General features: G+C 38.2%; 1 protein-coding gene across 1 annotated transcript; it reads left to right on the top strand.

Annotated features, from left to right (window-relative positions):
• The first annotated feature begins 47,310 nt into the window (after positions 1–47,310).
• On the top strand, positions 47,311–125,042 carry LNPK (lunapark, ER junction formation factor). Its single transcript, XM_004601175.2, has 13 exons — positions 47,311–47,450; positions 55,684–55,772; positions 57,337–57,378; positions 58,716–58,903; positions 73,987–74,045; positions 81,859–81,899; positions 88,374–88,457; positions 88,542–88,593; positions 106,391–106,603; positions 110,769–110,874; positions 112,439–112,509; positions 113,557–113,727; positions 123,483–125,042. Exons 2-13 carry the CDS (start codon positions 55,746–55,748, stop codon positions 123,719–123,721), a joined length of 1,293 nt encoding a protein of 430 aa, XP_004601232.1. The 5' UTR covers positions 47,311–47,450; positions 55,684–55,745; the 3' UTR covers positions 123,722–125,042.
• The last annotated feature ends 19,137 nt before the right edge of the window (positions 125,043–144,179 follow it).

Below are 144,179 nucleotides of genomic sequence, written 5' to 3'. Positions count from 1 at the left end.
ATATCTGCCAGAAATCGCAACATTGTAAGCTTGTACCTCTCAGCTACTTTATATTCCACATATGAGTGCAATCTTTCTATGTCTGTCTCTTTCATTCTGACTCATTTCACTCAGCATGATACTTTCCATGTTGATCCACTTATATGCAAATTTCATGACTTCATGTTTTCTGAAAGCTACGTAGTATTCCATTGCGTAGATTGTATTGCTTTCTTCTTCTTCGTTCACTGATATAATCTCTGCCAAGAGTCTTCTTCTTCTTCTTCTTTTTTTTTTTGCTTTTTTTGGTCACACCCGGCGATGCACAGGGGTTACTCCTGACTCTGCACTCAGAAATTACTCCAGGCAGTGCTCAGGGGACCATATAGGATGCTGGGAACTGAACCCGGGTCGGTCGCGTGCAAGGCAAATGCCTTACTCACTGTGCTATCGCTCCAGCCCCAAAGAGTCTTCTTCTCAAGTAGCTAGACTATTTGTGAATTTATTATTCAGCCATTAGCAATAACAGTAACGAAACACAAGTGGGAAACTCTTGGGTTCATTTAGCCTTCAGTTCATAGACTCTCAAGGCTCACAGAGGTCATTCTGGTTTGTCGCTGTCCTTTATGTTAGCTTTGTCTTTATATATTTTTAGTTTTTTTCTAAAAATTAAAAATATTTATTAATTTCTTATTCAACATCCCAAAATCTTGTCAATATTTGGGTAATTTTTTATTATTATTTTATTTTACTAGTGAATCACCATGAGACAAAGTTACAGACTTACAGGTTTTCATGCTTACATTTCAGTCGAGTGCCCATCCCTCCATCAGTGCCCATTTTCCACCATCAATGGTCCCAGCACCACTCCCACCACACCCACCCTGTCCCCTTCACCCCACCCTGCCTCTGTGGCAGGGCATTCCCATTTGCTCACTCTCTCTTTTTGGGTGTTGTGGTTTGCTACAGAGGTATTAAGTAGGCATCTTGTTCGGTCTATAGTCTATTTTCAGCCTGTATCTCCCATCCCTAGTGGGCCTGCCTAGCACCCTTTGCTTGGTGATCCCTTCTCTATCACAGCTGCTTCTTCACCTAGCGTGTGAGGCCAGCTTTCAAGCTGTGGAGTATTCCTCTTGATACTTGTCTCTACTATTCTTGGGTGTTAGTCTCCCATTATGTTACTTTATATACACAAATGAGTGCAATTTTTCTATGTCTGTCCCTGTCTTTCTGACTCATTTCACTTAACATGATACTTTCCATGTTGATCCACCTATATGCAAATTTCACGACTTCATCTTTTGGGCTGGAGTGATAGCACAGCAGTTGGGCGTTTGCCTTTCACTTGGCCGACCGGAGTTCCATTCCTCTGCCCCTCTCGGAGAGCTCGGCAAGCTACCGAGAGTATCAAGCCCGCGAGGCAGAGCCTGGCAAGCTACCCGTGTGTATTGGATACACCAAAAACAGTAACAATAAGTCTCTCAATGAGAGACGTTACTGGTGCCTGCTCGAACATCTTTTCTAACAGCTGCATAGTATTCCATTGTATAGATGTACCAAAAGCTTCATCTTTAAACTGACTTTCCTCCTAATAAAAAGATTTGTCGCCTCTAGCACACTGGCTAGTTGTCCTTGTTTACACTCAGGAAGAGAACAAATACAGGTATTTTCCTTCTGCTTTTATTTATTTGCCTATTTATTTTGGTTTTAGAGCTGTGCTCAGAAGTGATTAGGAGCCCATGAGTTATAGGGGATTGAATCCAAGGGATTGAATCACAAGGAATAGACTGTCATCTTCCACAGTCCACTATCTCCCTGTACCCTCCCTTCCAGCTTTAGACAGAAGCCCTAAGCTCTCTGTTGAATTCAATTTGGGTCACATGCTCATTATGAAAAAATTACTATGACCTGAAGGTTGTCATATTCAAAGTGGTATAGGCCACACCAACTCTGAACCAAGATAGATGCTAGATGGAAAATGGAAACTACCTCTGAAGGGGTAATTTCCCTACCAGGACAGTGTGGTCTGTTCCACTCTCCTTTCATGATAACTCTGTTCAGGGGAAATAAACAGATCTGAGTAGGCTCCACAGATCCAAGATGTCTCTCTTTTTCTTTCTTAGAGTCTCTCTTTCCCTCTTGGTCTTTGCCTTCTTTCTCAGCCTTAAGAAATGTTCTTATGCTCTGTGTATCTGATATTTAAACAGGTCCAGTTATGGATGGAGTGAGGAAAGGGAAACATTAGGCCCTCTGGCCCCAGGACTACTCTTCCTTGGAGAAGGCCTTCTGGAAGAACTCTTCAAGGTTATCATGCAGATGTGGGGGAGGAGGATTGCCCAGCCACATCACAAGGAATAGACTGTCATCTTCCACAGTCCACTAAATACACTGATGCCAGCCTAAATTGGCTTGAGTACTTGCCCTGCCCATGACCTTAAACTTCTTACTTACTTTCCTAACCAGCCCTGTATGAGCCCCTAGTCCCAAACTGAGAGTGAGATGGGATTTGTTTGTTGTCATTGTTTTGTTTTGTTTTAAATTAGTTCAAAATCTTCTCAGGTTGCTAGCCCCTGAATAAATTCATTTTCTTACATCAAATCTTGTCTCTTGATTATTGTCCTTTAAGCACCATCACATGAGTCCAGTAATAACATGTTTTAGATTGTGCAAGACAAAGGTAGAAGCACGGAGATGAATTTTTGTACAATTTAAAGGGTTTCCCATGTGTTAAGTGTGTGTGTGTGATTTATACCTTGATCTTATTTAGTACTGCTCATAAAAACATTTCAGACATGTTTGAAACCATCATCACTCTTCATAAAATCAAAACAAGAATTTTTTTCTTCTTTATAATGTTTCAGTTTTTGAGAAGCAACCAGCTGCTTCACAAATCTAATTTTTCTTCTTTAAAAAGTTAAAAAAAATTTTAAAACTGTTCTGGTAATTGAACTCAGAATCTTAGACATTTGAGACCTGCTTTCTACCATGGAATCACAACCCTGGCTTACTGTATTATTATTAGTAATAATATTAACATTATTTCGGCCACATCTGGAACTGCTCAGGGTTTACTCCTGACTCAGCACTCAGAGACCACTCCTGGCAATGCTCAGGGGCTAATATAGGGTACCTGGAATTGAACCAGGTCAGCTGTGTGAAAGCATCCTGTTCACTGTACTATTTTTCTGGTCCCTAAATTGCATTTTTAATATCTCATTAAGCAGTTTAGCTTGATAGGACAAAAATAAACATTAGGGCATCAAAATCTCAGTCCTATTTAAATAATAACCTTGAATAATTACCCAAGTTTCTGTGCTTCAGTTTTTCTGCCCTTAAAGTACTTAACAGTGGCTGCTAAATGTTTGTCGAATGAACTAAGGAAGTAACAATAGCCAACATTTACTGAGTAGCTTACTTATCACACATGACTTCACATGCATTATCACACTGAAGCCTAGGTTATATTATTTTAGTTTTCTTTTAACATTTTTTATTTTATAAAGTAGTTCACAATATTTGATTACATTCAATATTCAAACACCAATCCCACCACCATTACACCTTCCCACCGCCATATTTTGAATGTTCCCATCCCGAATCCCAATCCCTGCCCCAAAGCAGAACTGAAATAATATATTTTGTATTGTTTGTTATGAAAACCCACTGAAAATGCTACAATAAAATATCCTTATTTTATCTTTCATAAAGTTGTTCACAGTAATTGATTATATTCAATATTTCCACAGCAATCCCACCACCACTACACCTTCCCACCACTATTACACCTCTCACCACCATTATTTCGAATTTTTACACCACCACTCAAGCCTGCCCCACAGGCAGATGCTTAGATAATTTATTTTGTATTGCTTGTTATGAATACCATGATGTTGTGCAGCCACAAAAGCAGCTGTGTGCTCCTGGAATTCTAAAATTTTAAATAATTGGGGTCTGGAGACATCTCTGCAGAGAGCTGCTCAGTTCTGAGATTTATTTGTGAGTCTCTGGATCGTGGCTGTTAATGTGCTTGAATGGCCAATAAAGGCAGTTCATCGGAGTGACAGCCAGGACCCTGAAGGGGTAAAGAGATGGAAAGGAGTGACTGTCCCAGGTCCCTTAAGACCTGGAGTTTTCAAGCACTGGTTCCATGTGACCTAGAATATATTATTAATTTTATTTTATGGCGGAGAAACTTCAGCTAATTAACTTGACCAAAGACCATCTAAATCTATCTCTCTGGTCTCTCAATTTTAAAAAAGAGAGATCAGAGAGATAGAACAGTGGGTAGGGTGCTTGTCTTGAAGCTGATCCAGATTTAATTCCTGGAACCACATATGGTTCCTCGAGTCCTGCCAAGAGTGATCCCTGAGCACAGAGGCAAGAGTAAGCCTTGAACACAACTGGGTATTCTCTGCCCCCTCCCTTCCTCCAAATAACAAACAACAACAAGAACATTGTCAGAGTTTTCTCCTGGTTGAGGGAAAAGTCAGCCAGAAGTAGAAGCAGTACTTCTTTGCTCAGGGAACTTATTTCTGTCTTGGTTACACCATATGGAAAAGGAATTTACCAGGGCTGGGATCTCTCACCAAGTGCTGTCAGTAATTTTGAGAGCAAGAAAATGCCTTCACATTTTGTGTCTTGCAGATTGCTATCATGTACTGCCCTTTGACCACACTGGGGGTAAGTGAGGGACATCAGGCTAATTGTATCATTTCCCTCTCTTTCAGATTACTAAATATCACATCCTCAAAAAGAAATCTGACACCTGGTAGAACAAATGGGCAATGAATGTTTCAGGCCCAGATGGCTGTGGTCGGAGGAAGCTTCAGTGTGTTTATCTGTACCACAAATTGTCCTAAAAAGTGTAGATGCAGACATTGAGGTTGAGTTTTTAAGTGTCTGAGAACCTTCCTCTTGTTTTGTAAGCAGAGAGACATAGTGACCTGGTTATGTGCAATTGAAGAGGCGCTTACTAATCTTCCACATTATTTAGAAACACATCCCATGGAAATGTGATTTATACAGTGAGCACCGGAGCATATTTGGACTATTTTATTAAGCTGCAGCTAAATGAGAATGACTCCAGATATGCTGTGTATGCTGAGAGTGGACTGATGCCAAGCTGATCCCCTGTGTCGTCAACAAAATTTGGGATATTGCTGTGCATGGAGACATCAACGGAACTCGTGTGACAGACTGAGAAAGGGCTCCCCCAGTTGAGCAAAGGTGCACCTTCCCTAATCTGTTTGTTAAAATATCTTTTTTTTTTAATTAAGACATTGTGATTAACACAGATGTTTATAATGGAGTTCTTTCAGGCATAACCTAAAATACCTTTTAAAATTGCCATTTGGCTGAGAGGAAGAGCACAAAGAAGTACTGAAAAATGTCCAGGAATCAGAGACAAGGTAGAGGAGAAAACCATAAAGGAAACAGAAGAGATGCATTTTCAAAGTGTTTTCTTAACCAGCATAACATATCTTAAAGAGATTAATACTTCAAAAGCAATTAGCAAAACACACAAGACATTTAAGTGCACCCTCCAACATGCACACATACTCTCTGTCACACACACACACAAATCCTATTAAGATGTGATACAAGTCAGTAGGTAGCAAATACTCTGTTAATTTTGGAAACCTACCATATGTCATCACAACACAACAGAATGCTATTTTAATGGCTCTCTTAACATACCCTGTGGTGTCTGAGCATTGGATGGCAGTATCTTTCTGATTTAATTGTGCATTTCCATGCTTCCTTTGGTTTCTATCTGTCAAAACAGAACAATTCTAATATGCTGATGCACATAAATATAAGAAATTAATAGTTAATGGAACAATTTACTATTTTTGAGACAGTTTGAAAGTTCAAAGCAAAGCATACATAAAGTATATAATTTTTTTTAGTAGGTACCTCTAAAAACAGTTTTTTTAAATGTTATAATTTATCTTTCAAATTAAATTCAGGGTGGAGGTTTTGTAATAGTTATTACAAACTATGTATAATACCTAATTATTTTTTTTTCTTTTTGGCTCACACCCGGCAATGCACAGGGGTTACTCCTGGCTCTGCACTCAGGAATTACCCCTGGCGGTACTCAGGGGATCATATGGGATGCTGGGAATCGAACCCGGGTCGGCCACATGCAAGGCAAAAATTTCTCCAGCCCCTAATACCTAATTATTAAAATGAACATAAGATAGAGATACTAGCTATGAAGAAATTAAATTATGTAAAAAATAGCAAATTATATTAAGTTGTTATTTGTAAAGCTGTTAATGAGTATATAATGTACAGATATGAGCTCAGCACAATTATTTTTATTTAATAAATATTTTTTGTACAAAATTACTTATTTTTATTAAATTTTTATTTAATAAATATTTTTGTACAAAATTAAAATCACTGCACCTTAATTATTTCTAACATTCAGAACATTGTGTTTATGCAGTCAAAATCTATTTTAAATATATGAATTCTAGATAATAGATTTTATGTATAATTATTTATTAGGGAGGATGATAAAATTGCATAGCATTCATTAAGATAATATTAATAGTGATGTTTCATTAAAATAATATTAATAGTGATGTACTCAAGAATGAAGAGGTTGCTGAGAGACAGTACAGAAGTTAAGATGCTCATTATGTATGCATCCAGGTTCAATCCCTGGCATCATATAGTCCACCAAGAACAGCTCAGAGTGGTCCCTGAGCACAAAGCAGGGTGTAGCCTTTGGACACTGCCAGATGTGGCCCTCAAATCAAACAAAACAAATAAAAATGAAGAGTAACAAAGTTATTGTTCATAATTATGCCATTAGTCAAGGATCTGCTTACTTTGTACTGATTTTTTTATTTCCATTGAAATTAGATGAAATTCCTCCATTAAGGAATATTCCACAGATGAGTTCAGTCATTCTATGTCTATCCTTCTTCTGGCTCATTTCACTCAGCATGATATTCTCTATGTCTATCCATTTATTTATTTATTTTAAAATTTAAATTTATTGTTATAAAGTAGTTCATAATATTTGATTACATTTAATATTCGAACACCAATCCCACCACCATTACACCTTTCCATGACCATATTTTGGATGTTTCTATCCCAAATCCCAATGCCTTCCCCAAAGCAGAACCAAATAATTTATTTTGCATTGTTTGTTATGAATAAACTGCTGAAAATGCTTGAAAACCCTTTTCTTAGAGGATTGTGTGTGAAGATTGTTGTATTTCACCCAGGGGCAATTAAGCCCTTCTTAAGAGATTATTAATATGTTGTTAAGCATTGAGCCTTGTGTGCACATATATATGCAAGCTCTACCCACTGTACTATTGCTCTGGTCCCATTTTTCTAGCTTTTTTGAAGATTGCCTACACTGTTTTCCAAAAAGACTGGACCAGTCAGCATTCCCACCAACAATGAAGAAGAGTCCCATTCATATTATATAAAACATAATATTAGACCAAAACCCAATGATAGTAGAAATAAAAACCAGGAGGATTGAAGGATTGGTCCACGGTTGGAAGCCTACCTCAGATGCTGGAGGAGAAGGCAGTTGGGATAGAGAAGGGAGCACCACCATGACAAATATACTTGGAAATGATTACTCTGGATAAGAACTGTGTGCTGAAAATAGGAAAAATACAGACATAATTACCTCTTAGCACCTGTATTGCAATCCATAATGCCCCAAAGGCGAAAGGAGAGACAGAGAGAGAGACAGAAAGACAGAGAGGCAGAGACAGAGACAGAGAGACAGAGACAGAGAGCCTGCCATAGAAGGTCAGGGTTGGGGGGGGGAGGGAAGGAGATAGGGAGGGAATTGTGGGGACAATGGTCGTGGGAAATGTACAAAAGTGGAGGGATGGTGTTGGAACACTGGAAAACTGAAACTCAGCCATGATCAGCTTTTTCTTTTTTTCTTTTTTTTTTTTTTGCTTTTTGGGTCACACCCAGCGATGCACAGGGGTTACTCCTGGTTCTACACTCAGGAATTACTCCTGGTGGTGCTCAGGGGACCATATGGGATGCTGGGATTCGAACCCGGGTCGGCCGCGTGCAAGGCAAACGCCCTACCCGCTATGCTGTGCTCCAGCCCCTCTTTTTTTTTTCATGATCAGCTTTGTAATTCTGTATCTCTACCCACTGTACTATTGTGATTCAATTAAAAAAAAGCCAATATATAAAAAGTTGCCCCACAAAAAAAGAATATAAGGATAATACAATACTATGGCTTATTTAATATTCTGTGTATTAAAAATTATCACACATTTATTATTATTATTAGTATTGTTATTATTATTATTAGCATCACACCCGGTCATGCTCAGGTGTTACTGCTGGCTCTGCACTCAGGAATTGCTCCTGGCAGTGCCTGGGGAACCATATGGGATGCTGGGAATTGAACCCGATTTGGCCGCATGCAAGGCAAACACCTTACCCACTGTGCTATCGCTCCAGCCCCTGTCACACATTTTAAATTATTAGTACTAATTTCTTTGTTTTGGATTTTTGGCCACACCCAGCAGTGCTCAGGGGCTACTCCCTTTTCTATGCTGAGGGATTCACTTCTGGAGGTTATCAGGGGATGTGTGTTGTGGGGATCAAACACAGGCCTCTCCCATGCAAAGTATACACTCTCAATCTTCTAGTTCTAAATTATACCTTTCAAGGAAATAGACTGAAAGAAGATGATCTTATAATGAAGACTATGTCAAACACAGTTGTACTGCTTTGCGCTTCGGAAGGCACTTGCTTTCTGCAGAAAGGTCAGGATATCTATTAGAACTGAAATGTCCTTGTCTAAAAAATCTCAAAAATATATGGTTATGTAAGTCTTGCTAAATAAAAGCTGATGGCCTTTGCTTCAACTCTCTTTTTGTTCTTGTTGCAGTTGCCACACCCCAACAACTCTGGGGGTTAATCCCCTTAGTGCTCAAGGGATCATGCAGTCCTGGGGCTCGAACCCAGGGCTCCTGCATGCAAAACATGCACTCTAGTTCTTTGAAAGATTTCCCCAACTATTCAACACTCCTTTTGGCTTATATAAATTGAAATCTTAAGTGAAATAGTCTTCACAACTTAATATGTGCTAGACATTTTCTTCAAAGTGAAAAATTACAAGGCATGCCTGTGTTATATATGTCCCAGGCAGCAACACATGCCCACATACAGCAAGCAACATACTGCCCACCTCTCCCCTCTTGAGATACGTGTGCCTCAGCTCTCTCTACCCTGGAGAAGCCTGTGTTCTCTCTTGATCTTGTATCTTTTTTTTCTTTTTGGGTCACACCCAGTGATGCACAGGAGTTACTCCTGGCTCTGTACTCAGGAATTACCCCGGTGGTGCTTAGGGTACCATACGGGATGCTGCGGATTGAACCTGGGTTGGCCGAGTCTGAGGCAAATGCCCTACCCACTGTGCTATCTCTCCAGCCCCTTAAGCTCATATCTTAACTTACCTCTCTTCTTACCTCCTTTTCTTTCCCAATAAATTTGTTATACTTAACAAAAACCCCTAAACATTATAAAGGTCTTGCATCAACTTGGATACCTCCCTATATGTTAGCTTATAATTTAATATACTACGTGATAAATTTATATTGTACTGGCTATCATAATATAATGTATATGTTGAGTAAAAAAATAAAAGTTTCTATCAACTCCTTTTGGCATCAGATTAATCAATGGGAGAATATTAAGTTTTAAGGATCAAGTTTAATTGAGACATAAATTTGAACTCTTAAAAATTTTGTTTTGTTTTGATTTTTGGGTCACACTCAGTGATACTCAGGGCTTACTCCTGGCTCTGTGCTCAGGCATCATTCCTTGGTAATGCTTGGGGAACCATATGTGGTGACAGGTATTGAACCCAGGTTGGCTATGTGCAAGGCAAATGCCCTATTTACCCACTGTACTTACTCTTTACCCCGCCAACTTCAATTTTTGAAACTATGTTCATATATTACTTTATTTTTAGTGAAAGGAAAATAATTACTATTTATCAGGCTAGAATCTGGTCAATAGATTCTATCTTACTATAAATAAGATGGCTTACTTTCAGAAGTATTTATTTATGCAGAATAGAATTAGAATTTTTTCTTCCTTTCTCATCCTCTCAACCATCCATAATATTATTTGACTTTCTGGTACTATTGGGTGACTGTCAAAAAAAGAGATAAAATAATAAAAATCATTCATCTTATAAAAACATTATTGCTAAGATGAAAGAATAAAAAAGTTGTTTAATGTTTATAAAAAACATGTATCAAGTAAAAGAAAACTTCATTATATTAAATTTGGAAAAATGCGTACTTATAGGCTAGCTTCACAGTGCTTCTTTTGAGGGAATTGACATTTCTCATTATTAATTTTTTATTCACAGTAATTCATTGTCTCTTTTGTTTTCTTCAGAAAAATCAAGTATGACTATCTACATTTCTCATTTTGTAATATGTAGGAAACAGGTGCAGTCAAGTTTATTTTCTCAGCCAAACTAATAAAACTAATAAAACATAAATATATACACATTTATATTTTATTCACTAAAGACACCAGATATGAGTACTGTTATTCAGTTTAAAGTCCACATAATTTAGGATGTCTGACATAACCCAATAACATGCTATTTCTATGAAAGTATGAAGGCAAAATAATATTAAAAACTTGATGTTTGTGCCAAAACTTGAGATTTGAAAATTTGGTGATATGGAAATTTCATCCTTTTTTTGAGGGGATGGGTGGATTTTGGGCCACACCCAGTGGTGCTCAGAGCTTACTCCTGACACTACTCTCAGGAATCAATACTGGTGGGCCTTTGGGGATCATATGGGATGCCTGGGATTGAACTCAGGTCACCCGCATTCAAGGCAAGCCATTGTACATTCTATCTGGCCCCTCTATTTCTTTTTAAAATTGGTCACCAAACTGCCTAAGCAACAGCAGTCACCTAATTCTCACTTGGGTATGTCTTTACATCTGTGAGTTTTTTTTAAATAGAAATACCTTACAGATTTTACTAGAGAGTTGACAGGTAAGATACCTTTCCTTTGCCCTCTAGAGAGTATTGCTTGTTTTCAAATGTTCTGCTGAGTATATCATAGCAATAGCTATTTTTTATTAAGCACTTACCACATACAAAATATTTTTCATGAGTCATTATCACAAAATCCTTAAGATGGAGGTATTTTTAATTTTTTTCTTTACAAATTAGAAAACAGAGAATCAGAAAAGGCACTTCCCAAGAATGTTTTTATAAACGTCAGAAGGGGGATTGATTTAATTCGGTCAGATTCAAACATAAAATCTCAGCATAGGCTTTGGGATGGGCTGAATGGGATGAAGCACTCACTTTGCAAGAAGGAGCCCTCCACTTTTGCAAAAGGGCATGGAACTCTGCCTGGGAAGCTGCTAGAATTTCTTCAGATGGGCATGTAATTCAGTCTGCTGGTACTTCATTAGCAGCCTGAAAACACTGGTTTCAGTGTGTAGTTATCTTTTTGTATTATATTTATTCGTGATTTTTTGTGGCCAAACATTACATACTCATATTATTTGAACCTAGAAAATCTGGACTAAAGCTTTTTCCATAGAGGAAACTAAGACATAGGCATGGCGTTTTGCCCCAAATAGTGTATTTTCCTCTATAAATCTGATCTTTTTTCCCCTGTAAGCCTGATTTTTGGAGCACAAGATAAATGCCAGGTATAGATAAACTCACTCTGAAAATTCAAGAAAAGATGCCAGGGTTCTATTTGTAGGTGTTCAATTCACAATTTATTTGTTCATATTGGTTTGGGGCCACACTTAGCTGTGTAGAGAAGTCACTCCTGGTGATGCCCAAAAGTGGTGTCAGGGATGGAATCAGGGTAGGTGACATGCAAGACAAGTGCCTTAACTCCTGTACTATTCTCTTTGACCTCTGATTTACAATTTAAATATAATTTGGGTTTTAGTTTTTGGGTCACAATCATCAGTGTTGGGGACTACTCTTGGATTAGTGCTTAGGGACTTCTCCCTATGATATTTGGGGGCTGGGATTGATCCCAGGCTTTTCACACGTGAACCATGTACTCCAGCCCTATGAACTGCTCCTTGGCCACACTGACCCCCAGTTCCCCTCTTTATTTTGATGACTGAATTAAGGTTTTCTGAAAAGGGCCCAGAATACTATTGATTTCTATAGCACTGGGACCAAAAGCCTATCAGATATTCTTTATATTACTGACCTGTATTACGTTTACAAAATTTATATGTAAAATTATTTCTAGTGATATGACTTTATAATATTATAACTTCTAATATGAGTAATAATAAAATTTATAACTTATTTAAGAAGGAAGAAATTTAGTACTTGAATCATATAGGAATAATTCAGAATAAAATTATTCAGTCCACATGGCACAGATTAAAACATTTTAAATGGATGAAATAACTTTATCTTATTTTGGATTTTGGGCCCTACTCAGTGATTCTCAGGTCTTATTTCTGTTCTGGCTTAGGCTCAGGGATCACTTGTGCAGGGCTCAGGAGACCGTATGGAGCACTGGGGATTGAACCTGACTTGACTGTGTTGTAAGTTAAGTGCCCTACTCACTGAACTATATCTATGGCCCATGGAGGAAGTGATTTTAAATAATATGTTATTATTACTCAATAATTTCTTTTTTTTTTGGTTTTTGGGTCACACCCGGCGATGCACAGGGGTTACTCCTGGCTCTTCACTCAGGAATCACCCCTGGCGGTGCTCAGGGGACCATATGGGACGCTGGGATTAGAACCCGGGTCGGCCGTGTGCAAGGCAAGCGCCCTACCCACTGTGCTATTGCTCCAGCCCCTATTACTCAATAATTTCTAGATTATAGAAATAGCCTCCTCTGGTTTTTAACAGGGATGTTTACACAAGAAAGTGTTATTTAGTTTCTCGTAGAAGCAAGAAGATTCTGAATTCTGAAGATTCTGAAAAAAAAATATTTGTGCTTTTTTTCCCCAAAGAAACAAGTCAGAGTGATTTGGGGGTTGGGAGTTTACTTGCTCACTGGAAATATATAGATATAATAGCAACAATAAGACCCTCACAGGTGTCCTGGTAAAAACATCATAGGTATTTTCTTTTTTCCTTGAACAGAATGATTATTTTTTCTAGTTAGTTTTTCTAGACCTTCTACTAATTCTTTTCCTTTGTTTGAATTTGATCTTTTCCCTTCTTGAGACTGGTTTTGGGGTACAAAGTAAGCATCTGGTGCAGTTAACAATAAAAATTTTAAGCCAGAGAGATAGTACAGTGTGTAGGGTGTTGCCTTGCCTGTGACTGACCTGGGTTCGATCACCAGATTCCCATGTGGTCCTTCAAGCTCTCCAGGAATGATTTCAGAGTGCAGAGCCAGAAGTAACCCCTGAGAATGTCTAGGTGTAGCCCAAAACACAAACAAACAAACAAACAAACAAACAAACAAACAAATTTCTCAATAAAACTGAGCTTACCTAGGAGGGTGGGTTGGAAGGATTGTTGGGATACTGGTGGGAGAAAGTGGGTTCTCTGGTGATGGGTCTTGTGTTGAAATGAAGTATGGAAGGAAATTATGATTAATAGTATTATAAATTCTTGTACCTCAATAAAAAGTTTTAAAAATAAATTTAAAAGGTTATAACAATTTTTATCTGTGAAGACTTAAGAGAAGATGCATGGTTTCTATTGGTATGTGGTTAATTTATAGCATGCCATTATTTAACCTTTAACAGTGATTGAAATACAGACTTCTGGAAGGGCCAGAACACTCCTGACTTTGGAAATTTCTCAAAAATGAAGAACAGAGCTTTTCTTTGACCCTATAATCCCACTCCTGGCCATCTGCTCCCCCCAAATTAATCCCAGAGATATGTACACATCTCTGTTCATTGCAGTATTATTTACAATAGTCAAGACTGTGGAAACAACCCAACTGTGCAACAACAGAGGAGCGATTAAATAAGTGGAAAACCATAGAATGATACTCAGCTCTGAGAACTGATGAAATTACACAAACAAAAGATGAGAGATAGAACTTGGATGGAATTGGAGGGTGTCATGCTAAGTGAACTGAGTCAGAAAGAAAAAGATAAACACCAATCATCTCATTAAATTGTGGAACATAAGGAAACAAAGCAAGGGATTAGACAACTCCCAATAGAAGCAACCATGAATTTCAGTTCATAGAAATATAACCAAGGTGCTATTGAGATCTTGGGATAAACATGGGGGGACCAAGGCACTTTGATGGTGACCAGGGTATGACAGCACTGTATATATAAAGTAGTAATATTGGCATTGTTATTGTTTATTATTGTTAAAACAAAACAAATAAATTATTGTTAAAAAAAACCCAGAATATTCCAGACTCCAATTGGTACATCCCTCTCTCAACATAAAGTATTTGCTGAATTTTCTGAAGCTGGGACAGCAAATTAAATCCACAAAAATGAAGTTCATTAATGAAAACTAATTGAAAATTAATTCACCACAACTGCAGGAAAGAGCTTGCATTTAGGATGTTGTGTTGTTAGCAAGCAAGTCTCTAATCATCAGAGCATGGCAAAATACTTCAGAATGACATGTAGGTTAATGAGGTGGTGAAGCATCAGAAGAACAAAGTCTTGTACTATTAAAATAGTCTCTCGATGCTTAAAAGGGCTGCCTGGCCGCTCCCATCTCACTCCCCTCTGGAGCATTCCACATCCTTGTTCCATTGTCAGGGGACTGAATAGACACCATGTTGTTATCCCTTTCCCCAACAAATCTATCCCAGGAAAGAGAGTCCATGATAATCTCTGAGTTTGAGGCTAGTTATAAAATTTGCAAATACCAATTTAACTTATAATTCACAATTTTATCAAAAAATTTTTTATTATGGTAACTTTCAAATATTCACAAAAGAGGTAATGCTCTAAAGAATCCTTTTACTTGACTTGACTTCAACAGTGATCTACCAGGAACCTATTTTAAGCCATAGTTTACTAACTTTGGAAGAGCAAATATTTAGGGTATCTTCTTTCTCCCCAAGAAGGTATTGTGTCAAGCTAGGCTTACTTTTCTTATTTTTTTCTGATCTAAAATATTTTTATTGATGCAGTCTATACACAAGATAGAGCAAAGAGGGATAAGACATGTTTTCTTTGAAAATTTCACTTATATCTCTTCTGAGAGATCACCTAGGATCCTCTGGAAGCGCTCTAATAGGCAAATAGTTTCTAATTTTATGTTTCTATCTTTTTCCATCCAAAATTGTTTTGGTTTTTGGGTCACACCTTGCTGTGCTCAGGGACCACTGTTAGGGGTGCTCAGGGGAAGATACATGGTTCTGGGGATTGAGTCTGAGCCAGTTGCCTGCATGGCAAGTATTATACCTGCTATAATATCTATTTGGTTTATGTTGCATTTATGGATTCTCTTTTCCTCTATTAAGTCTCATTACATTAAAATTTTACTAGACTTTTTGGTCATACCAAATGAAATTGTTCTTCATGAAATAATTCATTTTCTTTTATATTCTAACATATTTCATAGTTATGAATGTATGATGACTATTGTTGTGTGGGGAAAATGGCTCAATGGTAGAACACATGCCTAGTATATAGATATACATATATACATACACATATGTAGGTGAACTAATATGTAAAAGAAGCTAACAAATCACATTTCCTGTCTAGAGTATTATTTTATTATATTTGTAAATAAAAAATAAAATATTAATTTTGAGGATAAATTAATTTGCCTCATTTGATTGTTATCATTGTTTGTTTGGGAGCCATACCCGGGTGGCAAGAGCCTTACCCACTATACTATCTCTCAGCCCCAAGTCATTCCTCTTAACTAATCTTGTTTTTCAACTTGCGCCAAATTTAATAGTCAGGTATCTAGCTTCAATGTCAATCCAAAGACAGAATGAATACTTTACCTTGGCTACTTCTTTTAGGAAACATTGAAGAAATCTATCCACAATGAGTGAACTGTTCTGGAATCTTTGTGTTTTTTTTTTCTTTTTTGGTCACACCCAGCAATGCACAGGGGTTACTCCTGGCTCTGAACTCAGGAATTACTCCTGGCAGTGCTCAGGGGACCATATGGGATGCTGGGAATCGGACCAGGTTGGCCACATGCAAGGCCCTACCCACTATGCTATGGCTCCAGCCCAAATCTTCAAATTCTTTCATAGAATTTAGACATACCTACCCAGCAGATTAAGCCTTCTTTAAATTTTTTTATTATTATTTATTTATTTATTTGTTTTTTGGGTCACATCCAGCGATGCTCAGGGGTTACTCCTGGCTTTGCACTCAGGAATTACTCCTGGCAGTGTTTGGGGGACCATATGGGATGCCGGGGATCGAACCTGGGTCGGCCTCGTGCAAGGCAAATGCCCCCGCTGTGCTATCGCTCCTTCCCCCCAAATTTTTTTATTTTTGCACAATTTAATTGTCAACACTCTCGGTTGCAATTAATCAGAATCTGAGTAGGCACTGCAGTTAGATCAAGCCTCTTTCTTTACACATTTGTGTATTTTATTTTCCATTTAAAAATAATCAATAATTTCAAAACAATTCTGCTTTATATCTTCTTTAAACATTTTTCTTTTTGGGGTCAGAGTGATAGTACAGTGTGTAGAGCTGTTACCGTCTATGTGGCAAATACAGGTTTGATCCCCCACACTTCATTTGGTCTCTGAGCCTGCCAGGAGTGATTTCTGAGCACAGAGACAGGATTAAGTCATGAGTACCACTGGGTGTGACCTAAAAACAAACAATTCTTTTTGTAAAATGAGACATTTCCTCCCACTTCATATTATTTTGATTTTGTGTAATAAACTGTTAAGCAAGAATTTATGTATGCTACTATTGAACTGTCATAGCGTTTAAAAAAAGATATTTTAACGAAGAAAATAAAACATGATGAATTTAAGAGCTAGGTATATAGGGGGCTGGAGTGATGGTACAGAGGGTAGGGCATTTACCATGCACGAGGCTGACCTGGGTTTGATCCCTGGCATCCCATATGGTCCCTCGAGCACTGCCAGGAGTAATTCCTGAGTGCAGAGGCAGGAATTACCCCTGAGCATCACTGGTTGTGGTCCCAAAATCCAAAAAGAAGATATATAATTTTTTTGGTTTTTAGGGTTACAACACAGCAGTTCTCAGGGCTTTCTTTTATTTTTGTGCTCAGGGATCATTCCTCACTCAGAATTGAGCCAGGGTTAGTAGAGCATCTTAACACATGCACTACCTTCTAATTCCATTCACTGTATGACTGTATCATTATCATCCCGTTGTCCATCGATTTGCTCCAGTGGGTTCCAGTAACGTCTCCATTAGTTCCTGTCATGTGCTAGTGTAGCCCAATGGCATATTGGGGGCTCTTTCAGAATCAGGGGAATGAGGACTGTCATTGTTACTGTTTTTAGCACATTGAGTATGTCATAAGTAGCTTATCAGGCTCTGCCTTTCGGGCGGGATACTCTTGGTAGCTTGCCGGGCTTTCTGAGAGGGATGGAGGCTTTTGGGAGTAGCCTCTAATCGCCTTTAAAGGTGTTCTAATTCCTCTAGAACAAAAAATTAAATAGTTTGTGGATATGAATGGTCATTCAGAAAGGAAAGGGAAAGATATAGAATGATGTCTTGAATATGTGAGACATATATACTAAGTTAGCAACAAAGGGTCAAAGGCAACACAATGGGAGAATTGATCCACAGAATCCAGTGTGAGTGTGAGTGTGTGTGTGTGTAGGGGGGATGAGGGCAGGGTGGATGTGAGGAGTTGTTGATAGGGAAGGGCATTGAAAACTTTGGGGGATGGAGATGAGTACACTGGTGATGGGTGTGGTGTTAGAATTATGTACACAGGAGACCATCATTGACAGTATTATATAAATCATTGTACCTCAATCAATAAAATTTTTTTTGAAAAAATAAAATAAACAACCTATGAAAACCTAGTAGTGTCCCAGGTGGAGTTAAGAGATTTCTCCTGGGCTCTAATTGTGAAATTTCACTTACTTAATTGCCAAAAGAAGTTCTTCTGTAATGCAATATTTTGTTTTTTTTGCTGGTGCTGTAATTTGTTTAATTAAGATACATGCTAATAGTGAACCACCAGTGGTATATACAGGTACCAACATGCTGAAAACTGTATGATAATTACTCACACCTGCAACTTTATTAGCACCCTAGAATTAAGTTCATTGGGGACATGGAAGCCTGAAAAAGACACATCTCAATCTGAACACCTGATATATCTGATCCATTTACCTGATGTATTTGGTTAGAACTTTTCCTTCTTTGAATTTCTTTTGCATTAAATTATTTATTTGAAGGACAGTTTTAAAGGGTTCTTTCCTTGTCCTGCCTTGGGGTTATGTAAGCAACTATGTTTAGTACGTGGTACAATGAGATGACTTAGAGGAGTCTGTGAACAGGGGAAGAAATAAGAGACTGAAGAGGTCCATTTAGAGTGAGGAGCCCTAGCTTGGATGTAAGAAAGAACATATAAAGTTGTTTTCTCTTCCACAGACGTACATGTATGTATGAACTGCTGTGAGTGACTATTCTCGACTCTCTTACAAGTCTTTTATTTTCTAAAAGTCAAACCCATTTGCGTCAAATTCCTTGGTGACTGCCAACAAGGGGAATTTTAGGACGTGAATTAAGTATTTGAAGGACAGTATCAAAGGAAATATGGTTGTTTTCCTTTATTATTAACAAGCAGTCAATTAAATATCTCTAATTTTCTTTAGATGACTTACAATGGAACTTATAGTTGAGACTTGATCTTGTAAAATTTTTTTAAACTGTAAAACAACAACAAAGACGCAAAAAAAGAGTCCTTGCCTTAATTTGAGTTTGAACATTTCAAAGCTGGTTTTCCCAAACTCAGAAAAAAAGCGCTTTTCATTAATCCATGATTTTGGAAACAGTTACTTTAACCCACAACCACATACAAATACAAAAATCCTAATGGGACTATTTTCTTACTAAGCCTGTAACAGTTTACATTCACCTAATGGCCTGGGGTTATGAGCAAACTACTCAATTAGAGAATTTAGGCAGGTTGCCCACATATTTTAAGGCAAATTATCCCTTCACAAATGCAGAACCCCCTTTATAAAACGCCTAACCAGTATTTCCTGTAAAAAATACTATTCCCTAAATTCCCACCTTGAGCCTACTAAGAATTTCTCTTTTTGCTAGGGCAAAGATTTTATGGAAATATTTGTTTTTATATCACATACCTTACTCATGGTCTTCCTGTGTGCTTGTGTTTTGACCCCAAAGCAGCTCAAAAGTTAAAATTGCAACACTGCTAAATAAAACATTTCTTCTCTAAGTACTTTTGCTAAGTACTTAAGTTAAAAACCTTAAGTTGGAAGGTGTAGAGTCCTGCCAATTCTTTGATAACAGATCTTCTGCTTGAGGGTTAAATGAATTTCATGGTTATCCTTAACACTTACTATTTCTTCTTAGGGCTCTTTCATTTAAAAGGGGGTCGGTGCTTCCAATCTATAAACACCCATTAAAAGTTCTCCACCCTTTTATACTTGGCTGCTGGTCTTAATTGTCTGCAGATGGGTGGATCACTGTATTTTTATTTCAAAGGTAGAGATTTGCAAAATGTAAACGAGCCTATTAAGAGTTCTAAATCAAGACTTTCAATATCCATTAGAGATCCATGTGTAAATAGGAACAGAAGTCCCCCTGAATGTGTCTATTTGTAACAAATTCACCTACATCTTTCTGAAAGTGTGCCAACCCATACACAAGTATTAACACAAACACTGCATCATTGCTAAGATATTATTTACAAATTGTTCAAAATTTGTAAATAAGGAAATTTAGTGTTTGTGAAATATTGTTTTCTTTAAATATCATTGATAAATGTAGCACAACATTCTATACTATATATCTTCACTGGGTTGAAAAGCAAAATCATTTAAAAATATTTTACACAACAAAATAAAAAAATCAATACAATATAGATCTATAGTACTCACATTTTATTGCAGTTGACTATAAAAATCTTGAAATGTGAACACTTGCAGTTCACCTCCTAAACTATTATTTTCTATCTTGGTGAAAGTCCTTTTTTGAAAATAGAACCTCAGTGCACACAATTGCTTGTGATTGAGAACTGAAAGTGAAGCCAGTTGCTCTTGGTGCTATGGTGTTCTGGCTTATCTTGCCTAAGGGACTGACAGTTTATCTCAGAGTCTACGATTTCTGCCATCCTTCTTTCACTAGCATTTCCCCATAGTCTTGATTTTCATTAGCCCACCCGGATGGCTGACCATTTCTAATCCATAAATTAAACAGAAGAAAAACACAAAAGTGTGCTGTTTTTATTTCTGCAAATCAAATCCATCACAAACACAATTTAATTTGATTTCTCTAGGTCTAAAAAAAAAAAAAGAAGTCCAACTAGCTCATAGTCTTGCTACATAGTCCCACTTCAAAACGAGCCTCAGATCCTTGCAATGGAGAATGCGGTAAATTGCTCTGGACTCATATGCACTTTGGCTTTGTGCCTCATAAGCTGTACCCAGTAGCCAAATCACTGTCTCTACATCTGACAACTATATTTTCTTCATTCTTTCCTTAAATGCAATGCATAATTTATTTAATTTTAGGGCAACAATGTTTCTTCAGAACTGGAGTTTTAATATTCAGATTATAGCAGTAATATTTAAAAGATGGTCCCTTCTTTGAGCTTGCATTTCCTATCATTTTTTCCCCTTAGCTTTTCTGTCTGACAAAAGGGGAAGCAGAAGTTGAGTATCTAAATAAAAACAAACAAAATCCAATTTCAGCTATTCTCTTTCAGCTTGCAAAAATATATTTACAAGCTCTCAACAAAATTTTACTTTTAAAAGCCATTTTAACATTTGGTATCTTTCTTGGAGTAAAATAAGCTGATGATTTTACATGTGGATCTTATTATGTGAAAAGCTGCCTAAGTCTGCTATTGAACATAATCATATGAATTACGAACTGTGACTTTATTTCTTTTATAATCTTTGTAGTTCTTGCCATTACTTTTACATGTCTATGTCTGGTATTATGTAGCTTTGAAACTAAGCCAAAAATATTTATTGTCGTATATCTGGCATTCTCATACTATGTGGCTCAGTTTGGTTTCCAAATGGGGCAGAAACCTACTAGCAGATACAGTACTTGGTATTTGTTTGGGGAAAAAAAGTAATTTTAGTGCTCCCCTCCCCCCTGAAATTTAAACTTTTGCTGTCTTTGAAACATGTATGGAGTTGAAATTCATATGCTTGGAGACTATTTCTTTTCCCAATTTTAGTAGGTTCATCAATTCCAAAGTTTGTAAGATGATACAGAATTATAGTAAAAGAAAATAAAAGGTAAAAGAATGAAACTAACTGCAAGCTGGAATATTTTGAAATGTTCAGATGGTATCAAAAAGTGATACTTTATTAGCTGTGTGAAATGTTTTCCTTGTGGGTTAATTCCAAGAAACTAGAGCAGTCTTCCCAAAATGCATGGCAGTATAATAATTTGTATTTACATAAACTGATAATAATGGTAAAAAGCAAAATATGTATGTACAATGTTTTCGGTCATCTCTTTGCAGCTGTCTAAAGAACCTTCCTTAAATAAGTGCTCAAAGGATGCTCAGTCCTATGCTTGTTCACTATGCTCAGGCATAGCACAGGGCTACTCGTGACCATTCTCAGTCAATTTTTAGGTATGTAGATAATCTATTATCAATATTTAGTAACTGATAAAGTATTTAGCAGTTTAGTATTTAGCTGTTAAAGCAAGATTTATTAAGGACTCTCAGAAGAATGTAAAATGAACATGTAGCAAATATTTCATCTACTCCACACTTATAAGGAAATCAGAAGGATGTTAAAAACAGTTTAGAGAAAAATTCAAAGAACCACATACATATGGGAATATCCCAAAGCTAAAACACTCAAATAGATGTGAAACTGATCTATTTATTCATCGAGTAATAATCAGTTTCATATGACTAGATATAACACATTTGCCTTCCTATGGAAATAATATCTTGTATTACTCATTTTTGGGGTAACTTACAGAGTAGGAAATATATGGCTGTACCATATACTTTAGATGGTAAGGATTCTGATATTTGAGAAATAATATAAATTATTTTGTGTTTATAGATTCATTACATTTTTTTCAGGCAACAGATTTTTTTCCCTCTGGATACCAATTAAGTTTCAGACATTCTGTCTGATAATTAGAATACAATGATGATTGAGACTGAAGAACTGTTTAGTTATATATATAATGACAGGACTTAAACAAATAATTACAAAATAAATGCATAATAGTCACTAAACTGAACCATGAAGGTCTCAATGACAACTCAGGGTGCCAAAAGAATAAAATTTGTGAACTAGTAATATTAATGTAAGTTGATTTTTCTATAAGTAGCATGCATATTCCTTGAGTTTTGTATTTATCGAAGGTAATACTTTTTCTTAGTAGTTCTAATAACACCAAAACAAGTCTAAAAGTTATACACATCAACAATATATTAAATATATTGTGTAATATAAATCTTTGTGCTAATTTATTCATTATCATCACAGAAGAGAATCCTATCTGGTTTGAACTAATAAAGTCAAAATTAAATCAGGTATTCTGGGCTGGAGAGATAGCACAGCGGGTAGGGCGTTTGCCTTGCACGCGGCCGACCCGGGTTCAAATCCCAGCATCCCATATGGTCCCCTGAGCACGGCCAGGAGTAATTCCTGAGTGCAGAGCCAGGAGTAACCCCTGTGCATCGCCAGGTGTGACCCAAAAAAGCAAAAAAAAAAAATCAGGTATTCTTTGGCTAGTTGCTCCTTTTGGAATCCTCCATCCTACCTTTCATCCTACCTTCCCTTCTATCTTCATTATGGTTCAGCAGCCAGTATCCTTGTTCAAAGGCAACAATGTCTGCTCTATTGTTGAAAGATACCACTTAAAACAAAAGATTTTGTGCTTTAGTTGCTTTGGAATAGAATCTATGACACCCTGGATTAAAGAGCATCTGAAATGCTCTACAGAGACCCCAAGTTAATTCTAACTGAGCACCTTTCCTGCCCATCTACTATATCACTTATCTCTTAAGGTTCAATGGAAAAAGTTTGCTTTTATGAAACTTAAAATGATAATATAAGAAGATCCACTCATTAAAAAAACAGGCTGAGGATGTTCATATTACAAAAGGTCAGCTTGTAATATGAACCTAGAAAAAAAACCAACAAAAATACACATTTAAGGAAAAACCATCTGTGTGAGGTAGTTGAACTGCAGGGGTGGAGAGGAATACGGGGTTTTTGTTTGTTTGATTTTGGGACATACCCAGTGGTGCTCAGTGGTTACTGGCTCTGAACTTAGGAATTCTTCAAGGTGGTCCTTGGGGAACCATATGGGATACTGGGGCTTGAACCTGGTTGGCTGAGTGCAAGGCACACCCTACCTGCTGTACTATCATTCCAGCTGGGGAGCAAGATTTATGGTTTAATCTCCTCACCTCCCCATCCTCCCCATAGTAGTGGTGACATCTACAAGGTATCATCCATACTTGTTTCCATCTTACCTGTGAAATCATTCAACTTAACTCTTTACCTTGAATCTTACATTAGCATTCTTAGAAGCAGACCAATAGATGATTATTAACATAGAAGTTATTTATTAAAGAAGTAAACTGCTTCTCAGTGAAAACAGAGAGGACATATGGAAATCAGGTTAGGAAAGAGCCAGTCAAGGATATATCTCAGGCCAACTCCAGTAGAGTGTAACTTCATCATGGTTTTGTACGGAAATTTTGGAAAGTAAGTTATGTCCCAGAGCATGTCTTCAGAATTCAGCTCTCATCAGCCTTTGGAGTGAGGTGGAGTGGGGATAGGGAGTAAATTCCTAGGCCTTTTCCCACTATTGGCCAAGTGAGATTCAGTGTTCCCAGTGCATATTCTGGAGAAAGAGTCCAGTGTTGGAAGTGGAAACACACAAAGAGATCAGAAGGATTTGCAGATAATGAGAACCATTAATAGTGTCGGCAATACCCAGTTTTCCCCAAATCCATTTTCTGTTTCTTGGGCCCATGGTTAAACAAATTTTTAGCCTCCCTTGCCAAGCATGCCAGAGACTGCACTCTCTGGGATGGAAAGGAGTAGAAGTTATGTGTGCTGCTTCTGGGTCTAAGAGACCTTGGGGTGACCCAGCTTATGCTATTATTAGTGACTGTGACCTATGATATGCGAAATCGACTGGACAGAAGAATTGGGGTGCTTGAGTGTCCTTATGGAGCAGAGATTTTTGATAATCCAAGACATTCATGTTGGGCTCAAACCACTGCATTCAGTTGGGGCTTACCTACAGTAGCCAACTGTGTTTTTAGATAATGTAAGATGCTTTATTCTTATAACATTATACTATAGATTCATTTTAATTTGTTTATTTTTAATTTATTACTCCGGGTAGGGTGAAATAATTGTCTAATTTTTATTTTCTGGCACAAAGTATACAATAGGTACTGAAGTGTAAGTTACTTTGCTATACAATAGTTGAAATTTAAAAAGTCATATTATCGCTGGAGGACTGGAGGGAAACTTTGATGGAGGGAAGTGGACACTGGTGAAGGAATTAATGTTGGAACATCATTTTCCTGAAACTATCATGAATAACTATGTAACTAATTCATTGTGATTCAATTTAAAATTAAAAAAAATTATATTACAATGAAAGAACCTATTATAACATCAAGTGATAGAGAAGTGATGTAGATGATACAGGCATGGTTAGGCATGATAAAACTTAAGTGGAAAGTGTTTAATGAAAAGCAGTTAAATGATGAGTTAATCAAAAATATTAAAATGGATAGAAGATATATAATCTTGAAAAAAAGCAATGCTGAAGTGTAAACTGGTAATTGTCTGCATACTAGGAATGACATTATAAAGGAAGCTTGCTAACCAACTCTTTCCCATGTCTGCAGAGGAAAAACTATCAGGAAAGAGCTTAAACTGACCTGACAGTAATAGTGATTAAACATTAGAAAAGGCTCCAGAGTAATATTGTAGAATCTCTGTCCCTGGTGAATTTTAAAGACAAACCATCTGTCTAAGACATTTCAGGCAGAGCCTTGCAGGAACAGAGGTTTGGATTAAATGACTCCTTGAGCTGGCTTCCTTTCAATTCCGAGAGCCTGTGTCACTCTACAAAGGATCAGGGGCTCGGGCGGTGACATCGTTCACTCTGGTGACCAGACTGATTAATTGGCATGTCTTATTTGTAACTTGAGAGTAATTTCTCTGGGTGAGGCTGATAGGCTTGGGTGGACAGTAGTATTCCTAGTCCCCTCCCTCCAAATTAAATTATATTTAATACAGAGAGCTCTAAGACACAAAGTACAAAGTAACTGCTATAAAAATCAAAGCAGTCAAATGGAAAAATGTTTCAAGTGCTAAATTTTACTTAGCGAAATTAACTTCGATAGCAATGGTGGAGTGATAATACTTTTAATTAACAGTGAACATTATTAACAGTGAAAGATGTAGGACACAAAAATATTACTATCGATATTCACTTATAGTATTTATTTATATTGTTATGAAATGAACTATATAAAATTGATATTTATGGATACTGTATTAAAATTTACACTATATTTATATTTTTCATCAATATTCATGTTACAAGTTCCCAAAAGACAAGCATTCACTAGATAGGAAAATTTCTAAGTATTAGACATTTGCTTTTTCATTACTGAATAATGTCGCAGTTATTGTTTTACAGAAAAACTTTTTGTTGGAATATGTATATTTGGCTTTTTGGCATGGTAATGTTAGCATATTTTATTTGAGGATTTATATGTAATGAGCATTTCTAGTTTTACTAATTAATACTTTGAGTGAAATTATACATGTTTTCTATAAGTCCAAAGAAGAACTTACAAATTCTTCCTGAAAACAACGACAACCCTATTTTTACATTATAGGATGTTGCAGTGTTTTACTTATTCATCTTAATGGAGGACACTAAAAGTTACAACTCAGTATTTTTGTTTTTCATTGAGTGGGAAAAATCTAATTAAACTTAACGGAAAATTTGACTTTTCTTCATAATGAATCTTGAAAATAAATGTTAATCTTAAATATGCAAAATACTAGTCTTAAATATACAAAGTCTTAAATATCGGCCTCCCTCATAATTTGAACACATAAAACTACAATGAAATACTATTAAAAACCTTACTGTGACAAATTAGAATGTGATCATATACTGTGTTGTCTTAGGGTGAGGAAAGAGGAACTTTCCTGATGAGAACAAAGTTTATTTAGTGTGACTGTAATAAAGGGTAATTTGGCAATATCAATTAAAATTATCATGGCAACAATCTACCCAGCAATTTCACATATAGAAAAAAAATTTACCACCCAGTTTCTATTTCACTGACAGTACTGGGAAATAGACAATTAAAAGCACTCTGCAAATGAGAGTATTCAAAAAGTTTTACTTTGGCTACTCCAAGAAATGGTAAATAAATTTGGTTAAATAATTTTGGTGGAAAATATATATCTATATAGGTAAAATTCCTGAAAGATACATAAGAACTCTGAAGTATTGAAAAAAAATGAGCCATTTTTCGGAAGGTTGTGAATAAAATTTCAATAGTTTCAGAATAGAAAAACAGTATTAAGAGTTATTTAGAGAATAGAAATTCTTAAGTTTACCCCAAACAGGAAGTATTTTTTAAAGAACACACAAAAAACATACAAATAAGGATAAAATGCTCATATTTATCTGTTATGTAGTCAAACTCCCCCCTCTTCCTTCCTTGATTAGAGGGACTGCAGGAGGAAGGAGGGGGAAGTAATTGTGTCTTTATTTTGTTTGGTTGGTTCCAGGAATCTACCAGAGATACCAGTGAGCTGTATCCCTGGCCCCCAGTTAAGCTTCAATGCTAGAAAAAGTAATACTGGAAGTGTTGAAAATTGCACTTATAAAAAATGCAACATAATGACAAAGTTTCAATTTTACTATGAATAATTTTAAGATTAAAAAAATTAACCAGAGTGAATTCAAAGCCTCAAACATCATGGGGCTTTTTGTTAGGTTTTGAAACAATGGTTTTATCTTAATTAAAACAATATTACACCTCAACATTATATACATTATGTAAGTAGGTGTGCATCATTGAAAATAAACCCATGTTTTCTTCCTTTTATCAGATTTTGTTCACCAATATCTATGTGAGCAACACAAGGATTTAAAATAAAGGAAAACTGTAATACTGATCCTGTGTTTCTTAAAATGTTGATATTTTGTTCACCATGGAATTTTTGCATTGATTTTATAAAAATTAATACAATATTAGTTTTATTGATTATTATGTTTTTTGGTCTCGCCCCTCAAATTTAAGAAAAGTGCCTTGTTCACTTTATCCTTGTGTAGGTTTTGTTGATTCCCTACCTGATACAATGATGTTAGAAGAGAAATAACTTAAACCTCCTCTGAAGGAGAGAAATCAAGAAAATTGACAAAATAATCAATAAAAAATTCTTACAGCTCAGCAAGGTACATATTTTATTAACCATATCTGACAGACGAAGAAATTGAAACTTAGGAAAGTTAATCATTTGCTTGCAACTCACAATGACATAGAGCCTATCATTCAAGATTGAAACCTAGAACTGTCTTTCCCGTATGTTGGGTTCTTAAAAGGAAATTACTGACATTTTAGCCAAGTCCCGAAAGAAGGGTAGAGATTTTGAAGAACAGAAAAAAGGACAAAACATCACATGTAGAGGTAGTGGGAGAATTATGGCTAAAACTGTCTAGAAGCAGATTTACTATGAAACTAAGGAGCTCTCAAAAATTGAGTTTCTTGGCAGATAATCTAATCATCTGTTCCCAAGATGGTATATATTTTTGCAAAATTTTTCCAACTGAGGCATGCTAACTTCAATCAATGATGATTGCTGTCTTTCTCTTTTGATTTTCCCTCTATCATACTTCCTCTTGTGTTAGGAGACCTGGCAATTGATTGCTTAGTGATTTTGTGATTCAGTTTAGGGGTATCTGATTGATAGATATGCTTTTTTGGGATTAGTGGGATATACTCAAGGTTTGCAGCCACTAGTTATTGTTAGTTTTCTCAAGATAAGGTTAATTCCTCGGGATATTCCAGTTGCCCATTCTGCTGACTCACCAGGCACAGTGGTACAATGGTGCAAGGACAGAGATTATTGCAAAATGAGTGGTGTCTGTACAGTGGGGGTAGGTTTCTCATGGAGCAAAATAACTTTTTCAGTGTATAAACTCAAAAGCTAGTGTGGGGAAAATTCAATCACTGGAGGAATAAATAGAGAATTGAGTTCTCACTAGCTTGTAGTGAAATAAAAAGGTGATTTCCTTTCCACCAGAAATATACTTATAATGCAGCATGTGCAATTAGTTGTGATTCACATGTTTTTAAATTTTGATGGGAATTATGAAAAATAGTTTACCAGAACTCCTGTATCTTAGGGCATATAGCCGTAGCAAACCAAGACAAAGTTTTCTACAAATTTTCTGCATCCCAATATATTAAAGATATCTTTGCCTTCCAGACATATCTTATACTGGCCAAGTTTGGTGATCTGGGGACTAGGCAACATAGTGACATAAGCAGAGCAGACAAGTGTGCCAGTGACAAAACTACTTATACTCATTGCTAACTAATGCGTATTATGAGTAATCCAGCAATACAGCTTTCCAGCTTATCACAATGTAGCAACAAGATAAAAAATGCATTTCAAGTGTCCTTTAACATATTTTAATATCAACTTTATTTTATATATGTTTTAAGATTAGTGCTTATTCTAACATCAGTATCTAGAAGAAAGCACCATTTTGTTAGGAAAAAAATTATATAGCCCTTAAAAAGAAGCACAAGTGTGCCGAAACATCAAAACCTATCCTTTTAGACTGGAATGTACACTAAAAATATAAAAATTGTGAAGAAAACATTTAGCAGAGCCAAGAAAAAGATGAATGATTAAAATTAAAATTCCTAGGGATATTCCAGTTGCCCATTCTGCTGACTCACCAGGCATGGTGGTGCAATGGTGCAAGGACAGAGATTATTTCAAAACGAGTGGTGTCTGTATAATGGGAGTAGGTTGTTAGTGGATCAGATGAGATAAAGATTGTAAGACTACTCCTCAAGAGGAAAAAAAGAAGCAGAAGAAATAAAAAAGAGTAAAGCAACATACAGTATATATAGTCAATAGACTTGCGTGGATGGCTTCATTGGTTTAGTATGTACTATGGTCTTTCACTGTGGCATGTTACAAAAAAGAAATATATCATTCAGTACTGTAAAAGGAATTTTCTTTCAAAACAGCAATTTAACTATTTAGAAAAGTTTTTATATTTAGAATCAAACAGAATATAAGATGGATAAAAGATATTTCTCACACAGGGAATTTAAATAGTCACACTCTTCTGATATCTGGCTTGTTTATTGCAAAGCAAAAGCAAAAGATAAATTTTTTGTTTTCATATTACTTTCAAAAAAGACATAACTTACAGAGCTGTGATTATTCTATAAAGTGTGGCTCTCTTAGCATGTTTCAGTATCATGCTCAGATTATATATCAAAATAAACCAAACAAATAGTTAGGAAAGAATATTATGTATTATTTTGAAGTGTTAATAAGAGTAGTTGAGGTTATTATACTTCAAGGCTGTTTTCATGAAATAATGATCATAATTCAAATAACAGAAATTTAATGAGCATCCTAGACATGATTGTTAAATCTAATTTATTTTTGTGTAAGAACTTGAAAAAATGCCCTAAATGAAAAATAACAGTTGATGAAGAATAAATAGACATGGAAGATGATTTTCATGATATGAAGGTTCATAAATAAATAAGACAACAAATATGGCTGATCCATTCATGTAGATTCTATGCCAGATATGACTGACACTGATTAGTTGCTCATATGTGCTCTGCCGCTGTGATGGAGAATTCTGGGTGGCTTTTAAACTTGTTCATCAACTGAAAAGCAGCCTGTGGCTTTATTCAACAATGTGAAATTAACGTATGGACAACAATAACTCGAAGTTGAAAACATTCATGGAGTCCAACATCATGGCACCTAAGAAAGGTGAGGAAAAGGGCTCCTAGCGCTCTTTAAAGATATTAACAAGTGTGCAGGATGTACACCATGTGCAGCTCATTCCTTTAATCTAGTAAGAGAAAAAACTGCCTCCGCAGTTGTTAACCATGTTGGCATTTTACGACATTGATTTTCCTTTCAGGTTCCTCTCATAAATGAACTATTTTAAATACACATATCAACTTGGATTTTCAAAAAAAAGTGTAAGTGTAACATAATGGGCCATTCATTATTAAGCCACTAAAAACTTGTAATATGGGTCTCAAAGACATTTTAAAGCTCCTAAAAAATATTTTTCAAAGATTTGAGAGAAAAACTCCAACAGACACTAAAGTTTTCTTGCAAAACTTGGTAAAAAATCGAATTCATCACTTTAACCACAATTCAGAAAAGGCATTGAAATATTTCTATATGACAGTTTAGAAATTGCCACCACCTTATTTGTATTTTCTGAAAAGGACCTTCTTTTTATATCTTTAAATCTATTTATAAAGAAATAAGGAAAAAAATTGATACAAATTAATGTAACATTAAACTAAAGAGTGAAAAGGTAATTGATTAAATCAACAGACATTAATCTGATTTAGGAAATATTTGTAAGAAAACAGATTTCAAACCATCAACAAAAGCAGAATTCACTGGAAGGGAGAGATACATTGCAAATAGATGTAATGAATAAGTCTCTTGGATTATTTGATAGTGCCATGTATAAGAGGAAGGAATCATATGAACACATTAAAAAGGACTTTTAATTCTTGATTTGACATAAAAAAGTAATATAAAACTCATAACATGCCATTACACAATGACATCAAGATGGGTAATAACTGTCACTGATTCAAATAATATTCCATATTAATTACTACACCAGACAACTTGAAATGCTCTGAAATTGTGTAGTATATAGATGCAAAAACCAACACCCTGAAAGCACTTTCTCACATTTGAAGTCACTCTAAAAATAAACATATTAACATAATGCTGAAATGTTTCTAAAATGTCAATAATTGAGCAATTTTTTTCTTGTAAGAATTTTTTTTTTTACCGACCACAAGTGGATTGATTACAATCAAAACCATTACTCATACAACTCATTTACTCCCTAGATCACTGATTTGTTAAAGGCTCAGGAAAAGTCAGATGAACTGATGCACAGGGCAAGGCATGGGGAAAGGACAAGGCTCATACATGTCCTCTCCTGGTACTCTCTTCTCCCCAAATCTGCATGTCTTCACCAGCCTGGATGCCCTCAAAAACCCCTCCTTGGGGCTGGAGTGATAGTACAGTGGGTAGGGAGTTTGCCTTGCACTGCTGACCCAGGTTGGATTCCCAGCATCCTATATGGTCCCCTGAGCACCGCCAGGAGTAATTCCTGAGTGCAAGGCCAGGAGTAACCCCTGTGCATTGCTGGGTATGACCCAAAAAGAAAAAAAAAAAAACACCAACAGAAAAACACCCTCCTTGGGGTTTCATGGAGGCTTCCTTAGGTTGATGAACTCACTGGCCACTGTCAATTGTCAATTTAACTTGCTCCACAGTCTCTCCTCTCCCTGGAGTCCTAAGGATGATTCTGTAAATTACAACCCTTTAACCACAAGGTTGATTCCTCTGCTTCTCATCTCCCAACTCACGCAGCTTCCCAGAGTCACCTCATTAACATAATAAGGGACACTTGTCTCTCTCTAGTCTTAGGAAGTTCTAAGGGTTTGGGAAGTTCTAAGCTTTGAGTAAGGAACTGTGAATAAAGATCAAATATGTGTGCATGAGAAATGAGAAATGTATATTAACATATATATATGCATATATGTATGAGAAAGGTACACTAAAAAATATAAAACAGCATAGCAAAATAAATAAATAATAAAGTCATTTACAACATCTGTCACCCCCATCTCCCAAATTCCTGAATTCACAGAGGAGCCATTATCAAAGAAAGAGCTGAAAGGTGGGCCAGAGGGATAGTACAGAAAAGTTACAATAATTTAAATAACAAGGTGAAAGCACAGGGTAAGAACAGGACTTTGAAGTCCTCTAACATATAAATATCTGTTTTGGGTGGTGCCAGGGACTGAACCCAACACCTCACACGTGCAGGGCAAGTGCTTTAGTGCTGAGCAACACCCCCAGTCTCTGGCTGCCTAAGAAACGTGTCCCTTAAGTTCTATGAAGATACTCCTAATTGTAGGAATAGCTATTTCTTAGCACACAGAACTCTCACCACCACCCACCAACCTGCATGCAGGAAATCACCACTGAACCCCCTTTCAAGCACAGTGGCTCAAGCCAGGTTGCTTAAGGAAAAAATCAACTGATTTTTTTCACCATTAAGTCCCTGAGCAAGAACTGTTTGGGGAAAATAAAACTAAGTCTATTCAGCCACTGCCTTTACAAAAACAGCTCCAGAAAAATGGCTCAGGCCTCAATACACTGCACAGAAAGTTGGTCTTTATCTTGTAGGAAAATATTACATTTGATTTCAGTATTACTGCAGCATTGGAACTTTCTGTTAGAATATATGCTTATATGGGTCTATAAAGAAAACTGTTTTACAATGCATCTTTTAAAGTGAAGGGGCTGGAGCTATAGCACAGTGGGTAGGGTGTTTTCCTTGTACTTGGCCGACCCGGGTTCAATTCCCAGCATCCCATATGGTCCCTGAGCACCGCCAGGAATAATTCCTGAGTGTATGTATCACTGTCATCCCGTTGTTCATCGATTTGCTCAAGCGGGCACCAGTAACGTCTCCATTGTGAGGCTTGTTGTTACTGTTTTTGGCATATCAGATATGCCACGGGTAGCTTGCCAGACTCTGGGTTTGATTCCCAGCATCCCTGAGTGTATGAGCCAGGCATCACTGGGTGTGATCCAAAAAGAAAAAAAAAAAAAGTGAAGAGCTTTCCACACTATAGCTTAAAAATATCCTTAAACTTTAAAAAATACAATCAGTTCCATGCATATCTTTATTTTTTTATTTTTTTTATTATTATTATTTTTTAAAAGCATGGAAACAATAACATATTTTAATGTCAGTAGCTAAATGCAGTATTTTCAGTAAAAACTATTACAAAACTGTTATGTAAAAATGCAAAAGGTAATTTTGTTATTCTTTTGACTATATGCTGATAAATAATTGTATGTCACATTGTGATATAGCTATCATAATATATTCAATTAAATGATACTGTAATTGACGTAGTTCTTTGTTAGTGGAATCCATAATTGAATTACATATTCTCTGATGGAACTATATGAATTTTAAAAATGAATTCTAGCTTTCATGGGCTCTGAATAAAACTCATAAAATCTAAACTCATAGTTTAGTCATTTAGGAGAGAGACAATATTTAAATATTCATGGTAAATAATTCACACACTAAACCAGACAAAATCAGAATACATGGAGCTTTTTGGGAAACTGAAAGACATACAAATCTCTAATCAAAGGATAAAATAGTTCAACTATTAAGCAATATTGCTGCAAACTTTGAAATTCAGCACACTCTTGCTAATTGACACAGTCTGATAGAAATACAAATGTCCATGCATATCTTTAAAGGATTTTCTTTCAATATGTAGTTCTGTCATCTGGTTATTCATCGATTCGCTTGAGCAGGCACCAGTAACGTCTCCATTGTGAGACTTGTTTTTTTTTTTTTTGAAGTAAATAGATTTTATTTAGAGGTTTCTGAGGGAAGGAGGAAAGGATAAGTGGAAAAGAAAAAGCAGTAGGAGTAACGCGCTCAAAAAAGAACTCGGGCTTCTCCAAGGGTGGAGGAAGCTCTACACACATCCTAGCACTGGACACAAAAGCATGAAAGTACACATCTCAAGGGGGGAGATGCGGGCGACACATGTGCTCGGGCACCACATGTGCTCGGCCACGTGGGCACAAGCAGTACATGGGCTCAGGCAGCATATGCGCCACCATTGTGAGACTTGTTGTTACTGTTTATGGCATAACGAATATGCCACAGGTAGCTTTCCAGGCTCTGCCGTTGGGGCAGGATACTCTCGGTAGCTTGCCAGGTTCTCTGAGAGGGATGGAGGAATCGAACCCAGGTCGGCTGCATGCAAGGCAAACACCCTACCCGCTGTGCTATCGCTCCAGTCTTTTTCTATAGTCCTTTCTCTATATATGTTATAAATGGAATAATGTGATTGAATAAGTACTTTGATTTAGTCCATTGTTTGGAAAAACTAGCTCCTTAATTTCCAGTTATTTTTTGTTTTGTTTAGTTTTGGGGGAGCCACACCTATTGGTGCTCAAAGATCAGTCCTGGAGAGTTTCAGGGAACTATATGTGGTGCCAGGGATCAAACCCAGGTTCGGTCCCAAGAGCCCTACTAGATATACTATCTCTCTGGCTCCGGGGTCGTGGGTTTGATCCCGCTGTACTACCTCTCCAGCCCCTACTTCTTAAATTTTCTAAGGAACAAGTTATAAGGATTTCCATCTGTCCAATTTTTCAAGCAAATCAATTCTACATTCCCCAACTAATGTATTGGTTTAAGTCTCACAGCAGCAGCAAAAATAAATAAATAAATAAATAAATAAATAAAAATCTCATTTTTTTGCTTTCTTTATCTCTTAAAACTTTCTTGCTCTTTTAGTTTTCTCATCTTATTTTCTTTTGGTTGTTCTTCCTTCAGGTTTTGCAATTAAATGCCCTTTTCAAGTCCCTGTAATTGCCCACTTCCCTCTTTTTATAAGAATCTTTTTCTTTACATCCTTTCTCTCATTGTTGATCACTTTGTAAATCCCTGTGAACTAATATATTTCCTGTTACCTACTGCCTGCACCTGTTTTCCTAAGCTCCTCAGGGCAGAAAACTGTCTTCTGTGTATGCTTTGTAAAGTGTCATATGCACTTATGACTTCCATTGACAATAAATTTTGGTTTGAATTAGCTAAAGGTGCATCTTTTGTCTTATGTGTGAGTTTTACATGCATATGAGAGTTTCAGCAGTTACCTGACTTGGCATTATTATTTTTAGGTGGCATTGTAACCTTTTGAATTTCGTACAGCCCAATAATTACTTTTTAACTTCCCAAGTGCAATTCGAGATTCCCAAGTCTCTCTCCAGGCAGTTCTTAGCCAGTATGATGCACTATAGCATTGTCACACTGTCTGTGTCCTCCCGTTGTTCATTGATTTGCTCAAGTGGGCACCAGTAACGTCTCCATTGTGAGACTTACTGTTACTGTTTTTGGCATATCCAATATGCCATGGGTAGCTTGCCAGGCTCTGTCGTGCCGGTGGGATACTCTTGGTAGCTTGCCGGGCTCTCTGAGAGGGACGGAGGAATCAAACTTGGGTCGGCTGGGCCGCGTGCAAGGCAAATGCCCTACCCGCTGTGCTATCGCTCCAAGGGCCCAAAAATGTGGTTTGGACCCTGCAGTCATCATGACTGCTCTCACTGCGCTCAGGGGTTGTGAAACTCAGAACAAGTCAGAGTGCAGCCAAGACAGGCAGCAGAAATCAGCAAAATCAGCTAGGCCTCAGGTTCAGTTTAGGGAACTAAAACAGTTTCAGTTTCCCAGCAATAAAACAATGTATAACTAGTCAACCTGAACCCACCTGGGGAAGTTCCTGGGCTCAGTAAGTGGGCTCAATTAATCAATTCTCACAATGCCCCAGAAGTTGCTTTTAGTTTACCCAAAAGAACGAGAAGTTTATGTGATCATAAAATTGGTACTGATACTGGAAATTATTGTTTAATTGTTGCCTAGCCACTGTTACCCTAGACACTTGCCAAAACACCTTTGTTTGGTAACTAAGATTCTTTTCTGAAACAATATGCCATGGAGTGCTTGTGTAATCAAACCCTATATAAACTGCTTGCTGTTTGAAGTTGGGGTCGCTATCAAGAGACCACTCTGTGGGTGAGATAGTTGACCCCAGTATACTGGAATAAAACTCCTTCTGCTTTCACATTATCAAGTTAGTGTTTCTGTCCATCTAGTTGCTTGGGAACCCAGAATCCTGGGCTTAACAGGGCCTCTAGGATTGCTTCTGGCAACACTCAGGGGATCTTGTGGTACAAGGGATCAAACCAGTATCAGCGGCATGCAAGACAAGTGCTTTAACTCCTGTTCTATATGATGTCTGGGCCCTCAAAATTGATTTTAATCTTGTTGTGTTTTACACACACACATACACACAGTCACTTGTATTTTTTTCTGGAACCTTTTTTTTTTGAAAAAGGATATGTTCTTTACTTCAATAACTAGATTGAACTCACATGGAATCAGGCACATGCCAAGATGCCTGTGTTCTAATTTTAGATCATGAATTACACCATCATGAAGTTTCTAGAATCATGGATGGTTTATAACAGGAAGATTTAATATTAGACATCGGATATGTCAATATCAAAATACATCGCATATTCCCAGAGTTATTTCATGGCAGGAAAGCTTTCTCACTTTTTTAAAAAATTTGTTTCTGGGCCACATCTAGCAGTGCTCAGGGATTGCTCAAACAGAAAATTTAGAATTTTGTCCACAATAAAGTATGAGAACTGTAAGATGAAAATGGTAATTAAAAATATTCCATCCTTTCCCTTTTTGTTGCTGCTGTTGTGGCTGCAGTGACTGAAGATCACACACACTTGTCTGTGTTTCTTTGTTGTGGTATCAGAAATCCCAAGGTTAGTGCTGCCAGGATTGGTCTCAGAAAATGTGAAGAAGTTCAGGGATCAAACCCATGGTTCCTGCTCTTCCTATGCAAAGGTAGGCACCTTCCACTGAGCTAGCCTGAGGCCCCAGAAAATGATTTTGTGAGAACATATGAGGATGATTGAACATACGTATATTCCGGAAAGGAAGGCTCATGTGGAATGATAGTCTCCCTGACATGAATATGTACAAAGAATCTTAAGTGAAATTTATATGAACATTGGGTGGGGTATTGTTCTTGACAAATTGATTAAAGAACAAAATATATGAGTAAAAATAATAAAGTGTAAAAAATAAAACATATTCCAACTCAGTTTATGAGGCTGACTGATGTAACTTTTATATCAACCCTATAGAAGTACATTATCAGAAAGAAAAACTATGGGTCAGTGTCATTCACGAGAGCCCCCTCCTCTTTGAGAACCCTTCCCCCACTCTCCTGATCTTAAATACCAAACCAAGAATATATAAAAATTAGGGCTTGAGTGATAGTACAATGGGTAGGGAATTTGCCTTGCATGTAGCCAACTCTAGTTTGATCCGTGGCACCACATATGGCTCTCCAGAGCCCTGCCAGGAGTGATCCCTGAACACAAAGCCAGGAGTAAACCCTGAGCATGACCAGGTATTGGCCCCAACTAAAAAGCCAAACAAAAATAATAGTAAGAAGCAAATCCACAAATATTTGACTCTGTGACTTATTAGGGTAATTGCAGGGTAGGATAGAGATGGTGCTGGTTTGATTCCCCACCTTGTGGGGCAGGGGAGTGGGGTATGAAAGTTGTGAGAAATGCAGATGCCTCTCTTTTTCCATATGTAAAATTAATTTTGGTCTTTTTTTATTTTTTTGCTTTTTGGGTCACACCTGGCGATGCACAGGGGTTACTCCTGGCTCTGCACTCAGGAATTACCCCTGGCAGTGCTCAGGGGACCATATGGGATGCTGGGAATTGAACCCGGGTCGGCCGCGTGCAAGGCAAACGCCCTACCCGCTGTGCTATCTCTCCAGCCCCAATTTTGGCCTTTTTAAAAATGAATTTTCTAAGTTCAAAAAGTAAAATGATCCAATTCTAGAAGAGAGTCCGAGACTATCTTAATACTCTTAGAATAGGAAAGAATCCTTCAGACAGGGTATTGACACTAATCATGAAGGAAAATAGTCATAAATTTGAATTTATCCGAGGACATTAAGAGAGTGAAAACACAGTATAGGGAAATATTTGTCTCACATATGATCAACCAAAGACTCACTCCCACCACATTAGTAGATGGTCAATTAATACAAACCATTAATTGTAACAAAATGAGAAAGATCAACAACTCTGAATAATTTTTTGGCAAAACTTAATAGAGAGCAAACACTTATATGAAAAGATTCTATTCTTCATTAATAAGTAGGGAAATTGAAATTAGTGCCATAATAAATTGATATGGCAATCCATTAAATTGGCAAAATTTTAAATGTCTGATAATTTGTTGAAGAAAATTTATATGTAGTTTATACATTATATAATAGATAGTTACATATTAGTTTTATAAATTGGCATTAACTTGAAAAATTTTGTTATGATTTTGTGAAGCTGAAGACATACATGTACTATGAATAAGGAATTTCATATTATTAGAGACTAGAATTTTGTGTTTGATGGGCTCCAAGATTCTCTTTCTTTCTTTCTCACACACACGGACACACACACTCACACACACATCACATTATTGTCACAGTATCCCAAAGTTGGAAATACCATAATTATTAAAAAATATAAATTGTGGTACATCCTACAATGCAGTAATCTATACCAATGAGAATAAAATATAACCATATAAAATTGGGTAATTTTTAAAAACTCAAGACTATTAAATTTTTTAAGCTAGAAAATCTCCATTATTCCATTCACACGCACTATCTGTATTGTATCAGACTGAGTAATAGGGCTGGGTATAGAGTTCAAAGGGCTGGAGCACATGTTTGCATACAGGAGGCCCAGGTCTGGTTCCTGCATTGCATGACTTAGTAGTGAGCCATAGGAAACTTGTCAGGAGCACCTCTTGGCATGGTTCAAAAACAGAAAAAAACAAAATAGTAATGAGAGAGAGAGGAGAGCAAGAGAGGAACTACGATGCAATCATGATTGTGTTTATCTAGGCTCATGAGGACTTTAAGGGACAAGATATATTGGGGCTCTTAAAAATTAGTTTTTACAAAGTTGTTCATTATAGTTGTTTTGATCATTTGTGTTCCAACACCACCAGTGTGACTTTCCTTCCACCAATATTCCCAGTTTCCCTCCCAATCCCAACCTGCCCCCTTAGGCACATAACAAATGTAGTTTATATTGCTAATTCCGACGGGGATGAATGGAGATGCTACTGGCGCCTGCAGAGTAAATCGAAGATCAATGGGATGACAAGTGATACAAGTGAATTCCAACAAAACTTTAAGAAATGGTAAATAGAATGATCAGAAAATAAATCAGTAAGAGCCAATTTTTGACCTATGCAAATAAGAAAATTAAAGCCACTTACTACAATATAATAAAATGCTTATTTTCACTCATATGTTTTCAACTCTGAAATCTAAACTATATTACATTTTGAATCTCATTATGGTAATGAAATCTAAACTATATTACATTTTGGATCTCATTATGGTAATAATCACCTGTCATTAATAAAACTTTTAAAGCAATAGTGTTAATATATTGTGAAGTTTGCATGAAATGTGCAAGGTCTACACAGATAAATTTTTTCCCTTTGCTTTATATAAACACTATAGTTTACAAAATTATTTATGATGATTTGTTACAGGCATTTAATATTCCAACATCAATGTCACTATCATTACACCTTCCCTCCATTAGTTTTCAATTTTCCCAAGTACCCCTTAAGCCTCAATAATTTTGCTTATATCAGTAATTTGCTAACAGAATAATCAAAAATATTTCCTTAGCAGAAAGTGAATATAAGTTTATACTGATTTATAATTTATATTCCAGTTCCAGTTAGTTCAGAATTTTTAATGGATTGGTACAGCTGGAGTTAAAATTTTTAGTTGGCTGGTAACTTTGGGGTGTGGATGTGACTGCTGGAACTTTCAGAATAGAGGTGCGGAGAAGGTAGCCCATCTTGGCTCTGAGAAAGTCTGGAGATTTGTTACAAAGCCATCATATCTGAATTTTTGGCAGGTTCATTACTCAGTGAGGTTCATCCCTACAAAATGGAGTCTGGCCGGGAGCATGGTGGTGATTTTGGAGTATGGGAGCAAACAGCTGCCAGGACTCTGTTTGGGTGGATATTGGTCTGACCTGCCCCTTCCTGGGTGTCCTGGATATCTCATGCATGTGTGGGTGTCTGAAAAAAAATTTCTGCAGCTTGTGGATATCTTTCAAGATTTATAAGACTCTGGAGCAAGGCCAGTAGATGAGTTGATATGGCAGTGCCAGAGGTGGTTTGTGGGCACGACTACCGGGACATCTGGAAGTACAGGGAGGTGGAGGGAGGTAGCCCATCCTGACTCTGAGAAAGCCTGGAGATTTGTCATAAAACCTGCATACCTGAATTTTTGGCAGGTAAATTGGATGAGATTTGTCTGTTGGGGCTTTTTGAGGTTTTGGTGATGTTCTATTTCTTGTTTAAATACAATTATGTAATTTTATTTCCCTTCCCTTTGTTGTTGCAATTTGTGGAGGCTGCACACTCTGTTATAGTGTTTGCAGAGGGTCACATATTTTTGCTCACTGGGATCCCATTTGCTAGGTGGGTGGTACGAGACACTGAAGGTGGCCTATGCCTACAAGGCAGCAGTCAGTCAGTCACTGAGCTGCACCCCAAGGTTTGTAGGTACCATTTTTGACTGAGGTGGGATTACATGAGTGCTTAGGTTATAGTCTGTTTTGGGAAGGGTGAGTTTGGGTCACACCTGGATGTGTGCAGGAACTATTCCTGGGTCTGTGATTAGTGGTCACTCCTGGCAGTACTTGGGGGAATCATGTGTGGTGCTAGGGATTGAACCAGGGTTAGCTGTGCACAAAGCAAGTACTTTGACACCTATACTATTTCTCTGACCCTCAACAAGGGTTACAGTCTTTAAACAGTATATTTAGTTTACAAACCTGTTTTATTTTCAATTACAAAAATTTCTTTTCACCCCATGTGTGTTCTTCCTCTAGTCAAATACATCTGCAGTGCTTCAGAGTTGTTATAGAAAGACTAAGAGAATAAATAATTAAGTACTTCAAGACAAAAAACACTTCCAGGGTAAGCTTCAAGAATGAAAGAGACACTGTTCAGAATGAAACATAGCATTTGACCCTACTAGCTCTCGGCCAGATTAGCTAAAAGTACCTCTTAAATTGGGAAGAGCAGAGAACTTTATTGGAGAATAGCACTGAAGACTGGTTTCAGGAAGGGAAGGAATTCAATCTTCTCTGATGAGAGTAGTGGAATGAGCCTTGCAGATGGCCGAGTGCCAGCTGGGCAGAGACACCAGGAGGCCTAGGCTAGCAGCCAGGAGAGCTATAACCTAGTAGCCTGTGATCACTGTATCTATGTGGCATGCTCTAGCAAAGGACACGAGCTTTTCTCTTCCTGGGAACTGCTTGGCAGAGCTTGAAAGATGTCTGTCAGAAATGAACCTTTAAGTACAGTACCATTTTCCTCTCCCTATATTCCCATTCCCTATACCTCTAAAGATCTGAGTCTGTAGGCCCAAGAGTCTAGAACTCATGCATATAACCAGCGGTAGGGTATATCACTACTCAGAACAATTCCCCGATAAAAGAAATCACAGGCACTTATCAACAATCCAAATTTTTGACATGATGTGTGGAGTAAAAAGTCTCGGATGATTTTCAGATTTGGGTTTTTAAACAAAACCCTCATATATCCATAGACACTATAGCACTGTTGTCCTGCTGTTCATCGATTTGCTCGAGTGGGCACCAGTAACGTCTCCATTGTGAGACTTGTCACTGTTTTTGGCATATTGAATACACCACGGGTAGCTTGCCAGGCTCTGCCATGCGGGCGGGATATCTCAGTAGCTTGCCGGGCTCTCTGAGAGGGATGGAGGAATCTAACCTGGGTCGGCCACGTGCAAGAAAGGCCGTGTGCAAGAAAAATGCCCTACCCACTGTGCTATCGCTCCAGTCCATCCATAGCCAAGACTGGTAAATTGTTTTAGAGACTTTTATTTATGGAAGCGAATAAAAATGTGGTTAAAAACAAGGGCTTCATTTGAGTAAACATATTTAAATTTTTAGAAGAGAATCTTGTAGAAAAGGATAAACTACAAACTATTTTCCCTCTTCAGCTTAGACTTCTAGTGTTGCTAATGCATAGATCCATTTACAGCTTTCTTTGAAGTCACAAAAATATCTTCAAGTCAACATGTTTAAACTGAGGTCATCTTCCCCTAAACCTCCTTCTCTTCCAGTGCTTGCCACATGTCAGTGACGTTACTATCCATCTTCTGGGCCCATAGGACTGTGCTATCTCTGATTCTTCCTTTTCTTTTAATTCCTACTTCACCCAACCATATATAAATCCATCATGACCCTCCATTTCACTTCCTAAATTGGACCATTTCCCCTACTTCTCACCCTCTCCTTGCTTCCAAGTCTATCAACCTGGACATGTTCCAGCAGTAACTACCAGAGATCCCAGTTGGTCAAACACAAGCCCTACATATTTTACAGAAAAAAAACCACACAATGTAGTTTTCAAACAGTTTTCAATCTTTTCAAAACAGTTTGATCAGCTCAAATTCCCTTGCTTCTTTGCTCTCAGGTAAAAGATGAGGTTCAGGGACTAGTTAAGTGAAAGCCCCTGCCTTGCATGTTTAATCCTTAGGGATTCTGGGTATCCTAAATGGATACCTGGTGCTGCCAGAGTACACTTTTTGATGCACAGCCAGGGGGTGACAGCAATGGAAGTCAAGTGCGTGGGCCCTCAGGAACAACGAGACTGTGGGTGAGCACATCAATCAAGCATGTGTGTGACCTCTGGTCACAAAATTAACAGCAACATAAAGTCCTGGGGAAAGAGAAAATGAAAAAGTTTTGGATCTGGCTGAATGAGGCCTGTTTGATTTGGTTTCTGCTTCATACTGTAAGCACTCCCTCTCTGCAATCTACACTCTAGCTCTATTGACCTTTGCTCAGTCTCTCAGGCTTGTAGTATTTCCTCCAGAAAAAAAAAGTTTTTACACATGATTTTGCCTCTACCCTTTCTCCTTTCCAATAGCTTATCCTTCAGATCTCCTTCCCTGTATTTTCTCCTAGCCTCTCTGAAGCACTAAGTGCTCACACAGCAATCTCTCTAGCAATGTTGCTTAATTACTCATAATGCGATTCAGGATTTTGTTGAAAAAAGAGCTTTTAGAACTCATTTGACTCAAGTAGAGCAGCTATTTCCTCTCTTACCTTTGTTGTTCTTCAGATTTTACTTCCTTAGATGCTAGAGTAACTCTAGAATAATCTTAAGATCAATATTGGAGAACATGTATTTGAACACAGCTAAGGTGCCACCTCCATGGTCTGGAGACATACTACAGAGGTTAAGGCACTTACCTTGAACATAGCAGACCCAGGTTCAATCCCTGGAACTGCGTATGGTTCCTTGAGCATCACCTCCAAAAGCAATCCCCTAGCATAGAACCAGAAGCAAGCCCTGAGTACTGATAAGTGTGATCCTGAAACAAAATAAAAAATACTAGCTCCATAAGCTCCCTTATATTCTGTATTGTTTAGTGTTACCTTGTCATTTTCCAGTCCCTTCAACTTACCTTTGTTACAGAACTTGCTTTATATTGTCCTTATTTTTTTTCAAGGTGAGATGGGGGGTGTTGGCCCACCCCCAGCAGTGCATACTCCTGGTTATGCTGGGGAGACCACGTGCAATTGTGGGGTTGGCTTCATGTAAGGCATACTACTTCTCTGGCATTGTTTTCTTTTCTTTCCTTTTGGAGCTGGAGATTGAAATCAGGGCATCATGCTTGATGCAAAGGAGGCACTTTGCCTTGGAGCTATGCCCTCTGCCTCTCTCTTTTCTCCTTTTGTTTTCAAGCTTGTTCTCACTAGCATCAGCTGCTTTAGAACATCTATTTTAACTTTGTGTCCTTGGCACTTAACACAGGCCTTATACCCAATTACTGTTTGGAAGGACAAAGTCTATCTATAGTCCATCCACATAAGTTGATGTTCCTTGTCTTTTCGTTCTTCACTTTAATTTGCCTGACAGAGCTCTTACCACAAAGGAAGCCATGATATATCATCTTCTACTATGTGCTCTTTCTATAGTTCTCAGTTCATGTGAAAAGGTATTTACCTTAAAAGCCTGGGGAGGACTAAAAGAGTTAATGACACTTCTCTTTTTTTTCTTTTTGGGCCACACCTGGCGATGCACAGGGGTTACTCCTGGCTCATGCACTCAGGAATTACTCCTGGTGGTGCTCAGGGGACCATATGGGATGCTGGGAATTGAACCCGGGTCAGCTGCATGCAAGGCAAATGCCCTACCCGCTGTGCTATCACTCCAGCCCCCTCTTGTTTTCCTAAATTGATTCCCAAAGTAGTTTTGTCTCACAATCAGGATTTTGGACTATCTCATGTTAGTTGTATCCTCCCTCTATAACAGATCTTGATTACCCAAATAAAACTAGCAGAGAAATTATTTGCCAAATGGAAAACTGCCCTTTTTAGGTAAGGAGGTCTTACCTAAACTCTTCTTCCCAACTTATTACCACTCAGTTTCTCACCCTGTAACAGCATTGTCAAGTTTTAAACAGCACATTAAAATGACCGTTCTCTATAAAAATCAAGGAAACTTCTCATTTCAATATGTGTATTTTCTCTCCAGAGAAAATGTGGGAAAACAAAACAAAAACCAACTCAAAAATGTGCTTTTGTAGTAAGATCAAAAAATGATTAAAGACGTCAACATTAGACCAGAATCCATAAGGTACATTGAAGACAAGATCGGCAAAACCCTCCATGACATTGAAGCTGAAGGTGTGTTCAAAGATGACACGCCACTAAGCAAGTGGAAACAGAGATAAACAAATGAGACTATCTTAAACTAAGAAGCTTCTGCACTTTAAAAGATATCATGACCAGAATACAGAAACAATCTATGGAATGGGAAAGGATATTCACCCAATACCCATCTGATAAGGGGCTGATATCAAGGATATACAAGGCAGTGGTTGAACTCTACAAGAAGAAAACACCCAACCCCATCAGAAAATGGGGCAATGAAATGAACAGAAACTTTCTCAAAGAAATCTGAATGGCCAAAAGGCATATGAAAAAATGCTCTTCATCACTACTCATCAGGGAGATGCAGATCAAAACAACGAGACATCATCTCACACCACAGAGACTAGCCCACATCCAAAAGAACAAAAACAACCAGTGTTGGGGAGGATGTGGGGAGAAAGGGACCCTCCTTCACTGCTGGTGAGAATGCCTACCAGTTCAACCCTTTTGGAAAACTATACGGACGCTTCTCAAAAAATTAGAAATTGAGTTCCCTGAAGATATATCCCAGAGATGCAAAAAGTATAGTAGAAATGACATCTGCACTTGCATGTTCATGGCAGCACTGTTGGCAATAGCCAGAATATGGAAAAATCCCCAGTGCCCGAGAACAGATCGCTGGTTAAAGAAATTTTGGTACATCTACACAATGGAACACTATGCAATTGTTAGAAAGGATGGTCATGAAATTTGCATATAAGTGGATCAGCATGGAGTATCATGTTAAGTGAAATCAGTCAGAGAGTGACAAACATAGAAAGATTGCACTCATCTGTGGAATATAAAGTAACAGAAGGGGAGACTTACACCCAAGAATGGTAGAGATAAGTTCTAGGCGGGTTACTCTACGTTTTGGAAGCTGGCCTCACATGCTGAGGGAAAAGGCAGCTCAGACAGAGAAGGGACCACTAAGTAAAGGGTGCTTGGAGGGCCAACTCAGGATGGGAGATGCAGGCTGAAAGTAGACAATAGACTGAATGATGCCCACTCAATACCTCTATTGCAAACCACAACACCCAAAAGGAGAGAGAGCAAAAGGGAATGACATGCCACAGATTCAGGGTGGGGGGGATGCGGTGGGAGTGGTTGGAGGGATACTGCGATCATTGGTGGTGGAGAATAGGCACTGGTGGAGGGATGGGAACGCAAACATTGTATGACTAAAATATAAACTCGAAAGTTTGCAAATCTATAACTGTACCAAATCTGTAACTGTACCTTCAGTGATTCATTAAAAAAAAAAGTGCTTTTGTGCAAAGGGTTAAAATATCACCCACAGGGTTCAAACCTAAAAGTTTGGCTGAAAAGTTCCTCCAGCCATCTACACGTCACCTTGTGCGTATCTCTGGCATTTTTTTGCATTCAAGTATCATCTGTTATTTGGTCTTGTTTTCCCAGTTGACTAGGAAACCTAACACTTTTTAGGCAATGTTTCAAATGTGAGTCAAATATAGCCCGCGGTTTATTTGTGGGCCCACAGATCGACAGGGTAGGGGAAGGGAAGAGAGAGAGAGAGAGAGACAGAGAAAGAGTGACACACAGGGTGATGAGAGAGAGAGAGAGAGAGAGAGAGAGAGAGAGAGAGAGAGAGAGACAGAGACAGAGAGACAGAGAGACAGAGAGAGACAGAGATAGAGGGACGGAGTGACACACAAGAGTGGAGGGAGGAGAGAGAGAGAGGAGCGAGAGAGAGAGAGAGAGAGAGAGAGAGAGAGAGAGAGAGAGAGAGAGAGAGACTGAGAGAGCACTCGGCTCAGGTTGCTATCCAGAGATCTGAAATCCACACCACCAGAACTTGGAAGCTTATTACACACCGGTAAGGCAAGCTGTACAGTCATCAAAGGACCCTTTCTGACGTCCACGAGTGACCAATGCCTCAAGCACGCCCGCGGGGAGCGAGGCTGAATTTCTCCACTGGCTTGCTAGGGACTTGGCCTCTTCCAAGCCATGTAGTCTAGTTTGCTGGGCAGCCGGCCGGATGACAGCCGATCCGGAACTATTGGTGGGGGGAGGCGAAAGGTGAGTGCCTCCTTTCCCGACGCACCCACCTTTCACTCCCTCACCCCACTCTTAGTCGCGGCGGGGCCGGGACTACCAGAACCAACTTCGGCGGGGGTGTGGGGTGGGGTGTGGGGTACCTTCTCTCTCCCGAGACACTCTGCACAAGGTGCTTTAAAAAAAAAAAAGGAAAGGCGACAGTGTAAGAAGCAACCGTACTGATGCCAAAAACGCACTATATTCCTGAAACGTGGCAACGAGGAGTCGCCGTGGCCGCGCCAAGTCACCGGGACAGGAGAGAAGGGGCCGGCCGCGGCGGCGGCGGTAGCTTGGCTGGCTCGCCTCAACCGCCCGCCCCGCTCGCTGTCACGTGACCCGGGAGCGGCGCGCGCCGGCTGCGGCGCCGATTGGCCGGCGGCGGGGGCGCGGGGTTTGATGGGAAAGGAGTTGGCCGGGCCCGTCGCTCTGTCAGTGGCGGCCGCTCTCTCGCTCGGGAGCGCGGGCTGCGGCGGCGGCGGCGGCGGCGGGACTGGCAGGGGTGGACGCCAAGCGCCGGGCTCTGCCTGCTTCTGGAAGGTAGTACACCGCAGGGGAGGGCATTTGGGAGGCCGGAGCGGAGGGGGACGCGCGCTGCGCAAACCCCCGGAGCCCGGGAAATTGGCTGCGGGTCCCCCTTCTTACCTCCCCGCCCCACGCGGACTCGGCCTACGGTAGCGCGGCGGCGCCGGGTCCTGCGCCCTCCCGCCCGCGCGCTGACCCCCATCGCGCATCTGGTCCAGCCCAGGCGCGGGGGGTGGCTTTTGAAAGTGCTGAAGAGTGCTCTGCTCCCGAGGGGTCGAGGAGGGACCGGGCGGGGCTGGGGGGCGTTGGTTGGTAGTTTAACCCAGCCCTGTGCTCTTGAGATTCCAGAGGGGTGAGTGGGCTGAGGTGAGCATCGGCCCCCGTCCTTGGCCCACACCTCGGAGCCGACCTAGGGTCCCTAGGCGAAGAGCCTCCGGGAGCTGTGGCTGGGGGCGGGTGTGCGCATCTCTCTCTTCTGTTCCCTGACTTGCGCGGAGGCCGCCGGGCGATGGCATGATCGGGAGGGACGGGAAACTGACAGTGTCGCGCAGCTGGGCCCTGGCATGTGGGCGGGGACCGGGTGCAATTTACAGGCTGCCTCTTAACCGTTGCCCTCCTTCTTCGCGGGCCGGTGGGCGGTGTGCGGGGTGCGGGGGTGAAGGAGGGGAAGGGCGAGGGCGCGTCGGTGGCCTAGGTGTGACAGGAGAAGAGCTGATCCAGAGTCCGTCCAATAGTTGTCATTCCTGAGCGTTGTGTCTACAGGAAGGAGATTGGTGGACCCGGGCTTTTGATGAGAGAGTAGAGGGGAGTAGAGTGGGGAGAGAGGGGAGACCTTGTGATTCGTGGACTCCCTCTTGCTGATGATACAAGAGCAAGTGTTTAAGTAAAAACGTGTGACTCACCGAGTTTTCCAGGCTCCGTTTTTCCCATGGTTGGTGCCAAGTGTCGGCTATTTCCCTCTTCAGCTTTGTGCAAAACCGACCCTGTTCTGTAGGGGTTAGTAATGGTGTGAGGAAGGCTGGTTTTAGGGGGTACTCTTTTGGCCTCAGCAGCCCCCATAGTTCTATAGTAGGAGGAGCAACTTGGTTTTGAATACATTAGAAAAATACAACCAACCAACCAAACAACCAACCAACCAACCAACCAAAAAAGGGGGCGGGAGTGCCTTTAAATAAGAATTTTAAAGTTCTCCTTTTAAGGTTCTGCCCAATACTGTTAGTAAAGTCTTTCAAGTTTTTAAGTGGTAGTAACTTGAAAGAAGATCAAAGAAAAAGTTAGGTGGCAATTAAACAGGTGTGATTTCAGATAGAAAAAAATTCTAATCAAATTGTTACGTTTGTGGGGGTGGCTCTAATTTAGTTCAGAATGAAAATTGACTTACTGTGAAAAGCAGAATTAGTCATACCATAAGGGTGTTTTTGGAGGTGTATTTTAAATAATTTACATCTGGGTAATAAAGGGAGTTTGGAATATTTCATAGTATTTCAGTGAGACTATTTGAAAGGTTAGCATTCTGGGAACAAATTACTCTAAATCTTAAGTAGTTCAACTTGTTATGGAGATACTGTCATGGTGATTGAAATGTTCCTACTTAAGATTAGAACTTCATAAACAACATCTGAAACTTCATAAAATAACATCTGATCTTAACTCTATTATCAAAAGGCCCATAGAGTTATTTTAATGGAAGAGAATATAGTTGCTGTCCTTTATTCTAGAGAAAATGAGAACAATACAATTTTAGTTAAAATACACTATACACAGTCTCCCATTGTTCATCGATTTGCTGGAGCAGGCACTGGTAACATCTATTGTGAGACTTGTTACTGTTTTTGGCATATGGAATATGCAAAGGGCAGCGGGATACTCTTCGTAGCTTGCTGGGCTCTCCGAGAGAGAGGAGGAATCGAACTAGGGTTGGCCCAGTGCTAGGCAAAGGCTCTACCCACTGTGCTATTGCTCCAGTCCTAGTTAAAATGAAAAATAAATTTTATAATTTTAAATATTTATTTCATAAGAAGTAAAAAAAATGGGGGCTGGAACAATAGCACAGCGGGTAGGGCGTTTGCCTTGCACGCGGCCGACCCGGGTTCGATTCCCAGCATCCCATATGGTCCCCTGAGCACCACCAAGGGTGATTCCTGAGTGCAGAGCCAGGAGTAACCTCTGCGCATTGCTGGGTGTGACCCAAAAAGCAAAAAAAAAGAAGTAAAAAAAATGTTCCACTTAAGATGTGTTTTCTAGCAATAATAATGGATACAATTTGTTCTGTACTTACTAGACACTGTGTAAAGTGATATATAATATCATTTAATTCATACAGTTCTGTGAAATGTAGATACAGTTTTACTACTCTTCAGATATGAAACTTGACACAGTTTAATTTGCCCATTTCACAGATAGCTAGTATGTAATTGAGCATAGTTTGGATTCTGACTGATTTACTCCATTATTTTAATAATACTCAAAGCACACATTTTGTTTTTCTTTTTTGGCCGCATTCAGTGGCACTCAGGATTTACTCCTGGTTATGTCTGGATCACTCCTGGTTGAGCTCAGGGTATCAAACCAGGGTCTACTGCAAGCAAGGCAAGTGCTCTATCTGCTGTACTATCTCTTCAGTTCCAAAGCGTGCTGTTTTAAGAATAACATACCCAAGATTTAAATTTAAATTCTGGCACCCAAACCACAGCTAAAATAATAGTTAATAGGAAACATTCAGGTAATATGGTAGGCTTTCTTACTCGTTGTAAAACACATTAAATGTACCCAACTCTTAAGGTTATATCAAGTTCCGTGGTAATCAGACAGTAAAGAGATGGTACCTGTTCTTGGAAAAGTTTTTGGGGAACAAGTCACTTGAGATTGAGCAGTCACTTGTCTATTTAAGAATAAGTAAACAAAAAAAATAAGTAGACAGATTCATGCTTCAGAGAGAAATCTTAGTTACTTTGTTCCCATATATTTTCCATATTTTGAAAGGAAGCCAAGATGGGATAGAAAGTGGCAATGACCATGGCAATAAAAACAACAATTTGTACTGAGCAATTTGCTTTTGTAAGAATTTAGAATGCATTATGCCACTGAAGCATTTTAGTGTTGAAGAGGGTCCTCAGACACGGGCTGATCTCTCATGTGGGATCTAAAAAGACACAGTAAGGAAATAACAAATGCCCATGGGCAACAGAATCCAAAAATTGTATGTCGTAAATCAGCAAATCTTTAACGAATATGGAATTTGATAGGAAAAGTTCTGGAAGAAAAAAATGTTGATTTTGAACCTGAAAGTATGCATATAGCATTTAGTGACTTTTACCTTATGTTTTTGGGGATGAATTTTTTTTTTCTTTTTGGGTCACACCTAGCAATGCACAGGGGTTACTCTTGGGTCTGCACTCAGGAATTATTCCTGGCGGTGCTTGGGGGACCATATAGGATGCTGGGTATTGAACTGGGTCAGTTGTGTGTAAGGCAGATGCCCTACCCGCTGTACTATCCAACCCAGGGAATGAATTTTAAAGCACAGTAGTTTGTTTTAGGGATCTTAAGGGTTAAATCAATGTTCTCAACTGGGGGTATACCTCCTTGTGGGCTTTCAGGATATTCCAAGGGGGTGGGTAGAAATACAGTAAATGGGAGGGGGCATGAAATTATGGAGCAGATCAGGAGGTCCACAGGAAGGAAACGAGGTCAGAAGAGAACAGTTGAAAAGAGGTTGAGAAACACCGGGTTAAACCATAGTTTGTTTTATTCACACCTCTAGTTCTCCAAGTAAATATTTGATGTCAAAGTTGGTATTGCAATATTTTGTGTACATTTCATACTGTAATTACTTCAAAAGTGATGTGCAATAAACAATTAATGTTTGTTCATAAGTATTTGTGGACTTATATTCCCTAATTGGAGCTACATGATTTTGGCATATCATTATCTGTTCTTTCATATGAATTTGAATATTCAAATTTAACCAAACGAAATAATTGAAAATGTGATACAGTAAAATCACTGTCTCCTGCATTTGTTACTTGCTACTTTCAGTAGATGTTTTGAGGTGCTTTCAGATATGTACTTTACAGATAAAGTTCAGTAGAACCCATTAAGAAAACTATTATATTTTGTTTGCTCTTGGGCCATACCTGGATGTATTCATGGCTCACTCCTGGCTCTGTGCTCAGAGCCCACTTCTGGTGCCCAGGATTGAATCCAGGTTAGCTGCATGGAAGGCAAGCACCCGACCCACACTGTATTATTGCTCTGGATCCCTAAACTTATTTTTGGTTTTGCGTTACTGGGATTATTTGTTTACTTTATTCACTTTTTTGTTTTGTTTTGTTCTTGGACAACACCCAGTGGTACTCAGCACTTACTCCTTACTCTTTGCCCAGGGATCGTTCCTGTTGGTGTTTGGGGAATATATATTGTGCTGGGATTGAACCTGTGTGCAGAGCAAGCTTCTTGGTCTCTTACTATCTCTGCAGCACCCATAACTGCTTGCTTTTTAAAGATCACAACTAAAATGCCATATATATATATATATATATTTTTTTTTGCTTTTTGGGTCACACCCAGCGATACACAGGGGTTACTCCTGGCTCTGCACTCAGGAATTACTCCTGGCGGTGCTCAGGGGACCATATGGGATGCTGGGATTTGAACCCGGGTCGGCCGTGTGCAAGGCAAACGTCCTACCCGCTGTGCTATCACTCCAGCTCCTAAAATGCCATATTTTTGGCTTCACTCCTTAAGATCTGTGGAAATCTTAAGCGATTCTTTATTTCTCTAGCCTCAGTTTCTTCAAAACAATCTAGAGCTAAATATAAAATTTATGTGATATGTTTGTTTTAGGGCTTGCAAGATTAAATACTTACCAGGAATTTAATTATTATTATTATTACTTTCACATATTAAAAGTTCTGATTTGTGATGGCTATAAATCTTTTTTTGTTCTGATGACCCTCCCCACCCCAAGGGATCCAGCCCCAGCAGCCGACCTCCACTACCCAACCTCAACTATGCTCCAGGCTGCTTTCCAGACACATTACGAGACCCTTCCTACTCATTTTCCATAATTACCACACCATATTTGATGGAGTTCAGACAGTAGGCAACAAATCATAGAGAATAATACACACACACACACACACACACACACACACACACACACATCTTCTCGGAGAGCCCGGCAAGCTACTGAGAGTATCCTACCCACATAGTCAGAGCCTGGCAAGCTACCTGTGGCGTATTCGATATGCCAAAAGCAGTAACGATAGGTCTCATTCCCCTGACCCTGAAAGAGCCTCCAATCGTTGGGAAAGACAAGTAAGGAGAGGCTGCTAAAATCTCAGGGATAGGAGGAATAGAGACGTTACTGGTGCCCACTTGAGTAAATCGACGAACAAAGGGATGACAGTGATACCAGTGACAGGTACAGATACAGTGATAAACCAAAGTGTAGGTCATTTGTACAAAGCTCTGTTGAACAACATATATTCATTCTAAAATAGGGGGATGATAATACTTTGAGTATACTAAGGTAAAATGGATCATCTGACTCTTCTCCCCAGATACCTGTAATGAAGATTGTTGTTAGCATCTCAAGAAGGTGTTAAGATCTATTTTTCACCCCCTGGGGAGGGAGGCTTCCCAACAAAGGTCAGGGGCTGCAGGGCTATTGCTTGCAATTCTAGGCCCTGTGTTGAGTGTCTATTGTTTTGGTGTTTGGCCTATATTGTTGTTTTGATAGGGCCTAATATTGATATGGACCTCTCTAGTGCTTTGGGGCCCCCAGGGCTACACATAGTGGTGTTAAGAGTGAGTAGGAGTCTTGCAGTACTTGGGATAAAACTCTTGGCTGTGAGTATGCAAGGCAATGAGCTCCGCCCCTTTGAGCAATTTTCTGGGCCCCTTAGATCTATTTAATGCCTTAATTCAGAAATTTCTATTTTCATTCATTAAAGTTACTGTACTGCTTACAAATGTGCTTTAAAAAGTTGAATAGGGAATTAGTTTTAAGGGATATTTAGATTTCAACTTGCATATGGCTACAATATTCAATAGTTTCTTTCAGGACTTTTTGGGATATATTATAGATTTTTTTTTTGTTTTGTTTTTTGGGTCACACCCAGCGATGCACAGGGGTTACTCCTGGTGGTGCTCAGCGGACCATATGGGATGCATGCAAGGCAAACACCCTATTCCCTGTGCTATATCGCTCCAGCCCCCAATATTATAGATATTTTTATCCTTAAAAATCATTTCATAAGTGAAAGTATTTTATAACTAAACTCTTTGTTGCTTCCCTGAGAAAGTCCAAGGGTTATACCTTTTGTTAATTCCAGTCATAAATAGTCTTGTGGAGTGAATATACTTACATGGTATTGCATTATTTTGTGATTACATTTACTGTTGATAAAATTGAGAATTTTGACCCCGGTATTTTTGGTTGAAAATAAAGTAGCTTTTTACACATTGGCAGTATGTAACTATAATTTGGTAGAAGTCACTAAGTTTTAAACTGTTATTTTTTGTGCCACACGTGGTAGTGCTCAGGGCTTACTCCTGGCTCTGAGCTCAGGGATCACTTCTGGTGGTCTTGGGGTACTATATGGGATGCTGTGGATTGAACCTGGGTTGGCCATGTGCAAGGCAAATGCTCTCCCCACTATACTATTGCTTCAGTCCCTGAATGTCTATATAGAATTAATATTTCAGCTTAAAAGAATAAAAATACATTGAATGGTAAATTGACAGAATATAATACAGAAACATTTGCATATAAATGGATAATATTGTAATACATTTGAGAATTATAGAAAAGTCATACAAAGAGATACACAGCTAGTTGACAGCTAATTAAAAATTCAATTGGCTTCTTATTATCTACTTGTATGGTGATGTAGTCTAAGCAGTAAAATAACCCTACTCCAAGATTAAGTTGGGAGATAGCTGGATGATAGAAATGGTTGTATTTAAGCATGTAGAATAAAAGTCATATGGTAGGAGCCGTAGCGATAGTACAGCAGGTAGGACGTTTGCCATGCATGTGGCTGACCCGGGTTCAGTTCCTGGCATCCCATATGATTCCCCCAAGCATGGCCAGGAGTAATTCCTGAATGCAGAGTCAGGAAGCAAAAAAAAAAAAAAAAAAAAAAAAATTAAAAAAAGTAGGAAAAAAAATCACACAGTAAAAATTTTCTTTTAAAAACAAAGAGGGTAACTACTTTTTTTTTTTTGCTTTTTTGGGGGTCACACCTGGTGATGCTCAGGGGTTACTCCTGGCTCTTCACTCAGGAATCACTCCTGGCAGTGTTCAAGGGACCATATGGAATGCTGGGAATCAAACCTGGGTTGGCCCTGTGCAGGGCAAACGCCCTACCCACTGTGCTATTGCTTCAGCCCCCCTATTTTTAAAAAAATTTTATTTGTGAGTCACCGTGAGGTACAGTTATAAACTTATGAACTTTCATGTTTGCATTTCGTTTACATCCCTCCACTAGTGCCCATTCTCCTCCACTAATGTTCCCAGTACCCTTCCCACCACCACCACCCCAACCCCCACCACCCCACCCTGCCTCTGCAGCAGGGCATTCCCTTTTGTTCTCTCTCCTATTGGATGTTGTAGTTTGCAATGGGGGTATTGGGAGGCCATCATGTTCGGTCTCATAGTCTACTTTTGGCATACAGCTTTCAACCCAAGTAGGTCCTCCCAACATTCTCTACTGAGGGTACCTACTTTTAAGAACCAAAAATTTCAATTTGACATGAATAAACACTTTTTAAATGATTTGTCATTTAGAAAGACTTTCCAGCTGGATTTTTCACTGTTAAACATGTCTTGTTCAGAAGAACTTCTAAAAGATGGACTTTTATCCTAGAACTGTCTGAACTGACATTGAACATAAGTGTAGTCCAAATGAATTAATATTTTCTAGTATATTTAAATAGTGGGCTGGAGCGATAGCACAGCGGTAGGGCGTTTGCCACAGCCGACCCAGGTTCTATTCCTCCATCCCTCTCAGAGAGTCCAGCAAGCTACCGAGAGTATCGCCTGCACGGCAGAGCCTGACAAGCTACCTGTGGCGTGTTCTATATGCTAAAAACAATAACAAGTCTCACACTGGAGACTTACTGGTGCCCGCTCGAGCAAATTGATGAGCAATGGGATGACAGTGACAGTGATTTAAACAGTATTTGTAAATTTTGTGGCCATGTAATTAAAATTAAACCATTTCAAATACTTTATTTCTAGCCGTGAATTCTTTTGGACAATTGATGATATTTATCACTGTTCCCAGTTTCTGCAAATAGAAGATGGGTGGATTATTTTCTCGATGGAGGGTAAGTTATATTTCCTCATGGCCAGTTCTTAATCTAGTATGAAAGAGTAATATGGATTTTAATAGTAGTACTTTCTATATTGGTGTCCATTGTCTCTGTTTAATAGAATCATTTTATTTTGACTTCTGAATTTTTTTTGTTATTTGCCTATTATATCCGAATATTTATCTTTTCCTTATGCTGCCTACATTATATTTTGAAAGACAGGCAAAATTAAGTATTCTATATAATACGTTTTTACAGGCCTAATAATTTTGTGCGACATTTACCGTAAATACTAAAGTCACACTAAATATACTTTTAGGAATTATAGTTTAAATAAAAATTAAAATGCAGTTTTGATGTTTAGCCATTAAAGGAAGTATTTCAAATTTAGAGCCATAAAATATTAAAAAATATTGACAAATATTTATCTTTGAGTAGGTAATATTCTTCAGGATAAACTACTTTGCTTACATTTTCTAAGTCCTTATTACCATAAAACAGGAATCTGTCAGTACTTGGTACCTAATTTAACTTTTTGAATGCTGATGGAAGAGAATTATTTTGGGATTGGATCTACTGATCCTCCCCTCAAATAACCCAAAAAAACCCTTGTTTTAATTTTACCTGAGAATTTAATTTATCTATTCATCTGTTGACTTCCTTAAGAATCAAGCCATTAGGGGCCGGAGTGATAGCACAGCAGGTAGGGCGTTTGCCTTGCACGCGGCCGACCTGGGTTCGATCCCCGGCATCCCATATGGTCCCCCAAGCACTGCCAGGAGCAATTCCTGAGTGCAAAGCCAGGAGTAACCCCTGAGCATCGCTGGGTGTGACCCAAAAAGCAAAAAAAAAAAAAAAAAAAGAATCAAGCCATTAGACAGTGCCAGTATTTAACAACTTTGACTTATATAAACAAGTTTCATTTGTTTCAACCTAGTGTTAACAACTCTTATGGGTTATAATGAATTGATATTCATGACCCTCTTAGATTGTCAAGTACATAATTGGCAAATACTTTTTCAAGTGTTGCATGAGCTCTTGGCTTGGTTTTTATACTGCATGGTATAAAAATATCTTTGACAAACAAGTTGTGCCATAATAAAGTATTCTTAGATCCTTTTTAAAATTTGATCTTAAGAAAGTACTTGAGGAATTCAAATGGAAGTATCCTAGTGCTTTTGACTTCTAAAGCCCTGCATGACCTCTCAGCAATATCAAATCAGATTATCTGTAGACAAATTTTAAAATATATGTGTTATTTTCAATAATTTTATGTAAGAAAAAATTTAAAATTGAAGTATATTCATCTGGGGATTAAAGTATAAAAAATTGAGCTAATGCTTGAAAGAACATCTAGAGCTAAAATATACTTTATGAAATGCTTTATTTAATATTGTATAATTATTCATAATTTATAATTTTTACTGAATTCTACATCTTATGAGTAACCAGGAATACATATGGCCTGGCAATATTAGAAAAAAATAATTTTAGGTTAAAATGTTATTTTATTATATAAATTGTGTTTATACATTTGCAGAACAAGTTTTAATATCCTTTTATCTCTTTTTTATGACAGACAAAACCTTCAACTGTAGAAGTTCTGGAAAATATAGACAAGGTGTGTTCTTTGGCTGTGGGTGTTTTAATTTATTTAGATGTTAAGCAGATATTAATTTAGTATATATTACTCTGGAGATCTGGTATGGGAATTTAAAGATACATATGTAAGCTGAGAATTTTAATATTACATTATATCACAAAATCTAACATCTAACAAGAAATCTTTCAAGTAATAGAATCTGTTTACAAAGAAATTTTATGTATTACATCCTAAGTATGATGTAAATCATACTTATGGCTAGAATAAGTAGGTTACAGGAAAGTTAACATTTTTTCTCAGTCAACAAACTTCAAAAAAAAAAAACTTCAGAACTTTTTATACTTCCTCTTATCAAAATGGTTATTCTTTGGGAATATTGAGAACAATAAATAGACTGAAAGATTCTAGTATGGATCATTATTTTAATTTTTATTCATTCTTTTTTTTTTTTTTTGCTTTTTTTTTTTGTTTTGTTTTTTGGGTCATACCTGGCGATGCACAGGGGTTACTCCTTTACTCCTGGCTCTGCACTCAGGAATTACTCCTGGCCGTGCTCAGGGGACCATATGGGAAGCTGGGATTCGAACCTGGGTTGACCGCGTGTAAGGCAAACGCCCTACCCGCTGTGCTATCGCTCCAGCCCCGTATTCATTCTTTTTGTAGCCAGATTTTTTTAGTCCTCTTGTAGAGAGAATTAGCACTTATTTGACTTAGTAAAAAACCACTTTCTAATGCCAATTTTATATTTTATTGTTTGATAAAAATATCTTGAGTTTAGTCAAAATGATTTGTCAGAATAGTTATATTCTTTTCATGTGTGTGTGTGTGAAATCCAACTTAAGGCTTCCCATATATATAAAGCATATACTGTGCTTCTGAACTACATCCTGCCCTTCAGATATTTGTAACCCCAATTTTATTCTGTTTTTTTTCAATTTTATTCTTATTTTTTATATTATATTGTTTTAAAATGTTGCGGTATTTTATGAACTTTAAGAGTCCTTCCCATTCTTTCTGTCACTGTGACTGTTCATCCCGTTGCTCATCAACTTGTTCGAGCAGGCACCAGTAACGTTTCTCATTTGTGAGACTTATTGTTACTGTTTTTGACATATCCAATACGCCACAGGTAGCTTGCCAGGCTCTGCCGTGTGGGTGTGATACTCTCGGTAGCTTGCCGGGCTCTCCGAGAGGGGCAGAGGAATCGAACACAGGTCGGCTGCGTGAAAGGCGAATGCCCTACCGCAGTGCTATCGCTCCAGCTCCACCTATTCTTTCTATTACATAAAATTTATTAGCGTTTTAGTTTTATAGTGAAATTTGAGATTTAATAACTGGAATTTTCTCTTTAATAGGAAATTCAAGCCTTGGAAGAATTTAGGGAAAAAAATCAGAGACTACAAAAGTTATGGGTTGGAAGATTAATTCTCTACTCTTCAATTCTCTACCTGTTTACATGTTTAATTGTATACTTATGGTATCTTCCTGATGAATTAACAGCAAGATTTGCTATGACACTCCCATTTTTTGCTTTCCCATTGATGTAAGTATTTTGTTCTTATTCTTTTTTTAAAGCTTTATGACAAGTTAGTTTTAATATTCTCAGTCTTTTTTATTAGGAAATAGTAGTATCTAAAACTGAATAAGTTTGTGTTTTTCAAACTGCAGTTTAAAAACTTTTCCTTAAAAGAGTACAACAACTGTTTTAAACATTTATTTACAATATAATGTATTTAAGGAATACCTAATGACATTAGTAATGGTTCCATAAGGCAGTATTTTATTATGTTCTGATGTTTTCCTGGGATATTTATTAGGTATGGGGTGGGTATTTAAGTGGTGGGAAATAGGGGTTTGTAAAACAAAAGAACTGCTCTAGTGATTCTGAATTATTTCACTTATACTCCCTCTCTTCAGTTTAGTCATTGCTATAAAGCAATTTAATTTTATTATTTAAATGTTTTAAAATATAGCGCTTAATAGAAGGTATATCTGTTTTTGGGGAGGGGGCCACACTAGGCGGTATTCAATGCTTACTTCTGGCTCTGTGCTCAGGGATTATTCCTGGTGGGCTCGGGAGGCCATTTGGAGTGCCAGTGATCAAATATGGGTTGTTCGAGTCCAAGGCAGGTGTCTTACTCACTGTACTATCATTTGATCCCTAGAAGATATCTTGACAGAATTTTGTTCAACAGTTGAATAAGAAGCTTGTTCATGCAGCCTACCACGAGTACCAAATGTGTAGATGTTGGTTTGTAATAGTGATTGGTACATAAAGATACAATATTTATGGCTATAGAGCTTAGATTATACACATTAAATTGTTTTAAGTATGATGAATGTTATGAAAGAAAAGCAGAGTGCTATGAGCAGTAACAGTGTCCCTAGCCCTGTGGGATGGGTAAGGAAAAGGCTTCTATTTCTTTTTTCTTTTTTTATTAATTAATTAATTTTTTAATTAGTGAATCACCGTGAGGGTACAGTTACAGATTAATGCATTTTTGTGCTCATGTTTCTCTCATACGAAGTTCAAGAACCCATCCCTTCACCAGTGCCCATTCTCCATCACAAATAAACCCAGCATCCCTCCCACCCTCCCCAATCCCATCTCCCCTGACCCCACCCTGCCACTGTGGCAGGGTATTCCCTTTTGTTCTCTCTCTCTAATTAGGTGTTGTGGTTTGCAATAATGGTGTTGAGTGGCCATTGTGTTCAATCTCTAGTCTACATTCAGCACGCATCACCCTCCTGCCCCATGGCCTCCAACCACATTTTACTTGGTGTTCCCTTCTCTATCTGAGTTGCCCTCTCCCCAGAATGTGAGGCCAGCTTCCAAGCCATGGAGTCAACCTCCTGGTACTTATTTCTACTATTCTTGGGTGTTAGTCTCCTACTCTGTTATTCTATATTCCACAGATGAGTGCAGTCTTTCTATGTCTGTCTCTCTCTGACTCATTTCACTTAGCATGATTCTTTCCATGTTGATCCACTTATATGCAAAGTTCATGACCTCATTTTTTCTAACAGCTGCATAGTATTCCATTGTATAGATGTACCAAAGTTTCTTCAACCAGTCATCTGTTCTAGGGCACTCGGGTTTTTTCCAGATTCTGGCTATTGTAAACAGTGCTGCGATGAACATATAAGTGCAGATGTCATTTCGACTATACTTTTTTGCTTCTCTGGGATATATTCCCAGCAGTGGTATTGCTGGGTCAAATGGGAATTCAATTTCTAATTTTTTGAGAATCGTCCATATTGTTTTCCAAAAGGGCTGAATCAGTTGGCACTCCCACCAGCAGTGTAGAAGGGTCCCTTTCTCCTCACATCCTCTCCAACAGTGGTTGCGTTTGTTTTTTTGGATGTGTGCTAATCTCTGTAGTCTCTGTGGTGTGAGGTGGTATCTCATGGTTGTTTTGATCTGCATCTCCCTGATGATTAGTGATGTAGAGCACTTTTTCATGTGCCTTTTGGCCATTCGTATTTCTTCCTTGGGAAAGTTTCTGTTCATTCCTTCGCCCCATTTTCTGATGGGGTTGGATGTTTTCTTCTTGTAGAGTTCAACCAGTGCTTTATGAAAAGGCTTCTATTTCCATTGCTGCCACAGATACAGTTTAAAGCCACACTTAATTTTATCATAATTATTATATATTTTATTTTATTTAATTATATCATGATTTTATGTAAGTTATGTTCTTGTAGTTTGACAGAACCTCTGTTTAGTGTCTTACAGGCCTAAATCAAGGTGCAGTGGCTAGCTTAGCACCTTTAAGTTCTTAGAGTCTCCTGGGGGAGGATCTGCTTTCAGGCTTAGTCACATAGTTGGCAGACTCTGCTGTTTCTCCTGAGTACCACTGGCTGTGGCCCCCAAACAATGAAACAAAATCCTTAAGTCATTTTATTGAACTTTCCAGAATAATATTCCTATTCTAAAATTAGTTGAGTGTCGCTTAATTATATCTGCAAAGTCCCTTCATAGAGGTACCTGCATTACTGTTTGATTGTATAACTAGAGGGTGGAAATCTTGGAGAGGAGTGGGTGGAAGGTTATCTTTAGGATTGTACCGACTTCTTTTCCAACTACCCTGAGGAAGTGTAATATCTGAGGTTAGACCTAAAAGGTGAGTACAGTATCAAGGGTAGTGTACCAAGCATAGTGTTGTTTCGGGCAGAAAGGATTTCATACTACAAGGCCTTGAGGGAAGATAGTATTGGAAATCATTCCCTTAATAATAATCCCATGGTAGGGATGGATAGTCCCGTAAGTAAAACAAGTCTAGTTTACAATGAGGCAGCATACATGAGCCCAGGCAAGAATAGAATAGGAATTTACTATCACTTTAATACTATAAAGGTAATTGTTTATTGTTTATTATTCTCTGGGCATAGCTATGTAAGTAGCCCAGTCTTTGCTCTTTTTGTATCTGCTAAGTGTTCTTAATGTACAATGACTCAGGAAACAATGACTCATAGGAACAACGGAAACAGTGACTCACATGTAGGGAGCCATGGTCTAGGAGCAGAAATTCTGTTCAGTTAGTGGCCAGCTTATCCCCTTGTTTGGGGCTGTTGAGGCTAGCTTGCAACCTGGACATGCCACGTTTTGTCTCAGTCTTTGTGTTACTTTGCTGGACTGAGTTCAAGGGTGCCAATCTAATTAGTTTTAAGATAAAAAATGATCATTTTAAAAAAAGAAGGGAAGAGACTAAATTATGTAGAAAAGGCTGAATAGTTAAGGCAAATGATGATTTTGTGGGTGTAATAATCCTGATAAGGATTTTATGTTTTAGGTGTAGTGGCAAGTCATGGAAGACTTTTTTTTTTTTGAGTCACACCCAGTGATGCACAGGGGCTACTCCGGGCTCATGCACTCAGGAATTACTCCTGGCAGTGCTCGGGGAACCATATGGGGTGCTGGGAATTGAACCCGGGTCAGTGGCGTGCAAGGTAAGCGTCCTACCCACCATGCTATCGCTTCAGCCCCTGGAAGACTTCTAAAAAGAGAAATATGTTAGGAATAAATTGGTGTTTTGAAAGTAACACCGAGGCCACACCATGGAGGATAAATTAGAGGGGAAATGAAATGGATTGAGAACAACTATGCAGGTTCTCAGAGTTGTCACACCCAGCAATACTCCTGGCTCTGCACTCAGAAATTACTCTTGCCTGTGCTTGGGGGACCATATAGAATGCCGGGGATCGAACCTGGATTGGCCATGTGCAAGGCAAACGCCCTACCCACTGTACTATTACTCCAGCCCCTGGGAGAGAAATTCTTGATGGTAATTTGCCTTTGAGTTGGGGTAGCAGGGTTGCAGAGAAGCAGGTAGACTGAGTGAAGGTGGACAGAAGATTCAGAAGGTAGAACTGAGAGTTGTAGATGATTGGTGGGGAGAAAAACATATTCAGATTTTGGCTTTGGATATTTGGCAGTGGCATTGTCATTCATAGGAAAAGGAAGCAAATCTGAGGAAGAGCAGGGTGTGGCCCACTGAGACAGCATCCAAATTCTGTTCTGATAGGACTGGCCAGTGAGCTGGTTGCCTGTGAGTAGGAAGCTCACAGGAGAAATTTAAATGGTTGATTAAATTTAGTGTTTGACAGCTTAGGAATATTAACAAAGCTATCTGTTTATTCAGTAACTATTGGGCCCCTTTAACTGGTATAGGGCTAAACTCTACTGATTGTGAAAGTAGTGACAGGTTCTCTGCCTACATGGAACTTGCATTTTCTTGGGTTTGGGCAGACAGGAAAAAAAGAAGGGGACAAATAAAGCAATTAATTTAGAGGAGAGTGCTATTAAAAAATACACAGGGTAGGGCCCAGGCAGATGGCTCTGGGGTGAAGCACTTGCCTTGCAAGTATGAGATCATGAGTTTGGAGTCCCAGTACTGAGCACTTGTTTTGAGCCTAGTTCTAGTCCTGATAACTCTGCTGGGTGGGACCCTGGATACCACAACACACTGCAGTCTCGAGTGCCACTGCCAGGTCTATTCCAGTGACTCTTAGGGCCTCCAGGACCACACTTAGCAATTCTTGGGGGCCTCCAAAGCTGCACACCCAGCAATGCTTGGAAACTGTGAGATGCCAGGGATTGAATTCCAGTCCAGTGCATGCAAGGTCTGCATCTTACCCCTAGATGACCTCTCTGGTCCTGGAATGCTTCTTACCTCAAGTTTTTTACTGTTTTGTTTTTTTTTTTGATAAATCTCTTCCCTTATTTCCCTTATTAAAAAAAAAAACCCTTCCCTTATAAAAAAGAGGGCAAAAAAAATTTAGAAAGGGATTAAGTGTGATTAAGTTTAGTTGGCTGAAGTATATTTTAAAATGTGAGGAAAATGCTTGGCATCCATTTCCATATAAAATCAATTTTCTACTATCAAAAATTTGTCATCTGTGAGGCCAGGAATGGATCTCAGTGGTATAGTGCATCCTTCTCATTGTGAAATGAAATCCTGAATTCTGTCCCTGATTCACCCACCTCCCTATTTACCTCAACATCCATGGAGCTATTTCTCACTTTGTCTCTTTCATATTTGTGACCTGGTTCTCAACAGTTGCAGCTTCTATTTTAGGGAACTCTTGACTTTTGTAAGCATAGAGTTATCCAACAAAGAATAGCATTGTCTTTCTGATTGATGACAATCAAAAAAGCATGAAGTGAAAATACAGCCTTCTGAAAGTGGATGTTGTGGTAAATAGACTTACCACAGCTTTTTTCTTCTGTGTGTGGTATGAGCTATTGCCCAATCTCATCCCTGAACATTATTCCTTTGGAAACAAAAGTTTTGAGAGCTGCACTGATGTTCACTTAAAGAATTGGAGGCAGAATGGAGCAATAAATTATATTGTTTTTCTTACTCATCACTGTCAACATTCATTATAAAACTTAGCAATCTAACATATTACTATAAAATGTGGTTACTGTGTCTACATGCCAAGTTTTCTAAATGCTTTTCTTTTTTTGCGGGGGGAAGGAGAGGCTTGGTAGAGGCACACCTGGCAGTGCTGAGGGACCACACCTTGGCTCTGTGCTCAGGAACTATATCTGGCATTACTCCGGGAACCTTACATGGTGCAATAAGGGATTTGAACCAGGGGCATGCCACATCTGCATTGCTAGGCAAGTGCCTTTGTACTCTCTCCTCAGCCCTCCAAATTCTATGACTTGACACATAATGGAAAACTATTCCAAAGTTGTAAGACTCCCTTTTCCTACCCCTTTGTATTTATAACCAACCACATCTTTTCAACCTGCCCCATTTGTAACCTGTGCCATCCGAATGTTTTCATTATTTTTGATCTCTATAGTTTTATTTCAAGTGTATTATAGAACAGAATCACATAGTATGTAACCTTTTGAAATTGGCTTAAAACAACTCAGTATATTATTATTTTCTGTTTTTTGGGGGGCAATACCTGGTTAATACTGGCTCTGTACTCAGGGATCACTCCTGATGACCTTGGGGGACCAGACGGGATGCTAGGGATTGAACCTTGGTGGGATGCCTGCAAGACAACTGCCCTACCTGCTGTACTATGGCTTCAGCCTCGAAACTCAGTAACTTCTTGAGATACATTCAAGATGTTGATTGTATCAGTAGGTTCTTTCTTACTGCTGAGTGATATTCTATGTTATGACTACACCATAGTTCTTATGCGTTTCTCTTTTGAAGGATGTTTGGCTTCTCCTTTCTCCCCAGTTTTTTTATATTACATATAAGATGGTTGTGAACAGGGGATGGAGAGATAGTACAGTGGGTAAGGTGCTTGCCTTGCATGTAGCTGAACTGGGTTCTATCCCATATGGTTCTCTGAGCACCCTCAGGAATGAGTCCTGAGTGTAGAACTAGAAATTACTCTTGAGGATCAACAAGTATGACCCCCCAAAAACAAACACAATAAATTGTGGACAGAGTTTATCTGAACATAATAAGTTTTTGTTTTTCTCTGTTGTGTGATCACAAGTGTCATTTCTGAGTCCATATAATAAATATATGTTCTATAAGACATGACAGAAGTATCACTTTCCATTTCTTCTAGTTAAACTGTGAGTGATCTGGTTTCTATTCATCCTTTCAAGCATATGGTATATCATTTGTTTCTATTATGACCCTTTTGATATTTCTTTGTGACTTTAGTTTTTGTTTCCTTAATGATTAATAATTTTTATCATGTTTATTAGTCAGAGCTCTTTTGTGAAACGCCTGTTCATGTCTAATTTTCTAATTATTACTGGCATGTGTGTGGGTAGGTGGTAGGTAGGTTGAGTGAGGGGGGCTCAAGAAGTGTTCAAGGGATATGTGGGTCACTCCTTTTAATACTCATCTAAGCTATTGGGCTAGAGCTGGATGGTTCAGTACTAGAGCATGGTGATGCAGCTTTGCTCAGGCCTAGTGATGCTGGGCCTGGTTGGTGTTGAGAATTGATCAGGTCCTTGCACATGCTAAAAAGTATGCACCCCCACCCCCCAACATTCCCTCTGAAGTTACTATTTGTTTTGTTTTTGGCCATAACTGGTGATGCTCAGGGGTTACTCCTGGCGCTGCACTCAGGAATTACTCCTGGCAATGTTTGGGGTACCATGTGGGATGCTAGAGATGGAACCAAGGTTTGTTGCGTGCACTGTAAATGCCCACTCACTGTACTATCAGTCTGACCTTGTTATTAGTCCTTTTACTGTTGAGTCTTGAGAGTTGCTTATATTTTGTATTTACAAGGTCTTTGTTGACAATACTGTTAACACATATTTTTCCCAAACTGTGGTTTGTATTTTCATGTTCTTTATTAGGTTCTTCTGAAGGGCATCATTTATCATGTTTTCCTCTTATGCATTGTGTATTTGTTAAGTCAACCTTTTCTTTAGCTATGTCGTGAAGATTTTCTTTATGTGTGTGTTGCTTTTTTTCTTTTAACATTTTACATTTAAGTTCATAGTCTTATTTTGAGATTTGTTTATTTTTGTGGATCAGAGATGTCCATTGCATTTTATAGAACGCCTTTTGTAAATGCTTAATGCTTTCCCCCCCTGGTTTAATTCAACCTCCCTGGTTTAATTCAACCTCCAAAGGACCTCCCACCCCAGCTTAATGCTTTCCCCCCCTGGTTTAATTCAACCTCCAAAGGACCTCCCACCCCAGCCTATCAGGAGTGATCCCTGAGTGCAAAGCTTGGAGAAAGCCCTGAGTATTGCTAAATGTGACCCCAACTACTCGCCATGACCTCCCCCTGAAAAAGAACAAAAACCAAAAACAACCAAACACACCCAAAACCAAATAAATCAGCCTTGAATGGATATTAATATAAAAATCCCTATTTTGTTTGATTTGTCTAGTATACTTCTCCCTTTGTTTTATGTTCAAAATCACTTAAGTTTTATATTGTAGAGTTTTACTTTATAATCTGCTCTCAAGTCTTTTTATTTTGCTTTGATGAGTTTATCGTACTTACATTTTTGAGAATGAAAGGTGTCTGAATTTTGAAACACATTATTTTTTTTGCTTTTGTCTTTTAAAATTAAAAAAATCTGTGATACGTTTACTTTGGCTGAGTTGTTTGTAGGAAATATGACTGTGGATGGAGGCATGTCTGCCTGTGTTCTTGCTATCTAGGATTTCCTTTATGATTTAGGATTTAGCATTGTTTAACTCTACCTTTTCTTGCCAATAGAATTTGACCACTGTGTAAATATTTTTTTAATAGTATAAACACATCTTTTCTCTCCCAGCACCATAGAAAACAGAATGTTCTGTGTAAATAGGTACTTATGATCTTTAAGCTCTCTGCCTTCTCTATTTCACTGGAAGCAAATACAGAAGTTTCTGCCTATGTAATGTGTATCTTATTCTAATTTTATAGACATTGGTTTTAGGCTTTACAATCTGAGAAGTTTATTATCTCTGGAGATAGGCAGTTTTTCTTTTTCTTCACTCAGTAGTGCTCAGGGCTTACTATGTGTTCAAGTATCACTCCTGGTGGACTCAGGGGAAAGGGTGCCAGGGATCGAACCTGGTTTGGCAGCATGCAAGGCAAATGCTTTACCTACTATACTATCTATTCCCTTCCTCTTCTTGATCCTTTGTATGATCTCCATTGCTATCAGTAGCCTGTCCACATATTTTGAGAACTGAATTTTAGTTCTCAGTTTTGTCTTCGTTATCCCTGCTGATAAATGATTCTTGAGAATAGTGAAATGAAGATTATGTTGCTATTCTTTTTTTTTAAATTTTTTTATTTTTTTTATTAGTAAATCACCGTGGGGGTACAGTTACAGATTTATACATTTTTGTGCTCATGTTTCCCTCATACAAAGTTCGAGAACCCCTCCCTTCACCTGCTATTCTTAAAGTAAATATTGGTATAATAGTGAGTTTTGTTGAAATATTGAATGCAATCAAAGTGAAAGTAAAGTGAAATTTATTAGTTACACAGGCGGGGGGGCTAAGGGTGGGGCGGCTAGGGGCGTGGGGGGGCTAGGGGCATGGGGGGGCTAGGGGTGTGGGGGTGCGGGGTGGAGCTATACTGGGATTCTTGGTGGTGGAATATGTGCACTGGTGAAGGGATGGGTGTTCGAGCATTGTATAACTGAGACTTAATCCTGAAAACTTTGTAACTTTCCACATGGTGACTCAATAAAAAAATTTAAAAAAAAAGTAAATATTGGTAATAGTATCTTTAAAATATTTACAGAACATGTTATATTTTCATAAATGAGATTAAATGATTGGAAGATCAAGGTCTTTGTTGGGATGATTGGAACATATATTTATGAATTATATTTTAAAAGACATGGGAATTTCATTTAATTTAGCCTTAAAGAGTAATCAACTCTGGGCTGAGGTGATAGCCCAGTGGACTGGAGCTCATGCTTTGCATGAAAGAATCCTGGTTTAATTCCTGACACCATCCAAGTCCCCTAAGCACAGCTGGGAGTGGCTCTAGAGAATTATTTGGTGTGGCCCAGACCACCCCCACCAATCAAAAAAGAATAATTAACTCTGTATGTTGTCTGTCTTGAAGACTTGGCATTTGGTAGTGTGTTTGCTATCTGATAGTTAATCTTTTAGCCAGTGATAGTTTTGATAAAAGTAAAGGGAGAGATAGTTCAGTGGAGTATATGCTTTGCATTGACTTGGGTTTGATCCCTAGCACTGCATTGTTCTTTAGCACTGCCAGGAGCTACTCCAGAGCACAGAGCTGGAGCAGTCCCCCAAGTATTGCCGACAGTGTAGCCAAAAATAAAAACAAAATACAACGCAAAACAAAACTGAAGGAAAAATTATTGTCCACAGAGGTAGTTAATATTTTATTTTGAATTAAGTATATTTCACTTTTCATATTTGTAATTTGAAAATACATATGCTTTTTAAGAAGTATTGCCCCACTTAAGGAAACTTACTGAATTTTCACAGAATTCTTTTCTTTGTTTGATGTAGGAGTACTGCCATTTATTCAGCTATTGATTAAGCTGATTGAATTCAGCATGAACTCCACATTACTTTTTAAAAACTTTTTTTAAAATTGAATATCCGTGAGATAGATCATTACAAACCTGTTCATAATTTGGTTTCAGTCTTAAAATGATCCAGCACCCATCTCTGCTCCAGTGTACATTTCCCACCACCAGTGTTCCTTTCCCTGTCACCATTCCCCATCCCAGCCTTTCTCTATGGGGGGCAACTTTCCTTCTTGCTCTCTCCTTTTCCTTTTGCGCGTTATGGTTTGCAGCACAGGTGCTAAAAGGTCATGGTGTTTGTTCAGGGCATTCGTTATTTTTATTGGGATGGTAAGGTTGGAGTAGATTTTCAGTTGGGTGGCAGCTTTGGGGTGTGGATGTGACTGCCGGGGCTTCCAGGAGTACAGGGAGGTGGGGGGAGGTAGCCCATCCTGACCACTAGAAAGCCTGGAGATTTCAGTCACAAAACCCACATACCCGAATTTTTAGTAGATTATATCTTGGTGAGATCTGTCCTGAGACAGTGGAGTCAGGTCAGGGGTATTGCCAGAATTTTGGATTGTGGGAGCAAGTGGCTGCGAGGGGCTATGCTTGGGGGGGCACCAGGCCGACCCGTCTCCCTCCTATTTGCCCTGGTTTGTTTAGCCATGCATGGATCTGAAATTAACTGTGGTTTTTGATCTTTTTTTTTTTTTTTTTGCTTTTTGGGTCACACCCAGTAATGCACATGTGTTACTCCTGGCTCTTCACTCAGGAATTACTCCTGGCTTGGGAGACCATATGGGATGCTGGGAATTGAACCTGGGTTGGCTATGTGCAAGGCAAACACCCTACCCACTGTACTAGCACTCCAGCCCCAGCTTTTGATCTCTTTCAAGATTTATTTATAGGTCTCTGAAGCAAGGCTGGTAGTAGAACTTATGTGGTGGTGCTGGAGTTGGTTTGTGGGGATGACTGATGGTGCTTTCAGGAGTATTAGAAAGTGGGAGGAGGTAGCCCATCCCAACTCCAATAAATTCTGGAGATTTCAGTCACAGAAGCTGCATACCCGAATTTTCAGGAGATTATATCTTGGTTAGGTCCATCCTGAGATTGTGTCAGACTGGGGTTATTGGTGGCAGTTTTGGATTATGGAAGCAAGTGGCTGCTGTTTGGGTGGCTCTGTTTGGGTGGCTCCAGGCTGACTCACCTCTCTCCAATTTACCCCAGTCTGTTCAGCCATGCTTGGGTCTGAGATTAATCGTGGCTTTTGATCTCTTTCAAGATTTATTTATGGATCTCTGAAATAAAGCCAGTAGATGAGTTTATATAGCTGAGCTGGAGTTGGTTTGTGGGTGTGGCTCCCACACATCTAACTTTTGGGCTATTTAATTTCTTGGTAAACTTGGTCCCAAGTTTTTCGGGTCCGGCCAAAGGTGCAGCGGCAATTTTGAGGTATCAGGAAGAGTGAAGGCACCATCCGGCTGCTGATGAAGTCCCCCTCCCCACCCCGCCTCTTTCCCCTCTGTTCCCTCTCTCCCTTTGGGTGTTGTGGTTAGCAGTGGAGGTCTTGGGTGGCCAATGTATTTGGTCTATAGTCTGCTCTGAGCACACCTCTCCCATCCTGAGCGGATCCTCCCACCACATTTTTGCTTGGTGTTCCCTTCTCTATCTGAGCTGCCCTTTCCCCCAGCATGTGAGGCCGGCTTCCAAGCCATGGAGCAAATCTGGTGCTTATTTCTGCTATTCTTGGGTGTTAGTCTTCCATTCTGTTGTTTTATATTCCACAGATGAGTGCAATTCTTCTGTCTGTCTTTCTCTTTCTCACTCATTTCACTTAGCATGATTCTTTCCATGTTGATCCACTTGTATGCAAAGTTCATGACTTCGTCTTTTCTGACAGCTGCATAGTATTCCATTGTGTAGATGTACCAAAGTTTCTTTAGCCAGTCATCTATTCTCAGGCATTCAGGTTTTTTCCAGATTTTGGCTATCGTAAACAGTGCTGTGATGAACATACATGTGCGGATGTCATTTCAACTCTATCTTTTTGCCTCTCCAAGATATATTCCCAGAAGTGGTATTGCTGGGTCAAATGGGAGCTCAATTTCTAATTTTTTGAGAAGCAACCATGTTGTTTTCCATAAGGGTTGAACCAGTCAGCATTCCCACCTGCAGTGTAGGAGGGTCCTTTTCTCCCCACATCCATGCCAACAGCGGTTGCTTCTGTCCTTTTGGATGTGTGCCATTCTCTGTGGTGTGAGGTGGTATCTCATAGTTGTTTTGATCTGCATCTCCCTGATGATTAGTGATGACGAGCATTTTTTCATGTGCCTTTGGGCCATTCGTATTTCTTCCTTGAGAAAATTTCTGTTCATTTCTTTGCCCCATTTTCTGATGGGGCTCCTTCCCTGACTTTTCATTTAAATGTGTTTTTTCAGTTTGTCACCATTACATTGTGTTCACAGTGAAGATATTGTAGGATCTTTTCTTTGGGGAGGGGGTGATGGTGGTGTTTGTGCCATGTTTGGCAGTGTTGGGCAGTGTTCAGGGGCTAATCCTGGTTCTGTGCTTTGGAATCAGGGTCAGTGGCATACAAAACAAGTGCCTTAACCCCTACACTGCTTCTGACACAGCAGTGTCTTTATTTTACCATTGTAGAACTCTTGAGGGTTAATAAAAGAAATATGCAGTTTATCTAAACTCTTCTCTTTTCACCTCCCTTACCTTGATAAGGACTATGTTCAGTTGCTATGTTCAGTTTCTTTTAGTGCTTAGGAAGTTTAGTACCATGTAGAAATCTGGTGCTAGTGATTTGGTATTTTTATACCACAAAAGTAAGTCCACTATAAAAACATTTCAATTTTTGCTGTTGCATATTGTCCTAGAGCCTTTAATAGGTCAGAAACAACAATTTTTTTTTTTTTTGGAGGTCACACTTAGTGGTGCTCAGGGGTTACTCATGGCTCTGAGCTCAGGAACTTATCCTGGCTCTGAGCTCAGAAATTACTCCTGGAGGTGCTTAGGGGGCCCTATGGTATGCCAGGAATTGAATCCAGGTCAGTAGTGTGCAAGGAAAACTCCCTACCTGCTGTACTCTCTGGCCCCAAACGTTTGTTATCATCTCACAGGTCCTGAGGGTCAGGAATGTGGGAGCAGCTTTGGTTGGTTCTGGCTCCTCTGCTTTTATTTATGGATGAATTGCTGTTAGCTGGGGCTGTCATCTCAAAACATAGGTATGCCTAGAGAATCTACATTCATGCTTTCCTATATAGCTGTTGGCCAGCCTCACTTACTGACTGTTGGCTAGAAACCTTTTTTTCCTTGCCACGTGGTCCTTTCTGCAGAATTTCCAGAATGCCATCATGTCTCAGGAGCTGCCTTCTCTCAGAATGAGTCATCAGGAACAAATCAGAGGGAAGACCCAATGTGGACGCTACAGTGTTTTTATTACCTAATCTTTTTTTTTTAATTTAATTTCTGTGAGGTACAGTTACAAAGCTTTCATGTTTGAGTTTCAGTCATACAATGATCGAACACCCATCCCTCCACCAGTCTACATTTTCTACCACCAGTGTCCCTTGTATCCCCCCACCCCCATCCTTAACCTCCCCCTGCATCTATAGCAGACAATTTCCCCCATACTCTCTCTCTACTTTTGGACACTTTGGTTTGCAATACAAATACTGAGAGGCTATAAAGTTTGGTCCTCTATCTACTTGCAGCACACATCTCCCATCCTGAACGATACCTCCAACCATCATTGACTTAGTGATCCCTTCTCTATTCCAGCTGCCTTCTCCCACAGCTCATGTGGCAGGCAACCAACCATGGATCAAAGTTCCTGGCCCTGTCTATTGTCATTGGGTGTCGGTCTCATATTTTATGTTATTTTATACTCCATAAATGAGTGCAGTCGTTCTGTGTGTGTTCACTTAGCACAACACCCTCCATGACCATCCACTTATAAGCAAATTTTATGACTTAATCTTTCCTATCAGCTGCATAATATTTCATTGTGTAGATGTACCAAAGTTTCTTTAACCAGTTATAACCTAATCATAAAGAGTGTACTCTTCACTGTGTCCTGTGGTCTTGGTCTCACAGACCAGTGCTGGTGAGAGAAGACTGCAGGGTTACTAGGGGGCAGGCTTTACAGGTGACTAACATGTTGGCTGATTCCCGAATAGATATAGTGCATTTCACAGAGAACTCACTTTTTCACACTAAATATATATTCAAATAATTGTGTTTTTAAAAATCAATAACATATTTGTATACTTTTGTCATGTTCTGTTAAGAAAGAGCCATATTTACACTGAATCTAAGCGATAACTATAACAACTTGGGAGTTTAGTAATTTTCTTTTTGTTCTCTTAGTACTTTTTGACATGATGCTAAATCAAGGATTAAAAAATTATGCTGAGGGTCAGGAGATAGTATAGCAATTAGGGCACATGCTAGGATGCACCCAACCTGGATTTGGTTCCCAGCACCATATGGCAGCCTGATCATCACTGGAGTGGCCCACAGGCCTCCTGAATAGTGCTTTAAAGTCCCCTTCCTCCCCATCCCCCCAAAAAAGATTACAAAAACAAAAAACAAAAACAGAATAAAAGAAAAATTGACCACAAAAAAAAATCTTTGGAAGTCAGTGTTGAACTAAGTTCACTCATCAGGTATTCATTTTAAAATAACCCTTTTCCCTTCTCCAGATAAGTCATTCTACCCAGTGGAGAAGAGCCCTCCAGTGTTAATAGGGGAGTAGCAATTTATATTTGTATAATGCTCTGGATTTGTAGTACCTTAATGCATGGCAATGGACCTCTTTTTGCAGTTGATGTATACTTACTTAGTAAGAGATTCTATATATTGTTCTTAATCTAATAGAAAAGTGGTCATTGGCACATTTAGAGTGATGAAGGCTGTGGTCTCTCTAGAGAAATGCACTTACTTTACACAAAGATGGCTTTGCAATTGAGGAGGGACCTTGAAAAGGTCCATAGGGTTTAGGTTGAGAACTCTTTCTTTGAAATCCTAAAACTAATGTTCACAGAGACATTTTTGATTTTCAAAGCAGAAAGGAAAATTGTGTACTTAAGTAATTGGAAGTATTTATTTTCATTTCAGTATGGCTTCTAATTCACCTACCCTAATGTTAATTTTATTTTCTGAACTTGTTTCTTTTGTAGCATCTGGAGCATAAGAACAGTGCTCATTTTCTTCTTTTCAAAAAGAACAGAAAGAAATAGTAAGTTTAAGTTCTTAATCTTTTATAATGCATCTTAAAAAGCCTGACTACAGTGTACTGGTTTATGATTGATCGATAACTTGTAAAATGATGTATTGAAACAACAATGTGGTAAATAAAGAAGTTATTGATATAAAGCATAAGAAAGCATATGACTGACCAATATGGTACTACTATTTTCATTTGTTTATAAATTTATTTAGAAATTTTACATAAAATAGTAATTTTTTTAAGAAATATATTGACTAATTTGATCTTTTCAGAAAATGATGTTATTATAGAGTACTGTAACACTGTAGCACTGTCCTCCTGTTGTTCATAGGTTTACTTGAGTGGGCACCAGTAACATCTCCATTGTGAAACTTGTTACTGTTTTTGGCATATCCAATATGCCACAGGTAGCTTGCCATGCTCTAGTTAAATGTCTTTTGATTCATTCTATTAACTACTGTTATCTATAATGTCATAATTTAGATTTTTTATTGAAATATACAAATTGTGATTAAATACCCTCTTGAATATTCTGCTTAAATACAGATTTTAAGGTTTTAAAACTATGTTGTAGTTAACCAAAGATGTGTGAACCTAATTTTAAATGAAATATTTTCCTGTTATAGCATTTCATTATAAAAAATTTACAGAAGTAGACTGAATTATATAATGATCACTTGCATATCTGACCCAAGCTAATAATTATTGACTCAATATTATTCTTGTTTATTTTTGTCTTCACCTACTTCTCCACCTACTGTAGTTTTTTGAGGTATATACCAACTATAATATTTATGTAAGACTGTTAAAATATATACCAAATAAATTATATCATCCCCAAAGTATTCTTACTATCACAAGTATTAAATATAAACACTTGAAACATTAAATTTATAATTACATCATAAATATCATTTTCTTTGAAAAATACTTTAAGATTCAAGAAGCTTCATACAGAAGTATGACTGTAAAATTGTCTTCCTTATTTATGACTTCTCTCTGTCCAGTTTAAGTTCAGTGGTTTAGCTCAGTGACCTTTCCTTGCAAACATTGTTAACTTCTTCACCTTCCTTCCAGGACTACTTGTGTAAATATAATTATATAATTAATCACTCACTGACAAAATCTGTGTTATAGAGCTGGTGTTATTGGGGCAGCTAAATTTGTTAGAATAATATCATACATCACAATGACCATGTTTATTTTATATCTGTGATCGCAAATATCAGAGGTGTACTTCACACTGCCATACTGTACTACTGTAGTTTTTTTAATAGATTTACTTCTTCCCCTCCCCTGAGAATATATTTTTTCTCCAATCACTTGAGAATGTAGTTCTTAAATCACTAATACCTGTGTGCTTATCAAAAACCAAAATAAAACCAGTCAATCTAACAAAATTTAGATGCCATAAACAAAACCACACAAAATCTATGTGGCCATTCAAGAACCTGATGGTCTCATTTAATGGAGAAAATTAATGTGAACACAAGAGCTGCCAAACACATTATTAGTGTCATCTGTTACTCAACACATTGTCATCTTCCATGTATTCTTTTGTTGGTTTTATTTTTGTTTTGTTTTGGGGCCACACCTGACTGTGCTCAGGGCTTAACCTGGATCACTCCTGGTGTGGCTGGGAGGATTGTATGTGGTGCTGGGGATCCAACCAGGAATGGTTGTATGTAAGGCAAGTGCCTAAATCCCTGTACTCTTCCTCCAGCTTTAGAATGCTTTTTTTTTTTTTAAATTTCTTTTTTGTATTGATTGAGGTTCTGTGATTTACAATACCGTTAATGTTTTTCCATGCCTCAATGTAGTTGTCTGGGATGGGATTAGGGGAGCTCCTGTACCAACATTGTATTCCCTTTAATCCACCATACATTTCTTCCCCCAATTCTTAGTCCTAAATCACCTCCAAAATTACCTCAATTTTACTTATCTTTACTTTGCTGTATTTCTAACTGAGGTCATCACTATCTTTTGTTTGCATCACAGCAACAATTTTTGAACTTTTTTTTTCTTTTTTTTCTTTTTGGGTCACATCCGGTGATGCACAGAGGTTACTCCTGGCTCATGCACTCAGGAATTAACTCCTAGCGGTGCTTGGGGGACCATATGGGATGCTGGGGATCTAACCCAGGTCGGCTGCATGCAAGGCAAATGCCCTACCCACTGTGCTATCATATCACTCCAGCCCCTCAAACTATTTTTAAGGTATAAATCAGTTCTTAGGGCCGGAGCGATAGCACAGCGGGTAGGGCATTTGCCTTGCACTCGGCCGACCCGGGTTCGATCCCCGGCATCCCATATGGTCCCCCAAGCACTGCCAGGAGTAATTCCTGAGTTCAAAGCCAGGAGTAACCCCCTGAGCATCGCTGGGTGTGACCCAAAAAGCAAAAAAAAAAAAAAAAATCAGTTCTTAAAATTCTCCAATGGGTTCATGCTGCCATCAGAGTAAATTCAAATTCTTTCCTCAGCTTTCTGGTTTATGTCCATTTTTCTGATTTATTTTCCTGTTTTCCCCTTTTTGCTTTTGCTTTAGTCATGCTGGCATTATATATATATGTATATATATATATATATATATGTATAAACAACAATTTAGTGTTCTATTTTCTTTTAATTTTGGGGGTTTGGGGATTATACCCACTATGCTTCAGATCTACTGACTGTACTGAGTGAATTACTTTTGACTGTACTCAGGGATCCATATATGGTGCCAGAGATCTAATCAGGTTCAGCTGGATGCAAGGCAAATCCCCTGTTTCATCTCTTTACCCCACAGGTTTCTTGTTATAGACTTTATGGGTAGGAGATAGCTGTAAGTGGTAGAATATGCCTAGTATCTTTGATTCCTGAGTTTGATCCCTGGCATTGCATGCCCCTTCCTAACTCCCCTGAGTGTATCACTGAGTATTGTCAGGTATTGCCTGGCACCCCGTAGCAGTGCTGGACATGAACACTGCACCATCAAACCCTTACTGCCAGGCCAAGCATCATTGGGATGGCTTACCCAGGCCCCCTTACCCACCAGCACTGTTGAGTGTGGCCCCTACAACTTTTTTTCAAGGAGCCCTGGGGGTGTCTTAGTTGTTGAGCACAAGCCTTGTAGATATGAGTCTGAGAGTTCAGTTCTGCCACACTGCTCATGCTGAGTATGATTCTGGCAGCACTGTTTGCAGTCCTCACTGCCATAGCAATGCATGCCATCTCTAAGCACACTGTGGTCTAGTCTGCATCAGACCCATAGCTAAAGTATGCTACTCCTAGAGAACTCTGAAACTAAGTATGCGACCTTTGGCAAGCGCTACTTCTGAAAAAAGTGTGTGAGCACCACACCAAGCATGTGAGCACCACACCCAATGTATCTTAACTTCTCAACAATGACAAAAGGAAAGGGGGAAAAAAAAAGGAAAAGGAAAGGAAAGGAAAAGGAAAGGGAAACATTTTCAAACATTTGAATTTCAAACATTTCATTTGAATATTTTATGTACATTTAAAACAGACTTTACAAAATAGTGTCTTATACTATTATACTTCTATAAAAGCAAACTTCAGTTACCATACTGTGTGTGTATATGTTTCTTTATCTCTAAGCCTGTTTAAATTTATATCTATATCTATATCTAATGCAATTTTGAGGAGAGAGACAGGGGATAGACCCCTAAGGCCTCATATATGATAGGCCTATTTTCTACCACTGAACTACTTTTCTGGGATACTAGGAAAGTAACTTTGCAGACTCCCAGGAAAATAGTTCAGTTCCTGGTTTTAAGCCTGAAGCTTAAAAAATTGTCCTTGTTTTTTGTTCTTTAATTGATTTATTTTCTTTGGTACATAACTTGGATTATTATAGAGTAAGAATTAGCACATTGCAGTAGACCTTGAGTAAATCTACTTACCACTTTGAGCAACTGATAATCTTACATTTCAATATTTAAAAAAATTGAAAAGAATAATTTGTGACATGTGAAAATTGTATGAAATTCAAATTTATTTTATTATTGGAACACAGCCATACCCATTCATTTTGATGTTGTTTTTAGCTGCATTCTACAGCGGTAGAGTTGAGTAGTTGTGACAGCCTGTATGTGGTGCTCTCAACACTTCAGGCTATTATGGGATGCAGGACAAATCACAGTGATGCAGTTATAACTTGACAGTGTTCAAATGCTCTGTGTATTGTTATACTGTGGCAATTTTATTTTTTATTACCAGTGTATACTTATCCAAAAACTAAAGAAGAGGAGAAAATTGGATTTTGAATGTAGTATTTTTAGGACACATTGGAGGGGAGATCATTTTGTTAACAAAACACAAAACTGTCTTTTGCCATGACATTATAGCTGTGCTGAAAGAATACAATATATATTAACATTACCATACTGAGTACTCATGATCATATTCCCCACTCACAGAAAAAGAAAAAATTGGAAAATTTAAAATGGAGTACCTCATCAAAGCAAAATTTCTCCATTAAAATAAAAAGTAAAAATGGAGTTTCAATCAAAGTTTCTTAGTGACTTGTGAAGCAAGGAGAATCATTTACTACTAGTGAATTAATTAAAGTGTGTTCAGTTTCAGCAGTTGAAGAGATGTGTTCAGAGAAAGTATACTTGTTTAAGACTAGTAGTAGACTTTTGGAATGAACACTTAAAAAAAAAACCTAAGAATATTGGAAGTAGCACAGTCAATTTAAAAACACAGTGATGTAATCTTCCTTGCCTCTTGAGTTCAAAGATGTTACTGATATTGCTCAATTGTAGTTTATTTGAGGAGTCAATATTGAATGTGAAGTAATTGAGGAATTAGTTTCTGTGTAGAATATTGAAGTCAAATTCATTTTCAAAGAAGCTGAAAAGCACTACTTCAGTTTAAGCTGAAGTGGAATCTGATGAGATGTAGTACAGTTATTGGTGATAAAAATATATGTGAACCAATAAAAAGTTTTATTGGGCTAATTTATAAAGCTTATGGAACTGTAAGGTGTTTAAAATTCTGTAGGTTTTTCATTGTATTATCCATGGCAGGTAGCACTGCAGACTCTGAACATTGAACCTGTTTTGTGGTAATTGAACTAGTAGTATAAACGAGGAAATTCAGTTGCTCTCATGAATTTATTTACCTATTGTCAGCTATGTAAACATGTCAGAAATAAGAGCTGAATGAATGTCTTTCCCCTGCTCTGCTATGAAGTTTGATGCCTTAATATGGTAGAAGTTTTATTATGATATTTTGACCTCTGAGCATAGATTAAAATGTTCTGATTGGTTTTGAAACTAGCATTTTTTTTCAGAGTTCATCATGGTTCTAAATGCAGTTCAAGGTTGAAAAACATAACAATACTTGTTTTGGTAAAACACTGTGATAAGTTTTAGTAATGTTAAAAAGTCAAGCATATTGCAATGACAATTTTAAAATGTGCAATGGAAAGTTAAAAGAAATAAAGATATATCCCAAACAGATTTGCAGCAAGCACGTTATCTGGGCTCAAAAACTGTTCCAGCAACAATTTTTACTTCTAAGTGAAAGTGAAAGAAAAATTTTCTATTTCAAGATGCATTTAATTTATTAATTGAAAAGCTTCCATTAGTTTTCAATTAGAAGTGATTAATTTGCACTGCTGTGACGTGGTAAAAGCATATACTAAGAATGTAGAAAATTTGATAAATGTCTTCCAAATGGATAATTAAAATCAGGTCCTCATGGATTTATTTCAATCCGAAGCAAAACCTGTGTAAAAAAAATATTTTAAATACAGGTATTGGAGAGATAGTATAGTGGTCAGGGTACTTGCCTTGCACACAGTTGACCTGTGTTTGATCCTCAGCATCCCATGAAGTCCTCTCTGACCAGGAGTAAGCCCTGAACACAGCCAGGTGTAGCTCCAAAATAAAAACAATATTTTTTCTCTTTTTAAAAATTTATTTTTATTATTATTTTTTTATTGAATCACCATGGGCAGCACTTACAAAGCTTTCATGTTTGAGTTTCGGTCATACAATGATTGAACACCCATCCCTCTACCAGTGCACATCTTCCATCACCAATGTCCCCAGCATCCCCTGTCCCCCTCCCCCCAACCACTGTAATCCTCCCCCTGCCTCTATAGCAGAAAATTTCCCCCATATTCTCTCTCTGCTTTGGGGCATTATGGTTTGCAGTACAAATACAGAGAGGCTATCAAGTTTGGTCCTATATCTACTTTCAGCACACATCTCCCATCCCGAATGATCCCTCCAACCGTCATTGACTTAGTGATCCCTTCTCTATTCCAGCTGCCTTCACCCCCAGCTTATGAGGCAGGTTACCAACTCTGGAACAGTATTCCCGGCTTTTTTTCTCTACTGTCCTTGGGTACCAGTCTCATATTATGTTATTTTATATTCCACAGATGAGCACAGTTGTTCTGTGTCTGTCACTCTCTTTCCGACTCATTTCACTTAGCATGTTACTCTTCATGAATATCCACTTATAAGCAATTTTTTTTTTTTGGCTTTTTGGATCACACCTGGCGATGTGCAGGGGTTACTCCTGGCTTTGCACTCAGGAATTACTCCTGGCGGTGTTCAAGGGACCATATGGGATGCTGGGAATGGAACCCGGGTCGGCCGCGTGCAAGGCAAACAACCTACCTGCTGTGCTATCGCGCCAGCCCCTTATAAGCAAATTTCATGACTTTATTTTTCCTAACAGCTGCGTAGTATTCCATTGTGTAGATGTACCAAAGCTTCTTTAACCAGTTGTCTGTTCTTGGGCACTTGGGTTGTTTCCAGATTCTATCTATTGTGAACAGTGCTGCAGTGAACATATAGGTGCAGGGGTCATTTCTACTGTGCTATTTGATATTGTGGGGTTGTATGGAAGCTCAATTTCTAGTTTTTGAATGAATGCCCATATTGTTTTCCAAAAAGGCTGGACCAGTCGGCATTCCCACCCTTTCTCCCCACATTAGCACCAACACTGGTTGTTCTTGTTCTTTTTTGATGTATGCCAGTCTCTGTGGTGTGAGATGATGTTTCATTGTTTTGATTTCCATCTCCCTGATGATTAGCGTTGTAGAGCATTTTTTTTTCCATGTGCCTTTTGACCATTTGTATTTTTTTTTTCGGGTCATACCTAGTGATGCACAGGGGTTATTCCTGGCTCTGCACTCAGGAATTACCCCTGGTGGTGCTCAGGGGACCATATGGGATGCTGGGAATTGAACCCGGGTCAGTGTGTGCAAGGCAAATGCCCTACCTGCTGTGCTATTGCTCCAGCCCCTGTATTTCTTTTTTGAGGAAGCTTCTGTTCATTTCTTCTCTCCATTTTTTGATGAGGTTGGAGGGTTTTTTTGTTTTCTTTTTTTGTGCAAATCTACTAGTGTCTTGTATATCGTGGATATTAACCCCTTATCAGATGGGTATTGGGTAGATATTCTTTCTATTCTGCGGTCTCTGTCTTTTGGTCATTGTTTCTTTTGAGGTGCACTAGTTTCTTAGTTTAATGTAGTCCCATTTGTTTGTTTGTTTCCACTTGGTTGATAAGTGGTGTTTCATCCTTAAAGATGCTTTTAGCTTCAGTGTCATGGAGGGTTCTGCCTACATTTTCCTCCATGTACCTTGTGGATTCAAGTCTGATATTGAGGTCTTTAATCCACTTTGATCTGACCTTTGTGCCCGGAATTAGAGTTCAGAGTTCATTTTTTTGCAGGTGACTTTCCACTTAGAAAGGACACTTTCTTGCAGTTGCTTAGTGTTTTTACATATATAACTTGTAATGACTTTCTAAGAATCTTAACATCTGATTTTGTTTTGGCTTAAATCTTGTTTTCTAGATGAAGCATTGGATGATTTAAAATCCCAGAAGAAAAAAATAGTAAGTTATCTTTTATTTAAGTTTAATTTATGTAATGTCAGTAAATTAGCAATGTAATAATTTGTGTTGTGTGTAATGACTCTGATAAACAGATATACTCTTAGATATCATTTTAGTGATGAAGTGATTTTTCAAGTTAATAATGATGGACAAAAAAAAGGCAAGTTAGACTTTTGTGATTCCAATACTCCTTATCAGTAGGAAGCTGAGAAGTAAATGAATTATATTGGAGGACTTAATGAGGCAGAGGGGTATAACAGATGGATTAACACCAAAAATGAACTGATTATTTGTCTAAGCCAGCTCTCAGGCTTTTGACAGAAACAAACCAGGAAAGGAGATCAAGATGTATTATAGAGAAAAATTTAGTGTGAAAAGTTTGGTTAAAGGAGAAAGAAAGAAAATTAAAAAAAAAAATTCTTTCCTGTTTTCTATCAGTAACTTTGGCCACATGGGTGTTTTTTGTGGGGCTAGTTAAATGGGTCCATTAGTTGTGTTTGAAAAAGGGTTAAGAGTAAAATAATGGGTCTTAGATATTTAGAGGTATATAATAGGTTTTAATAAATGAATTGAACTTAACTGATACATAATAGTTTGTAATAAGTGAATGGAACTTAACTACTATTTGAATTCATATCCTTTAATATTTTGAGGTATGAAAAATTTTATTGGTAACATTATCATGTTATGGGATTTTATTTAATGGAATTTAACCAGATGCAGAGGCAGGGTGGGGTGGTGGGGGCTGGGTGGGGGTGGTGGGAGGGATACTGGGAACATTGGTGGGGGAGAATGGGTACTGGTGGAGAGATGTAAAAGAAATGCAAACATGAAAGTTCATAAGTTTATAACTACCTCACGGTGATTCACTAATAAAAATTTAAAAAGTATATCACTTGTAATAATTAATGAAAATGGAAGAGTAGAGTCAGGAAATTATATATAAAAGAAGTTTTTGTCTTGAATATATTTTAATACTAAGTTTCCAAAGCTCTAAATATAAAATTAACACAATCATTAGTGAACAAAATTGGTTTTAATTACAGTTAGCTTATGATCCAAAGAAATGTCTCTACTTTTTTCCTCTCAGTACCAGCACAATCATTAGCTAACATTGTGCTTCTTACTAATTTATCCTTAGCACCTATTTTCTGAAAAATGTATCAAGCTTCTCAAACAAAGCAGGTCTATTAAAAGCTTCAGTCATCAAGTCTAACAGCAACAGTATCACAAACAACAATAAAGTCAATGCAAATTTTGTTCCCCAATTAATGAGTTACAGCAGCCAACTTATTTTTAATCGCCTCCTAAATGGGTTGTCATAACTGAACATTTTTGTAATACTGATGCCCCATGAACTGTCTACTGAATTCTGAACTGAATTTGCCAACTGTCAGGACTAGATAGATGAAGCATCTTTTATGTTATGATTTCTTTAGAAGTTACTTTAACAGTTGGCTTGCCAGGTTACTTGTTACTTGTTGACCCTATTATTCTACTGAGAGTTTTTCCCCAAATCTTGCCTTTCTGTTTTAAATCAGTATTTCAAGTAGATACAAGTAGAGCTTGGCTGTGATCACAACTACCAGCTCTCTTTTTGTCACATCAGCAAACCAAACCAAACATATCACAACTTCTATATTATTAAGAACTTCTACATTACAGAGAACAAACCAACAGTGTACTTATACACTCACTTTGATTATTACTTTGAAAGGATTCACACAAACATAGTCATGCCTGGCTATGTTGATCACACTTATTATTATTTTTTGATTAGTTCTTTTTTGGGGGAAAAAGAACACATAGCTTATTCCTGGATCTGTGCTTAGGGGACCATATACATAGGATCCTGGGGATCGAACCTGAGTTGGCTTATATGCAAGGCAATTACCTTAACCACCATACTATCTTTCCATCCCTGATCCCATTTTTTGGGATTGTGGTGCTTTGCTGGTTGCAGTGTTTTCTTATTTGACCAAGCTGCACACAAATGGTCTCATGCCTTTAGTTGCAGTGCTTGTAAGAGTTCTTTGCAGAACTGTCATCCTGTTGTTCATTGATTTGCTCTAGTGGGCATCGGTAACGTCTCCATTGTGAGACTTGTTATTATTGTTTTTGGCATATCGAATATGCCACGGGTACCTTGCCAGGCTCTGCCATGCAGGCGGGATACTCTCCATAGCTTCCTGAGCTCTCCAAGAGGGATGGGGGAATCGAACCTGGGTCAGCTGCATGCAAGGCAAACGCCCTACCCCCTGTGCTGTCACTTTCGCTTTGCAGATCACACTAGTTTCGTTCTGGTGCTTGTGCACATGCTGGTGGTAGTGCTCAGTAGGGTCAGAATTTTTGGCTATCGTGCTTGCACACATTTTAGTTGCAGTGCTTGGTAGAGGTGGAGCTGGGGTGTTTGTACTCTTTAGACCTGGTGCAAGTGGCTCTCATACAGCCGGAAATTGCTAATAGCACCAAGGACTACAGACAGCAGTGATTCTGTAAGCTGAGCTTCTGTAAAAGATGCAGGCAGCAAAACTCAAAAGAAGGCACTAGGAATAGAACTTGTAGTCTTTATCTCACAAGGCAGGTACTTTAAGACTCTGACCTATCTCCTGGGCTACTGCTTTGTGCCTTTAAACATCTCATTTTGGGTGCCTGCCTTGTAGGTATGAGGCCATGGGTTTAATTTCCTGGTACCTGTCCACCTGCCTACTTCATTGCTATTGAAACCCCCAATACCACAAGAATTACGTGACATTTGATGTAATGTAGCCAAGTGTGTGTGAGCACCCAACCAAGGTTCTTTTCTGCTGAGCACCACATCCAAGTGTGAAATCCCAGCATGTCCCAATAACAAACAACAAAGGGAAGGATGAATAGTCTATTTCAAGAATGAGCATTTAAATATTAATTATAGATGTTATTTCAAGCTTAAAACTTTTTTTAACACTTTGTGTTAACAGGTATAATACTTTTTACATTTTTCAAAATATATAATTTTAGCAAATAATATTGATTTATAATAAACAACCCTATGTTTATTCTCCTTTTTAAATTAAAAGGTTCTGAAACTTATACATAGCCATATATATCTACACATATATATATCATTCCTACTATTTCACAGCATTTCATGGTACAGTATAACCACATTGCAGAAAAATGATGTAATCCTTGTTATAATAGTTGTTATTTAAAATATGTAAACTTCTATGAGTAATGTAGAGTAATTTGTAATTTAGTTGAGAATCCAATTTCTTATACCTAATGCTGGAATTTATGTTGAATATTTGGAAACTGTTTGGTTTAGACCCATTCTGAATAATTAACATATCATTGCCAGTTGTGTGTTACTGTTTTAAGTATGTCATGAGCTCTTTCTCTTACACTTTATTTAAATTATATAACAGCGGTTATATGAAGAAAGTTTTAATGTTTCTCCTTTCTTTTTTTTTTAGTTTTTATTTATTTATTTTTAATTTTTATTTTTTTAAAAAATTTTATCACCATGTGGAAAGTTACAGAGTTCTCAGGTTTATGTCTCAGTTATACCATATTCAAACACCATCCCTTCACCAGTGCCCATATTCCACCACCAAAATCCCCGGTATACCCCCCGCCTCCCACCCCAACTGTATAACTGATGAATTTCACTTTATTTTCTCTTCACCTTGATTACGTTCCATATTTCAACACAAAACTCACTATTGTGGGAGTTATATCCCCAAACAAGATAACCCTAATAAGGAGGCATTTGATAATTAGTTTTCCATTAAAAGATTGTATGTTTTCAGGTTTTAGAAAAGGTCGAGCGGCCGAGTTAGCGGCCGCGCGGCTTGGATGTGTCCCAGTCCCGAATCCTGGAGCCGTGTTAGTTGCTGCTCAGTGTCACCAGGGTTCCATCTGGAGAAGGTGTGCTGGCGGCACCTCCTCCTTCCGGCCCCCGGTGTTGCTGGCCCCGATTTGGGTCCGGAGCATTGCTCACCAGAATGCCTGCCGCTTCTCTGTGGGTTGTGGCAGCAAGATGGCGCCGAGGGTGGGTCGAGGGCGTGACTTCTGGTGGCCGGGACCACTTGGAGTTTTGGGCTGGTGCCGCCCCACTCCAGTGCCCCCCACGGCTTGGATGTGTCCCAGTCCCGAATCCTGGAGCCGTGTTAGTTGCTGCTCAGTGTCGCCAGGGTTCCATCTGGAGAGGGTGTGTTTCTCCTTTCTAAGAGGAGAAATTAAGACGAACAGACTTGTTCAAGTTTTTTCCAGTTAATTAAGAGTCAAGATGTGCTTTGAATTTAGACCTTTTCTGACCTCAAAGTTTCAAGTTCATATCCTTTTTGCTGATCAGAATGTCTATTTAAAACAAGTTATTCTGGGCCATGGATGTGGCTGAGTGATAGAGAACATGCCTTACATGTTTGAGGCTGGATTCCATCTCTGCCACTACAAAACAAAAACAATAAAACCCAAATTACTCACTTAAAATGTGCGAATAAGTGTGTTAGTCAAACTATTAGATAAAATCTTTTTTGTTAGAAGTAAATTCAGAGGAGAGTGGGTTTGTGTAATTCAGTGCCTTTTGAAATAATTTTAAGATACACACATAGATGCTCACTGAGTGATTATCAGGAATCAATAATTTGATTGTGCTGTTTTGATAACAGCACAAATAGTTAAAAACAAATAGTAGTCTTAATCTAGAACTCTATTGTCTAAATCAGTAGCTAGTAACTTTATGTAACTGTGCATCTTGATTTTTTTCTATGTATGTTTTAAACTTTATTTAAAACAAAATAGGCTTCAAATCAGTTTTTAGTTGTGTAAGGAACATTTTCAAGTGCTCATTTATCATGTATGGCATAATAGTTATTGTGTTGTATAGCTATAACCATATCTCATTACAAAAAAATTCTATTGTCACAGAACTTGTATAAAATGTCAAAAGTTAATTTGTAGGGGCTGGAGCAATAGCACAGTGGGTAGGGCGTTTGCCTTGCACGTGGCCTACCCGGGTTCGATTCCTAGCATCCCATATGGTCCCCTGAGCACCACCAATGGTGGTTCCTGAGTGCAGAGCCAGGAGTAACCCCTGTGCATTGCCAGATGTGACCCAAAAAGAAAAAAAAGTTAATTTGTAGGGATCAGGTATTCAGTTATTTGATATTTTATGTAGATTATGTTAATTTGAGAATGTGTCCATTCATGCCCTCTTTCTACCCTCATTCCCAGTTCTTCTCCAACTCTAAAGTGAAATTAAAAACAAGTTTTTGATACCAGAAAATTAAAATAGCTCATTTTGAGAATTTATCATAATTTTGAAATAATTAGGAAATGTTCCAGTTTTACTTTTCCAAGATTAATAAAATCTCTAAATCCTTGGCTTCTTTAATGTTGAATTGAGTTTTAATGAGTTATCTATTAACTACTACTATTGTGGCAGCATATTTTAAGCTGTATTTTTAACTTAGCAAATCTGTTCTGCATTGCATTTAAAAATAAATGCCCTCTGAAATAAATACGACATTTAATGAATCTAAGTGGCTGTTAGTGATCACCGAGAAGGAAAGGTCCTGTTTCAATTTTTGCAAAAGCATTTTATTCTATTCATTAGCTGTTTGTCATAACCATGACTATCTAGTACTGAAGTTAAACTTTTTCTAATATTAGGCCATAACTGCTAAAATGATACTTTACTAGTGATTACTTTTTAAATTAAACCGATATATTAAGCCATAAAGTGACTTGAGTGGTTGTAAATAAAATGCTATAATTGTGAAGCATTTTAATTACAATCCCTAGTGTGAATATAGAATTCAGTAAAATTTTTAACTTCTTACTGTGTTTAGTTTTCCTCCCTTTGAAGTTCTTTGAATCTAAATAAAAAAGGGGGGTGGGTGGGGAGAGCTTTATCTTTTAAAGTCATTTGAACAAATTCCATGGCTGTTCTCCCAGTTAGTAAGTTTTCACTGCATTTGCAGCAAGCTAATTGCTTCTGCTAATAAATAATCTAAAATCGATGCTGACAGCAGTTAATTGGCACAGAGATTTTATTCTGTAAAGCTCTTGGCTAACGACCTTCTTTAAATTAATAGCATTAAGTGCTATGAGGAAATAAATCTGAGGAATTGCCTGTCATTTGCTTGTCATGTCTAATAACTTCCAATAATGACGGCTGATAGATTTTTGCACATTCCATTATTGAAGTTGGTGCATGTAATTATTCTCCTCATTATATGTAAACAATTAGCAATATTTGGTATTTCCTTGCAGTAAAGCTGTTAAATATCAGTAACACATTAGAGGTTAGAAGCCATTTTAGATTCTGGATTTTAATTATTTGATTGTAGTAGGTCTTTCATGATATTTGGATATATTACATGTTGTTTATTTTAAGCCTTGTACTTGAATACTTTTGAGTAGAACTTAAAAAAATAAGTAGAATGTGTGTTTTAAAATGTGACAGTTCATGGAAGTTTCTGTTCACAGCTTGAAGAGGTCATGGAAAAGGAAACTTATAAGACAGCTAAATTAATTCTTGAAAGGTTTGATCCAGACTCAAAGAAAACAAAGGTAGGCCTTGCTATCACTCTTTCTTTTTAAAAATAAAGTGCACATTATAATCAGACACTGTAATAACATTATTGTAATTGACAGGAGTTTGAGCCCCCATCTGCTGGAGCAGCTGTAACTGCAAGACCTGGACAAGGTAAATAACTTTGTACAAACTGCTGCTGCTGTTGGAAAGATCCATATTTCCCCAAGTGAGTCAAAAAGTGTGACAGAGGTGTGTAAAAACTCAAGTAGAATGCTTTTGTACTAATTTATATTTGGCAATTTGGGACATGATTTGGAGTGAATGCAATAAGTATTTTTTGGTTTTGTATTTTTGAGGGGGGATGGTGGCACAACTAGTGGATTGGCTTCATTGCAAGGCAATCTCTGTGCCCACTGTACTATCTGGCCTCTATTACATTTTGATTTTCTAGGAATATGTTGATAAGTAAAGAGTTGACTAGCTTCTGAGATTAAACATGTTGTTGATTTTAACAATTTGAAATTTAAGTAACTTCAGTATTTCCTAAGACTTGGCATTCAAGTAATTAACTATGGAAATATCTGTTATTAAGAAAAAATTCACAATTTTATGATTTACCCTTGAGGTCTTTTAAGAAGATTTTAAAATGTTTTTTAAAATAAACCACTTATTAAGGAAGAGAATAAATGAATTCAAAAATGAGAAAAATAAAATTACTGCTATATAATAATGTTAACTTTGAAATTGTTTTGCCAGATTATTAATGAAGCACCAACACTATTATATCATTGGAATTATGTAAATTTTTGTGTATTTAAATTAAAAAAAATTTTTTTTGCCACACCTGGTGGCACTCAGGACTTACTTACTCCTGACTCTGTGCTCAGCTGGGATAATGCGTGGCAGTGCTGGGTACCAGAGAGTGAATCTGGGGTGGCCATGTGCCATGCAAGCCCCTTACTTGCTCTATAATTCTCTGGTCCTGAAATAATGTATTTTAAGAAAGTGGCATGATTTTAATTGATCACATAAATTGTTCTTAAAACTGGCGTGCAAAGTGTTTCAAATTTATATAGACCTCTGTATAGAAGGATGACGTTTAGAACTTAGAACTTTGAGAAGTCAGCTTTTTGGTTTTTTGTTTTGTTTTTGTTTTTGGAGGGTCACACCAGGTGGTACTAAGGGGTTACTCCTGACTTTACACTCAGCGATCACTCCTGGCAGGCTCGGGGACCATATGGAATGCTGGGATTCATCCTGGGTTTGCTGCAGGCATGGCAAATGCCTTGCCCACTGTACTATCTCTCAGGCCCCAAGTCAGTTCATTTTTAATGAATGGAATGAATGGAAAATGAATGGAAAAAATCTATGAAAATAAAAAGTCCACAATAATTTTAGGTTTTTTAATTGGGAGGCTATGTAGAAAGAATTTCATCTTATATAGCATTTAGGTTTATAGAAATACACAAGCCAGCTCTTTTGATAGAGTAAAATTTTACATAGCTTTAAAATAAATTAGACACTAAGTATGTTATATGAAATTTCTACTTTGTAGTGTAACTTTTTCATTTATAATTTTTAAGAAATTACAGAAAAAGTTTTTGGTCTTTTGGACAAGGTTTTGTAGTTTTTACAGTTTTTTAAAAAACATGAATATTAACTTTTCAAAAATACTTTAAAAATAACCCAATTGGACACAAGGGCCAGGAATATTGCTCCATAGTTGGAAGCCTGCCTTGGGAGCTGGGGGAGAAGGCAGCTGGAATAGAGAAGGGATTACTAAATCAATGATGGTTGAAGGGATCGTTCGGGATGGGAGATGTGTGTTGAAAGTAGATAAAAGGGCCAAAAGCGATAGCCTCTGTATTGCAAACCATAATGCCCCAAAGTAGAGAGAGAGTATGGGGGAAATTGTCTGCCATAGAGGGAGGGGGAGGATTGGGATGGGGCGGGGGGCGGGGGCTGGATACTGGGGACATTGGTGGTGGAAAATGTGCACTGTGGAGGGATGGGTGTTTGATCATTGTATGACTAAAACTCAAACATGGAAACTTTGTAACTTATCTCACGATGATGCAATAATAATAATAAAAACAAAACCCCTACTGAATCCATATATTTAAGAAAGAATGTTCAGGGATTACCTTAGAGAGGTTCAGCGCATATTTTACCATGTGCAAGGTGTGGAGTTTAGACTGATCACCAGCACCTCGGGGCTACCTGGGCATCCCTGAATATAGTTTTGGTGGGCCTACAACACCTGTGGAGTGGCCGTGTTCCTAGCAATCCAGGCTGATGACTACCGCCTTACTAGCTAAGCACTGAAGTGTGGTTTGGAGGCCCCCATTTAAAAAGAAAACTAAACCTGATATATGATTCCTAAATACACTGCACTGTAGCACTGTCGTCCTGTTGTTCATCAACTTGCTCGAGTGGGCACCAGTAACGTATTCATTGTGAGACTTGTTACTGTTTTTGGCATATCGAATACACCACGGGTAGCTTGCCAGGTTCTGCCATGCGGGCGGGATACTCTCGGTAGCTTGCCGGGCTATCCGAAAGGGATGTTTTTAGGTAACAAATTATTTTAAGAATATAGACTTAACTTTCCTTACAAGCTTTAAAAATCCAGGTAAATGCTTTTCTTCTGGTACTGTATGGTATTATGGTAATTACCATTTCGGCTTCTCTGCTTTTTTTTGCTTTTTGGTTTATACCTGGCAATGCATAGGGGTTAGTTACTCCGGGCTCTGCACTCAGGAATTACTCCTGGTGGTGCTTGGGACCATATGGGATGCTGGGAAATGAACCCGGGTCGACCGCGTGCAAGGCGAACGCACTACCTGCTGTGCTATCTCTCCAGCCCCTTCTGCTTTTGGTATCTGTGGTGCTGTATTTGAATATTCTTTTAGAGAGAATGAGCATTTAGCTATAATGTAAGCAAATCATTCATTTAAGATAATGTACTAAATAACTCTTTTGTGCTGACACCATGGAAAATAAAGAGACGAGACTGTAAGAAGCTTATAACATAATTTCTTTCTTTAAAAAAATAGTTCTTGCGAAGCATAATATTTCTTCTTTCAGGTCTGTAGTAATTAATTGCTGTTTAGAGATTTTTCCTTTTTTTTTTTTTTTAAGAAATTCTATATGATAGCTCAACTTTATTTTACTTACTGGGAACAATAGCGTAGGTTTTGTCATTCAATTCTGTAAACTTTCTTTTGAAGATCTTCCAATTTCTAAAGTTTTGGGAGGGCCATACCTGGCAGTGCGCAAGGCTTTCTCTTGACTCTGTTTTCAGGAATCAGTCCTGGCAGTGCTTGAGGGAGCATATGCAGTGCTGGGGATTTAGCCTGGGTCAGCTGAGAATAAGATAAGTGTCTTAACTCATGAACTCTCTCTCTGGGCCTGTTATATACATCTTAAAATTATTGTGGTGCATTAATAGAAATTAATGAACCAACATTGATTTACTATTCTTAACTGGATTCCCAAGTTTATTCAGATTTCCTTAAATTTTGCCTAATGTCCCTTTCCTGTTCCAAGATTCCATTCATATTTAGTTTTCATACCTCCAAAGACTGCTTCTAGAATGTTAAGACAGATTTTCAGATTCACATTTGTTTTTGATAACCTTACAGTTTAGCCCTAACTCCTTTTCTGGGGGGTGAGGGGCGGGGTCACACCTGGTGATGCCCAGGGCTTACTCCTGGCTCTGCACTTTGCAATCACTCCTGGGAGTACTTGGGGGACCATATGGATTTCTAGGGATCAGACTTGGGTAAGCTGTGTGTAAGGCAAACACCCTGCCTCTTGTACCTTTGCTCTATCCCTAACCCTGACTCTTTTTTTATAAGGAATTATTATTAGAGGAATGCTTAAATCTTAGAAAATTAGCATAATTATTTTATTACATAGTGGAATAAACAAACATTTAAAATACATGTGTATGAATATTAGTGATGTGGTGCATAGATGCTTATATTTATCTAATTCTTTAGAATCCTGGATTGAGAAATGGAAGAACTTGATGTCTTTTTTTTTTTTTTTTCAGATTACTATTATGAATTTAAATTTATTTATTTTTAATTAGAGAATCACCGTGAGGGTACAGTTACAGATTTATACACTTCTGTGCTCACACTTCCCTCATACAAAGTTTGGGAACCCATCCCTTCACCAGTGCCCATTCTCCACCACCCGTAAACCCAGTGTCCCTCCCACCCTCCCCAATCCCATCTCCCCCCCACCCCACCCTGCCACTGTGGCAAGGCATTCCCTTCTGCTTTCTCTCTCTAATTAGCTGTTGTGGTTTGCAACAAAGGTGTTGAGTGGCCGCTGTGCTCAGTCTCTAGCCCTCATTCAGCCCGCAACTCCCTTCCCCCACATGGCCTTCGACTGCAATGTAGTTGGTGATCGCTTCTCTGAGTTGACCTTTCCCCGGAACGTGAGGCCAGCCTCGAAGCCATGGAGTCAACCTCCTGGTACTTATTTCTACAGTTCTTGGGTGTTAGTCTCCCACTCTGTTATTCTATATACCATAGATGAGTGCAATCTTTCTATGTCTGTCTCTCTCTTTCTGACTCATTTCACTCAGCATGAAACTTTTCATGCCCATCCACTTAACTACAAAATTCTTGACCTCCTTTTTTCTAACAGCTGCATAGTATTCCATTGTATAGATGTACCAAAGTTTCCTCAACCAGTCATCCATTCTGGGGCATTCGGGTTTTTTCCAGATTCTGGCTATTGTAAACAGTGCTGCGATGAACATACATGTGCAGATGTTGTTTCGATTGAACTTTTTTGATTCTCTGGGATATATTCCCAGCAGTGGTATTGCTGGGTCAAATGGGAGTTCAATATCTAATTTTTTGAGAGTCGTCCAAATTGTTTTCCAGAAGGGCTGAACCAGTCGGCATTCCCACCAGCAGTGAAGAAGGGTCCCTTTCTCCCCACATCCTCTCCAACAGCGGTTGCTTTTGTTCTTTTGGATGTGTGCTAGTCTCTGTGGTGTGAGGTGGTATCTCATGGTTGTTTTGATCTGCATCTCTCTGATGATTAGTGATGTAGAGCACTTTTTCATGTGCCTTTTGGCCATTCGTATTTCTTCCTTGGTAAAGTTTCTGTTCATTTCTTTGCCCCATTTTTTGATGGGGTTGGATGTTTTCTTCTTGTAGAGCTCAACCAGTGCTTTATATACCATTGATATCAACCCCTTATCTGATGGGTATTGTGTAAATATCCTTTCCCATTCTGTGGATAGTCTTTGTATTCTGGTCACTGTATCTCTTGCGGTGCAGAAGCTTTTTAGTTTAATGTAGTCCCATTTGTTGATCTCTGTTTTTACTAGATTGCTTAGTTCCGTGTCACCTTTGAAGATACCCTTATCTTCAATATCGTGGAGGGTTTCGCCGACCTTGTCTTCAATGTACCTTATGGTTTGTGGTCTAATGTTGAGGTCTTTAATCCATTTTGATCTGACTTTTGTGCATGGTGTCAGGTCAAGGTCTAAACCCATTTTTTTGCATGTGGTTGTCCAGTTGTGCCAGCACCATTTGTTAAAGAGGCTTTCCTTGCTCCACTTCACTTCTCTTGCTCCCTTATCAAAGATTAGATGGTCATACATTTGGGGTTGTGTGTAGGGATATTCCACCCTGTTCCATTGGTCTACGGCTCTGCCTTTGTTCCAGTACCATGCTGTTTTAATTGTTACTGCTTTGTAGTAAAGTTTGAGGTTGGGGATGGTGATGCCTCCCATCATCTTTTTCCCAAGAATTGTTTTAGCTATCCTTGGACGTTTGTTATTCCATATGAATTTTAGGATTGCTTGATCCATTTCTTTGAAGAATGTCATGGGTATATTTATAGGGATCGCATTGAATCTGTATAATGCTTTAGGGAGTATTGCCATTTTGACAACATTGATTCTCCCTATCCACGAGCAGGGTATATGTTTCCATTTCCTCATGTCCTCTTTGATTTCATGGAGTAGCGTTATGTAGTTTTCTTTGTAAAGGTCTTTTACTTCCTTGGTTAAGCTGATTCCGAGGTACCTGATTTTCTGGGGCACGATTGTGAATGGGATTGCTTTTTTCATGTCCCTTTCCTCTGCCTCATTGTTTGCATATATGAAGGCCATGGATTTTTGGGTATTGATTTTGTAGCCTGCAACTTTACTGTATAAGTCTATTGTTTCTAAGAGTTTCTTAGTAGAGGTTTTAGGCTTCTCTAGATATAGTATCATGTCGTCTGCAAATAGTGAGAGTTTGATTTCTTCCCTTCCTATCTGGATGCCCTTAATCTCTTTTTCTTGTCTAATAGCTATCGCAAGTACTTCCAGTACTATATTGAAGAGGAGTGGTGAGAGTGGGCATCCTTGTCTTGTGCCTGATCTCAGAGGAAAGGCCCTTAGTTTTTCCCCGTTGAGGATAATGCTTGCCGTAGGCTTGTGATAGATGGCTTCGACTATCTTGAGGAAAGTTCCTCCAAACCCCATTTTGGCAAGGGTTTTCATCATGAAAGGATGTTGGATCTTGTCAAATGCTTTCTCTGCATCTATTGATATGATCATATGGTTTTTATCTTTCCTTTTGTTGATATGCTGGATTATGTTGATTGATTTCCGAATGTTAAACCATCCTTGCATCCCTGGGATGAATCCCACTTGGTCGTGGTGTATGATCTTTTTGATGAGTTGTTGGATCCTATTTGCTAGTATTTTGTTGAGGATCTTCGCATCGGTGTTCATCAGGGAAATTGGTCTGTAATTTTCTTTCTTAGTGGTGTCTTTGTTTGCTTTTGGTATTAGGGAGATATGTGCTTCATAGAAACTGTTTGGGAGAGTTCCTGTTTTTTCAATTTCCTGGAAAAGTTTGAGGAAAACAGGCAATAGGTCTTCTTTAAATGTTTGGAAGAATTCGCCAGTGAAACCATCTGGGCCTGGGCTTTTGTTTTTGGGGAGGTTTTTGATTACCGTTTCAATTTCCTTAACATTGAAGGGTCTATTCAGGTATTCCAGGTCTTCTTTCTTCAGTCTTGGGAGATTGTAGGAATCAAGGAATCCATCCATTTCTTTTTGGTTCTCCTTTTTTGTGGCGTAAAGACTTTCAAAGTAGTCTCTAATGATCTTTTGAATCTCACTGGTTTCTGTTATGATGTCCCCCTTTTCATTTCTGATTCGATTTATTAGAGTTTTCTCTCTTTCTTTCTTTGTGAGACTTGCTAGCGGTTTATCAATCTTATTTATTTTCTCAAAGAACCAACTCTTTAGAACTTGATGTCTTTATTAGATTGAGAAATTAACTAATCTTAAAACAACAGTAAGAATGCGCAACAGAAACAGTTTATGATTCACAAACATTCAGAAAAAAACATGACTCTAAAATATCATCTCGCCTTTTACAGAAAACATTTGCTTGTCCTTGTAATAGTTAATAGATTGGAGTTGAAAGAATGATTGAAGTAATGAGTTATAAAGGTACATGTGGTGTGTGAGAAAGATGCTTAAACTTGAGGAGGGGTGTGGTTGTTTTAATGGTGACACTTAGGACTAGGTTATGACTGAAATTAAATGATAAAAGATTGGAGGTTGGACAAGCTGTGGGAGAATAGGCAGTCTGAGAGCTGAAAATAAGTATTTACAGAACTTGCTGTATTTTCTTTAAAACAAAGCCACCTATACATTCTTTTTCACTTTTGTATATAACACATCTCTACTAATGAAGTGAACAAGAGAAAAGTCAATTGAATCCTGCCACAGCTAAATTTAAAATCAATAAATATTGCATAAAAATTTAATGATTCTGTCAAATGGATTACAACTTCTTATTTAAGTATGTTTTAAGAGTTTATTCACTTGTATTTTATGAGATGTATGGAAAATTAATGTAATCTTAATCATTTTTATCTTGGCAGCAAATAGAATGATGTTTCACATTTTCTTTTTGGGGGGTTGTATATTCAGTTATGAAAATCTGGAAACACCTTAGAAAATGTTAAATTTGTTTTTGTGTGTTTTTACTTGTTGTCTATTTTGTTGCAAGGTAATGTGCCAGCCCTGAAAGAATGGCATAAAATATCATTCGTTTGTTTAGTTCATGAATATACAATTTGGGCTGTATTACGGATTCACCACCAGGATCTCACCATTCTACAAGGAAGACGTAAGGAGAGGGATTTGGCAGGGTGATACCATTCACTCAAACTCTTCAGTGCCACCCTCGAGAATGTCATGCGACGGCTGGAATGGGAAAGAATGGGAGTGAAGATAGATGGTCAGCAACTACACCACCTTCGCTTCGCTGATGACATTGTTCTCATAGTGCCAAACATTAGCCAAGCGGTACAAATGCTGGCCAACTTTGACTGCAAGTGTGGAAAGGTCGAATTGCAGCTGAATCTGAACAAGATGATGCTCATGGAAAACGAACTAGTCCCTGACGCTCCATTTGCTCTCAATGGAACGAACATCTCCGAATGCAGCAGCTATGTGTACCTGGGCAGAGAACTCAACATGAGGAACGACTTGGCACCAGACTGCGCAGGAGGAAGAGAGCAGCGTGGAATGCCTTCAAGAGCGTCAAAGAAGTGGTTAAGAGGACGAAGGACCTCTGACTCCGGGCACATCTTTTCGATTGCACCATTCTTCCTGCACTAACGTACACCTCAGAGACCTGGGCCCTATGCAAACAGGATGAGAACGCTATTTGGGTATCCCAAAGAGGAATAGAAAGAGCTATGCTAGGAGTGTCACATCTCATTCAAGTGAGTGAAGGAATCCGGAGTTCTGACCTCCGTCAACGGTCAAGAATCAGGGACGCTGTCTCTTTTGCCAAGGCATCAAAAATCAGATGGGCTGGACATGTAATGCGATTCAGAGATGACTGCTGGACTAGAGCTATTTCCGACTGGATTCCACGGGATGTCAAAAGATCTTATGGCTGCCCACCAATGAGAAGGTCAGACTTCTTTGTCAAGACCTTGAATGAATGGTTTGAGGCTCTTCCTGTTCCTGGAGCGAGCAGATATCATTGGGCTACTCTAGCACTTGACAGGGACAAATGGAGCCGTTACTAGCGCCTGCTCGAGCAAATTGAAGACCAACGGGATGATAAGTGATACAAATGATACAATTTGGGCAGAATTGGGCAGAAGCAGCTCATATTTTTTTTATAGTGTTGGTTAAAGATTGGGGCTCAAGTCTACCTACTGAGATGTCTTACTTACATAGCCAACAAGTAGGTTCTGCCTAATAATGCTTTACTATATTTACCTTAATATAGGGATCACTTAAGCTTGTTCTGAACATGGTGGCTGGATTTTAAGATCAAGCAGCCCAGAGACACAAAATGGTTCTGAAAACGGCTCAGCTATATTTTCCTGACAGAGACATATTTAAATTAAGGCCAAGGACATAGGCATCACTGTACCCCTCTTGGTTGGAAGAGAAAAGAAGACAAAAAGAATTTTGGACTTTAAAACTGCCTACATGCAACAAAGACATTTCTGTCCATTCTCATCCGTGTGTGTGTGTGTGTGTGTGTGTGTGTGTGTGTGTGTGTTCAACTTAAACATCACATTACCAAGATACCGTTCTTCATCCCACTGTTGAGTTTAATCTCCCTGTTTGTGTCCTTCATAGTACATTGTTGGTTCCTCTTAATGACTCTGACATTTATTAAGTTATTTCTTTGTATAATACTGTATTACCCCATATGCAACTCCAAATGACCTTCTGTAGTACTCTGATCATAGTGGTTGCAAAGTAAATGTTGAAATAAAGAACTATAAAGCAAATGTTTTCTAATTTAAAAAGCAGAACCACAAAAAGAAATCCTGAAGTTGGCAAATAGTACATATTGTTAGCAATTTTTCTTTTTGGCTTGTTGATAACGTTTTTTGTGCTTTCTCTTAAAGTTAGGCTGGAATTCCTAGTGTTTCAGCCAATGCAGAATCAGCTGATCAATAATCTTAATTTCATCCATGACATTAATTACATTTGCTTATAGCAACATATATTTGCAAGTTCTGGGTTTGAAGGCATGGATGGGGAAGTGGAGGCCATTCTTTTGTTTACTAAATATACTATGCAAGATGGGTGATGAACAGTTGGAAATTTCATATTGAAATGTGGGAAGAAAATCTATTCGTTTCCTAGACTTTTATTAAATTTACGTTCTTTGCACACCCTGTGACTACAAAGATAGCTCTTAATTGAAAAGAATATATACAAATAGACAATGTCTAGTAGAGGAAGGATTATCCTAAAAGTAGGCACAAATTATCATGGATTATACATTTTGTTTTTGTTTTTGCTTTTTTGGGTCACACCCAGCAATGCTCAGGGCTGACTCCTGGCTCTGCACTCAGGAATCACTCCTGGTGGTGCTCGGGGGACCATATGGGATGCTGGGAATCGAACCCGGGTTGGCTGCGTGCAAAACAAACGCCCTGTCCGCTGTACTGTCGCTCCAGCCCCTGGATTATACATTTTAATGGTTTGCTATGGGACTAGAATTGGGAAAGAACTCTTTAGGTTCACTTCACTCACATATAGGTCAAGAATTAACAATTTTGTAGTTTGAGAGACTTCAAGTAGAGTGAAATATGTGAAAGAGAGATTATTTTGAATGGTTTCATGTGCAAAAATTTGGGGGTTGGAATTTTATATAATAATGTGAAAAGCCACTAGAAGATTTGCATTTTAGGATTTATAAAATTTTTTTTTTTGGTTACAAGGAGAATATAGATTGAAGAGAAAGCAAGTCTGAAGATTTGGAGATGGGTTTGGCTAGCATCTAATGTTGAGAAAAGATAAAGGCCATCCTTAGATAAAGCTCTGGCAAAATACATTTGATTTAAGTAATATTTTACATTCAAGAGTAGATGGGGACTTGATGGTAATTGGATCTGGAAAGTGAGGGAGAAATCAAGATAACCCTTAGGTTTGGGGATTGGATATTAGATATTATTGTTGTAAGCAAAATAAGGAAGTGAAGAATTGGAGTAGGTATTATGTATAGGAGAAAGGAATTTGCTTAATGTGTTGAGTGGAAATTATATTCAGTCGGTATAGTCCAAAGGTAGTTGATTATAGTATGAAGCTCAGAAAAAGGTTGAAGTATATAGGTACAAATTAGGAATTGTTATAAGATATAGGTGATAATATTTGATTATGAAATTGCCCAGGAAGAGAAAAATAGAGCAAGAGGATTTATTGTAGAACCCTTTAATTAAATAATGTAAATGATTAAATAATTCAATCAAAATTTTATTTTGATTGAATCACCATGAAATAGACCATCATAAAGCTGTTCATGATTGGTCTCAGTTATACAATGTTCCAACCAACACCCATCCTTCCACCAGTGTACATTTCCCACAACCAGTGTCCACAGTTTCTCTCCCAGTCCCTCTTCCCAATTCCCCAACCCCCTCACCCCACCACCTCCTGTCTGTCTCTGTGGCAGGCATCTTCTTGCTCTCTCTCCTTTTGTACATTATAGAACCCTTTAATTTTGAGATGTTAAATGGAGACAAAGGAAGAGGAGCCCAGGAAAAAGACAGACAAACGACATGATCAGAGTTAAAAGCAGACTTAAATTGACATCTTAGAAAGTTGAATTGAGGGAGGGTGCCATTCACTGTCATTGTCTGTAAAGGATAAGGAAAGTAGAAGACGTATGAGGCATTGCATTTGACAGTTTATATAGCAGAGTGAGGACATTGGTTTTTCACAAAAACCTTAGATTTGAATGCTAATCTAATCTTGATCTCTATCTTATTTTACTGTGAGACGTTTGCAAATTAGGTTCTGAGGTTTGGTTTCTACTGCTAAAGGTTGGAGTTATCTCAGAATTGGTATGAATAGTAGATGAAATAAATTCACTGAGTTCTTAGTAGATAATCAATAGGATTTTGATAAAGAGAAATAGCTATAATTATAGCAATAATGGTGGTGGTGAAAGTTGGTTGGTATCATAGGCTGAAGCAGTAGTACAATGGGTAGAGGTAGGGTGTTTGCTGACTTGTGCTCAACTCCCAGCAACCCCTAGCAACCTCTGGTCCTCTAAGAACTAGTAGCAGTGATCCTTGAATGCAGAGCCAGGGCAAGCTCTGAGTGCTACTGGATGTGACCTCCCCACTACTCCCACCCCCCCCCGCCAAAAAAAATTCACCCCCAAACCATGAAAATTTTTTGGTATCTAAAACAATGCTACTTTCAGTGGTGGGCCATAAAGGAAGCCAAAAACCAGATTGCATGGTTGGGGAGTGAAGGTTGGGATCAGAAAGTTTTGTGTCTATAAGAAGGAAGGGATTAGAGTAAATATTTTTAATTTTAAAATTTCAATGTTTATAAGCTTGAAAATTTTTCATATACTGAAGACCTGAAATTCAATAAATTATTTTTTGTAGGCCCAAAACAGTAACAAGTCTCACAGTGGAGACATTACAGGTGCCCGCTCGAGCAAATTGATGAACAATGGGGTGACAGTGACAGTGATTATAAACATGTAAAGCAAATAGGTTATTTCAAAAGTGATTTTAAAATTAAAAAGCCATTACTATTGAGAAAATAGTTGTAGAAAAATAGGACAGAAGCTGAATTTAAAAACTTTGTATAAGACGTAGAGGTGATGAGAGTGAATATAGCCTTTAGAAATTTTTGAAAAAGGTAGATATTTGAGTGCATGGTTTTTAAATATTTTGATACTTCCTGGAATAATTTTTTTAGAAATAAGTAATAGATTTGAACATATATTGATTAAAATATAGAACCATCACTAAATATAGATTCCTATGAATCACCCAACTGCATTTAATAATCATGTTTATCAGGAGCCAAGTGAAGGCCTGTAGAGATAGTACAGCAAGGGGCTGACCTGGCTTCAATTCTTGGCACTGAATATGGTTCCCTGAGCACAGAGCCAGGAGTAAGCCCTGGTGTTGTTCCTGAACCCCTCTTCCCAAATATGTCAAGTTGACACTAATTTTTTTTAAGATTTTTTTTTTTATTGAATCACCATGAGATACAGTTATAAAGCTTTCGTGTTTGAGTTTCAGTCACACCCATCCCTCCACCAGTGCACATTTTCCACCACCAGTGTCCCCCAGTATTCCTTCCCCACCATCCCAATCCTCCCTCTACCCCATGGCAGATAATTCCCCCCATATACTCTCTACTTTTGGGCATTATGGTTTGCAATATATATACTGAGAATCTGTCACGTTTGTGTTGACCCTAAATTTAAATCTACATTTCTTGATATGTGAATCATTTGTAGGCTTAATTTTTTTTATTAATGAAATCTTAATTATTGGAATTTTTCTTTTTTTTTTTTTTTTTTGTCTTTCTTGGGTCACACCAGCAGTGCTCAGGGATTATTCCTGGCTCTGCACTTATTCCTGGCAGGGACCATATGGGATGCTGGGGATCAAACCTCGATTGGCCACAGACAAGGCAAATGCTCTACCCGCTGTACTATCGCTTTGGTCTCTGAAATTTTTCTCTGTGGGAACTAGAAGTGGGCATAGTAGTTCATGATTCAGAAACACCTTTGACCAGTGCTAAGGAAAATAAGGGTGATCTTTGTAGTTCTGCTAACATTCATTATTTTGAAGGGATTTGAAATATAGGATGAATAAAAGGCCTTTTTAGATTAAGGAATTGGTTGTACTGGCTAGGATGAAAACTTCGATCTTTTAACTATGATAGGATATTCTTCCTGCTACAGCTTAATGCAGAAAGAAAGATAAAACTTTTCTACCAGCATTTAAAAAAATAGGTATCTAATAAATTATTTGTTACAGAACATTCAGCACAGGAATAATTTTTTTATTGTTGCAGTGCCAGGGACCATACGTGGTGATGTTGGGGGTGCTGGTTGTACACACAATGCATGTGTTCTTCCACTTGTACCACATTCCTGACCTCTCAGGAATGATTTACTAGCAGGTTAGAGTTCTAGGCTTGTTTTTACATAGACCATGAACTTCACATTTAATCGAGGTTGCAAATAACTTTAGGGAAAGCCTTTACTTTGTAAATTAATATCTATATTTTAATAGTTGCTTTAGAAATTCTAGACTATTTTATAATTTATTGTAACCCTGAGAACCTTTAGATATTTCCTACTTCTAATATATTAAATACTTTGTCTGTGCTCTCCCTAACACCGTTAATTATCTTGTTTAGTCTTCACATATTCTCATTACGAAGAAGCTGACCTGAGAGATGTCATAAACTTGGAAAATACCACATGCATATCTAAGTTGGATGGAGCCAAAATTTAAATCAAGAAGTTTAATCTGAGAGTTTCTGATTTTAACTACCCTAGTGTTTTATAATTTAAAACTTTTAAAAAACCTTTTCTTTCTTTTTCTTTGTTTTTAATCCTCGGCTTGCAAGCAGTACTTTGGGTTCTAGGGCTGCTCCCGGTGATTCTCAGCCTGTAGCAAGCAAGTACAGGGGCCTAGGAATGCAGTGCTGTCTGGGCCCTACAGTGCTGGGGATCACTAGAGTCACACTGAGTGTGCTCAGGTGCTACAGAGGTCACACCTGTAACTTCTCAGGGCTGAAATATGGTGCCAGAGATTGAACCAGGGTTGAGGTTGATTGAATTGGAGCACGTTGCTTGAGCCGTAACTCCTGTAAAATCTTCTCAGCTCATCCACAATATAGTTTGAGACTTATTTTTAACTCTAGTTGCTTTTGAGTGAAATGGAAAAAAAAACATAAATATGTTTATGTTTCTACTTCGTGAGTGTGATTCTGATTGAGTTGTTCAGGGCCAAGGTGTTAATTCATCCTTTAGTTAATAGTGGACTTTCTCGATCACTTATGGTACTTGAACAGATTGAGGTAGAATGGTTTGCAGATCTTCTGGGGAGTAGATATGTGTACACTAAAATGCAGGGAATGTTTTGTTTCTCTGTATTTTGGACCAAACCTGGCAATGGAGGGCTTATTTCTGGCTCTGTGCTCAGGAATCACTCTTGGTGGGACTTGGGGGACCCTATGTGGTACCTGGAATTGAATCCGGGTCAGCTGCGTACAATGCAAGCACCCTACTTGCTGTATTATTGTGCTGGCTTAAAATGCAGAAAATGTTTTTTTTCTTTTTTTTTGCTTTTTGGGTCACACCCAGCGATGCTCAGGGGTTACTCCTGGCTTTGCACTCAGAAATTACTCCTGGCGGTGCTTGAGGGACCATATGGGATGCCGGGGATCGAACCCGGGTCGGCTGCGTGCAAGGCAAACGCCCTACCCGCTGTGCTATCGCTCCGGCCCAAAATGCAGAAAATGTTTAATAAAACCAAAATAACTACTTTGTGGAATACTAAAACTTTCTTGGAATAGTTATAATGTTTGTGATGTTTGTAAGTGGCAAGTGCCTTGCAGTCGATAATTAGATTTGGGGGTGGTAGGGGTCTCTCACAGGTTGGACAGGAAACCTGGGGATGACTCCATGATTGTTGGCCAACTAGTGGTAGTTCAATGTCATGGCCCAAGGATGCAGTGCTGCTTGTGCTCTGTGGTGCCAGGGATTACCCAGGGATCACTCAGGCTGCCCTGGCAGTGCTCAGGGAACTCCAAAACTGTACCTGACAGTGCATGGAACACCTTGTGCCAGAGATCTAGAGTTGTCTTCATGCAGGGCATGTGCCTTAGCCCCGTGCCATCTCTTTGGCCTCATTTGGGGCGTTTTAAAGGAACAAAATAGTTATAATACTTTGCCAAATAAAGATTTGGTATCTTATTATTGATTGTTTTAAACTACTGATGAATTTGTAATTATTTGTTACTTGGTTTATCCCTTTTGTGATTTCTGTGTTATTTATTCCCTTTGCTTAAAATTAAATTTGGAAATTAATAAGATTAGCCTTTTTTTTTCGGAATGCTAGATATAGGGGTGTCTTTTGTTAACTAGTTATATTAAGACTACTTCAGTTAATTTGCACATAGTGCATGCACATTCAGAAGATGCAGTTTCAGATTTGTTCAAGAAATGAAAGGATAATAATTACTCTTAATATAATCGATTACATGTTAAACTTATTTTTTGGGAAGAGTTAAACTTTATCTGGCTCACAATATTTGATGTCTTGTTTTTATTGACTTTCTTTATTTGGTTCCTGGGATCAACCAGGGCTACATATATGCAAAGCATGCTGTATCACTAAGTTACACCTCCAGTCCCAAGAACAGTTTAAGTGACCAGATCTTAATTTCTGTGATTTCAGTATCTTTATATAATCATCTATTAATGTGGTCCTTTATAATTAAAATATAATTAAATAGGCACTTAATTTATAAGATATATTAAGATATTAGAATTAGTCCACATAAAATCTGAATTGACTTAGGCATTTCTTGAAAAATAGCAAAATATAAGACAGTTCCATTTATATAATGATGACATGCTTATAATTTATTATGGTAATTTGGTTAGATACTAAAAACCAATGTAAACTTATTTGCTCCCCATAATCATAGCTATGTCATTTGAAAATGATTGTATAAAAATGCTATCATATGAGGTAATAAATATTTAGAAGTATGAACTATCAAATATTATCTTATTTACTCTTACAATTTTACAGATAGAGTAGGCTAAGCTCAGCACCTGGGGTCGTGTAGCTACAACCAGGATTCTGAACTTACTGGCCAGAGGGCCAAGATTCTTGATCAGAATACAGGAGTGTGATATACTGAGAATCTAATTCTGGAACTGGACTTTATATTGCAATGAATGTTTTTTTTTTTTAATGAAAATCTTTGAGTGTCAAATAAAGTTCACGTCGAAAGTATTTTGCTTTTGGAAGTATGCATTTTCTTTTGATCAGTTTTCCCAATTAAAATGTAGCTTCTTTAGTTTTAACATATTATTTGAAGGTTATTGATAAATTAATGTGTTGTATGGAGTTAAAATTGTGTTTTTTTTTCTTTTAACTTGAAGTCTACCACTGACATTTAAGTAATGGGGAATGAGCAGTTTAATTTTACACTGTCAGGTAGGGAACTGCAAAACTTTCTGTTGAAGGACCATATAATAAATATTCAAGTCCTGTAGAGCAGCCACAGACAATATGAAAACAAAAGAGAGTAGCTATATTTCAGTATGCCTGGGACATTTGCCAGCTGCTGTTATGGGGAATCTTATACTTTATGTGATAAAAAGATACTTATGATACATTGTATTTACAGAGTAAAGTTTTTCTTTGTTGAATGAATTGGCAAAACTATACATCCCCAAACCCAAAGAAAGTTACCCTCCAAATAACAATAGTGTAATGGAGTTTAATAAGAAAGAATACTTTGCAGTTACCTGGAGATAGCCCAGGAGGCTGGAGCATATGTTTTGTATGCAAGAGCCCCTGGTTTGATTCTGGCACCACATGGTTCTCCAACCATCTCTGGGTGTTACTTGAACACAGAAGAGAAGAAAGAATACTTTTCAGCATGTCTCTGACTACTTAGATTAATTCTGTCACACAGTATCTGATAATTGCACATTGTTCTTAGTGTTAGTTTTAAAAAAAAAAAATTTTTTTTTAAAGAAAATCTGCAGTTTGAAATTTTTACTCAAATTCTGGTAAACTTCATCATAAATCAGAAAGATTTACTGCAAATAGACATGCCACATAGTTGAGTGGTGATTTTATTTTACTTAAACTTATTTTAAGAAGTGTTATCAGTAGGCAGACCAAGATCAAAGCTGGTAGTGTAAATATATACAGTTGAATTGTAGAATTGGTATAATTTGTATATCAATTGCATAATTGGTATAGACTCTGGCATAATCAGTTTCAATGTTAAGTTTTATGTAGTTCTTATATCAGACAGGTTTGATCCTACAAATGCTCTGTGATGCCACAAAACTATTAAATCTCAGTTATTTTTGGTATTGGCTAATATGTATTGGATCTTAAGTTTAAGGTATACTTTTTTTCTTATTTTCAGAGATTCGTCAACGAACTGTCGCTCATAGAAATCTTTCTCCAACACCAGTAAGCTCTGGCCAGGGTCCTTCTCCACAAGGTCCAGTATCACCTGGACCACCAAAAGACTCATCAGCCCCTGGTGGACCTCCAGAAAGAACTGTTACTCCAGCACTGTCGTCAAATGTGTTACCAAGACGTCTGGGATCCCCTGCTACTTCAATGCCTGGAATGGGTAAACAGAGCACTTAATGTTATTTACAGTTTATATTGTTTTCTCTGGTTACCAATAAAATGGGCCATTTTCAGACAGTATGGAAATGGCATTTCATTTGGAAATGGCAGTGCAGTTATCTGATTAAGCAGGAGTTCCATATTCAATTAGCCATAACTCTTTACAGCTGGCACCTTGTGATACTGAAACCTATTTCTTGAGCTCATTTAACTGTTATGGCTTCTTTGTTTAAATGGCAATAAAACTTTGTGGTATTCTGTAGTCAACAGTGTAGCATATCTTTTTATATTCAGTTTTAGAAGAACTCCAGATTGATACAAATTGGGGATAGAGGAGAACGTTTCTGGAATATAGTCATGTGTTTTAACTAAAACCTTTGCATATGTTTTTAAACATGAAATCGACATTTTTCAGCAAGATACTTATGTGTAGTAATAGTTTTGTTAAAATGGACAGGTAGATTTTTCTATTTTTAAACCATAGCACCTTAAGATATCCTGATATCTTAAGGTGCTTTTTAAATATAAAGTCTTAATTAAATTAACATGCTGCCTTTAATATTATTTCAGATTTTTGGATTCTTTTTTTATCTTCCTTCTTCTTTTGGTTCCACACTCGGTATTGCTTAGGGGGCTAGTCCTAGTTCAGGACTTGGAATCAGGGGTTGCCTGTAGCCGTGCTCAGGTGACCATGTGGTTCTGGGAAGCCAAACTGGGCCTCCTGCATGCAAAGTATGCATTCCAGCCAGTGAGCTTTCTACCTGGCCCTTGGGATGTCTTTCTTCAGTGTGATAAATCTCTAGAGGAAGATCCATTTTCTAGTATAACAGATATTCTGTAGCTTTATTTTGGGCTGTGACTGGGACATGAAAGTCCACTGCCTCAGCAGATCACTTTTTAATGTAGATTTCCATGTCAGATTCTTGGATATTCAAAAAAATGTTATTTTAAGATATTATAATTTAGGTGACTAGTTGCTCAAGTATAATTAAAATTATTTTGAGGCTAGTCAGTAGGTGCTTCAGGTTACGGGCAGTTATGTAATAAAGTCAAACAATATAAATACTGATGTTTACAGTAGATTTTTACTCTGCTTTCCTTAGGAAAAGGCAATATAAGATTTTACAATATTAACTATTACAAACAAAGCTGACAACAAATAAAATACATGCAAAAGTTATTAAAAAATTCTTTTAGTTTATTTTTTAATAGGAAAATCTGAAAGTGGCAAGTGTGAGTCCCATAATATAAAGGAAGAGTATGTACTCCTGGGAGCATGCAGGTGACTCTAGAAAGGAACATGCCATTATGGAAAAAATACTTTTTTAAAAAAAAATTTATTTATTTATTTATTTATTTTTTTAAAAAATACTTTTTTAAAAGTTTTACAGAATGTTGCCTTGATAGCCTTGTATTTTATTTTTATTTTTTTTTTTTTTTTTGCTTTTTGGGTCACGCCTGGCAATGCACAGGGGTTACTCCTGGCTCTGCACTCAGGAATTACCCCTGGCCGTGCTCAGGGGACCATATGGGATGCTGGGAATCGAACCCGGGTCGGCCGCGTGCAAGGCAAACGCCCTACCCGCTGTGCTATCTCTCCAGCCCCAATAGCCTTGTATTTTAATTGAAAAAAAATATATTAAAATTTATTCCTCTTTAATTTTCTACTGGCTGATTTGGTACTTAATAGAAGAACTCTTTTCATTACATATGTTTGCTTATCTGATTTGTTTTAAAGAAATAAAAGTTTAGCAACCTATGTAAAATAATAAAAAGTGCTGTACATGTAAGGATAGATTTATGGAAAAAGCCATGGCCAAGATTTTTCTGATCATGTAAAAGAAAACATTTTGCTAAAGTTTCAAGTATAGAACTATTTAGTTGTACATTGCCAGAAATAAGAATGAGTTAAGTGATTTCTTATAGACAAGATTAATAATTCATTTTTCATTATGCCATATTTATGGAAGAGAATCTATTTAATGTTTATTACCACAGAGCTCCCATATGTTTGGAAATTAATAACCAGCAGGTATTTGATAATTTGCCAACTTGTGTGAAAATGTCCAATATTCCTAAAATGATTGCTCTTGATGTTTGTATTTATAATAGTTATTCATAACAATATAAGATACAATATATATATTTTTTAAATTTATTTTTTAAATTAGTGAGTCACTGAAAGGGTACAGTTACAAATTTATCCATTTTTGTGCTTGTGTTTCTCTCATACAGTGTTCGAGAACCCATCCCTCCACCAGTGTCCATTCTCCACCACCAATGAACCCAGTATCCCTCCCACCCTCCAATCCCATCTCTCCCACCCCACCCTGCCTCTGTGGCAGGCTATTCCATTTTGTTCTTTGTTTCCTTTTGGGTGTTGTGGTTTGCGATAGGGGTATTGAGTGGCCATTGTGTTCAGTCTCTAGTCTACTTTCAGCACGCATCTCCCTTCCCACGCCTTGTCTCCAACCACATTTTACTTGGTGTTCCCTTCTCTATCCGGGCTGCCTTTACCCCAGCATATGAGGCCAGCTTCCAAGCCATGGAACCAACCTCCTGGTATTATATACTACTGTTCTTGGGTGTTAGTCTCCTACTCTGTTATTATATATTCCATAGATGAGTGCAATCTTTCTATGTCTGTCTGACTCTCTGACTCATTTCACTTAGCATAATACTTTCCATGTTGATCCACTTATATGCAAAGTTCATGACTTCATCTTTTCCAACAGCTGCATAGTATTCCATTGTATAGATGTACCAAAGTTTCTTTAACCAGTCATCTTGGGCACTCGGGTTTTTTCCAGATTCTTGCTATTGTTGGCAGTGCTGTGATCAACATATAAGTGCAGATATCATTTTGACTATACTTTTTTTGCTTCCTTGGGATATATTCCCAGAAGTGGTATTGCTGGATCAAATGGAAGCTCAATTTCTAATTTTTTGAGAAGTGTCCATATTGTTTTCTAAAGGGACTGAACCAGTCGGCATTCCCACCAGCAGTGTAGAATCGTCCCTTTCACCCCACATCTTCTCCAACAGCGGTTGCTTTTGTTCTTTTGGATGTGTGCCATTCTCTGTCGCGTGAGGTGGTATCTCATAGTTGTTTTGATCTGCATCTCCCTGATGATTAGTGATGCAGAGCATTTTTTCATGTGCCTTTTGGTCATTCATATCTCTTTCTTGGAGAAATTTCTGTTCATTTCTTCGGCCCGTTTTCTGATGGGTTTGGATGTTTTCTTCTTGTAGAGTTCAACTAGTGCTTTATATACTCTTGATATCAACCCCTTATTGGATGGGTATTAGGTGAATATCCTTTCCCATTCTGTAGATTGTCTTTGTATTCTGGTCACTGTATCTTTTGTGGTGCAGAAGCTTCTTAGTTTAATATAGTCCCATTTATTTATCTCTGTTTCCACTTGCTTGGTCAATTGCATGTCATAAGATGCAATATTTTAAAAGTATGCAAGGGGTTTAAGATGTTGATGTTTTTAATTGAATCACTATGAAAGACACAATTACAAAGTTATTCATGTTTGGGTTTCAGTAATAAAAATGTTCTATCATCATTCCTTCACCAGTATACATTTCCCACCACCAATATCCTCAGTTTCCCTCCTGCTGCCCTCCATCCCTCCCAGCTTTCCTCTGCGGCAGACATTTTTCTTCTCTCTCTTATGCATTTGTCTTCTCTCTTTCCTGTGTACAAAGTTACTGTATCTTCACCACAGACATGCCAGGACTCTCCACCACTGGCCTTAATGTCACTTCTAAACATTTTTTTTTTTTTGTCAAGCAACATAGTCTTCATTGAGACTTACTTAGAAAAAAGTATGGGGAGGAGAAGGGAGAAATGTGTGTTCTAGAGAGAAGACAGGCTTCTCTGGAGAAGAGATAATCATGCAAAGAGAGAGAGGCAAGTGATTTGCATGGTTAAGAGAGAACATGAGCTTGAAGAGGAAGACTAAATATTTCTATGTAGTGTAGTATTTATAAGAAAATTGACATGCTCTATAAAAATTTATAAAAAATAATGTTTAGTTCGGTCTTTTATAGAATGTGATAAGCATAGATCTGAATTAAATTTTAAAAAGTAAATTAAAGTGAATTAAAATGTAAAGGTATTTTATATGTATGAATTATGTCTGTTTATTATGTACCAGGTCATCATCCTCCGGGGCCACCTTTAGCAAGACCCATTCTTCCCCGAGAACGAGGCGCTCTGGATAGAATTGTTGAATATTTAGTCGGTGATGGTCCACAGAACAGGTAATGTGTACTAGAGTGGTAGACAGATAAAAATGAACAAAATATTATTGATGTGTAAGTCTGTGTACACTAGATATTCTATAGTTTTGTGGTAATTTACAGTTATAGAGAATAATGTAATATTTTTTACCCAGGCAAAAGTAAACATATTTGTTTTGCAGTAGAAGTTTGGATAGAGTAGCCCTGAGAAAATATAAAAAATACATAATATATATGCACATAGGGAAATATTTTTACGCTAATATACTAAAGACTAACCATTTTAAATTTTATGTGTCAGTACTTAGTGGTAATTTTAATAATAGACAACTTAATATGTATTTGACACTTAACACTCTCAATGCTTTTATTGTATTTTATTTAGGGTATTTATAGAAAGTGATTGTATATTATTCAAAATAGACTAGTGTCATAGTGTCAAGTACTGTTAAACACATAAAGAATGGAGAAAGAATATGAATAGAAAATGAGGAAGATGTTTAAATGTTAAACTGGGCTAGATATAGGAATCTTGTATACCAGAATTAACCTTTGGACTGTACCAAGCAGAATTAAATGCATTTCTTTATTGCAAGACTTCTCAAAGTTTAATTTTGTTTTTCTGGGATGACATTGGTGCTTAGGGTCCGCTCCCATGGTATTCTACAGGCCATGCAGTACTGTGGATTAATCTCCAACCTACCACATGATTAGCCCTTTTTCCCCTTTATATATATATACATATATATATATATATACATATATATGTATACATATGTATATATATACATATATATATAGTTCTCATTTTTTAAATTGAGTCACTATGACTCAATTTATATAGTTACAAAGCTGTTCATGATCGGGTTTCAGTCATAAAATGATTTAACTTCCCTTCCTCCACCAGTGTCCCTTTTCCACTACCAATGGCCCCAGTTTCCCTCCTGCCACCCCTCGTCCCCCAGCCTGCCCTCATGGTTCTGTGGCAGGTACTTTCCTTCTCTCTCTCTCTCTCTCTCTCTCTCTCTCTCTCTATCCTCTCTTCCCTCCCTCCCCTCGCCTCCCTCTTCTCTCTCTCCTTCCTTCCATCCCTCCCTCCCTCCCTCCCTCCCTCCCTCCCTCCCTCTTCTCTCTCTCTCCCCCTCTCTCTCTCTCTCTCTCTCTCTCTCTCTCTCTCTCTCTTTCTCTCCCCTCTCTGTCCTTCTAGCCTTTTGAGCTGTCTCAGTGGCTCATAGAGGTTTTACTACTCTATTTATTATGGATCTCCAAGAGGTTCCATCTTTTTATTTTTTTTACCACAAATTTGGGATCAGTCACCCCAAGTTTTTTCTAACTTAGTAGGAACATGTTCATTTCACTGTTGCTTTAGTTCATTTTAAATTTAATTTTAAAACTGTTGAAATTTTTGATTTCTAAAGAGCAATTAGTTTTCAGTAGTATCTAATTTTGTGTGACATATTTAGCTGTGTTAAAATATAAATTAATTGTAATGGCCCAAGGATCTTTTCTCATAAGCCTTTTCTATGTTTATACCTGGTGTTTTTTTGTTGTTGTTTATTCTTTTTTTTTGGCTTTTTTGGTGTAGGTATGCTCTTATATGCCAGCAGTGTTTTTCTCATAATGGCATGGCTTTAAAAGAAGAATTTGAATACATTGGTAAGAATTATCAATGGAATTAACTACTATACTCATAAATATTTAATTTTATGTCAATTCTCATTAAGGTCATTTATTTGGGGGTAGTGGAGAGCCCGCAAGCTACTGAGAGTATCCCGCTCGCACGGCAGAGCCTGGCAAGCTACCCATGGTGTATTCGATATACCAGAAATAGTAATAAGAGATGTTACTGGTGCCCGCTTGAGCAAATTGATGAACAGTGGGATGACAGTGCTACTGTCCTTATTCTAAAACACAGAAGCAAGGAAGTCAGTTTAGGTTTCTTCCTCATACAGTGTGTATCCTGTATATTTTATAACCTGTTGTTGTCAAACTTGACAATGCATCAGAATCAATTAAAGACTGTGTTTTTAAAAATTATGCTCAGGATCCACCTATAGTGAGTCTGATTTAATTGACTTGAAGTGCAGTTCAGGCATAAGATTTTATTTTAAATCTCCTCAAATGATTCTTTTGTGCAATCACTATTAAAAACTATGGTACTAAATGATTGTGTTAGATGATTGTACTAAATGATTCTCAAATATAACACTACTGTTTCTTGGGAAGATTAATAAGTTTATGGATGTTAAAATGCCTTATGATTCTGACAACTAGAAATGTAATTTCTGTAATGTACTTAAATTGTTATTAATATTATTTTATTAGATAACTGCTATATTAATTTTTACTTAACATTAGTAATTCTAATAAATTTAAATGCGTACTCAGAACTGAACTTATCCAAAGTACAGGGGGAGGTGCAGGAGGTGGTTGGAAGGGGCTCCTGAAGCAGACACTAGTTGGGGGTGTGGGGTTAGAATGTTGTATGTTTGAAACCCTATCATTAAGAGTACTGTAAATCATGGTGATTAAAATGAAGTAATAAATTCGCTTCTTTAGAACACTGGTGTATTAAAAACATGTAACTTTCACAGTAGATAACTTTCGAAGATTTATTGACTATTTCTAAAAGTTATTTGGTTAAGTCTTAAATTTCCTCTGATTCGTGTTTCTCTGGTTTTTATTTTTAAAAATTCTGTGTAGCTTTCCGATGTGCCTACTGTTTTTTCTTGAATCCTGCAAGAAAAACTAGACCTCAGGCTCCAAGACTTCCAGAGTTTAGTTTTGAGAAGAGGCAATCAGTTGAAGGTTCAAGTTCACTTGGTCCCTTGCACTCAGAAGATATGGTTTCATCAGAGAACCAATTTGGTGAAGGTATATTATATTGATTAAAAGGTTTTGTTTCTTTATACTGTATGCTATTAACAATAATTATGCTTTTAGATAAGAATGGATTGGTTATCAGGTTTTGCAGCTTGTATGTATCAGCTATTGCTCTGATAATATATAACCTCTTGTGTCACTAGTATGAAGTTTCATTTTAAAAACGTAGCTTATTTGTGTAAAGAAGCAGTGAACAGCAGTTCATTGAACTTTGTGAAGAGACCTCTCCTAATAATTGTTTGGATATTTGAGTTATGTTTACATTGCACCATTTTTTTTTTACTTTATTTGAATTATTCAGATCTTATAAAGGTAAAATTTGGGTGTTATGCCCGAAATAGAAAAAATAATCCATATTCAAAGTTCACAAATTATCATCCTTTTATCTTTTAGAAATTGTTTTTATATTTTTATTTCTTTTAAATAGAAGTATTGAGTAGTGGAAAAAGTGCATTAACTGAACATAATGTATGAGTCAAATTTTTTCTTTTTTTTTTCTTTTTTTAAAAAAAATTTTATTGAATCACCGTGAGATTGTTACAAGTTTTCGTGTTTGGGTTACAATCTCACAATGATCAAACACCCATCCCTCCACCAGTGCACATTCCCCACCACCAATATCCCGGGTATAACCCCCCCTTTCCCAGCCTGCCCCTGCCTCTAAGGCAGACAATATTCCCCATACTCTCAATCTACTTTTGGGCATTATAGCTTGCAACACAGACACTAAGAGGTCATCATGTTTGGTCCATTATCTACTTTCGGCATGCATCTCCTATCCCAACTGGTTCCTCAGCCATCATTTTCAAGTGATCCCTTTTCTGTTCCATCTGCTTTCTCCCCTCCACTCATGAAGCAGTCTTCCAGCTATGGGGCAATCCCCCTGGCCCTTGTATCTACCGTTCTTGGGTGTCAGCCTCATGTGATGCGATCCTACACTCCATAAATGAGTGCAGTCCCTCTATGTCTGTCCCTCTCTTCCTGATGAGTCAATTTTTTTCAGTTAATTTTTGAAATTTAGTATGAAAGCTTGAATATCTTTGTTTTTAACTTTGTAGAGTGAATCTAATGTGTGTATTGAGTTGGCTTGGCTTTTGACTTACTAACATATCAATATGAATCTGAAACAAATAATCACAAGGCACTGGTTTTTCCAACATTAGACCAATGTAATTGTCTTCTCCTAGTCTAAAATCAACAACTCCAAACACAATTATTAATAAAGAATATTTTTGTTTTTTGCTTGTCATGCTCTGAGCTGCATGCTATCACATGCAAATCATCTACCTTGTCATTAGCACTTCTTGGAACTGAAAATTTAAGAATGTCATACTATGAAGATGCATAGAGGAAAAAACCAAGTCCTTTCCATGGATAACCTTAGTTATGAGAGCTAAAGTGAGTATTTGAAAAGAAATAGTTGGAGCAAAGGAAAAAAGAAAGAAAAAAGAAAATTCAGCCAACTACACATATTTATATTTTTCTTTTTTGGTAATGTGAATTGATCAAACCCAGAACCTTACAAGGCAAATGGTCTACTGCTGAGCTACATTCTCAGCCTGAAAACAAAAATCCTGGGAAACAGAAGTCCCATGCATTACATCTTCTGCTATGGTTGAGATGGACAGCAAACAACACCCAGCAGTACCTTTCCTTCTCATCTAATCTAGGAGGAGCAATGTCCCGGATGTCTCATTTTGTTTCTGAGATCTCTGGAATGAAGGATAACCAGCTCAAACTCAGCCCTAATAAGGTAATGTTAATGAATGAAGACAAAACTTGAGGAAGGGTCTGATAACTTGGTAGTATTAGAGCTTGAAGAAGCAATTCTATTTGATTATGATCATCTCCAGAGTAGTAACTTTCTCATACTTCTCTTTGGATTCATCAATATGACTATGAGCACCTTTTACATCCTTGACTTTCCAGAGGACTGAAACTTTCCTCCAAGTCTCCTATATCAACACAGCTTAATACACAGTTATCAATTGCAAGCAGAATCCTTCAGTAAATAACAAAGCATTTCTGAAGAAAGTACTCGAAATATTTCTGATGAAAGATGAAGCTGCATTTGTTTGAAATGTTGGTGGCATTCTAGTAAGATTAAATTGAATTATTAATAGTAAGAAAATACCATCTCAATTATCTTTTTTGTGTTGATATCCAGTATAATTAAGAATTTATATATCTTGGGGCTGGAGCGATAGCACAGAGGGTAGGGCATTTGCCTTGTACGCAGCCGACCCAGGTTTGATTTCCAGCATCCCATATGGTCCCCTGAGTACCACCAGGAGTAATTCCTGAGTGCATGAGCCAGTAATAACTCCTGTGCATCACCAGGTGTTATCCAAAAAAGAAGAATTTATATATCTGATTTTTATATGCCAATATAGAAAACTGATGTCTGAAGAAAAGAAAAGAATTTTCTCCTTAAATTTTTGTATTTTTAAAATGTATTTAGAACCAGGAACTGGAGCAAGTCAATTACTGAATTTACAGAGGGGAGATTAATTTTCTTCCACTGTAATTTTTTTCCAATTAATATATATAGTAAAGTATATATAATATATATGTATATATAATATACACATATATAATGTATATATAATATAACAAGAAACCTTCTTTCCTCTTGTGATGTAAGACCTTGAAATTAAAATTGAAGTTGAATTTTATCATCGTTCTGCTACTGGAAGATACTGCATTTAGGATGAAGCACAAGACTTGAACTTTTTGGACCACTTATTAAAACAGCAAATGGAATCGTGAAAAGTTTTCATTTAAGAAGGAAACTAGAAGAAGTTTCTCCCATTAAATGCTCATTTGATGCTCATTTGAATTCCTAGAATTTTCTTTTTTGAATTGTGTATCCAGATCCTTTGATGGAAGAGTGATAGAGAGACAAATTAGGACTATGGATTAATTTTTTAATCTAAGCATACTAAAATTGGTACAGCAGAATAGTGACCTGCACTTAGATTCCTTGTTTTCACATATGTTAAGTTGATCATACGTGAGTTTTCTGCTTTTCTTTTTAAGAAAAAAATTATTTATTTTTATTTTAAATATGAAAAAAAATGTAATTGAGTCATGTGAGATACATAGTTACAAAGCTGTTCATGATGAGGTCTCAGTCATACAGTGATCCAATACCCATCCCTCCACCGGTATCTCATTTTCTAACACCAATGATCCTGGTTTCCCTTCTGCTACCCCTCTCTCCCCTCCACCAGCCTGGGTCTGTGGCAGGTACTTTTCTTCTCTCTCCCCACCCCCCTTCTACCTCCTTCTTTCTGGGCACTATGGTCTGCAACACAGATAGTGAGAGGTTATTGTATTTGTTTCTTTACCCACTTTCAGCGCACAGTTCCTATCCAGAGTGTTCATTTCCAACTGTCTTTGTCATAATGGTCCCTTCTCTATCCCAATTGTTTTCTCCCTCAGTACTTGAGGCAGCCTTCCAAATGCAGACTAATCCTCCTTGCTCTTGTTTCTACTGTCTTTGGGTATTAGTTTCATATTATGAGTTTTTTTTCCTCCACAAATGAGTGCAATCACTCTATATCTGTCCTTTTCCTTCTGACTCATTTCATTCAGCACGATACTCTCCATGTCCATCCATTTATAAGCAAATTTCCTAACTTTATTTTTTCCTAATTGCTGCAGAGTATTCCATTGTGTAGATGTACCATAGTTTCTTTAACCAGGCGTCTGTTTTCAGGCACATGGATTGTTTCCAGATTCTGGTGAAAAATAATTTTTTAAAAAGTTACTTCTGGGGCTGGAACAAAAGTACAGTGGGTAGTGCGTTTGCCTTGCACACAGCCTACCTGAGTTCAAACCCAGGCGTCCCATATGGTCCCCCAAGTACTGCCAGGAGTAATTACTGAGTGCAGAGCCAGGAATAATACCTGAACATTGCCAGGTGTGACCCCAAAAGAAAAAATACATAAAATTTTTAAAAAGGAAAAAGATACTTCCTCAAGTACCTGTTTTAATATTCTTTTTGTTAGATATAGTTAGTATGTTAGTATGCTAGTAGAATGTTTTAGGGTCGGATATTTGAAAGTGTTAATATTGCCTTCTTTGCCCAGTTGCATTTTTTAAAGTTTATTTAATAGTCCTAATAAAAAACAAAATCTATTCGATTGGAAATATTTGCTACAAAAACCATGAATCTAGTAAAAAACTATTAAAAATAGCAAGTAAGGTTTATCTTCATAATCTGATTTCTTTTTTCTTCTTCCTTACTTTAAGCAATGGGCTCAACAGGGAGATTTCTCATTTTTTATTGTTTGTCATAATGCTCTAGGAAATGGAATTTTTTTGATAAATAAGATGTTTTGAATTCTCTATTTCAGGAAATGGAATTTTTTGGATAAATTCTGCTGATTCCTTTATATTCAGTTAATGAGGTATACTAAAGATGATTAGATTTGCCCTTAGCAAGTTGACATTTTGTTTATTTTTGGGCCACACACCGGTGATGGTTTAGGGATTACTCTTGGCTCTGCACTCAGGAATCACTCCTGGTGATGCTTGGAGGGACCATATGGGATACTGGAGATTAGGTCAGCCACATGCTGAGCAAGAGCCCTACCTGCTGTAATATCATTCCAGACTGCATATTGACATTTTTTTAAAGCATAGAGATCATTTGACCTTGTAATCTCTCTTCTGAAGCACCTTCAGCTAATAGTTTTACATTTTATTTATATTGTTTTGAGCTTTACCTGGTAGTACTGGGGGCTACTCCCAGCCCTGTGCTTGGGAAATTTTTCCAGATGGTTCTTGACGGACCATGTCATGCTGGAATTTAATCCCTGGGCCTTCTTTGAATATACTCAGCCAATTGAGCTATCTCTGTGTCCTCCCATTATTGTTTAATAATGAAATTTATATTCATCTAGTGAGTTATTCATCAGTGATAGTCATACAGTATTGTTTGACTGCTGTATCAAATATAAGCTATTTTCTCATAAGTGGTTATAATTTTATTGATTTTTATTCATTGAAACATTGGGTTGCATTAGGATGAAATTCTTTATTCCTTAAATATAAATTGTCTTTTTTTTGAAGCATAAAAGTATTGTAAAACCTGTTTTGTTTAAAACCTGTAACTTCAAAGATAAATTGTTCATTTTAACTTGACCAATTTTCTTTGAATGTTTTTTATAGTCTACACATATGATGTTTTAGCAAGGCATATTTTGATAGGAAGGAAAACATGTTTCTTGTTATTGTAAAAAGGAATAAAAAGTAAGAATCTGAATAAATTGACCAATATATGAAGCGTTTTAAAAGAAATAACCTAAATAGAATCATGCTATTCTTTAATTTTCTTTGGAAATTTTTTTTTTCTTTTTGGGTCACACCCAGCGATGCTCAGGGGTTACTCCTGGCTTTGTACTCAAGAATTACTCCTGGCGGTGCTTGGGGGACCATATGGGATGCCAGGGATCGAACCTGGGTCAGCCGTGTGCAAGGCAAATGCCCTATCCACTGTGCTATTGCTCAGGCCCAGAAAATTTTAATTTAAGATTTAGAAAACCTAAAGGTAGCATGACGCTCTTGAATTTTTTGCATGTTTTTGATTTATAGGTGAGGGAGTGGTATTCCTTGTACAGTTACATTCAGTTTTGTGAGTTTGACTTGTTTAGTCTAATTAAGACTGCTCAAACTAACTAGAAGTTAGTTGTTAGAACTTTAGAAAAAGCATCTTTCACCCACCTCTGAGTAACTTTGTAAATTATGGCACTTTAATAGAATAAAATTTAGGAAAAAAATAATGCCCTTAAAAAAATTAAGGAAACAAGGATTTAAAAAGAAAACAGAAAAACTTCTTTCATAAGAATATTGGGATGGGGGGCTGGGTTCGATTCCCAACATCCCATGGTCCCCTGAGCACTGCCAGGTGTGATTCTTGAGTTCAGAGCCAGGAGTAACCCCTGTGCATCGCCAGGTGTGACCCAAGAAGCAAAAAAAAAAAAAAACAAAAAAAACCAAAACTTGCGATGGGTATAAGGCAAGTACAGGAGTAAGAAACAATTTTCATGGGTCAGTTTTGCTTTATAATATTGTAGTATATTGTTTCCCTGGCATTAAAGATATCAAAATTGATTTTTCAAACTTTCTTTACCCATGGAATTAGGTTATCTATTTAGATAACTTGATTTTAGTGTTAGTTTTAAACAGGGTCTGAACAGGGGATAGTAGGTTTAATTAATATGAATACAAAGACTGGTTTCTCTGCTAGCATTTTAAGTCCAAACATCACTTATCATATAGTTACCTGTAAGTTATGTTAAAACTATAACTACAGTGCGCCACGCTGGCCCGGGTCGGGGGGCCGGGGATGGGCTCCGGGGGTGGTGGTGGCAGGTGGGGACAAAAAAAAAACTATGACTACAGAGGTTAAAGAAAGACTCTACTTCAATAGGCAAATGACTATCCCTTAGAAATAAATACTTTGAAGATATATTTAATAAATTTATGTCATAGAGTGGTTAGACTCAGTTATTTGCTGTTAAAAACTGATAGGTAACATTCAGTTTTGTGTACTTAGTTTATTTAAATCCTTCAGACTATTCAAAAAATAATATTTGCTATAGCTCTGTGCTCCAGGATCATTAATGTCAGTGTATAGGGTACCATATATGGTGCTGGGTATTGAACCCTGGTTGACTGCCTGCAGTGCTCCCTCTCACCCTGCTTCTTAATAAATTTCAGACTCATTGATATCTACATTATAGCATCATGATACAACCCCTTTTTTGTGTTGTTGCTCTTATTAAAATTGTCTTTCTGCAAAATACCTGGAAAAAAATACTTTTAATTATTATCAAGCTTTAGTTTTTAGGCTTTCATTTATTCTATGAAGGTAGTGGCCAGCAAGTTTCATATCTGTTGTTATTTTCTAGTTATGATAGCACATGTATTTCTTTGATTTTGTGATTATAGACATTAAAAAGTCATTATGTAGTTCTCTGAATTAATGGCTTCTTATAAAATCCCAGCATTATTAAATTAAATTGAGCCAGACCAGTAATATCTGTTTCTGTAAGTAGTTAATATCACAGTTTTAAGATGGCAAGCTTTGAACTTGAATAGTTTAAGTGCTATAGTTTAAGTTCAAGATTGAGACATTTTTTCAGAGAATGATAAATTATGTAAACTTATGTTCACTTAAACATTTTTATTGGTGAGTTGAGTCTCAGTTGTGAGCTTTTTGTTTTTTCATTTCATGTGGCATTTTTGGTTTGTTTCAGAAGGCTTTCTCAATTATAATATTGTAAAGTTTTTGGCAAGTGAATGTTGCTCTGTGGCCAGACAGTTATGGAAAACCACGACTCTTAAAATTCTACTCTGGATAAAGAGTAGAATCCTATGAGGATAGAGTTACAAATGGTTGGCAATGTCTGAACTTCTCTACTGTAAAACTTCTTTGCCTTTGTAGCAAAAATGATATTTACTTGCCAGTAGTTTCATTTGCAGCTTTTGCTTTTCCTCATATGTTTGAATATTCAAACAGCAAGACTCAAATGATTGCTTTCCTACCTTGAATTTTTTGGGAAAAGATTCCAACTGGTGTGATAACCTCACTTTGACCTCCTGTTTAAAACAACAAAAAACATTTTGTGACATTGGAAATGTGGTTATGAATGTTATTCACTATATTTTATGATTGTATAAAAATTTCATACAGTAAAACCCCATTGGCTTGAATTCCCTAACTGGGGTTTTGACCTTTCATTCTATATATAAAAAAAGGGAAACAGGTTTTTTTAATTCTGCAAACTAGAGACCAAGACATCTGTTAAAAGAAATACTTTTCCTTTAAAATATTTTTAAAATCTTGAGATAAAGAGTGCTAGATAATTTGTATTTGTTGAAACCATAAATTTGTGGGGGCTTGAGCAATAGCACAGCGGGTAGGGTGTTTGCCTTGTATGCGGCTGACCTGGATTTAATTCCCAGCATCCCATATGTTCCCCCTCGCATCACCAGGAGTAATTCCTGAGTGCATGAGCCAGAGATGCACAAGAAGATTCACTTGTGCATCTCTGGGTGTGACCCAGAAAGCAAAATTAAAAAAAAAAAGCCATAAATTTATCACTGTATCACTGTATCATTGTCATTCTGTTGCTCATCGATTTGCTCAAGCGGGCACCAGTAATGTCTCCATTGTGAGACTTGTTACTGTTTTTGGCATAAATTTATAAGAATTCCATATTAGTATTTGTATATATCAAGTATATATTTTTACAAAGTATCAAATTATTTAGCAAGATTCCAATCTATCATAGTTAAATGAGCTATAACTTATGAAGAACATTTTTTTTCTTTTTTTTGGGTCACACCCAGTGATGCACAGGGCTTACGCCTGGCTTTGCTTTCAGGAATTACTTCTGGTGGTGCTTGGGGGACAATATGGGATGCTGGGAACCGAACCCGGGTTGGCCGCGTGCAAGGCAAACACCCCACCCGCTGTACTATCACTCCAGCCCCATGAAGAACATTTTACTTATATAAATTAATCTTTTCTCCATACTTTTAAAATAAGTAGCATTTATAGTATAACACAAAGAATATACTATGAAGGTAGGAATAATTATCTGTTTAGGTGGCTTAACCTTGTTTTTTCCAGTAAGAACATTAATTGCTGTTTATTATAATAAATCGAACTGACTACCCCAAAGCTAAGTTTTTATCTTTGTCTTGAAAATTGGGCGGTGATAACTTTTCCCTCTCATTGTTTCTCTCCCATTCTATTCTTTAAACACTAAGGAATTAAAGGAACTTTATTTAATAAAATTGTGATTACTGTAAAATTACTGTAAATTTATCAGCGTTTGCCTTGCATGCGGCAGACCCGGGTTGGATTCCCAGCATCCCATATGGTCCCCTGAGCACTGCCAGGAGTAATTCCTGAGTGCAGAGCCAGGAGTAACCCCTGAGCAACCCCTGTGTGACACACACCCACCCCCATTCCCCCCGGCCCCCCAAAAAAAGAATTTGAAGGGAATACATTTTCAGGAAGGACTGAAATCTTAACTTATCTCTTGCAGTGGAGACAGCGGGGAAAAGCTTCCCTTTTTGTCCCTACCATTCTAGGTATATAACATTAAGGTTCAACTTGCAGAAGGGGGGAAAGGAAACTTGTCATGTATTTGGAGTGTCACTCACACACACACACACACACACACACACACACACACACACACACAGCCTATAACACAGATACGTACATTGTACATAGGACTTAAGTGGGAAGAAGGGCTTACGCCTGGCTTTGCTTTCAGGAATTACTTCTGGCGGTGCTTGGGGGACCATATGGGATGCTATATTTGGAGTGTCACTCACACACTGGGAGTTTCCTTCTATGTACTGAGAGGCAAAAAATGGGGAGTTAATGTATTTGCTTTGTTTGCTGGACTTTTGGCTTTATAGCACATAATCACATATTTGGACATTCAAATATATTTTCAGGAATTTATTTTTAGGAAAAATATGTAGTTTTAGTAAAAGTATGTGACTTTGTTACTGTCAAATTGTATTTTTTTTCTTTCATAACATTTCATTTAGGGTATAATATGGGGAGTTAGTATATATTTTAAAAGATTTTCAGGATGATATTAGAATAGCCTACTACTTCTCAGTTCATGAATACATGTACTTACCTTTTTTCTTACCTTATTTAGCAGTTTATTTGGTTATTCTTAAAGTTTGGCTCTCTATCTTTTCAGAATCTTTAGAAGAACCAGATGTTCTCAGTAACAGTACCGATGAGACAGATGAAAAAATATCAGATTCAGAGCACACAGACCAAGTGATTGACAAAGCATCTGACACAGATGAACCAGAGGAGAAACAAGAAGAGACCAAGAATGAGGAAACCACAGTCGATGAAGCCAAATCAGCAATTCCCACAACTGATTCTAATCCTAATTCTGAACTAAGCGGAGAATCTTTGATGACAATGTAGTAAATGCTTCCACGTGCCTTCAACTGGATATTTATAGTTTTGTGGTGTCTGTTACTTCTTTTTAGGTGGTGCTTTCTTGTTTTTCCCCTTCTAAAGAACTGCTTAATGTCATTTGAATGTAGGTGACCTAATTTCAACATGTCAATGTTAAAAAATTTGAGACAAATGATAGCTGTAAAGTCCTCTTGAATGTATGAGACCCACACTCTAGACAACTTTTAGATTTTTTTTTTCATTCTAAAAAGTAAGCCTGATGCATTCTTGTTTTCTACATGTGAATTGTAAATAATATTCATTTTGACGTAGGAGGAATGTCAGTTAGGAACAAGTTCTAATGGGTTTGTTTTGAGGAGTGGAATTTAATAATTTTAATAACTCATCATTAAAAATGGATAGATTTAAACTCTACAAATATTTGCCAGTTGTTGACTGGCTGGAGGGAGGGGGGCTGTCTATTTAAGCATTTACATTAAGTGGTATGAAAGTTACAACTGTAACTACATAGGCATTGGTACGAATTCTCGGTAAGAATGCAATTAAACAGTCAAGTGCAGTGTTTCTTTTTGATGTTGTTTATTTTGCAGCTGGGCCAAAGGCACATGATGTATATAATTAGCTTATGTTTACATATTAACATATAGGAAACATCTCTGCACTTGACTGTACTTGAATTCTTAGTATTATTTATATTTGTAAAATAATGATAAATATATAATAAGTGAATTTTGTGCTCTGTATTTTTTTGTTAAGGAAAATAAAACTGATATGGCAGCAGTTTTTTTTTTGTTAATTATCTGGACTTTGCAAACAGTATTTTGATGTGACTTGGCTATCTGAGTATTTTAGTAGGAGGAGCTCACAGTACAGTGTATCTGTAGATTCTGCTGAGAGCCGAATTATCAGAATCTCAGAGGGGTATGCTGAGAACATATTATGATGCTCCTCTTCAGACATATTACCTTTCAAATTCAGGAAAATAGTTACTTTGGGGGATTCTGGTCAGAGATTGAGTTTTCTGATTCAGGAGCATATTAGACCATTTGTAATTTTTAATTTTAAGGGACAAATAAGTTTTGTGAGAATAGGGAATTTAATACTGATATTTCCTTGGATTAAATGTGTATAAAGGATTACTGGAAAATATTAAGATTGATAATGGCAATTCTTAGGTCTAAATTTTCTTACTTTTCATTTCTCTTTAAAAATTTGAAATCAAGTTATGCCAAAGGGAAGGATGCATAGGAATGGTGTGTGTGGCAAATATTTCTAAGCTGTAAACAGTTTATTAAAAAATGAATAAAGTATTTGTTATTTAAAAGTTCATCATGTGATTCAACATTTTATTTCTGACATTTATTAAGGGACTCAACCTGTTAATTATCCAAGGCATCATGGTTTTTGAGATTTTTAGTTTGGGCTCAAATTCATGCTCATATTTTGGGCAAGTAAGTCATCAACCTCTTTGAGACTCTTTTCATCTCTATTTGGGGAAGCAAAGAGGTAATTAGAATTATTTTATATAATGTGCCTAGCTCATGGATTGGTGGTGGATATTAAGTAGTAGTAGTAATTTTTTATATTTAATATCTTTGAAATGTAACAGGGTCATAGATCTTCCTTTTGCAGATACAGAAATGTTTTAAATCACATAGCATATAACTTAGTTACTCAAAATCAAACTAGTTTTCTGCATCTATCAACGTAGATTATATAGGAAATAGGAAACAAGTCTGCAATGTTCTTATCTGTGTTCTGTAGGGTTTTAAAAAAGTTTAAATTTTTTTTTTGTGTTTGTGTCTCATTGTTTTTATTAAGGAACTGATTTACAAAGTAATTGGCAGTTGAGCTTTAGGCATATAATATTTAGACACTAATTGCACCACCATTGTCAGTTTCACTCCATCAGTGTTCCCACACGCCCCCCACACCCAACCCCATTTCCCTACCTGTTAACTGATGGGTGTACTACATAGTTTCAGTAGTTGCAGCTTAGATCTTCAGTTTTGCTGAGTCTGTGTTTAGGATACATGGCTATACCACTCACTGTAGTGTTTCTTTATTTTGTTTTGGTGTGTGTGTTTTGTGTGTGCTGTTGGCCCATAAGCATTTTAGTATAACCTTGCTGAATAACTTGTTTTAAAATATTCAGATTATGATGAACATTACTCAAAAGTGAAAAGCATCGTAAATAGAATTTGTTATAGAATAAAGCAGATATGAGAAAAACCTTTAAAAGAAATACTGGCGAAGGTTAGAGAGTAGATTAGTAAATGCAACAGGTAATATGCTATAATCATGTGCCCTCTAAAATAGAGAAATTAAGCAAACTTCATAAAAAGTTTATTAAAAAGTTAATTTAAAAATAAACTTAACCTGTAAACTTAACCTGAATCTATTGGTTGAAAGAGTGAAAAAATGTTCTCTTTCTCTTTATTAGTACTACTATGTATGAAAAAATGCTTAACTATTAATTACTATTATTCAGAGTTGTCTGACTTTCCTATTTACTAATGCAGAACAGCGGATCATCTAATGTTTCTTGCTATGCCAGCAGCAAACATTCTCGCTTATGTCTTTTCATCCTCCACTTTGGGTCTCTGGAGCCTCTCTGGACCTTACCTTGCTAAGTCCTTTCTTGTTTTAACTCTCTGATTTTCTCCTCAGAGAGAAGTCCTCTCAAATGCCCCATTGAAAGCTGGATTCTTGTCTTTCACTCTCCATCGTGTCATTCTATCTCTACTACCTGTCCTGAGCCCAATAGATAATTATTTGTTCGTGAGTCTACTGTCTTCACAGTAGTCTATGCAAATTCATATTTGTGTAATTTATATATCCAGGACCTAGAACCATGCTTGACATTTAATATGTGAATAAATAATTTGTTGGTAAATCCAGTGTAAACTAAGCCCATATTTTCATTGATAATGTTGACATTGTTGAGCACTGACTTGCTTTTTGAAATAATTTTTCTTGTTACTTTAGAGTTACCTCACTTTAATTTTTCCTTTCTTTGATTCTATTCTTAATTCCTTTGCAGGTTTCCCTTCCCTGCACCCTTTGTGTTCCTTAGTTCTTTTTGGAGTCAGTGTCTCTTTATGCTAGTACTCACTCTAGACGCTGTCATCAACCCCTGTGAATTTAATTGCCATCTGTCTTTCAGCTGCTCAGATCTCCAGCCTTGATCTGTTTCCTTCACTTCAGAATTGCATATTTACTTGCCTACCAGAGTGCCTTACAAATCAGTACATTTAAAAAAGAATGTCATTTTCTTTTATAAAATCTTCAAAAACATTAAACCTTTCTGTTTTTTATCGAATAATAACTACTATTTGAGCCAGAAACTAGTCTGCCCATTTGGCCCCTTTTTTTTTTTTTTTCTTTTTGGGTCACACCGGCAATGCTCAGGGATTACTCCTGGCTTTGCACTCAGGAATTACACCTGGTGGTGCTCGGGGGACCATATGGGATGCTGGGAATCGAACCCGGGTTGGCCGAGTGCAAGGCAAACACCCTACCTGCTGTGCTATCACTCCAGCCCCCCACTTAACCCTTTTAATCCTGTATCTTACCTGTCCATCTCCTAGACATTTTTTCAGTTACATTCTCATTTCACTCTTCCATTATTACATTAATTATAGCAGACATTTTTAATTCTTACTCCATGACAGGAAATGTAAATGTTATATGTGTATTGTTCATTGGCAACAACTGTATAAGATTGTTATGTTTTTGTTCTACACCTGGCAGTACTTAGTGCTTATTCCTGACTGCTCAATGATCTCTTTTGCTGATACTTGGGGATCATATGCAGTGTTGGAGGTTGACCTTAGGTTAGCTGGATTCAAGCAAATGCCTTGACCCCTGTCCTATCTGGCCCTTGTATGAAGATTTTTTATATCTAGGTTACAGGAAAGAAAACTGAGGTGTAGAGTAAGCCTTATTGCTAAATTAGAAAATTGGGATTTCAAGAAAGGCAAATGATTCCAGTATCTTGTACTTAATTTAGGCCTTCTCAATTAGGCCTTCATCATCTCACACCATCTTTACTTGGTCTTAGTCATGTCTACTTGCTCTGTGTTCTGTGCACTGGGGCCTATCTTTATTTTAGTAAAAATGAATTTTAAAAATTATTAAAAATTTTTAAGTGTTTTTATTATTGAGGTTACTGGGTTACAATAGTTTAACATTTATGCTTTTGGTTTATAATGTACTGCACCTCCATCATCAACAAAGTACTGAAGACACTCCTCTACTGCACTTGTTTCTCCTAGTGCTCGCTCTCTTCCCACATCACTACCTCAATAGGAGAGCATGGGCGGGGAGAGACAGGAGACTTGTAATGATTTCCATTACGTATTGTATGCAGAGTGTCAGAAGAGCCAAATGAGTTATACAAGGATATATGAATGACTAGCAGCTGAACCTCACAACCCAGATTTCAACTCTTAATGCAGGTTGCTTTATATTGAACTGACAGTTTTACCCTTTCTATCAATATTGATAGTACAGTGTCAAATTATCTAAAAATATAACATGTTTAATTCTGTTTTCAACTGATCAACAACTTTAAAACCTTTTCATTGCTTTAAATTTTAAAAATATATTTTGAAAAAATATATTGTTTTGGAGTGATATGTAAATGAGTTGTAAATCAGTTGAATGGGGGTAATTTATAAATTATGAATAGCTAGTTTGAAATAATGGGAATAACTGCTTTGGAATGTGGAAGAAAATGTAAGTTATCTTGTATAACTTCAACTCATCAAAAATTAAGGAATGGCTTTTGAAATAAAGAGCTATTAAAAATAATTCAAGTATTTATGTAAAGAGGAACCAAGATAGAGGTGGTTTTAAGTTGATGAGCTTCTAAATCTTAGTTTAATTTGACTTGTTTCAAAAATTAAAACTCAAAGTACACTGACCATCAAGTTAATATGTCCTCTGAATTTAAACAAAAATATATAAATAGGTCCATTTGTTAGACTATAACAAGAATAATAAAGGATATTAAATTATAGTAATCTCTAGAGGATTTATCTTAATTTCTTTCCTCTTCAGCAAAAATCTACACCTAAATACTATTTTTAAATGCCTTTAAAATTTTTCCAAATTTACTAGATAAGTAGGTATTCCCTTAATTGCCTTTTACTAGTTTGTGTGAAATTTAAATTCCATTTACTATTTTTCTTTCTCTTCCAGGGGCCACATGATATTTACATGTGGTTTAATTTATACTGCTCATGGACTTTAGAAGAGGAACACTCCATCTACTTGTTCTATATTATTTGCTTTTTTAAAAACCTAGTTCTTTTGCTTTATGCCTCTTTCTGTAGTAAAACAAAAAAACCTCCCCACACCTCCACAGACACAGACACACAGATACACACACACAAACACACACACACACACACACACACACACATGCAGCACTTTGACAGCACAGTTGATGGAAGTTTGAGACATTTGTATAAGATTAAAAACTATTCTCCAAAATATTCCCTCAAATTTAAATTTTTATTCCAAGATTATGTGATAATAAGCCAGCTTTTTAGCTGCCAGAGACTTTTACCAGATTCCTGGCACTTGATTTAGGAAAACTTGGGAAACTCATTTATTTTTATGTAATACATCATTTCTATCTTTTTAAAGGGCAAAGAAAAAGATTTGAATAGCTACTTTTGGTCAGGTACTTTGCTGTAGGGATTTTCACCTACATTCTCCAGCTGTGTATCACCACCGACTGAGGAGGAGATGGAATCCTATCATGCAGGGATTAATTTGCCCAAACACTTAGTTTATGGAAAACTTGCCCTTTTTGCTATGTATGATGTCTCTTCTTCGGTAACTAAAATAATTAGATGAATATTCTTTTTGGTATCTCATATTTTTTGGCAACAACCCAAATTTTACTACTTCTGTGCTCTCTGCTCTTGTGTAATTCTCACTCACATACCATCCTGAATTTCTTTTTTGTAAAAAACTAAGGCACGCTGAGGGGCGTGTGCACTCGCAGGCTCTCTGAGTGACTGTCTCACCGCCTGAGTTCGGTGCTCTAGAACCGCTGTGTGTGGCTGTTGGTCAAGGGCAGGTGACGGAAGGAAGAAGGCCAAACTGGTTGCTCGATCAGTTTATTTCGTTCTCTCTCTCTGCTTCTCTCCCGGCTCTGGATCTACTGATCTACTACTCTGGATTCTCCTTGTCTCTCCTCCCTTTTTCTCTCTCCCCCTTGCCCCTAGGCTACACACAGCCAGGTAGTAAAATCATCATAAGAAAGCCCTTCCTGAGGGCTGGGCATTCCAAAGCCCTTCCTGACTCTTAAGGTGTTTTTCTCCTTTCCTTAGTCCAAACACTGATTAACATCTTAATACTAGTTATTTTTGTATGGACATAGCAAGAGATACACTGAGGCTTGCAAGGCAACTCTCCTGGCAACATCTTGCCACAGACTCAGACTACAGCACTCAGGCCAGATTAATCATTCCTAACCCTAGCAGGGTCCAAATCTACTTATCACTGTTTGGATCATGACAGCATTTGTCCATGACCAAGCTCTTAACTTATAGTTAAGCATTAGGCACTTTGGCCAGGCCCATCTCGATGCCAGGGTAGCATACAACTCACCGCTTGCCCTGGGTCCCTCCCGTCCGTCGTCGGGACCCTGCTCTTGGGGGTGCTAGGAAGTAAGGGCAGCTGAGGCTTAGGTCGAGAGAACAGATGCCCAGGAGGAAAATATCATGTAGAGTCAAATGACTCCCAGGTTACAAAAGCATGGCATTTGCTAAGTCTTCCTGTGTCCATACAAAAAGGACATTGCGGGGGCTGGAGCGATAGCACAGCGGGGAGGGCGTTTGCCTTGCACTCGGCCGACCTGGGTTCAAATCCCAGCATCCCATATGGTCCCCTGAGCACCGCCAGGAGTAATTCCTGAGTGCAGAGCCAGGAGTAACCCCTGTGCATCACCGGGTGTGACCCAAAAAGCCAAAAACAAAAAACAAAAAACAAAAAGGACATTGCTCTGAATAAACTATGCAAAGGACTCAAGGAGAAGAGAAAAACAATATTTACAAGTCAACAGAACACTAAGAAAGAAGCTACAAATAAACAGAGGAATGGGAGCACTGTAATGGGAGTAACCCAATAAACCTAAACTATCAGAGGCTATGTTATCCTACACTTAAAATTTTTTTTTTTTTTTTACTTTTTGGATCACACCCAGCAGTGCACAAGGGTTACTCCTGGCTCTGCACTCAGGAATTACTCCTGGCAGTGCTGGGGGGCCATATGGGATGCTGGGAATCGAACCTGGGTCAGCCACGTGCAAGGCAAATGCCCTACCTACCCACTGTGCTATGGCTCCAGCCCCTCATCCTGAACTTCTTAATATCTTTCACACTAGACCATGAATTCTCTGAAGATGAGGTCAGATCAATTTTTGCTTATTGTTACATTACTAGTGTCTGATACAGAGAAGATACTTAAGAAATTTTCTGTTGAGATCCAGAGAGATAATACAGGTGTTAAGGCACTTGGCTTGAATGTAGCTGACCCTGATTTAATCCCTGGTGTAGGATGACATTACTTTGTCCTTTCCCTCCTTGCCACAAGTAGCTTGTCCCGGTTTTACCCTGAGTTTAGGCTTACCCCAGTCTCACCCATCAAGGTGTTCCCGAATCTCTTCCATCCCTTTGTTTAGCTATAATCACTTCTCCATGCTCTCTTCCCCAAGAGTTAATCCTCGGCTTTCCCTTAATCTGACTCTGCTAATTTGCAAGGTCAGACCTTCCTAGGATACTGAATTTATATTATATAAGTTAATATTGCCTTTCTCTTCTTCTTGTGCCTTTTGAATAATTTACTTTAAAGCTATGACTGTTTTGTATAGACACAAGAAGACAATATTATGTTTTTATAACTTGGGAATTAATTGGCCTCGAATATTCCCTCCCGGGCCTCTGCTTTCTCCACTTAAGCCTCAGTTGCCCTCAGTTCCTAGCACCCCAAAGTAGGGTCCCCGACGTGGGACAGGAAGGATCCAGGGCAAGCGGTGAGTTATGTGCTACCCTGGCATCGAGATGGGCCTGGCCAGAGTGCCTAATTCTTAACTATAAGTTAAGAGCTTGATCATAGACAAATGCTGTCATGATCCAATAGTAATTATGAGACTGGGACCCTGCCCGGGATAGGAAAGACTGATCTGGCCTGAGCACTGTAGTCTGAGATTGAGATGGCCCCAGGAGAGCAATTCTATAAGCTTTAATGCATCTCTTATTGTGTCCATACAAAATAATTAATATTATGAATTCTTATATGTTTGCTGGCTGAGGAGAAGAGAAACACATTCATGGGACTCCGCCCTTGGGTGGATCCTCCTGCTGAAAGAGAATTAAGTCCTAGGAGAAGCATCCCCTAAGGGAAAGGACCTTACCCTATTGATGGTGACCACACCTACGTGTAGGCCCCAACCCCCTGATGCTGTGGAGATTTAACTAGGCTGTGAGAGTGGGTTGGGGGCCAGATCCATTGGCCAGATCCACGAACCAGATCCACGGGCCAGATCCATGAGCCAGATCCACGGGGCAGATCCACGGGGAGAGATCCAGGAGAGCGGGAGAGAAGCGGAGGGAGAGAATGAAATAAACGGATCGAGCAACCAGTTTGGCCTTCTTCCTTCTTCCTTCCGTCGCCTGCCCTCGACTGACGGCACACACAGCGGTTCCTGGGCACCGAACGCGGGCGGTGAGACAGAGCCGCCCGGAGAGCCCGCGAGTGCACGCGCCCCTCGGCGCTCTTTAGTTTTTTACAGCTGGCGTCCCTGGAGCGGGCCTGAACTACCAACTAAAGGTAAGAATAGCGTTCGGTGCACCCCACTCTAGAAAGTGAGTGGAAGAACAGGATTTTTTAGTGTGCTGTGGATCAGAATCCTAACAGCAATCACCCACTAAGATGGGGCAGATTCTGGGCCTCCCCAAGATCTTTCATATTTTCTCAAACCAGACTGAACATGGCAAGCCATTTATGGATTTTATTCAGTATCTTTCCCGCAGAACAGGAGACCCGGAACTCTGCATTTCCAGAGACCAACTCCGGTCCTGCTTTAAGGTAGTTTATGCAGTTAACCCATGGTTCCCAGACGAAGGAACTCTAGAAAGTAAGATTTGGAAACAAGTTAGGAAAAATGTCTCCAAGGCATCTAAGGAAGGGACTAAGATCCCCGTGGAATTCTGGACAACCTGGGAGATTGTTAATTCTATTCTCCTGTTTTTGAAAAGTGCAGTTGATGTGGAGGAGAATATATGGAATAATACGGCCTCAGCTCCTCCCGCACCTAAGTCTCGAAAGGGTTTTCATAGTAAAAATACTTCTGAGGCTGGTGAATATTGCTCTACTTCCAGTGTATTAGATGGAAGTGATGCCGGTTATGAGTCTGCTGCCACTTACTCAGATTCTGAGTCCGAGAGTGACTCAGCCAGGCGGCCTCCAGACCGCTCGGGACATGCTCCCAATCGCCCAGTCCAGGCAGAGAAGCAGCAGCATCCATCTTATCGCAGGTTAAGGATGGATTCTCTCAGTCGTTTCAAACAGGCCTGTGTCTCGTACGGGCCTACATCTCCGTACTGTAGGGAGTATCTTGCATACTGGAGTAAAAAGTCCTACTGGGCACCTCAAGATTTTCACAGGGTTGCTAAGACGTGCTTAAGCCGTTCTCAGTACTTGCAGTGGAGAATGTGGTTCAGCAAGGAGGCCAAGGCAAAGCTTCAAGGCCTACGCCATGCTGGACAAAACTTTTCAGGGATTGAGTTGACTTGTGAGATGTTAACTGGTGAAGGGAAATGGCACGACCCAGAAAGGCAAGTCACCCTGCCTCGTGCTGTTCTTGCTTATGTCCGTGACGGAGCCCTGCGTGCATGGGAGAAGGTTTATGCAGAAGCAGAATTTAAGGGAAGCTTTACAAAGATTGTCCAGAGAGCCTCAGAACCTTATGCAGACTTTGTAGGAAGATTGATGGAAGCCATAGAAATGCAGGTTGAGGGTAAGGAGACTCATGAGCTGTTGACTAAACAATTGGCCTTTGAAAATGCTAATGAGGATTGCCAAGCCATTCTGCGCCCTATTAAGGAGAAGGAAGACATATTCGGGTACTTGGAAGCATGCTGGAATGTTGTCTCTGTTAAACATAAGGTGCAGGTCTATGCCTTACAGAGACAAGCTCAGAAAAGATGTTTTAATTGTGGAAAACCAGGCCACTTTCGTAGAGATTGCAATGCGCCCCCAAGCCGTGCTACGAGAGCACGTCCTGGGCCCTGTCCCAGGTGTAAGGAGGGAAACCACTGGGCCAGAGACTGCAGAGCCAGACTTGCACCTCCCGGGCCCTGTCCCCGGTGTAAGAGGGGAAATCATTGGGCCAGAGATTGTCGCTTTAATTTTGATGCCGTGGGTGACCCCAATTCGGGAAACCTGCAAGGGGGACAGCCCCAGGCCTCGCAAAATCAGGGGATGTTCTCAGTTGCAGCCCCTCTCCCCAGTGTGGAGTTTCAGAACTCCAATCAGTAGACTCACTGCAGCCAGTGACAGCAGGAAGCACAGCCTTGTCCCGATACAATTATTACAACCCCTTTTCAGTATAGAACACTGCGGCCTTAAGCCCACCACCTCTGCATTTTCAGTGGACATATGGAATATTAAATCAAATACCAAAAGGAGGTATTTTCTCAATTGAATGTAGCAGGAAAACTCCTCATTCGAGGAAAAGGCTATGCTTTTGTTTCAACAGGTAATAACCCCACTAAGAAACTTTGGATCCCTTTACTTCTTATCAGAAGCAGAATTCAACCACCTGATTTGGATCTCAGACCTCCAGAGTCTCACAACCCTTCAAATTCCAGTTCAGATTCATCGCCAAACTGATTTCAGCTCGAAGTCACGAAGAATGAAGAGGAGCCAGCATCAGAGGATCTAGAGCTAAGGCCTCTAGCTCCTTACACATCTAATGAGGTCACATTAAGACCTTTCCTTATACTCCTCTTTTACAGGTTGTGGATTGGACAACAACCAGGTCTCCATATTTTGAATTAATAATACTTTATTTTTACCCTCTCCTTGGAATTCACAGGTTCCTGAACGAGAAAGGAATGATTTAACAGGAACACCTTTTCATTTATCTCTAGGATATCCATTTGTATTGGAGCTTTCCTCTGTCTCTTTATCCACAGGCATGGAGACCAAACCCCAACTGCGAAAGCCTCTAATAACTTTAAAGTGTTTTTTCCAAACATAAGCTAGGTTGAACACCTAGGACTGCTGAGGAACCAGACCATAGAATGGCTGCATTCCTCTGCTGAAGTTCTCCTGCCAGATGTTGTGGTGCTCCTGTTCCAGTGCTCCTTGACTGATCCAGTGCTTCCTGAAATTTATCGGACTTCTAATTGCTGCTCCCCTGAGACTCATTGCTGCTACCACTACTGCTGCTGTTATAGGACAACTCTTCAGTTTTGGTCCAGAAACTTCATTTCTTCAAACTGTGACTAAATGACTCTTATCATCACTGACTCTCATCAACCCTGGACAGTGCAGGACAATTGGACGCTTTACTATAAGCACTGCTCTGGATCCAGGGTTGGACTGAAATCTTAGTACAATTAATTAATAAGACTGTATTGTGATTTAGAATTGTGCTGTGATTTGGAATTGTACTGTATTTAGAATTGTTCCTCTTTCTATTTCAAATTTTTGTAATTTTGTAAACAGAAAAGGGGGAGATGTAGGATGACATTACTTTGTCCTTTCCCTCCTTGCCACAAGTAGCTTGTCCCGGTTTTACCCTGAGTTTAGGCTTACCCCAGTCTCACCCATCAAGGTGTTCCCGAATCTCTTCCATCCCTTTGTTTAGCTATAATCACTTCTCCATGCTCTCTTCCCCAAGAGTTAATCCTCGGCTTTCCCTTAATCTGACTCTGCTAATTTGCAAGGTCAGACCTTCCTAGGATACTGAATTTATATTATATAAGTTAATATTGCCTTTCTCTTCTTCTTGTGCCTTTTGAATAATTTACTTTAAAGCTATGACTGTTTTGTATAGACACAAGAAGACAATATTATGTTTTTATAACTTGGGAATTAATTGGCCTCGAATATTCCCTCCCGGGCCTCTGCTTTCTCCACTTAAGCCTCAGTTGCCCTCAGTTCCTAGCACCCCAAAGTAGGGTCCCCGACGTGGGACAGGAAGGATCCAGGGCAAGCGGTGAGTTATGTGCTACCCTGGCATCGAGATGGGCCTGGCCAGAGTGCCTAATTCTTAACTATAAGTTAAGAGCTTGATCATAGACAAATGCTGTCATGATCCAATAGTAATTATGAGACTGGGACCCTGCCCGGGATAGGAAAGACTGATCTGGCCTGAGCACTGTAGTCTGAGATTGAGATGGCCCCAGGAGAGCAATTCTATAAGCTTTAATGCATCTCTTATTGTGTCCATACAAAATAATTAATATTATGAATTCTTATATGTTTGCTGGCTGAGGAGAAGAGAAACACATTCATGGGACTCCGCCCTTGGGTGGATCCTCCTGCTGAAAGAGAATTAAGTCCTAGGAGAAGCATCCCCTAAGGGAAAGGACCTTACCCTATTGATGGTGACCACACCTACGTGTAGGCCCCAACCCCCTGATGCTGTGGAGATTTAACTAGGCTGTGAGAGTGGGTTGGGGGCCAGATCCATTGGCCAGATCCACGAACCAGATCCACGGGCCAGATCCATGAGCCAGATCCACGGGGCAGATCCACGGGGAGAGATCCAGGAGAGCGGGAGAGAAGCGGAGGGAGAGAATGAAATAAACGGATCGAGCAACCAGTTTGGCCTTCTTCCTTCTTCCTTCCGTCGCCTGCCCTCGACTGACGGCACACACAGCGGTTCCTGGGCACCGAACGCGGGCGGTGAGACAGAGCCGCCCGGAGAGCCCGCGAGTGCACGCGCCCCTCGGCGCTCTTTAGTTTTTTACACCCTGGTACAACATATAGTCCCCTAAGGCACTGCCAGGAGTGAGCCCTGAACACAGAACCAGAAGTAAGTCCTGAGCACAGCCAGGGGTGGGCCTCTCCCATAAAAAATAATATAAATTATCTGTTGAACAGGGGATTATGGACATGCATGTACATAAAAAATGGGAAATATTGCTGTAGACTCAGTGTAGATTTTACAGTGTGATTTTGCATATCTCAAAATTTATTTGTATTGCTGAGTTGGATAAAGGGCCAGATAAATTTGCTTTTACAATCTTTAATAAATGTCAGTAGACTTAGGTTTTTTTTTTGCGGGGGAGGGAACGATCCACAATCGTCATTGCCTTTGAAGCTATATAACACCAGTGGGGGTGAGGTAGATAGTCTTTCAGGCTCATTTGTGTATGTAGCAGACTCCTTAGGTGATTTGTAATGATATTCTGTGCAATGAGTCATTTTTCTAGCGTTGTCTCACTGCTTTCTGTTATTCTCTGACCACAGATGTTTGTGAGAGATGCTTGATTCTTATCTGATATCATGCTATTCTTGTGAAAAATCTCATTTCTCCAAGACCTCATTTTACTTGGAATCTTTCACAGTTGTCCTAAGGAAAAACCTTGCCTTTGTTCTTTCTACTTTGTAGATTCTTGGTCTTTTGTTATTGCCTACTTACCTCATTGGATTCTAAACACTGAAAATGAGGTGTGCTTTTCAATTTTCACTTTTTCACTTTTTCTGAAAATACCAAAAGTTAGGTATGTGGGAGCCACACCCACAAACCACCTCTGGCTCAGCTATACAAGCTCATTATTAGCCTTATTTCAGAGATCCATAAATAAATCTTGAAAGAGATCAAAAGCCATAGCTAATCCCTGGCCCGAGCATGGCTTAACAGACCGTGGTAAATCAGGGGGCCCGAGTTGGCCAGGGGCCCGGCTAGCAGAGCCCCCCGCAGCCACTTGCTTCCACAATCCAAAATCACCACCACACCCTCAGCCTGACTCCCCTGGTGAGGCTTCTAAAGTGTCCATAACAAAATTTGTTTAATAAAGGTGTTTAATAAAGGCTCATTATTAAAAATTCCTGCCCACCCCACACACTTTAATTCTGTGTTTTTCTTACAGTGGAATGGGGTGTTATTTTTAATTTTTTAATTTTTTAAAATTATTTTTGTCTGTCCAACTTAATGGTATAATTAACATTGAAGTAGGAATTTTCAGGATTAAGTTTCTGATTTTTTTTTCTGGACACGTGATGCCTGTACATACAACCATGTATCACTGCATCACATCGATTTGCTCGAGCGGGCACCAGTAACATCTCCATTGTGATACTTGTTACTGTTTTTGGCATATCGAATATACCACGGGTAGCTTGCCAGGCTTTGCATGCAGTGGGATACTCTCAGTAGCATGTGCGAGCTCTCTGAGAGGGACAGAGGAATCGAATCTGGGTTGGCCGCTTTCAAGGCAAACACCCAGATTCGATTCCTCCGTATTGTCTCCATTTTCCCAATCACCCCTCAAGCCTCCCCCTGTAGCACACCCAGAATAATTTATTGTATATTGCTTGTTACCATTAAATGGCTAATGGAATGATAAAAAGTATTTAGTAAAATAAAATTTGTGAAAATTGTTGTATCTCACTATAGGATAGTAAGTCCTTGTCTGAGGATTTACTAAGCACTGTTGCTAGTTGAGCCTTCTTTGATAATGGTTTTGTTAGTTGAGTTTAGTTGGCTTCTATGTTACATTCCCATCCAGTCTGGTGTGCTCCTACTGGGATGTTAATATTAGAGAGTGTGGAGATGTCTTTCCAGAAAATCCCAAATATTTACCGAACAATGAGTTTACATTGTAGTGGCATGTAAGCAAAAAACAAACAAACAAAAAACACCAAAAACCAGTGTACCTGAAATTTTCTGCAGTTTGGCATCTCTGTGGAGCTCAGTTGAGACAGTAGAGTCTGGCCATAGGCATGGTGGGAACTGTTGAGTGTGGCTGCTAATGCTTTCATGGAGGTGGGAACTTGGACTGCCTTCCTCCTGAAATTGCCAAGGAAGTCTCAGCTGGGGAGCAGTGTATCTGAGAAATTTTTGTGGCTAGTTGATTTCTTTCGAGATTTAATTATTAGTCTGGAGCAGGGGTGGTAGATGAGCTTACATGGCAGCAGTGGTGGAATGTGGATGTGACCACTTCAATTTCTGGAAGTTCAGGGAGGTAGGTGGAGGTTGCCTAAGAATATCAATAATTTCTTGCTAAAAATGAAACAGGCTACTTGTGTCTTACTGTCAGCAGCAAGTTCTCTAAAACATTTGCCTGCCTGCCAAGAATTGACACATTTTACTAAAATGGTTTGCTTTAAGAAAGCCTTTTTTTCAGAGAACAAAAAAGAATGAACTGATATTCATTTTTGAGGGTTTATATAGCCAAAGAATATATGAGTTTTCAGAAGAGTAGTGTGAATATTGTAATCTAAATAGTGAATATTGTAATCTAAATAGAATACAGCCTGAAAAAATTTGGTGGGCTTGAAACATGTTTTTGGTAGATATTATAGACTATTTTTAGCACATTTCCTGCCCCTTGTCAGGCTGTCTTCACCGGGCCTCCTCAGAGGGGGGGCAAAATTTATTTAGCTTGCATTCGGTAGACTGGGAGCACCTGTTAGTATGATTAGAGGCTGCCTTAAAAGCCTCCGTCCCTCTCAGAGTGCCCGGCAAGCTACCGAGGGTATCCCGCCCACATGGCAGAGCCTGGCAAGCTACCCATGGCATATTTGATATGCCAAAAACAGTAAAAATAATGGGCCTCATTCCCCTGACCCTGAAAGAGCCCCCAATATGACAGCATTGGGAAGGACGAGTAAGGAGAGGCTGTGATGCTCTTCATGTTCCTGGAGTGAGCAGATGCCATTGGGCTACACTAGCACACAACAGACAAATGGAGACGCTACTGGTGCTCGCTCAAGCAAATTGATGAGCAGCGGGATGACAAGTGATAGAAGTGATTTTTAGCACATTTTAATTCTGCATATTTGTATGATCTCTCTTCTCATTAAGAAGCATAGGGGCTGGAGCAATAGCACAGCAGGTAGGGCATTTGCCTTGCACACGGCCAACCGGGTTTGATTCCCAGCTTCCCATATGGTCCCCTAAGCACCGCCAGGAGTAGTTCGTGAGTGCAGAGCCAGGAGTAAGCCCTGGGCATCACTGGGTGTGACTCAAAAAGGAAAAAAAAGTATATTTCCTTCACTATCAAATTAAGTGGTATTTTCAAAATCTTTACAAGATGGCTATCTTTATTCAATATTATCATTACTGATGAGCGATATCTTAGTTATTGCTCTCTTCAGTTAACACACACACACACACATGCACACACACATGCACACACACAAACACACCCTTTCCAGGAACATTCATTCCCCACAAAGGACACACACATGCATACCCCAATGGTGAGAATGGTAGATTCTGTTAACAACAAGCAAACAATTATGAGCCATGTTTTGGAGGCATATCTGTGTAGCACTGCTTTAAGGTCAGAATGACATGACTGTTATGTGCTGTGGTGCTAGTACTGTGCATATGGAGTTAGAAGAGGAGAAATGGGAAGCAGATGACTAGCCTGCTAATAAACAACTTGGGGCTGCTGTGATCCAGATGAGTGAGAAGAGGTATAGTGGTTGACACACGTTTTTAACAATGCCTCCAGTAGACATGTAAACAATTCAATCTGTGCATTATAGGGCTTATTGTCTCTAAAGAGTGATTTATGCCCTTATTTTCGTGTTACTGTCCACAAGGTACTGCCCTCTGTCAGAGGGTCTGTGCTATCTAATTTTTTAGACCTTTGTCTTCATTAGTACAGCAATTTTAGCTTGTGATCATGGCACTAGACCTCATTGATAAGCTAAGACAGTATGAGATTCATAGAGCTGACATCTAACCTTTCCACTGGCTTCTTGACCCTTCTGCTTCCGAAACATGGGTTCATTTTTTTTTTAAATCCAAAGTAGAACTCCATCTATTTTTCACACACATTGTGGGCAGTTTAAAGGTTGGTCAGAATCAAATATTGTGCTTTCAAATTTGATAATGTATGAGTATAGAAGGATGACCTTTGATACATAGTCATACATCAACATGACACGAGCAGTAAATGCAGCAATTACCTTTATGACATTGAGATGGTGCTTTAGTTTTCATCTTCAGAGCAATGATTGCAAAGACCACAAAAAGCATTTTTAGTTATGAAATTTGTAAACTTAAATATTTTTAGAAATTGTCTTAATTTATGCTCATATTTTCAACATTAGTTTGGTTTTCATAAAGATACCATAGTTCACTATCAAAAAATTTTCATTGCTGATCTGATAATATAAGGCAGTATTGTAAACCCACTTTGTTTTTTTTTGAAATATTAATCACTTTTTTCTTTTCTTTTTTTTTTTATTTTATTGAATCACCATGTGAAAAGTTACAAAGTTCTCAGGCTTATGTCTCAATTATACAATGTTCAAACACCCGTCCCTTCACCAGTGCCCATATTCCACCACCAAAAACCCCAGTATGCCTCCCACACCCACCCCCCACCCCCGCCTGGGTAAATGATAAATTTCACTCTTCTCTTTACCTTGATTACATTCCATATTTCAACACAAAACTCACTATTGCTGTTGGAGTTTCAACACAGACTCACTATTTTTGTTGGAATTTATCCCCCAAGAATACAGTCCTATTGACAAGGAAATATTTGATATTGAATTTTCCACTGATGAGAATGAAGAGATAAAAAGTCGCGGAACCGCAGTAGCGGCCGCGCAGTTTACAATTTCTGTATTTTAGTAATTAAATCCAGGGAGATTAAAGTTGGAAATTGAATCATTTCTGTTCCTGGAGCAGCATGGAGCAAAAGCTTAGTTCACAGTCTGGATACATGGTTGCAAGCACTCTCTGGAACCCCAAGTCTTATAGCTGCCTCTGGTTCCTGCTTGTTCGGCATTCCCACGGCTGTGCAGAAGCATGGGCACCCGGGTCGAATCTCGGCCGGAGCCCGAGCTCCGGCCCTGGCCCAAGCCTGCCCAGGTGTCCCGGTTTCAAGTTCAAAGCACACATTTTTTTTTTCGCGCCACAAAGTTCATACCTGCTCAAAGGACCCATAAAATGTCGGACACCACGCCTTCTCCCCCGTAAACCCACTTTGTTTTATGTATACATTATTTTTTCAAAAGGATTGAGCACTTCCTGTACAGACCAGTTTTACCATGTGTTTTTTAAGATATATTGACTGGCATGTGTGCTAGTGGTCAACTAAAGGAATAGTATTGATGACAAGAACCTTTCTGCTGTGACACCACACAGCTGCATTGATTGTCGCTGTGGGATTTTTCCTCAACGTGTTATTGCATGCATTTGCTTCCATTTTTCATTTAAGGGGCGTGTCTTATGTGCCAGGCACTGAAGACATGGATTCAACTCTTGGAGTGTTCACGGTCTCATAGAGGCATTTGGTGTTAATCATTTACCTCTCCTCGGGAAGTCCCAGGATGGAGAGCAGAAGTTTGCTAAGTACTAAGTATAGTCTGCACTGGATGTAAGTGTAGCCTTGAAAACAGGTATGCATTTTGACTCTGCCTCTCTCCAGCAATAGGACCTATTGGGAAAAGTGATGTTTATGTGAGACTGGGTTTTATTTACCTTAGAAAAAGAATGATTTATAAAAAATATATAATGCACAAGGTGTTACAAAAAAACTGGGAAAGTTGAGGCTTAGTCAATAATGGGAAACTTCCTCTTATACCTCTTAGCCTCGAGTTCTCTCTTCACTACTACTCTGTAAATCCTTCTGTTTGGGGGTATACAGAGGTCGTCCAGAGAAATTCAGGGAGTCTGTGAGGGCCCCAGGAAATTTTCTGTAAATTGTGTGAGCATGCATGTTCACTATCCCTGGAAGAGAATATGTAAGTTATCTAATTTTCAAAGGGGACTTTTTAGTCAAGAGAGCAGGAATGCTTCTAGAACAGTATCAAAGGCATTATTACCACGATTCTAATCTTCTGAAAAAATGAGTTGAATTTCAAGGACCTTTTCTTTGGGCATTAAGGAATCCTTTGAGTTATACCAGAAACTCTCTCACAGGTACAAAGAAGAAATGCTGCAACAGCCAACAGTGGCAAAACTATCATAAAAATGAACTAGTTTAATGTGGGATCTCAGGATGAAATTGTACAATTTTATAATAATTGCTTTCAGTCATAATTGCTTTCAAACTTGGGTAAAATTTTGAAATTTCAAAAAAAATTGAAGTTAAATTTTGAAAATAAGATGGTATTTTTAGTAGGAATCATAAAATATCTTACTGAATATTTATATTATTATATTAATAATGTTAATCTTTATATTATTATAGTTCCACTACCAATTTCTAAATATCATCCCTCCCTCCCACCTCTGAAGTGCCTGCTCATGCAAAATGAATTTTCAGAAGTTTGTTGCTGTTGTATACCAACATCTGCCTTCTTCTCTCAGTTGTTAATAAAGCATCAGGCAGGAGCTGGGTGTGCTTCTGTTTGCTCCATAGAGTTCCACTCACAAGTCCTGTTGTCAACTAATAACACACTGTGATATACAGATTTTGTTTTCTCCCTTTTACTCCTGTGTTTCCTACCATCTTTCCTCATATTTTACAAGTTGAATATGAAGGATAATTTTTAGTGTGCTAATTTTTTAGTATAAACAAGTTTAGTCTAGAATAATGGTCTGCAACCCATCGTGTTACAGAAAGATTTTTAAATCCAAGTTTATAGTTCAGTCATTTTCAAATTTGGAGCATTGTCTTGGGAAAGACCTTGTTACCTTCAATGAGAGATAAAAAGAGATAACCCCAGCAGTAAAAACTGAGACCTCTATTACCTTGAAATCAAGAAGGGAAAGGAATGTTTTAAGAATGAAATGGCATTTAACATTTAGAAGAAATCTGAGAACTCAGATAATCCCCCCACCCCCATAGATTATATTAAGTGTTTGTATCTTACAGAGCTATTTAAGAATCCTCTCACACACTTACATATTTTCTTTGCTTCCCCTTTATAGGCACATAGATACCATACACAGCTCATTAATTCCTTTAACTAAGGGGGATCAATCAAGGGTTTTGTCTTTTAATAAGTAGCTGCTTTGTTAAACTCAACACAGCTCCATTATTTTGATTTTCTCCTAATATATTTGTTTAGAAAATTCACAACTGACTTCCTCTCAGGACTGCTTTTTAGTAATTTTCTAAATCAAGTAATTTCCTAAATCTTTGCTTTGATAGACATTTAGAAAGAATCACAATACAGTTTATTGATTTACAGTATTGTTTCTTAGTTCAGTTCAGTTTACTCTTGTTTTATTTTTGTAATTCTACCACAAAATTCACAGTTGTATTTAATTTTACCAAATTAAAATTAGTAAATT

This window comes from Sorex araneus, chromosome X (assembly GCF_027595985.1).
Source record: "Sorex araneus isolate mSorAra2 chromosome X, mSorAra2.pri, whole genome shotgun sequence".
Taxonomy (NCBI): domain Eukaryota; kingdom Metazoa; phylum Chordata; class Mammalia; order Eulipotyphla; family Soricidae; genus Sorex; species Sorex araneus.
The sequence above is the reverse complement of the archived record's forward strand: the minus strand, read 5'-3'. Positions and strand labels throughout refer to the sequence as shown.

What these genes read in the sequence shown, in the direction of transcription:
- LNPK (XM_004601175.2), top strand. Translation starts at nt 55,746, where the DNA reads ATGGGTGGATTATTTTCTCGATGGAGG. An exon ending in TTTTTTGCTTTCCCATTGAT is followed by an intron (nt 58,904 to 73,986) that starts GTAAGTATTTTG and finishes TTTCTTTTGTAG; the next exon opens with CATCTGGAGCATAAGAACAG. An exon ending in AAAAAGAACAGAAAGAAATA is followed by an intron (nt 74,046 to 81,858) that starts GTAAGTTTAAGT and finishes CTTGTTTTCTAG; the next exon opens with ATGAAGCATTGGATGATTTA.